The 135,261-nt window shown below is 50.1% G+C and overlaps 2 protein-coding genes and 1 non-coding gene across 4 annotated transcripts; 1 reads left to right on the forward strand and 2 right to left on the reverse strand.

Moving 5' to 3' along the window:
- Window positions 1-12,616: 12,616 nt before the first annotated feature.
- Window positions 12,617-32,480, reverse strand: iqcc (IQ motif containing C). The gene is made up of 5 exons (XM_072500416.1): window positions 32,422-32,480; window positions 18,998-19,141; window positions 14,996-15,386; window positions 14,351-14,472; window positions 12,617-13,888 (listed from the first exon to the last, which is right to left on the reverse strand). Exons 1-5 carry the CDS (start codon window positions 32,461-32,463, stop codon window positions 13,850-13,852), a joined length of 738 nt encoding a protein of 245 aa, XP_072356517.1. The 5' UTR covers window positions 32,464-32,480; the 3' UTR covers window positions 12,617-13,849.
- A 109-nt stretch (window positions 32,481-32,589) lies between these two features.
- zbtb8os (zinc finger and BTB domain containing 8 opposite strand) lies at window positions 32,590-79,949 on the forward strand. Of its 2 annotated transcripts, none has more exons than XM_072500426.1 (7): window positions 32,590-32,716; window positions 68,343-68,367; window positions 70,134-70,255; window positions 73,567-73,649; window positions 77,175-77,227; window positions 78,576-78,612; window positions 78,696-79,949. In XM_072500426.1, the coding sequence occupies exons 1-7, from the start codon at window positions 32,635-32,637 to the stop codon at window positions 78,786-78,788; spliced, it is 495 nt and encodes a 164-aa protein (XP_072356527.1). In that variant the 5' UTR covers window positions 32,590-32,634; the 3' UTR covers window positions 78,789-79,949. The 2 variants fall into 2 exon arrangements, with proteins under 2 accessions (XP_072356527.1, XP_072356532.1); XM_072500431.1 differs by having other exon boundaries at window positions 78,713-79,949.
- Window positions 79,950-91,258: 11,309 nt separating this feature from the next.
- trnaq-cug (transfer RNA glutamine (anticodon CUG)) lies at window positions 91,259-91,330 on the reverse strand. Its single transcript has one exon. It is a non-coding gene; the product is annotated as a tRNA-Gln (tRNA).
- Between the last annotated feature and the right edge of the window lie 43,931 nt (window positions 91,331-135,261).

Consider the following 135,261-nt stretch of genomic DNA (forward strand, 5'->3'; position numbering starts at 1 on the left):
GAGGCCATTTGAAATGAAATGAAATGAAAATCGCTTATTGTCACAAGTAGGCTTTAAATGAAGTTACAGTGAAAAGCCCCTAGTCGCCACATTCCGGCGCCTGTTCGGGGAGGTTGGTGACCGGCCCTTGAAAAGAGCACACTACCCAAGCCCACACCTCCACCCTATCCCCGTAACCCCTCCCAACCTTTTGGGATACGAAGAGCAATTTAGCGTGGCCAATCCACCTAGCCTGCACATCTTTGGGCTGTGGGAGGAAACCGGAGCACCCGGAGGAAACCCACGCAGACACTGGGAGAAAGTGCAAACTCCGCACAGTGACTCAAGCTGGGAATCGAACCAGGGACCCTGGAGCTGTGAAGCAACTGTACTAACCACTGTACTACCGTGCCCCCCCTTGCTATATGCATATACGCATGTTCTAAAGAGGGTTAATTGTCTTTCCATTACAGTAAAGGCGTGACCTTTGGAGCAGAATAAGTCAGTCTTTCCGGTAAAGGAAGTTAGTGCAATAAATGAAAAGGGTTAAGAAACATCAAAACAGAGTGTGTTCAGGGTGTGGACCTGAGGTTTGCTATGCTTAACCAGGTAAAGACCATTTAACTAGCTCAGCTGCTCACCTGGCCCTATCACACCAGAGCACATGGAAAGTCCACCACTGCTGAAAGCCTAAGGCAATCATTATAACTGTTGGGGTCTTCTGGTTTCTGTCCAAAAATAAAAGCCATAGGTTCTCTGATACACATCCCTGAACTATGTATTTTTTCCTTTGGATTCTATTTGCTTGCAATCAGAGAAGAAGCAGTACAGACCATAAAGCCCATTCAGATTATCAAAATGGGTGGTACACAAATAAATTAATACAAAATTGAGGCGTGCATGCGTACTGGAAACATCCCACTTGTTTAATTGACTGTAGTCAGCCTACATAGGTGCAGTCAAAAGATTGCCTTAGGAAGCCTCATCAATAAAGCAGTAGAAAACTCGCACTCTATTTTTCCCGTGCTTTGAACCTGGGCAATACGCATTTCCCAAATGAAGCATTTAAGGAAAACAGCCCCATATCTCTGGAACACTGCAAGTCTCCTGCAATACACACATTTCCCGCATCATCTATGCCAGTAAACAGAATCAAAGCTCAATCGTGAAAAAGCTGCTAATTGTTTGCACTTTAAAGTTTACATAGACCAATATAAGCAAAAGATTCAATATGGACTTCTGTTAGTGTTGCATACTTAATGAGTTCCTTTAATGTTAGGGGAGAAAGACATTTTGTGAATACTTTGTGGAGGAACCTTCGAGCTTCAAAGGGAAGGGGTTTGTTGGGATTGTGTGTTTAAAATTAACCATATGAAGTTTGTTTGGCTCGTGCCGTAGGATTTTGAAATGACAGGGTTTACTAGCATGGAAGATGGACCTTTGTCTTTGCTGTTCACTTGTGCATTTAAGCAGCAAAAAAAAGATTAACAGTCTGATTAACAGGCTGTTGAGAAATAATCTGGTGATCCTTTTAAGACACCTGCCTCCACTTCAAAGGCCGGAAGCCTGCTGTTCACACTCCATCTATCTGAATGGCAGCATTGATTATTGCACGCCTGCTGGGAAGGAACTACTTTGATCTGGCATGCTGAACCCGACATTTGGAATGGCAAATGTGCTTCTGGTTTCCCCTGTATCTTCAGTTCCTTGTTTTCCTGTTTGTACCTGGCAGCAGGGGTGGCAGCACCACCAGTTAAACTACCCATATTCTATCCATCAAAGACTCCCTTAAAAGATTCACAAATTAAACATATTTCCAGGACAATTTTAAATACTACAAGTTGAGCATTGCCTTGCTGATTGTTGCTGCAAGCTTTCTATTTTTTAGCAATTATAATTCTTGGGGAAAACATTGATTACCATTTTGAGCATGAATATGGTCTGACAAGGTTGTAATCTTTCCATTTCAGGATGATGTGGAATTAATGGGCAGTTTTGGTAGAGCGGAGAGCAATGTCCATAAAGCACTCGATGTGGGCCATTCAGATCAACTGACTGATGAAATTAGTTGTGCTCCAGCTAGGCTCCTCTGTCCTCCGTGAACTTGAAGAAAATATAGGGGCCGTAGTAGAGGGACAAAATGTGAGTTGGTAAACGTTTTGCTTGGGGACAGGGGCTGAAGAAATAATGACTGGGGTAGCATCATGGTAAACAGAAGGCTAAAGCCAATGGATGAAGTCAACACCTTCACAACCCCTCCCTCTCTATAATTCCATATAATGACTAGGATGCCAGTGGAAGTCATCTTCACCATGGTTAAGACTGGATGCAGAGGACTTTTGGTGACGGTGATGTGCTGAGCAGACGCACATCAGGTAGCTCTCCTCCCAACCAGAATCAAAAAAGGCATATTTTGGCGAATTTTTCCCAAAAGATCAATAACAAAGTAATCCCAACAGAAGAAAGAGAACAACTGCAAAAAATGCCAGCGAACAGGAGCTCAAGGAGCCGAAGGGATAACAGAAGTGGCGGAAGGGGCCACAAATAGCGAGCGGCCGAACCGGCGGACCCATGAGGCGAGGGGGTTCCGAGGGGTTCCGGCTGCCCAAGACAGGGGGAGACCATCGACCTGAGCATCAGCCTCCCCCTCACCACCTGAGACGGATGGAAGACCTTCCTCAAGAAGGAGCTGACCGCCATGAAAGAGGCGATCAGAATCGAGATCCAGGTGGCGGTTAAGGTGATGGTGACGGAGGCGATGGTCACCCTTCAAAAGTCGATCGACGGACTGGGGAAAAAAGTGGAAGCGCAGGAGGGGACGAACCACAACCTCGAGACAGCCTCGATGGATCAGAGCAACAGGATTGTTGCTCTGGAAGCAGAGGTGAAAAGGTTGGTGGCGGCCCAAGGGAAGGGGAAGGTCGAGGACCAGGAAAATAGGTGCCGAGGACAGAATGTGAGGATTGTAGGCCTGTCAGAAGGCATCGAGGGTAGAGTCCGGACAGGCTACATCATCCAAATGCTGGGCAATCTTCCCCAACACCCCGAACACAAAAGGGCACACAGGTCGCTCAGACTGAAGCCCAAGGCAGGGGAGCAGCCGAGAGCGATTATCGCGAAGCTGCACCAATACCAGGACTGTAAGAGGATGCTGCGGTGGGAAAGACAGACTAAAACGAGCGCATGGGAAGGACACCGAATCCGTATTTATCAAGACATTGGGGCAGACCTGGCAAAAAGAAGGGCTGAATTTAATCAGGCAAAGTTGGCGCATATAAAAATGGGATGCGATTTGGCATGTTATTCCCAGCCAAACTCTGGGTCACACAGCAGAGCAAAGAGCACTACTTCAATACCCCGGCAGAGGCAAACGACTTTGTATGGGCCAACGGCCAGGACAAAGGACAGGCAAGGCAGCAATGAAGGCGGGTCAGAAGAAGATCGCTGGAAGAAGCAGAGACTTATAGAACAATTTAACATATTTGCGTGGTTCTGTACTGCCTCGTCTGATCAGAAAGACCGGGTCACAGGAGAGAGGACAGGGAAAAGCAGGTGAGTGGGCAGGCAGAGAAAGCGGACAGTTGATGGGCATAGGAAGGGGCTAGACCAGCCTTGGGAGGGGAGCCACCATACTAGCAGGGAGGGCTAGCACAGGAAGGCAAACAGTCAGTGGGGCCGCGGTGCACCTCTTGGTAGGGAGGGAGCACCTGGCCAGGGGGGGATGGGGTCACAGGGACAGGGAGGGGGAAAACAAGGGGAGATGCAGGGAAGGGAGGGGGGCAGGGGGGTAAAGAAACAAGGAATATGTAGGAAACTCAACGGGAAAAAAAAAAAGAGTTGATTTTCGGATTGGCTTCGGCAGGTAGGGAACAGGCCGAGGAAACAAAATGGTGTTGCAAGCAGCCACTTTGGAAGGTCCCTAAACAAAGGGAGACCCCGGAATGCAGGGGTGCACCCATGTGATGTACACACAGTTGGCGGTCGTGTTGGGTGTCCCCTGCACAAAGTGAAACCCCGGAGCGCAGGGGGTGGCCTCAAGGCGAGAACGGCGACCGCAGCCATTTTGGACGGCCCCCTAACAAAGGGCTGGGACCCCTGGAGGGCAGGGGCGCATCCACCAGGTAAGTATGGTTGATCCTGCAGGAACAGGGGACAGAAACCCCCCACCAGGACTATCACCTGGAATGTCAGGGGACTCAACGGCCCAGTGAAAAGGTCCAGAGTCTTCACCCACTTAAGAAGCCTGAAAGCCGACATAATGTCCCTGCATGAGATACACCGGAGGGAGAAGGACCGACTGCAGGTAAGAAAGGGCTGGGTGGGACAGACGTACCATTCACGTTATGGGACGAGGGCTAGGGGAGTAGCCATACTGATTAGCAAGACAACAAAGTTCACTGAGACAAGGACAGTTACGGATCAAGGGGCTGGTACGTCATGGTCAGTGGTGTCCTAGAAGGGGCACCGGTAGTACTGGTAAATGTGTACGTGCCCAACTGGGACAACACAGACTTTATAAAGAAGACCATGGCGGAAATCCCTGACATTAACACGCACCAACTGATCATGGGGGGGGCAACAAAAGATGTGTCCAAAGATGTTCAACAAAAACTGCAGGATAAAAAATGAACAGGAGCTCAGCAACAGAACACCCAGGTTGGAAGAGGGGGGTACCAAAGAGGGGGAGGGGGTGGGGGGGGGGGAAGGAGGAGAAGATACACCAAGATGGATGTAAATAAGAAACTATACAAAATGTAAATATCTGACACAAAAGTTTCACTCTAAAACTGAAAAACACCGATAAAAACATTTTTTTTAAAAACTGGATGCAGAAATAGCCACTCATCAACATGTCCTTGTTGTTCCAATAAAACCTCTTGACCAGCATGGACTAGTGGGATCAAAGGCTAGGAAGCACAATGCAGGTATTGTAAATCTTAGCTTTAACATCCATCAGGAATTTCTTCAGGGTTCTGTTTGCTTTAACTTTGTCAGAAACCCAGAAAACACAACTGAATTTTTCCCAAAATTTCAGAAGGCAAACCAGAAAATGCCCATGAAAACTTCCAGCAATAGACACTGGACCTTAATGAATTCCCTTTTCCACCTGCATATTTTAGTTTAATTGTTGAGTTGAATTTTCACAAATACTCAAAAATATTGACCTTGTTAGCGAACTGGTATTTATATTACATTAAGCTCACATGCCTGAACAAGGTAGTTTTACTACCCTCTGGTGGTCAACTCCTTCCTTATCGCTCAGACACCAAGGATTTCTCCAAGAGCAAGTGGTAATAGGAGGAACTGCAGAACATTGACTAGTTATGCTATAACTGATTTGGGCACATTCAACTGAACAGGGAGACAAGCGGACAGAGTATTCCAATCTCAGAACAGACATCTTGCAGCTTTTCAAAACTGAAATTTATCCAAAACTTTGCAAATTCTCATGGATAACAAGTGTCACCATCCTCATCCAGTGTTCACTGGGCAGTGATCAGAAATGTCATCCCCTGCTGCCGTTACCCCAAATCTAATTGCCTTAAAAAAACATCCACCACAGACCAAATCACAATGTAGGGGGATGTTGAATCAATGGATTTCCTCCTAGCTTGGATATGTTAGTGAACAGGGACTGAAGCTGGGCCTTTCCCATCTGTACGGCACAGGATTCCATCACACATTTAGCCACTAAATCAGGAGGTTGGCTTGCCACACCTAACTGCAATCAATTTTAAACAATAAAAGGAATTGTTGATCTTGACCTTGAAAAAAAAGTTGCAGCCATTTCATCAGTCTCAAACAAAATAAAGGTGAATTCAAAATTCAGTATTTTGATTGTAAAGATGAGGTACAACCCCATTGAAGATATAAAAGCGTCACAAGACATGCTTAAAGTTGTTCTGAGTTCCTAATTACTACTGTATTTGATAAACTAATTTCATCTTCTCCTGTGCTATTTGCCAAATCTAAAAAGATCAGAGATGATCAATAATAAATTACAGGGAAATAAAGGTTGACAGGACATTGTCCTGTGTGGTCATATCCAGAGGTTCTCATGTTGGGCTGGGTCAATTAACTGGTTGTACAATTGAAATGTAAGTGCATCCTGCAACCAACCGCAGTGGTTTTTAAAATATATTTATTCAAGTTTTTCAACAAATTTTCAACAAACCCCCCCCCCCAACAAAAAGCAACAAGAACAAAAGTAGAAATTATACATTGGAATTCCCCCATATACAGTAACCCCCCCATATAACAGTAAAAAGCACAAAGAGGGATAAAAACCCACCTTAACCCAAACGCCACCCCAAGAGAACCCCCCCCTCCCTGCCGCCCCCGCCCCTGGGCTGCTGCTGCTGACCTCCTCCTAATGCTCCGTGAGATCATCTAGGAACGGTTGCCACCGCCTGAGGAACCCCTGCACAGACCCTCGCAAGGCAAACTTTATCCTCTCCAGCTTGATGAACCCTGCCATGTCATTGATCCAAGCTTCCACACTAGGGGGCTTCGCATCCTTCCATAGTAGCAAAATCCTCCGCCGGGCTACCAGGGACTAAAAGGCCAGAATACCGGCCTCTTTCGCCTCCTGCACTCCCGGCTCATCCGATATCCCAAATAATGCTAATCCCCAGCTCGGCTTGACCCGGGCATTCACCACCTTGGACATAGTCCTCGCAAAACCCCGCCAAAACCCATCCAGTGCCGGGCACGACCAGAACATATGGACATGATTTGCCGGGCTCCCCGAGCACCTCCCACATCTGTCCTCCACTCCAAAGAACCTACTCAACCTCGCCCCTGTCATATGCGCTCTGTGAGTAACCTTGAACTGTATTAGGCTGAACCTGGTGCAAGAGGAGGAAAAATTAACCCTACTCAGGGCACCAGCCCACAGACCCTCAGCTATCTCCTCCCCAAGCTCCTCCTCCCACTTGCCCTTTAACTCCTCCACCGAGGCCTCCTCCTCTTCCTGCAGCTCCCGATAAATCGCCGAAACCTTGCCTTCTCCAACCCATACACCTGAAATTACCCTGTCCTGAATCCCACGTGCCGGAAGCAGCGGGAATTCCCTCACCTGCCGCCTCACAAATGCCCTCAATTGCATGTACCTGAAAGCGTTTCCCGGGGGTAGCCCAAACTTCTCCTCCAGCGCCCCTAGGCTCGCAAACGTCCCATCGATGAACTGGTCCCCCATTCTTCTAAACCCTGCCCGATGTCAGCTCCGAAACCCCCCATCCATCCTTCCCGGGACGAACCGATGGTTCTCCCGAATCGGGGACCAATCCGAGGCCCCCACCTCACCACTTTGTCGCCTCCACTGCCCCCAGATCTTCAGCGTCGCTGCCACCACCGGACTCGTGGCGTACCTTGTCGGCCAGAGCGGCAGCGGTGCCGTCACCAGCGCCCTCAGGCTCGTGCCCGCACAGGACGCCATCTCTAACCTCTTCCACGCCGCCCCCTCTCCCTCCATTACCCACTTACGGATCATCGCCACATTGGCTGCCCAATAATAGCCACACAGATTCGGCAGCGCCAGCCCTCCCCCTGTCCCTGCTACGCTCCAGAAACACCCTCTTCACCCTCGGGGTCTTATTCGCCCACATAAATCCCATGATGCTCCTGCTTACCCGTTTGAAAAAGGCCTTGGGAATCAAAATGGGAAGGCACTGGAACACAAAGATAAACCTCGGAAGGACCGTCATTTTTACCGACTGCACTCTACCCGCCAGTGAGAGTGGCAGCATATCCCATCTTTTAAAATCCTCCTCCATCTGCTCCACCAACCGTGTCAAATTAAGCTTGTGCAGGGCCCCCCCAACTCCTAGCTACTTGGATCCCCAGGTACCGAAAGCTCCTTTCCGCCCTCTTCAGTGGTAACTCGTCTATCCCCCTTCCCTGGTCCCCTGACTGCACCACAAAGAGTTCACTCTTCCCTACTGATGTGTTGGGTACTCTGCTACACAGACGAACCAACACGGTTGCGAATGGTACAACTCGGTTTTATTGCTAACATTTATATACAGTGGTAAACTGGTTACTGAGGTTCGATCATAACTCTAGAATCTGTGGACCTATTCCTAATTCTATCTTATAGTCGCACTCAGCACATGGTGGACGTCTGAGTGGCTTGCTATGAGCTATGTGCCCTGAGCCGTCTCCTGCTGGAATGCTCAGGAAATGTTGTGTTCCCTGTTTTGTACTGTGTATGCTCTTGCCTGTGATTGGCTGTGGTGTTGGGTGTGTTGATTGGTCCGTTGATCTGTCCATCAGTATGTATGTGCTATGATGTTTACCTGAATATCATGACACCTACATTGAGTTTATACCCCGAAAAGTCCCCAAACTCCCGAAGGATCCGCATGACCTCCGCCATCCCCTCCACTGGATCCGCAACATACAACAAGTCATCGGCATACAACGACACCTGGTGTTCCTCTCCCCCCAAACCAATCCCCTCCATTTCCTGGACTCCCTCAGTGCCATGGCCAGCGGCACAATTGCCAGTGCAAACAAAAAGGGGGATAAGGTCCTCCCCGGTACAGCCGAAAGTACTCCGACCTCCGCCGGTTCGTAGCCACACTCGCCACCGGGGCTCTATCTCGCAGTCTGACCCAACTGATGAACCCCTCCCCGAACTCCGCAACACTTCCCAAAGATACACTTAGGGCAGCACGGTAGCATTGTGGATAGCACAATTGCTTCACAGCTCCAGGGTCCCAGGTTCGATTCCGGCTTGGGTCACTGTCTGTGCGGAGTCTGCACATCCTCCCCGTGTGTGCGTGGGTTTCCTCCGGGTGCTCCGGTTTCCTCCCACAGTCCAAAGATGGGCAGGTTAGGTGGATTGGTCATGATAAATTGCCCTTAGTGTCCAAAATTGCCCTTAGTGTTGGGTTGGGTTATGGGGACAGGATGGAGGTGTGGGCTTGGGTAGGGTGCTCTTACCAAGAGCTGGTGCAGACTCGATGGGCCGAATGGCCTCCTTCTGCACTGTAAATTCTATGATAATCTATGATACTCCCACTCCACCCGATCAAAGGCCTTCTCCGCGTCCATAGCTGCCACTACCTCCGCTTCCCCCTCCACCGAGGGCATCATAATCACATTGAGGAGCCTCCGCACATTTGTATTTAGCTGCCTACAATTCACAAATCCCGTCTGGTCCTCATGAATCACCCCCGGGACACAGTCCTCAATTCTCGTAGCCAGCACCTTCGCCAGCAACTTAGCGTCAACATTGAGGAGCGAGATCGGTCTATATGACCCACATTGCAATGGATCCTTGTCCCGCTTCAAGATGAAAGAAATCAACGTCCTGGACATTGTCGGGGGCAAGGTCCCCTTCTCCCTCGCCTTATTAAAAGTCCTCACTAGCAACGGGTCCAGCAGGTCCACGTATTTCCTATAAAATTCAACAGGAACGCATCCGGCCCCGGGGCCTTCCCCGCCTGCATGTTCCCCAATTCTTTAACCAGCTCCTCCAGCCCAATCGGCACCCCCAAACCAGTCACCTGCTCCTCCTCCACCCTCGGGAACCTCAGCTGATCGAGGAATCGTCGCATCGCCTCCTCCCCCGCTGGGGGCTCAGACCTGTACAGGTCCCCATAGAAATCCCTAAATGCCTCGTTTATTCTCACCGCACTCCGCACCGTATTCCCCCCTCTATCCCTAACTCCACCAATCTCCCTCACTGCCTCCCTCTTACGAAGCTGATGTGCCAGCATCCGACTCGCTTTCTCCCCATACTCATAAGCCACCCCTTGCGCTTTCCTCCACTGTGCCTCTGCTTTCCCCGTGGTCATCAGGTCGAATTCCGTCTGGAGGTACCGTCGCTCCCTAAGTAGCCCCTCCTCAGGGGCCTCTGCATAACTCCTGTCCACCCTTAAAATCTCCCCTACCAACCTCTCCCTCTTCTCCCTGTGGGCCCTAATGGAGATTAGCTCTCCCCTGACCACCGCCTTCAATGCCTCCCAGACTACCCCCACCTGCACCTCCCCATTGTTATTGGCCTCCAAGTATCTTTCAATACACCCCTCACCCGCCCGCACACCCCCTCATCCGCCAACAGTCCCACATCAAGGCGCCACAGCGGGCGTTGGTCCCTCTCCTCCCCCAACTCCAGCTCCACCCAATGCGGGGCGTGGTCCGAGATGGCTATGGCCGAATATTCCGTTCCCTCCACTTTCGGGATTAGCGCCCTACTCAAAATGAAAAAATCTATCCGGGAGTAGGCTCTATGGACATGGGAAAATATGGAAAATTCCCTGGCCTGCGGCCTGGCAAACCTCCATGGATCCACTCCCCCAATCTGGTCCATAAACCCCCTGAGCACCTTGGCCGCAGCCGGCCTCTTACCCGTCCTGGACGTAGAACGATCCAGTGCTGGATCCAGCACCGTGTTAAAGACCCCCGCCATTATCAAGCTTCCTACCTCCAGATCCGACCCAGCATGCGTTTCATAAATCCGGCATCATCCCAATTCGGGGCATATACGTTCACCAGTACCACCCGCACCTCCTGCAACCTACTATTCACCATCACATATCGACCTCCATTATCCGCTACAATATTCAGTTGCCTCGAACGACACCCGCTTCCCCAGCAGTATTGCAACCACTCTGTTCTTCGAATCCAGCCCTGAATGAAAGACCTGCCCTACCCATCCCTTTCTCAGCCTAACCTGATCTGCCACCTTCAGATGTGTCTCCTGGAGCATAACCACGTCTGCCTTCAGGACCTTTAAGTGCGCGACACCCGGGCCCTCTTGACTGGCCCGTTCAGGCCCCTCACATTCCAAGTTATCAGCCGGATCAGGGGGCTACTCGCCCCCCCCCGCCGACTAGCCATCTCCGTTTCTAGGTCAGCCACGTGCCCGCGCCTCCCGCACCCTCCAGTCCCCCAGGCGGCGGACCCCCGCCCCCTATTTCCAGCTCCCCTTTGGCCAATGCAGCAGCAACCCAATCCCCCCCTCCCCCCCGCTAGATCCTCATCTAGCCATTTTTCTCCCCCCCATGACACTCCCGTAAGTCAGCTGACTCCTGCTGACCCCGGCCTCTCCCGCCATTCCATCGACCCCCCAGTGTGAGAATCCCCCTACCCCTTGGCAGTCAGTGTGCGCTCCTCTCCAGCACTACCCTTCCGCCCCCCCCCGGCCACGCCCCCATCCTTCCCTAGCGCGGGAAAAAACTCGCGCTTTCCATCTGAGCCGGCCCCGCCCCCTCTGGCGCAGCTCCTTTTTGCGGTCTTACCCCAACTCCCCATCCCCGGGCCTCCACCCACCCCTCTTCCTCTGCGGGGCCCTGCCCCTCCAACACCGACGCCCACACTCTCCCACAGCCCCCACATCAAATCCATTCACCCATCCCCAAAACAAAAAGAACATTCCCCAAACGCAGTAAACACAGTAAACATCCCCCCACGACAAACCCTCAGTTTGAGTCCAAATTTTCAGACTGGATAAAGTTCCATGCCTCATCAGGCGTTTCAAAATAGTGGTGCCGATCTTGGAACGTGACCCACAATCGCGCTGGCTGCAGCATCCCAAACTTCACCCCCTTCCGACGGAGAACCGCCTTAGCCCGGTTAAAACCAGCTCTCTTCTTAGCCACCTCCGCACTCCAGTCCTGGTAAATACGGATCTCCGTGTTCTCCCACCTGCTGCTGCGTTCTTTCCTGGACCATCTCAGGACACACTCTCTGTCCATAAAGCGGTGGAATCTCACCACTACAGCCCTTGGCGGCTCGTTGGCTTTGGGTCTCCTTGCCAGGATCCGATGAGCCCCATCCAGCTCCAGGGGCCTCGGGAAAGCTCCCGCGCCCATCAGCGAATTGAGCATCGTGCTCATATATGCCCCGGCATTGGGCCGCTCCACACGTTCAGGGAGACCCAGAATCCGAAGATTCTTCCTCAACGACCTATTCTCCAGGTCCTCACATTTTTCTTGCCACCTCTTGTGCAGCGCCTCGTGCGCCTCCACCTTCACCGCCAGGCCCAAGATCTCGTCCTCGTTCTCCGAGGCTTTTTGCCGCACCTCCTGGATCGCCGCCCCTTGGGCCTTCCACAAGCTTCTCAATCGCCGCCTTCATTGGCGCCAGCATTTCTGTCTTCAGCTCCGCAAAGCAACGTTTAAGGAATTCCTGTTGCTCCTGCGACCACTGCGCCCATGCTGCTTGGTCTCCACCCGCCGCAATCTTGCTTTTCCTCCCTCGCACTTTCCGCTGCACCAGGATCACTTTTTTAGCCGCTCCACTCTTGGTCCAATTCATATAATGTGGGGGAACCTTGCTGTCACATTCCCACACTGGGAGCCGTCGAACAATTGCCGTTGGGGCCCCTCTGAAGAGCCTAAAAGTGCGTTCCCGGCGGGAGCTGCTGAACGTGCGACCTACCTAGGCATAGCCGCAACCGGAAGTCCCGACCACAGTGTTTATGTAATATTTTTGTGCAAATAAGTTCAATAAGAAAACTGGCACAGATGTGATGGCAGGAGGCTAAATATTCTGATAGAGCTGCAGGAATTGCATATAACATTCTAATTGAACATGATTGCGCAACTGGATTACTAACAGCAACCAAAGTTTGCAGACTGAGACATAGATTCCATTTCTAAAATCTAACAAAATGCTGTGAACCAGGTTTAGATTTCATTTTTATTTTGTTTTTAAAAATGAGCTGCTCTTGAGGTCTGACGAGATACATTTTTGGTATATTTTAAAAATAACCAGGGTGAGCAGTCCGAAGAGAAAAAAACCTTAAAATTTAGTCCAAATATATGCTTACTGAATGTTTCTAATGCATAGTCAGTGCACAATTCAGAAATATTTCTCAATATCTCAATAGCAACAATAGAAACCATTAGATATTATTTTAAAGTGAATACATTACATCACAAAGTGCATATTTTAATTCATGGCCATTGTTTAAAGAATCAGGCTATGTTCACTCTTCTTCTTTACAATGCAGAGCTTTACACACAAATAAATGTTTCATTTAGCTATCACCTTAGGGAAGTGCCCGGCTTCTGTTCCACGCTCTGAAGAGTCAAACTGGCTCGAAAAATTAACTCGTTTCTTTCTCCACAAATGCTGACAGACCTGCTGAGTTTTTCCAGCCTTTTCTTTTTGCTTTCAGATTTCTAGCATCCACAATATTTCACTTTCATTCTGTTCCATGTACCACTTCATTATCAGAGGGCAATCAGGAACTTGCAAAATAAATTGTGGGCACTGATTGTCTTGTCTTCTATAACACATTCACCATTAAATTTGTCCCCATACCCACCCACATCAGTTTATTTTATAACATTAATCCTAAAGCACCACATCCTGTTTGGGCAAAATAAAGCTCTTGGGATAACAGAAGAAAACTCAAGCGAGCAGCAGGTATTTCCTTTCTACAGCAGGCCAGAGTAGCTAAAACACATCCAGACAAATTGATGAGTGATGGAACTGGTTAGCAGCATCATGGCTGGACGCCAAGATCAGTGAAAGTTGCTCCAGACCACTGGCCAGGAAACAAGCCACAAGTAAATAACGTGCCACACTAAATTTGAAAGGATTATTATTTTCTGCAGTAAACAAAACAGGGCTAAATGTTTAACAGAACCATTAGAGAGCCATACCCTGGAACATAAAAACTGAAGTATTGCTTCAAGGAATGCACTAAGTTAATGTTATTAATATTCTTTTCAGCTAATGCTTTCTAGAAGCGGTTTCCAGCAGGTTAAACTTCATTGCATTCACCACACACAAAATTGATCTGTAATATCATTCCTTCATTGACAACTAACATCCTGAAGAATTGTTCCATGGCTTGTTCAGATCTGCTTCTTATTGTTTGTGTCATGCTGGCAATGCAGAAGTCACACCATCATTCTGGAGTTCCCAATCGTTGCTTCAGTATCAAATACTGTTAAAATAAAATAAGACCACCACTATGAGCGAGTAAAATCACACACGTGCACACAATCAATGTTTTAGACGATTGTAGCACGAGAACTGGCTATAGAGCATAGAATTTACAGTGCAGGAGGCCATTTGGCCCATCGAGTCTGCACCGACCCTTGGAAAGACCACTTCCACCCTATCCCCATAACCCCTCTTAACCTTTTTGGACATTAAGGGCAATTTAGCATGGCCAATCCACCTAACCTGCACATTTTTGGACTATGGGAGGAAACCTGAGCACCCGGAGGAAACCCGCGCAGACACGGGGAGAACGTGCAGACTCCGCATAGACAGTTACCCAAGCCGGGAATCGAACCTGGGACCCTAGAGCTGTGAAGCCACAGTGCTAACCACTGTGCTACCATGCACCCATTGATTATTGATTAGATGCACTCCCTCAGTCACACAGCAACGTATTACTTACATTTTTACGACTGGCAATGGCCTGTTGCAGCCACAAGAGTTCCATTGCGACGCTACTTCTGTACTTCTGTAGCCCTTCAAGTGTTGCTGGCATCTCTTTCTTCTGTAACTTACACAAAGACTCTGGAAAATTGAAATATCAACATTCTTTCACGGGCTAATTCTTATGTTCAATTCACAAACCAATAATTTATAATGGGGTTAAAGAAAGAAAGTGGGTTAGAGGAGAAGTTTTATAAGTTTACCCCCATTTTAAGAAAATATAACTATCAATTTCTAAAACTTTTGTAAGCCATGTCAAGTGCAGCTGAATCTGTGATAGGCACATGGGTCAAAACGATTTTCTTCTTTTAAAAATAAATAAATTGTAGAGTACCCAATTCTTTATTTTTCCAATTAAGGGACAATTTAGTGTGACCAATCCACCCAACCTGCACATCTTTGGGTTGTGGGGGTGAAACCCACGCAGACACGGGGAGAATGTGCAAACTCCACACGGATAGTGACCCCAGGCCAGGATTCGATCCCGGGTCCTCAGCGCCGCAGTCCCAGTGCTAACCACTGCGCCACATGCTGCCCCTGTGCACTATAGGAATTCAATTTTGTCCCATAGTGTGCATGCCACGCAATGGATCTAGCACTTTACCTGTAATGATGACATTGGGTGAAATCTCCAGTACGGTACTATTCCACACTGATGTCACATCAGTAAAGTTCAATGTGGTATCAGAATCTTTCCTCTCATCACCACTTGCAGAGGTTATTTTGTCCATTTCTAAAAGTTGAATAACATTTCCGATCTTTTCTGGTGCGTGCTCAGATGAAGCATGAATTACAATTGGAGTGTCAGGAACTTCCGACTGCTCAGACAATGTAGGAATATTTCCTGTGGTGGAGAATGTCTGGCTTTCACAATAGTCTTTTTCTGGTTCATCATCCTCAAATAATGGACAAATTCCATTGTTTTCACCTTCATGACAAAGTGTTTCAGATGTTTTCCTTTTAGTTACACCATTCACGCCTTTTACTTTTGCATTCTGTCAAATAAGAAAACGAATCCTGTCAAAGCAATTTATAGATTGAAACCTTGTAGAAAACAAACCTTGGTTGTTGCTAATTCTTAAAGTAACCTTCGTACCACATCAGCACAGGCTTGAATACTGTCCAGGCCTTGCTGCATGTGGGCACATTCTGCTTCATTATCCAAGGAGGTACGAATGCGACTGAACACAGTGTAATCATCAGCGGTCCTGCCCAGAGAAAGTAATGCAAATGTTTTTGAAAAATTGTTTAGTTTTGACTTTGAACATACCACATCTCCAAAAATTAGGAATAGGCCAGCTCTGAGTAAAGCAAGAAATACTACAATAATCCTTCTCGATTTACCTTACTAATCAGGCTGCTAAGGAAACAAAAAAAGTTTCATGATTAGTCAATTCATGTGACAGGAAAATTTACCCCATAAAACTGCCCTAACATTCATGCTCTAGCTGATTTTGAAGCAATTTGGAAAAACAAACTCAATTACTGATATAGTTGGACAAACCAAGTAGTTGAACTGAAAATCTACTGATGCACAATGAGGCAGTCTTGACACTGTACACACACTGCAGCATCCTGTGAATTGTGTGCTGTCAGTAAAAGCTTTGGGAAGGATGTCAAGTCTACCCTTGGTCTTGAGTTCCAAGAATGTTCAAATGATACTCAAACACACAGGATCATTCTTTCAGTGCTTCTAAAAAAAACATCCACAACCATGGTTGAAAACTATTAAGTTACAAAACTTATTTTGGCACTAAAGAGGATAAATAGAGCAATGGGAGATTTAAAGTGATCAAGGTTGGAGAACAGTAAATTAAATTCTTAAAAACAATGTTAACATTTTGAGTTGTTTGGCTCTTCATCAGAGCTAAAGAGAGGGAGAATGTATTGGATATTAAACTGTAGCTGGGAGAGGTTGCAACAAGATGTAGCAAACATAAGGACAAAAGACAGATGCCCCAGTGTGGGTGGAAGGGTTTTTGGATTGAGACAAAATGTAATGGTATTAAAATAAGGGGGTTTAAGTTGGAAGAGAAAGGACACAGTCGAAAGCTGTTGAACTCAACGCTGAATCCGGAGGGCTGTAACGTGCCCAACCGAAGAGATGCCTCTCCTCCAACTTGTGTTGGGCTTCACTGGAGAACTGCAGCAGGTCAGGGACAGACATGTGGGCATGACAGCAAGGTGCTGGCACACACAGGAAGGCTGGGGTCATGCTTGCAGACTGAGTGAAGATATTCTGCAAAGTGGTCACACAGTCTGTTTTAGTCTCCCCAAAGTAGTGTTTAAACCCCATTCCCAGTTGGCAACAATCCCTGATCTTTCCCTTCTGGTCCAAGACGTGCGAGAGTTGGGTTATTGGAGAAGCTACTATGCTTTAAGCTGGCATATTTTCTGCAAGTTTTATAGCAAATCATAACTCTGTTCTGCTTGGAAAATAAGTCAAACTAATCAAGAGATGCGACACAATATTTAACATGGCAGGTAAGAAATAGCACTATTAATAGGATCTTCAAGACACTGCTTACAGATGTCAGAGTTGTGATGTTTTAAAGCAGGGATGTTAATCCATGTAACACATAGAAAAACATAGAAAAAATAGGAGCAGGAGGAGGCCATTTGGCCCTTCAAGCCCACTCCCCCATTCATTATGATCATGGCTGATCATCCAACTCATCCATGTAACACATAGAAAAACATTTTAAAAATAGGAGCAGGAGGAGGCCATTTGGCCCTTCAAGCCCACTCCCCCATTCATTATGATCATGGCTAATCATCCAATTCAATAGCCTAATCCTGCTTTCCCCATATGCTTTGATCCCCTTCGCTCTAAGTGCTATATCTAACTGCTTCTTGAAACCATACAATGCTTTGGACTCAAATACTTCCTGTGGTAACGAATTCCAGACTCACCACTCTCTGGGTGAAGAAATTTCTCCTCATCTCTGTCCTAAATGGTCTACCTCATATACTTAGACTATGACCCCTTGTTCTGGACACACCCTCCATCGGGAACAGCCTTCTTGCATCTACCCTGTCCAGTCCTGCTAGAATCTTATAGGTTTCTAGGAGATCCCCCTATTCTTCTGAAGTCACGTGAATACAATCCTAATGGTTCGATCTCTCCTCGTACATCAGTTCTGCCATCCCAGGAATCAGTCTGGTAAACCTTCGCTGTACCCTCTATAGCTACAACATCCTTCCTCAGATAAGGAAACCAAAACTGCATACAATATTCCAGGTGTGGCCTCACCAAGGCCTTGTATAATTGCAGCAAGACACCCCTGCTCCTGTACTCAAATCTTCTTGCACTGAAGGCCAGCATACCATTTGCCTTCTTTATCGCTGCTGCACCTGCATGCTTACCTTCAGTGACTGGTGTACAAGGACACCCAGGTCTCGTTGCACATTCCCCTCTCCTAATTTCTGGCCATTCAGTTAATAGTCTGCCTTCAATGCATTAACAGCACTGATTTATATTACTGATTAAGTCAAACTGTGTATTTCAAATGGTATTCTAGGTTTTTGAAGGATGTTTGGGTGGTATTGGGGGGGGGAGAATGTGGTGGAAGGTAAAACAAATTCCTTAATGTGTAAATCAATGTCATTATTAAATAAATAACAGCAAAACACTGCGGATATGGGAAATCTAAAATAAAAACAGGAAATGCAGCAGCATCTTTGGAGAGAGAAACAGAGTTAACGTTTCAAGTCCGTATGACTCTTCTTCAAAGCATTATTACATGTTCCTTTATTTAAGTACTTAATCTTTGAATTTGATTTATTGTCACGTGAACCGAGGTACAGTGAAGAGTACTGTTCTGCATACTTTATCTTTTTAAAAGAGCAGTACAGTGCAGTAACATAAACTAACTACTTCCATGGGCAGCACGGTGGTTAGCACTGCTGCCTCACGGCGTCGAGGTCCCAGGTTTGATCCCGGCCCTGGGTCACTGTCCGTATGGAGTTTGCACATTCTCCCCGTGTTTGCGTGGGTTTCGCCCCCAAAACCCGAAGATGTGCAGGGTAGGTGAATTTGTCACGCTAAATTGACCCTTAATTGGAAAAAATTAATTGGGTACTCTAAATTTATTTTTAAAATACTAACTACTTCCTGATATTTCACAGGTATTGGATAAGGGAACATCATGAGGTTTAGCAATACTGGGAGGGTGGTACTACTGTATTGTGCAGGGGAGGAATGGCAAAATAGAATTTCGAAACACAGGTGCTTATACCTTTATGTTGCAGATTATTTCTATGTAGGTGCTGGGATACAAATATCTGATGAGTTCAAACTCTGCGTTATTTTGCTGTTAAACTGTAGGCCCTGTACCCAAGTAATATCACAAAGACTATTTGATATTAAGTACACACTCAATAAATTCAAAGGTTAATTGCAATTCAGAGCAAGGATCAGAATCCTGAGATGGTCTTCAGAAAGGCTCTTGCTCCAACATTTATATTTCTAGAGAGGCTTTTACTGGACAATGCAAAAGATTGGTTTTGTTTCTTAAAATTTGCATTAGACAGTGTGATGGACAAGTTTCTCCAAAAGGTAGACATATATACAGAAATAAACACACTGTTCTCCAGTGAAACATACCTGGTTCTTAAATTTGGGCCTCAGTAGCACCTTGCCATCCCATTCCAACAAGTCCAAGCCTTCTTCGATTTCTTTTACAATACCTTCATATTCTTGACGCAAACGTTGGAACTTTTTTCTCACCAAAAAACCTCGAACATAAGCCTAGAAAAAGAGAGGGTGTAAAAAGGTTTTTTAAAAATGAAGCAGAGGGGCTCATATGTCAAGGAATATTGCAAAAATAAACAAAATGCCCAGTCACTGCAAGGTAAAAGGTGAAGTCATCATAGTCCCAGATCCATAGGCTGTTTTCCCCTTTGAGGGGAAACCCTCTGAGGATAACCACACCTCAAGCGAGGGGCAAGCTTCAGATGCCGGGCCTTCATGAATAACCTCAGCAGGTGCAGGAGTTGAACCCGTGTTACTGGCCTCGCTCTGCATCACAAACCAGCTGTCTAGCCAACTGAGCTAAACTGGCCCCAGTCACTATATCATTGAGTATCTACAAAACGTTAAGCGTATACTGGGCATTGGAACTGTAAGATCAAAATAAAAGCAAAATAATGTGGATGCTATATAAAAGCACAAAGTGCTGGACAAACACAGCAGGTCTGGCAGCATCTGTGGAGAGAGAATATAGGAATAGGAGTAGTTCATTCAGCCCCTCGAGTCTATCATAAGAACACAAGAACTAGGAGGAGTAGGCCATCTGGACCTTTAAGCCTGCTCCGCCATTCAATCAGATCATGGCTGATCTTTTGTGGACTCAACTCCACATTCCCACCTGAACACCATAACCCTTTATTCCTTTATTCTTCAAAACATTATCTATTTTTATCTTGAAAACATTTAATGAAGGAGCCTCAACTGCTTCACTGGGCAGGGAATTCCATAGATTCACAACCCTTTGGGTGAAGAGGTTCCTCCTAAACTCAGTCCTAAATCTACTTCCCCTTATTTTGAGGCTATGCACCCTATTTCTGCTTTCACCCGCCAGTGGAAACAACCTCCCCGCATCTATCCTATCTATTCCCTTCACAATTTTATATGTTTCTATAAGATCCCTCCGCATGCTTCTAAACTCAAACGAGTACAGTCCCAGTCTACTGAACCTCTCCTCTTAATCCAACCCCCTCAACTCTGGGATTAACCTAGTGAATCTCCTCTGCACACCCTTCAGCATCAGTACCATAAGACCATAAGACATCGGAGCAGAATTAGGCCACTTGGCCCATCAAGTCTGCTCCGCCATCCAATCATGGCTGATATTTTCTCATCCCCATTCTCCTGCCTTCTTCCCATAATCCCTGATCCCCTTATTGGCCTTCACAGCCTTCTGCGGCAAAGAGTTCCACAGTTTCACCACCCTCTGGCTGAAGAAATTCCTCCTCATCTCTGTTTTAAAGGATCATCCTTTTAGTCTGAGATGGTGTCCTCTGCTTCTAGTTTTTCCTACAAATGGAAACATCCTCTCCACGTCCACTCTATCCAGGCCTCGCAGTATCTTGTAAGTTTCAATAAGATCCCCTCTCATCTTTCTAAACTCCAACGAGTACAGACCCAGAGTCCTCAAACGTTCCTCATACGAAAAGTCCTTCATTCCAGGGATCATTCTTGTGAACCGCCTCTGGACCCTTTCCAAGGCCAGCACATCCTTTCTTAGACACGGGGCCCAAAACTGCTCACAATACTCCAAATAGGGTCTGACCAGAGCCTGAGACAGCCTCAGAAGTACATCCCTGGTCTTGTATTCTAGCCCTCTTGACATGAATGCAAACATTGAATTTGCCTTCTTAACTGTCGACTGAACCTGCACATTAACCTTAAGAGAATCGTGAACAAGGACTCCCAAGTCCCTTTGTGCTTCTGCTTTCCGAAGCATTTCCCCATTTAGAAAATAGTCTATGCCTAAATTCCTCCTTCCAAAGTGCATAACCTCACACTTTTCCACATTGTATTTCATTTGCCACTTCATTGCCCACTCTCCTAGCTGGTCCAAGTCCTCCTGTAGCCCCCTTGCTTCCTCAATACTACTTGCCCCTCTTCAGATCTTTGTATCATCTGCAAACTTCGCAACAGTGCCTTTAGTACCTTCTTCCAGATCATTAACGTATATTGTAAAAAGTTGTGGTCCCAGCACAGACCCCTGAGGCACACCACTAGTCACTGGCTGCCATCCTGAAAAAGACCCCTTTATCCCCACTCTCTGCCTTCTGCCAGTCAGCCAATCCTCTATCCATGCCAGGATCTTACCCTGAACACCATAAGCTCTTAACTTATTTAACAGTCTCCTATGCGGCACCTTGTCAAAGGCCTTCTGGAAATCTAAATAAATCACGTCCACTGGTTCTCCTTTGTCTAACGTCCTTGTTACCTCCTCAAAGAACACTAACAGATTTGTCAGACTCTTTAACAAAGCCATGCTGACTCAGTCCTATTTTACCATGCACTTCCAAGTACTTCACGTCTCATCTTTAATAACAGACTCTAAAATCTTACCAATGACCGAAGTATGTCCTTTCTCAGGTAAGGAGACCAAAACTGAACACAATACTTCAGGTGTGGTCTCACTAACACCTTGTACAGTTGCAGTATAACCTCCCTAGTCTTAAACTCCATCCCTCTAGCAATGAAGGACAAAACTTCATTCGCCTTCTTAATCACCTGTTGCACCTATAAACCAACTTTTTGCGACTCATGCACCGGGACACCCAGGTCCCTCTGCACAGCAGCATGTTTTAATATTTTAGCATTTAAATAATAATCCCTTTTGCTGTTATTCCTACCAAACTGGATCACCTCACATTTGTCAACATTGTATTCCACTTGCCAGACCCTAGCCCATTCACTTAAACTATCCAAATCCCTCTGCAGACATCCAGTATCCTCTGCACTTTTTGCTTTACCGCTCATCTTGGTTTCGTCTGTAAACTTGGGACACATTGCACTTGGTCCCCAACTCCAAATCATCTATGTAAATTGTGAACAGTTGTGGGCCCAACACTGATCCCCAAGGGACACCACTAATTACTGATTGCCAACCAGAGAAACACCCATTAATCCCCACTCTTTGCTTTCTATTAATTAACCAATCCTCTATCCATGCTACTACTTTACCCTTAACGCCATGCATCTTTATCTTTTGCAGTAACCTTTTGTGTGGCACCTTGTCAAAAGCTTTCTGGAAATCCAGATATACCACATCCATTGGCTCCCCGTTGTCTACCGCACTGGTAATGTCCTCAAAATATTCCACTAAATTAGTTAGGCACGACCTGCCCTTTATGAACCCATGCTGCATCTGCCCAATGGGACAATTTCCAACCAGATGCCTCACTATTTCTTCCTTGAAATAGCATCCCGCCATTTAATGAGATTATGGCAGACCTGTGGTCTCACTCCATATACCTGACTTTGACCCATATCCCTTAATATATCTCTTAATATCTTCGCTTCACAGAGATCCATCCATCTCAGATTTAAAATTAACTGTTCTAGCTTCAACTGCTATTTGTGAGAAAAAGTTCCAAACCTCTACCACCCTTTGAGTGAAGAAGTGCTGAACATCTTTCCCGAATGGTCTGGCTCTAATTTGTAGACTACTAATCTCTCCTCATATTTAACCCCTGTAGTCCAGGTATCATTTTTGGAAACCTAGGTTACACCCCCTCCAAGGCCAAAATATCCTTCCTAAGGTGTGGTGCCAAGAACTGTCCACAATACTCCAACACAGAATCACCGAGCAGAAGCTGATAGCCAAGTTCCGCACGCATGAGCACGGCGTCAACCGGGACCTTGGATTCATGTTGCATTACATTCACCCCCCACCATCTGGCCTTGGCTTGCAAAATCCTATCAACTGTCCTGGCTTGAGACAATTCACACCTCTTTAACCTGTGATTATCCCTCTCTCCAGTCGCACCATCTGGACCTGTAAAGACTAAATTACCTGCAAAGACCCATATTCAAAGTATTGTCTTGCATCATTGACTTTGTCTATATATGTGCTTCTGGAACCCGCCTCTTCATTCACCGAAGGAAGGAGCTGCGGTCCAAAAGCTAGTGATTCGAAACAAACCTGTTGGACTTTAACCTGGTGTTGTAAGCCTTCTTACTGTGCCCACCCCAGTCCAACGCCAGCATCTCCACATCATAGCTACATATAAAGGCTAGCATTCCAATCGCCTTTTTGGTTATTTTCTGCAATTGTTCCTGGCATTTTAAGGATCAATACACCTGAATCCCCAAGTCTCTTTGGACATCCACTGTATCTAACCTCTTTCCATTTAGAAAGGATACTCTGCTCTATCCTTTTTCGGTCCAAAATGGTTAACTGTACATTTGCTTACACTGAATTTCATCTGCCACAATTTCACCCATTCACCTAGTCTGTCAATATTGCCTTTCAGTGTTATGCTATCTTCTAGGCTGTCTAAAATGCCACCTAGCTCTGTATCATCAGAAAATTTGGAAATATGACTTTCTGTGCCATTGTCCAAGTTGTTAATGAATAACATGAATAATTGAGCCCCCAAATCAGATCCCTGTGGTACACCACTAGTCATTTCCTGCCAATTAGAGTAAGTACCATTGTCCCCTCTCTCTGCTCTCTGCTGCCTGCCACTCAACAAGTTCCTAACCATGTCAATAAATTGCACTCAATTCCTTGGGCTTCCATCTTAGTTAACAGTCTCTTATGTGGGACTTTATTAAATGTCTTCTGGAAGTCCATATAAATAACATCCATAGACATTCCCCTGTCCACTACCTTAGTCACCTCTTCAAAAAAATCAGTAAGACTGGTCAGACATGACCTTCCCTTCATGAATCCATGCTAGCTCTCCCTGATCGACCAAAAGTTTTTGGGTTGTCCAGTTACCCCATCCCTGATTATAGACGCCAACAATTTCCCCATCACAGGCTTTAGGCTAACTGGTCTATAATTCATTAGTTTCCCCCTTTCACCCTTCTTAAAAAGTGGAGTGACATGTGCAACTTTCCAATCCAGAGGGACTACACCTGAATCCAGGGAACTCTAAAAGATTGTTAAGGCATCTACCATGAGCTCCCCTACTTCCTTTAACACCCTCAGATGGAAACTGCCAGGTCCTGGGGTTGTGTCACTCTTAAGTTCCATTAATTTCCTAGTTACTGATACTGTACTTCCATTAATTGTATTAAGTCCCTGTCCTCTATCGCCTCAACTTTTTCAGGACTTCTGACAAGTTATCCTTCTTTTCAACTGTTGATACTGAGGCAGAGTAATTGTTCAACACGTCTGCCATTTCCCCATTATCACTGACAATATCTCCATTGTCAGTTTTTATTGGGCCTACATTGCTCTTGACCACCTGTTTTCCCGTTAGATGTCCCTTGCAAGTTGCATTTTTGTAAGCCCTTTCTTTTTGTTTTATGCTGTCCCCAAGCTCTTTAGTTGTCCATAGCTTTTTTTTCTGTGAAGTGAAGCCTTTTCAGTCTCTGTCTCATTCCGTTTAAGTCAGCCATATCCAAGTCTAAAATTCTTTTATCTGAAACATGCTTTTCACTTTCAAATGCTACACTGAATTCAATCATGGTGTGATCACTATTTGACAAATGTTCGCACACAGTTAAGCTACTAATTAAATTTGAGAAACAGAGTTAATGTTTTGAGTCTGATATGACTCTTCCTAGGCACCCAGTTTCTCCAACACAAAATTAGTGTTGGTACCATTTGGCCTTGTACAACTGTAATGGTTACTGTTTTAATAAAATATTTATGACTCTTCCTCAGAATTTAAGACTGCCATTATTCAATAGTTTTAAAATTACTCAGCAACATGTTCACTTTTTAAGCAGTATCCTGAGTTATTATCCAAATGGCAAAAAGAAAATAGTTCACGGTCAGGGCCCTAATTAAATTATTTTTGTTTCCATTTCAGTGCTGGAAACAATCTTTGAAGGACTTGTGCAGAAAATCTAAAACAAATAAATAAATATATGTGCAATGGAATTCAGTTGCAATGATAGATTAATGTATTCTTCTTCTTTTCGATGGTGGCACAGTTTCTGTGCACCATGGTGTTTTTTATTAGCAGTGAAACAATATTAAACACAGCACTGAGCATAAATATGCAAATGTCAGCTATGCTAAAGGTTAGCACTCAGTCAGAAGTTTGCGGATTGTACGTTCCAGCTATACTCCTGGGCTAAAGTCTTGGCTTACCACTTCAGTGCAGTGCTGCTACCTTTCAATTGAGACATAATGCGGACCTAGTAATCCAGAGACCCAGAGTACTGCACTGGGGACCCGGGTTCAAATCACACCTTGGCAGATGACAAAATTAGAATTCAATATAAATCTGGAATTAAAAGCCTAATGATGCCCATGAAACCAGTGTCGATTGTTGTAAAAACCCATCATGTTCCAGACTCGAAACGTAAGTTCCCCTTTCTCTCCACAGGTGCTGTCAAACCTGCTGAGATAGTCCAGTATTTTCTGTTTTTGTTTCAAATTCCAGCATCCGCAGAAATTTGCTTTTATAATCTGTTATCCTTACCTGGTCTGGCCTATATGTGACTCCAGGCCCATAGCAATGTGGTTGACTCTGAACTGCCACTCAGTTCAAGGGAAATTAGGGATGGGCAATTAGAAATGCTAGCAATTCCTACATCCCATGAAAGAATAAAAATAATGCCAAGGTCTCATCGGCCATTCTGCAATGGACATGAAAAATACCACTGAGCATGGAATTCAGTTTTTTTTTTAATTCATTTACGGGATGTGGGCGTCGCTGGTTAGGCCAGTATTTATTGCCCATTCCTAGTTGCCCTTCACAAGGTGGTGGTGAGTTGCCTTCTTGAACCGCTGCAGTCCTTCAGGTGTAGGTACACCCACTGTGCTGTGAGGGAGGGAGTTCCAGAATTTTGTCCCAGCGGAGGAATGTTGATATATTTCCAAGTCAGGGTGGTGAGTGACTTGGAGGGGATCCTCCAGGTGGTGAGGTTCCTAGGTATGTGCTGCTCTTGTCCTTCTAGATGGTAGTAGTCGTGTGTTTGAAAGGTGCTGTCAAAGGAACTTTGGTGAGTTACTGCAGTGCATCTTGTAGATGATACACACGGCTGCGACTGTTCGGCGGCGGTGGAGGGTTTGTGGAAGGAGGAGCAATCAAGCGGGCTGCTTTTTCTGGATGGTATCGAACTTCGAGTATTGTTGGGGCTGCATTCATCCAGCCAAGTGGAAAGTAATCCATTACACTCCTGACTTGTGCCTTGTAGATGGTTGACAGGCTTTGGGGGGTCAGGAGGTGAGTTACTCGCCGTAGGATTCCTAGCCTTTGACCTGCCCTGGTAGCCAGAGTATTAATGTGGCGAGTCCAGTTCAGTTTCTGATCAATGATGACCTCTAGGATGTTGATTGCAGTTCTCAATGATGTTCATTCTTCAACCAGTACCAACAAAACAGCTTAATGTATCATTCCAAACACTATTTGTGACCTTGCTGTATCTGAATTTGGGACGGCAAGGTAGCGCACTGTGGGTTCACAGCGCCAGGGACCTGGGTTCGATTCCTGGCTTGTGTCACTGTCTGTGTGGAGTCTGCTTTTTCCCCCAGTATCTGCGTGGATTTCCTCCAGGTGCTCTGGTTTCCTCGCACAAGTCCCAAAAGACATGCTTGTTAGGTGAATTGGACATTCTGAATTGTCCCTCAGTGTACCTGAACAGGCGCCAGAGTGTGGCGACTCAGGGATTTTCACAGTAACCTCATTGCAGTGTAACTACCTGTGACACTAATAAAGATTATTATTATTTTCCAGCAAAATGATCACAGCTTGCAAAGCACAATGGAACATCCCGATGATCTGAAAGGTGTTACATCAATTCAGGTTATGAGGGGGATAAATGTACTTAGAGTGAATACAGAATCTCATTTCATTGTTAAACATTTTTAAAATATTTTCCAATTAAGGGGCAATTTAGCCGTGGCCAATCCACCTATCCTGCACATCTTTGGGTTATGGGGATGAGACCCACGCAGACACGGGGAAAATGTGCAAACACCACATGGACAATGACCCGGGGTCAAACCTGGGTTCCTGGTGCCGTGAGGCAGCAGTGCTAACCACTGTGCTGCCCCCTCATTGTTAAACTTATCAACAAGATTATTAAGGCCATAAATGAAAGCAAGCAAGGCACTGGGGTTTGTTTCTAGTGGGATAGAATTGAAAATCAGAGAAGTTATATTAAACTTCTATAGTCTTAGTTAGACAGACTACACCCGAATAGCTCGAATACTATAAAAAGGACATTGAGGCAAAACAAAATTACTAGAATGACTCAAGAACTTAGAGACTATACTTATCAGGAAAAATTGAACATACTGGGACTCTTTTAAAAAGGCCGCTTCACTTTCCATTCAGGGATTGCATTACTTAATCTGGGAAAACAGTGTTTCAGTTACAAATAGCAGCAGAAAGCAGTGTTCAGAAAGTGCATGCTGCAGGTTAGTCGCCCTCAACAGCTTTCTGGTGTTTTTAGTGTGTAGTTAGAAATAGATAGCTAGAAAGAGATAAAGACAGGTTAAGTGAATGGGCAAGAACCCTGAAGATCAAATAGAATGTGGCTATCCAATTTTGTAGAAAAAATAGAAACGTAGCATATTTTTTGAGTGGAGAGAGAATGGGAAATTTTGGTATTTAGAGCAACCTCAAATGTCCTTGTAATCAAATCACAAAAGTTTGTATGCAGATAAAGCAAGCATTTGGGAAAGCTATTACAGTCTTTATTAGAAACAGATTAGTGTACAAGAGTACACTACACAAAGCATAATTCTCCACCATTTTCACCAACTCCAGCCTGATGCCACCACCAAACACATCCTCCCTTCACTCCCTCTGTCGGCATTCCACAGAGACCGTTCCCTCCGAGATAATCTAGTCCACTCCTCCACCATACCCAGTACCTCTCCCATCACCCATGGCACCTTCCCATGCAATCGCAGAAGGTGTAACATCTGCCCCTTTACCTCTTCCATGCTTAACATCACAGGCCCAAAACACTCATTACAGGTTAAGCAGTGTTTCACTTGCACCTCTTCCAATTTGGTCTACTGCATCCGCTGCTCCCAATGTGGTCTCCTCTATATCGGAGAGACCAAACGTACACTGGGTGGTCGCTTTGCTGAGCTTCTTCGGTCTGTGCACATTCAGGACCCTGACCTTCCCATTGCTTGCCATTTTAACAAAAGACCCTGCTCCCCTGTCCACATGTCTGTCCTTGGCCTGCTGCAATGTTTCAGTGAAGCTCAACGCAAACTGGAGGAACAACATCTCATCTTCCGGTTAGGCACGCTACAGCCTTCCGGTCTCAACATCGAATTCAACAATTTCAGATGATTAGCTCTACCCCACCTCGACCCATTTGTTTTCATCCCATTTAATTTTAACTGTCTTTTACCATTTCTTTCTTTCTTGTCTTTCTTAATATATATTAACCCCCCCTCCCTCCCGCCCATCTTATCCACCTTTCCTTACCCTTTCTCCTCTTTGCTTCCCCCTTCCCCACCCCCACATCTACAGTTCACCCTCTGATGTTAGTTTCTCTGCTGTTTGGCCTTTCACATCTTTTGTTCTCTCTGGGGACTGCAGTCAGCACTCTTTCCCCTTGGTTTCTGTGGCCATTAGCACCTGGTTTCTCTGGATTTCTGTGGCTCTGACTCATCTTTCATTCTCACTCCACAACATAAATATTTCCCACTTTCTCTGTCTGTTAACTTTGACAAAGAGTCATCGGACTCGAAACGTTAGCTCTTTTCTCTCCCTACAGATGCTGCCAGACCTGCTGAGATTTTCCAGCATTTTTTCTTTCATTTCAGATTCCAGCATCCGCCGCAATTTGTTTTTATCCAGTGTACAAGAGTAAGTAGATTTCACTGCAATTATATAGGGCATTGGTGCGACCATACGTGGAATACTGTATAGTTTTAATCTGCATACAGCAACTTGCATTTACACAGCATCTTTAATGGAAGAAAACATCCCAAGGTACGCCCAAGAAAGGAAATACTTATTTAGAGAGGGTGCATTGAAAAGTTAATTCGATTGATTCTTGGGGAGGGGGAATTATCCAATGAGGAGACATTGAGTAAACTAGGCCTATATTACCTAGAGTGTAAAGAATGAAATGTTTTTTTTTATTCATTCATTCATGGGAGGTGGGTGTCACAGGCTATACCAGCATTTATTGCCCATCCCTAATTACCCTTGAAGGAGCAGTTAAGAATCAACCACATTGCTGTGGGTCTGGTGTCACATGTAGGCCAGACCAGGTAAGGAGGGCAGTCCAAAGATGTGCAGGTTAGGTGAATTGGCCTGGCTAAATTGCCCTTAGTGACCAAAATTGCCCTTAGTGTTGGGTGGGGTTATTGGGTTATGGGGATAGGGTGGAGGTGTGGGCTTGGGTAGGGTGCTCTTTCCAAGAGCCAGTGCAGACTCAATGGGCCGAATGGCCTCCTTCTGCAATGTAATTTCTATGATTCTATGACTTCCTTCCCTAAAGGACATTAGTGAACCAGATGGGTTTTTACGACAATCGACAATGGTTTCATGGTCATCATTATACTTTTCATTCCAGATTTTTAATGAATGCAAATGATCGCATTGAAAGATATTGAAATGCTTGACAGGGTAGATGCTGGAAGGATGGTGTAGAACTGGAGATTATAGTCTGAGTATAAGAATTTCAAAACAAAAAGGGGGAGATCACATTGCTGGGAGAGCACTATAAGCCCCAAACAGCCAGGGACAGATAGGAGATCAGATATATCTCATAAATGTAGAAACAATAGCGTAATAATAGTATATCATTTCAACTGCCCTAATATTAATTGGGATAGTCAGGGTGTGAAAGGCTTAGAGCAGGAATTCTTAAAGTGCATCCAGGACAGCTTTTTGAGTCAGCACGTAGAAAGTCCTACATGAGAGGAGCCGGTACTTTACCTAGTTTTAGAAAATAACATCGAGCAGGTAGTATAAGTGTCAGTGGGGGAGCATTTGGGTGATAATGACCATAACTCAGTAAGTTATGGACAAGGACAAAGATGGACCAGAAATAAAGGGGTTCTAAATGGGGGAAGGCCGATTTTAATAAGATATGACAGGCCTTTATTAGTTGTAGTATAGAATTCAAGAGCAGGGATGTTATGATGGAACTGTGTAAAACGCTCATTGGACCACAGCTAGAGTACTGTGAGTAGTTCTGGTCACCAAACTACAGGTAGGATGTGATTGCACGGGAAAGAGCGTAGAGGAGATTCACCAGGATGTTGACTGGGCTGGAGCAATTTAGTTATGATGAGAGGTTGGTTAGACAAGGGTTGCTCTCCTTAAGAGCAGAGAAGGCAGAAGGGAGACCGGATTGAAGTGTACAGAATTATGCAGCCTTCGACACATCATCGATGAAGATGAACATCTTGCCAAGGTCATCCCCATCCCCCCACTACTTGCCTTCAAACAACCGCGCAACCTCAAAACAAACCATTATTTGCAGCAAACTACCCAGCCTTCAGAGCAGCAACCACGACACCACCCAACCCTGCCATGGCAATCTCTGCAAGACGTGCCAGATCATCGACATGGATACCACCATTACACGTGAGAACACCACCCACCAGGTACGCGGTACATACTCGTGCGACTCGGCCAACGTTGTCTACCTCATACGCTGCAGGAAAGGATGTCCCGAAGCGTGGTACATTGGCGAGACCATGCAGACGCTGCGACAACGAATGAACGGATATCACGCAACAATCACCAGGCAGGAATGTTCCCTTCCAATCGGGGAACACTTCAGCAGTCAAAGGCATTCAGCCTCTGAACTCCAAGTAAGCGTTTTCCAAGGCGGCCTTCAGGACGCGCGACAACGCAGAATCGCCAAGCAGAAACCTATAGCCAAGTTCCGCACACATGAGTGCGGTCTCTACCGGGACCTGAGATTCATGTTGCATTACTTCATCCCCCACCATCTGGCCTGGGCTTGCGAATTCCTACCAACTGTCCTGGTTTGAGACAATTCACACCTCTTTAACCTGGGGTTACCCCCATCTCTGGATCTGTAAAGACTTAATTACCTGCAAATGCTTGCATTCTAAGCTTTGTCTGGCATCTTTGAATTTGTCTCTATATATATTTCTGGAACATACCTCTTCATTCACCTGAGGAAGGAGCAGTGCTCCGAAAGCTAGTGTTTGAAACAAACCTGTTGGACTTTAACCTGGTGTTGTAAGACTTCTTACTGTGCTCACCCCAGTCCAACGCCGGCATTTCCACATCAGAATTATGAAAGACATAGATAGGGTAGAAAGGAAGAAACTATTCCCCTTAGCAGAGTAGTAAATAACCAGGAGGCAGAGATTCAAGGTAACCAGGCAAGAGATTTGAGGAAAAACCTTTTCACCTGGAAAGTGATATGAATCTGGAACTCATAGCCTGAGAAGGTGTTAGAGGCATTTAACATTTAAGCAGCATTTAGATGGGCACTCGAAATACCATAGGATGGAAGGCTACAGACCAAGTGCTGGAAAATGGGTTCAGAAGAGATAGGTGCTTGATGAGCGACACCTTTCTATGCTGTGAAACTTTGTTCCTTGGTGATCATTTTAGACAGAGAACAAAAAATGTCTTTATTCACAGAGCTACTTGGGAAATGTTACCACGGAGTTGTTGGTTTTAAAAAACAATCAATAGATTTTTTAGATTCAAGAGATATTTCTGTACATAGAGTGGAGGCAGATGATCGATCAACCAGATCTTTTCAAATGACAGAGCAGGTTTGAAGGGTAAACGCCTGAATCTATTTCTTGTGATCATTAACACAAATGCCACTGTGGAAAGTTATTTTACCCAGCACATTCCAAATACTACAGAAGCTACTTCAGTTCCACCTGTGCTCATATAGTATCAACGCAAAATGTGTGCATGAGCGAGCTTGTGACTAACTAAGAGCAGGAAAGGGCCATTCAACCCCTCAAATCTGTTCTATCTTTCAATAAGACCATAGCTGATCTGTATGTAGCCTCAACTCCAATTTCCTTCCTGAGCCCAACGTCCTTAGACTCCCTTGTCAATCTATGTAATCAGCTTTAAAAATATGCATTGACCCTGCCTCCACCTGGGGAGAATTCCAGACTCACGATCCTCAAAGTGAGAAAAAAGTTATCTTCCACTTCAATTATTCAGCTGCAAATAGCTATAACTGGAAAAAAACTCAAAAACGCACAATTTTTATTTTCAACCACTGAAGATTGTTGGATAATTGCCATGGTAACCACCTTACAACTTCACCAACTGTTAGAAAATATATTCCAAACGTTTAACAGTCGATTTCAGACAGTGTCAGCTGGTAAAGTTATAATTTCCAGTGTGAATGGAGAAACTCTACACAACCAGCAGCAAGTTACTGAGACAAACCTGCAGGATACACACTCCCTCAGGGAACTCGTCCGCCGCCATCTTAGACCGACACTGGGGACATGACGCAATTCCATGACAGGGAGCAACTACTCGATCCTTGTGACCAATCACCACCGGCCGCCCGATAATTGACAGTCCGATTAACCAATCAGAGGTATGAAGGAAAGCAACGGGGTCTGGTGCTGCGCATGTGCGGACAGACATTGAGTGATGGACGACAGGGAATATTACCTGAGCGCGGCTCAGAAAGCGGTTAAAGCCAAATATCCCCCCGTCAGTAAGAAATACCAATGTAGGTGAACCTCCGTCAACTATTGTCCATTCAGAACCTGGTTAATGTCGGAGCTGAGGGGGTGGCAAGGCTTGTGCCTGCTTCCCACTGAAGACGTTTACATTCAGCCAGTCAGGGTGGCTTGACATGGGGAAGAAGATATTGCAGGGGTGTGGGGAGGAGGAAGAGAGTGTTGGGGGTTATGGGGGGGAGGCAGAGAGTGTTGGGGGTTATGGGGGGGGAGGAAGAGAGTGTTGGGGATATGGGGGGAGGAAGAGAGTGTTGGGGGATATGGGGGGGGAGAAAGAGAGTGTTGGGGGATATGGGGGGAGAAAGAGTGTGTTGGGGGATATGGGGGGAGAGAGTGTTGGGGTTATGGGGGGAGGAAGAGTGTTGGGGGTTATGGGGGGAGGAAGAGTGTTGGGGGTTATGGGGGGAGGAAGAGAGTGTTGGGGGTTATGGGGGGAGGAAGAGTGTTGGGGGTTATGGGGGGGAGGAAGAGAGTGTTGGGGGTTATGGGGGGAGGAAGAGAGTGTTGGGGGTTATGGGGGGAGGAAGAGAGTGTTGGGGGATATGGGGGGAGGAAGAGAGTGTTGGGGGATATGGGGGGGAGAAATAGTGTGTTGGGGATATGGGGGGGGAGAAAGAGAGTGTTGGGGTTATGGGGGAAGGAAGAGAGTGTTGGGGGTTATGGGGGAGGAAGAGAGTGTTGGGGGTTATGGGGGAGGAAGAGTGTTGGCGGTTATGGGGGGAGGAAGAGTGTTGGGGGTTATGGGGGAGGAAGAGTGTTGGGGGTTATGGGGGAGGAAGAGTGTTGGCAGTTATGGGGGGAGGAAGAGTGTTGGGGGTTATGGGGGGAGGAAGAGAGTGTTGGGGGCTATGGGGGGAGGAAGAGAGTATGGGGGGGAGGAAGAGAGTGTTGGGGGATATGGGGGAGGAAGGGAGTGTTGGGGGATATGGGGGGGGAGAAAGAGTCTTGGGGATATGGGGGGGGAGAAAGAGAGTGTTGGGGGTTATGGGGGGAGGAAGAGAGTGTTGGGGGTTGTGGGGAGGAAGAGTGTTGGCGGTTATGGGGGGAGGAAGAGTGTTGGGGGTTATGGGGGGAGGAAGAGAGTGTTGGGGGTTATGGGGGAGGAAGAGTGTTGGCGGTTATGGGGGGAGGAAGAGTGTTGGGGGTTATGGGGGGAGGAAGAGAGTGTTGGGGGTTATGGGGGAGGAAGAGCGTGTTGGGGGTTATGGGGGGGAGGAAGAGAGTGGTGGGGGTTATGGGGGGGAGGAAGAGAGTGGTGGGGGTTATGGGGGGAGGAAGAGAGTGTTGGGGGTTATGGGGGGGGGAGGAAGAGAGTGTTGGGGGTTATGGGGGGGAGGAAGAGAGTGTTGGGGGTTATGGGGGGGGAGGAAGAGAGTGTTGGGGGTTATGGGGGGGAGGAAGAGAGTGTTGGGGGTTATGGGGGGAGGAAGGGAGTGCTGGGGGTTATGGGGGAGGAAGAGAGTGTTGGGGGTTATGGGGGGAGGAAGAGAGTGTTGGGGGATATGGGGGGAGGAAGAGAGTGTTGGGGAATATGGGGGGGAGAAATAGTGTGTTGGGGATATGGGGGGGAGAAAGAGAGTGTTGGGGTTATGGGGGAAGGAAGAGAGTGTTGGGGGTTATGGGGGAGGAAGAGAGTGTTGGGGGTTATGGGGGAGGAAGAGTGTTGGCGGTTATGGGGGGAGGAAGAGTGTTGGGGGTTATGGGGGAGGAAGAGTGTTGGGGGTTATGGGGGAGGAAGAGTGTTGGGGGTTATCGGGGGAGGAAGAGTGTTGGCGGTTATGGGGGGAGGAAGAGTGTTGGGGGTTATGGGGGGAGGAAGAGAGTGTTGGGGGCTATGGGGGAGGAAGAGAGTATGGGGGGGAGGAAGAGAGTGTTGGGGGATATGGGGGAGGAAGGGAGTGTTGGGGGATATGGGGGGGAGAAAGAGTCTGTTGGGGATATGGGGGGGGAGAAAGAGAGTGTTGGGGGTTATGGGGGGAGGAAGAGAGTGTTGGGGGTTATGGGGAGGAAGAGTGTTGGCGGTTATGGGGGGAGGAAGAGTGTTGGGGGTTATGGGGGGAGGAAGAGAGTGTTGGGGGTTATGGGGGAGGAAGAGTGTTGGCGGTTATGGGGGGAGGAAGAGTGTTGGGGGTTATGGGGGGAGGAAGAGAGTGTTGGGGGTTATGGGGGGAGGAAGAGAGTGTTGGGGGTTATGGGGGGAGGAAGAGAGTGTTGGGGGTTATGGGGGGGAGGAAGAGAGTGGTGGGGGTTATGGGGGGAGGAAGAGAGGGTTGGGGGTTATGGGGGGGGAGGAAGAGAGTGTTGGGGGTTATGGGGGGGAGGAAGAGAGTGTTGGGGGTTATGGGGGGGAGGAAGAGAGTGTTGGGGGTTATGGGGGGGAGGAAGAGAGTGTTGGGGGTTATGGGGGAGGAAGGGAGTGCTGGGGGTTATGGGGGAGGAAGAGAGTGTTGGGGGTTATGGGGGGGGAGGAAGAGAGTGTTGGGGGATAGGGGGGAGGAAGAGAGTTGGGGGTTATGGGGGAGGAAGAGTGTTGGGGTATATGGGGGAGGAAGAGAGTGTTGGGGGTTATGGGGGGAGGAAGAGTGTTGGGGGTTATGGGGGAGGAAGAGTGTTGGGGGTTATGGGGGAGGAAGAGTGTTGGCGGTTATGGGGGGAGGAAGAGTGTTGGGGGTTATGGGGGGAGGAAGAGAGTGTTGGGGGTTATGGGGGGAGGAAGAGAGTGTTGGGGGTTATGGGGGGAGGAAGAGAGTGTTGGGGGTTATGGGGGGAGGAAGAGAGTGTTGGGGGTTATGGGGGGGGAGGAAGAGAGTCTTGGGGGTTATGGGGGGGAGGAAGAGAGTGTTGGGGGTTATGGGGGGAGGAAGGGAGTGCTGGGGGTTATGGGGGGAGGAAGAGTGTTGGGGGTTATGGGGGGAGGAAGAGAGTGTTGGGGGTTATGGGGGGAGGAAGAGAGTGTTGGGGGTTATGGGGGGAGGAAGAGAGTGTTGGGGGTTATGGGGGGAGGAAGAGAGTGTTGGGGGTTATGGGGGGAGGAAGAGAGTGTTGGGGGTTATGGGGGGAGGAAGAGAGTGTTGGGGGTTATGGGGGGAGGAAGAGAGTGTTGGGGTTATGGGGGGAGGAAGAGAGTGTTGGGGGTTATGGGGGAGGAAGAGAGTGTTGGGGGTTATGGGGAGGAAGAGTGTTGGCGGTTATGGGGGAGGAAGAGTGTTGGGGGTTATGGGGGAGGAAGAGTGTTGGCGGTTATGGGGGGAGGAAGAGAGTGTTGGGGGTTATGGGGGGAGGAAGAGAGTATGGGGGGAGGAAGAGAGTGTTGGGGGATATGGGGGAGGAAGGGAGTGTTGGGGGATATGGGGGGGGAGAAAGAGTGTTGGGGATATGGGGGGGGGAGAAAGAGAGTGTTGGGGGTTATGGGGGGAGGAAGAGAGTGTTGGGGGTTATGGGGGAGGAAGAGTGTTGGCGGTTATGGGGGGGAAGAAGAGTGTTGGGGGTTATGGGGGGAGGAAGAGAGTGTTGGGGGTTATGGGGGAGGAAGAGTGTTGGCGGTTATGGGGGAGGAAGAGTGTTGGGGGTTATGGGGGAGGAAGAGAGTGTTGGGGGTTATGGGGGGAGGAAGAGAGTGTTGGGGGTTATGGGGGGGAGGAAGAGAGTGGTGGGGGTTATGGGGGAGGAAGAGAGTGTTGGGGGTTATGGGGGGGGAGGAAGAGAGTGTTGGGGGTTATGGGGGGAGGAAGAGAGTGTTGGGGGTTATGGGGGGGAGGAAGAGAGTGTTGGGGGTTATGGGGGGAGGAAGGGAGTGCTGGGGGTTATGGGGGAGGAAGAGAGTGTTGGGGGTTATGGGGGGGGAGGAAGAGAGTGTTGGGGGATAGGGGGGAGGAAGAGAGTTGGGGGTTATGGGGGAGGAAGAGTGTTGGGGTATATGGGGGAGGAAGAGAGTGTTGGGGGTTATGGGGGGAGGAAGAGTGTTGGGGGTTATGGGGGGAGGAAGAGAGTGTTGGGGGTTATGGGGGAGGAAGAGTGTTGGCGGTTATGGGGGGAGGAAGAGTGTTGGGGGTTATGGGGGGAGGAAGAGAGTGTTGGGGGTTATGGGAGGAGGAGAGTGTTGGGGGACATATGGGGGAGGAGGAGAGTGTTGGGGGACATATGGGGGAAGAGGAGAGTGTTGGGGGACTAATGGGGGGAGGAGAGTGTTGGGGGACATATGGGGGAGGGGGGGGAAGAATAAGCGAGTGTTGGGGGACATATGGGGGAGGAGGAGAGTGTTGGGGGACATATGGGGGAAGAGGAGAGTGTTGGGGGACTAATGGGGGGAGGAGAGTGTTGGGGGACATATGGGGGAGGAGGAGGAGAATGTTGGGGGACATTTGGGGGAGGAAGAGAAGTAGAGTGTTGGGGGACATATGGGGGAGGAGAAGAGCGTTGGGGGACATGTGGGAGGAGGAGAGTTGGGGGACATATGGGGGGGGAGGAGCAGAGTGTTGGGGGACATTTGGTGGGGAAGAGGAGAGTGTTGGGGGACATATGGGGAGGAGGAGAGTGTTGGAGAACATATGGGGGAGGAGGAGAGTGTTGGGGGACATATGGGGAGGAGGAGAGTGTTGGGGGACATATGGGGAGGAGGAGAGTGTTGGGGACATATGGGGGAGGAGGAGAGTGTTGGGGGACATTTGGGGAGAGGAGAGTGTTGGGGACATATGGGGGGAGAGGAGAGTGTTGGGCATATGGAGAGGAGGAGAGTGTTGGGGGACATGGGGAGGAGGAGAGTATTGGGGGACATTTGGGGGAGGAGAAGAGTGTTGGGGGACATTTGGGGGGGAGGATGAGGAGAGTGTTGGACATTTTGGGGAGGAGAAGGAGAGTGTTGGGGGACATTTGGGGGAGGAGGACGGTGTAGGGGGACATATGGGGAGGAGGAGGAGCGTGTTGGGGGACATATGGGGAGGAGGAGGAGAGTGTTGGGGGACATATGGGGGAGGAGGAGGAGGAGAGTGTTGGACATTTGGGGGAGGAGGAGGAGAGTGTTGGGGGACAATTGAGGGAGGAGGACGACGAGAGTGTTGGGGGACATTTGGGGGAGGGACACATGGGGAAGTGGAGAGTGTTGGACGACATGTGGGGGGGGAGGAGGAGGAGAGTGTTAGGGAACATATGGGGGGGGAGGAGAGTGGGGATATATGGGGGAGGTGAGTGTTGGGGATATATGGGGGGGGGGAGGAGAGTGTTGGGGGACATATGGGGGAGGAGGAGAGTGTTGGGGGACATATGGGGGAGGAGAAGGAGAGTGTTGGGGGACATATGGGGAGGAAAGTGTTGGGGACATGGGGGGGAGGAGAGTGTTGGGGGACATAGGGGGAGGGGGACAGTGTTGGGGGACATTTGGGGGGGAGGAGAGTGTTGGGGGACATATGGGGAGGAGGAGAGTGTTCGGGGACATGGGGGAGGAGAAGAGTGTTGGGGGACATATGGGGGGAATAGAGTGTTGGGGGACATTTGGGGGAGGAGGAGAGTGTTGGGGGACATTTGGGGGAGGAGGAGAGTGTTGGGGGACATATGGGGTAGGAGGAGAGTGTTGGGGACATATGGGGGAGGAGTGTGTTGGGGACATATGGGGGAGGTGGAGAGTGTTGGGGGACATATGGGGGAGGAGGGGAGTGTTGGGGGACATATGGGGAGGAGGAGAGAGTTGGGGACATATAGGGGGAGGAGAGTGTTGGGGACATATGGGGAGGAGGAGAGTGTTGGGGGACATATGGGGGAGGAGGAGAGTGTTGGGGGACATATGGGGGAGGAGGAGAGTGTTGGACATATGGGGAGGAGGAGAGTGTTGGGGGACATATGGGGAGGAGGAGAGTTGGGGGACATGGGGGAGGAGGAGGAGGAGAGTGTTGGGGGTCATTTGGGGGAGGAGGAGGAGATTGTTGGGGGACATTTGGGGGAGGAGGAGAGTGTTGGGGGACATTTGGGGGAGGAGGAGAGTGTTGGGGGACATATGGGGTAGGAGGAGAGTGTTGGGGACATATGGGGGAGGAGTGTGTTGGGGACATATGGGGGAGGTGGAGAGTGTTGGGGGACATATGGGGGAGGAGGAGATTGTTGGGGGACATTTTGGGGAGGGGGAGAGTGTTGGACATATGGGGAGGAGGAGAGTGTTGGGGGACATATGGGGGAGGAGGAGAGTGTTGGGGGACATATGAGGGAGGAGGAGAGTGTTGGGGGACATATGGGGAGGAGGAGAGTTGGGGGACATGAGGGAGGAGGAGGAGTGTTGGGGGTCATTTGGGGGAGGAGGAGGAGTTTGTTGGGGGACATTTTGGGGGAGGGGAGAGTATTGGACATATGGGGAGGAGGAGAGTGTTGGGGGACATATGGGGGAGGAGGAGAGTGTTGGGGGACATATGGGGGAGGAGGAGAGTGTTGGGGGACATATGGGGGAGGAGGAGAGTGTTGGGGGACATATGGGGGAGGAGGAGAGTGTTGGGGGACATATGGGGAGGAGGAGAGTTGGGGGACATGAGGGAGGAGGAGGAGTGTTGGGGGACATATGGGGGAGGAGGAGATTGTTGGGGGACATGGAGGAGAAGAGTGTTGGGGGACATTTAAGGAAGAAGGAGTGTTGGGGGACATATGGGGGGATGAGAGTGTTGGGACACATATGGCGAGGAGGAGAGTGTTGGGGACATATGGGGGAGGAGGAGAGTGTTGGGGGACATATGGGGGAGGAGGTGGAGAGTGATGGACATTTGGGGGGAGGAGGAGAGTGTTGGGGGACATTTGGGGGAGGGGAAGAGTTGGGGGACATTTGGGGGGAGGTGTGTGTTGGGAGACATTTGGGGGGGAGGATGAGGAGAGTGTTGGACATTTGGGGGGGAGGAGGAGAGTGTTGGGGACATTTGTGGGAGGAGGAAAGTGTTGGACATAAGGGGGAGGAGGAAGAGGAAACTGTTGGGGGACATTTGGGGGAGGAGGAGAGTGTTGGGGGATATACGGGGGAGGAGAGGGTTGGGGATATATGAGGGGAGGAGAGTGGTGGGGGACATATGGGGAGAGGAGAGGGTTGGGGATATATGAGGGGGAGGAGAGGGTTGGGGGATATATGGGGTGGAGGAGAGGGTTGGAGATATGTGGGGGAGGAGAGGGTTGGGAGATAAATGGGGTGGAGGAGAGGGTTGGAGATATGTGGGGGGAGGAGAGTGTTGGGAGATATATGGGGTGGAGGAGAGGGTTGGGGATAGATGGGGAGGAGAGGGTTGGGGGATATATGGGTCGAGCAGAGGGTTGGGGATATATGAGGGGGAGGAGAGGGTTGCAGATATGTGGGGGGAGGAGAGTGTTGGGAGATATATGGGGTGGTGGAGAGGGTTGGGGATATATGGGGGAGGAGAGGGTTGGGGGATATATGGGGGAGGAGAGGATTGGGGGATATATGGGTCGAGGAGAGGGTTGGGGATATATGGGGTGGAGGAGTGGGTTGGAGATATGTGGGGGGAGGAGAGTGTTGGGAGATATATGGGGCGGAGGAGAGGGTTGGGGATATATGGGGGAGGAGAGGGTTGGGGGATATATGGGTCGAGGAGAGGGTTGGGGATATATGAGGGGGAGGAGAGGATTGGAGGATATATGGGGTGGAGGCGAGGGTTGGGGATATATGGGGGGTGGAGAGGGTTGGAGGATATATGGGGGGAGGAGAGGGTTGGGGATATATGGGTGGAGGCGAGGGTTGGGGATATCTGGGGGAGGAGGAGCGTGTTGGGGGACATATGGGAGGAGAAGGAGAGTGTTGGGGGACATATGGGGAGGAAAGTGTTGGGGACATGGGGGGGGAGGAGAGTGTTGGGGGACATATGAGGGAGGAGGAGAGTGTTCGGGGACATGGGGGAGGAGGAGAGTGTTGGGGGACATATGGGGGGAAGAGAGTGTGGGGGACATTTGTGGGAGGAGGAGAGTGTTGGGGGACATTTGTGGGAGGAGGAGAGTGTTGGGGACATTTGTGGGAGGAGGAGAGTGTTGGGGGACATATGGGGTAGGAGGAAGAGGAGAATGTTGGGGGAGGAGGAGGAGAGTGTTGGGGGATATACGGGGGAGGAGAGTGTTGGGGATATATGGGGGGAGGAGAGGGTTGGGGGATATATGGGGTGGAGGAGAGGGTTGGAGATATGTGGGGGGAGGAGAGGGTTGGGAGATAAATGGGGTGGAGGAGAGGGTTGGAGATATGTGGGGGGAGGAGAGTGTTGGGAGATATATGGGGTGGAGGAGAGGGTTGGGGATATATGGGGAGGAGAGGGTTGGGGGATATATGGGTCGAGGAGAGGGTTGGGGATATATGAGGGGGAGGAGATTGTTGCAGATATGTGGGGGGAGGAGAGTGTTGGGAGATATATGGGGTGGTGGAGAGGGTTGGGGATATATGGGGGAGGAGAAGGTTGGGGGATATATGGGTCGAGGAGAGGGTTGGGGATATATGGGGTGGAGGAGTGGGTTGGAGATATGTGGGGGAGGAGAGTGTTGGGAGATATATGGGGCGGAGGAGAGGGTTGGGGATATATGGGGGAGGAGAGGGTTGGGGGATATATGGGTCGAGGAGAGGGTTGGGGATATGAGAGGATTGGAGGATATATGGGGTGGAGGCGAGGGTTGGGGATATATGGGGGGGTGGAGAGGGTTGGAGGATATATGGGGGGAGGAGAGGGTTGGGGATATATGGGTGGAGGCGAGGGTTGGGGATATCTGGGGGAGGAGGAGCGTGTTGGGGGACATATGGGGAGGAGAAGGAGAGTGTTGGGGGACATATGGGGAGGAAAGTGTTGGGGACATGGGGGGGAGGAGAGTGTTGGGGGACATATGGGGAGGAGGAGAGTGTTCGGGGACATGGAGGAGGAGGAGAGTGTTGGGGGACATATGGGGGGAAGAGAGTGTGGGGGACATTTGGGGGAGGAGGAGAGTGTTGGGGGACATATGGGGTAGGAGGAGAGTGTTGGGGGACATATGGGGGGAGGAGTGTGTTGGGGACATATGGGGAAGGTGGAGTGTGTTGGGGACATATGGGGGAGGTGGAGAGTGTTGGGGGACATATGGGGATGGAGGAGAGTGTTGGGGGGACATATGGGGAGGAGGAGAGTGTTGGGGACATATAGGGGGAGGAGAGTGTTGGGGACATATGGGGGAGGAGGAGAGTGTTGGGGGACATATGGGGAGGAGGAGAGTGTTGGGGGTCATTTGGGGGAGGAGGAGGAGAGTGTTGGGGGACATATGGGGGAGGAGGAGGAGAGTGTTGGACATTTGGGGGAGGAGGAGGAGAGTGTTGGGGGACATATGAGGGAGGAGGACGACGAGAGTGTTGGGGGACATTTGGGGGAGGGACACATGGGGAAGTGGAGAGTGTTGGACGACATGTGGGGGAGGAGGAGGAGAGTGTTAGGGAACATATGGGGGGGAGGAGAGTGGGGATATATGGGGGAGGTGAGTGTTGGGGATATATGGGGGGGGAGGAGAGTGATGGGGGACATTTGGGTGAGGAGGAGAGTGTTGGGGGACATATGGGGAGGAAAGTGTTGGGGACATGGGGGGGAGGAGAGTGTTGGGGGACATATGGGGAGGGGGACAGTGTTGGGGGACATATGGGGGAGGAGGAGAATGTTGGACATTTGGGGGGGAGGAGAGTGTTGGGGGACATATGGGGAGGAGGAGAGTGTTCGGGGACATGGGGGAGGAGAAGAGTGTTGGGGGACATATGGGGTAGGAGGAGAGTGTTGGGGGACATTTGGGGGAGGAGGAGAGTGGTGGGGGACATATGGGGTAGGAGGAGAGAGTTGGGGACATATGGTGGAGGAGTGTGTTGGGGACATATGGGGGAGGTGGAGAGTGTTGGGGGACATATGGGGGAGGAGGAGAGTGTTGGGGGACATATGGGGAGGAGGAGAGTGTTGGGGACATACAGGGGGAGGAGAGTGTTGGGGACATATGGGGAGGAGGAGAGTGTTGGGGGACATATGGGGGAGGAGGAGAGTGTTGGGGGACATATGGGGGAGGAGGAGAGTGTTGGGGGACATATGGGGAGGAGGAGAGTTGGGGGACATGGGGGAGGAGGAGGAGAGTGTTGGGGGACATTTGGGGGAGGAGGAGAGTGTTGGGGGACATTTGGGGGAGGAGGTGAGTGGTGGGGGACATGGGGTAGGAGGAGAGAGTTGGGGACATATGGTGGAGGAGTGTGTTGGGGACATATGGGGGAGGTGGAGAGTGTTGGGGGACATATGGGGGAGGAGGAGAGTGTTGGGGGACATATGGGGAGGAGGAGAGTGTTGGGGACATACAGGGGGAGGAGAGTGTTGGGGACATATGGGGAGGAGGAGAGTGTTGGGGGACATATGGGGGAGGAGGAGAGTGTTGGGGGACATATGGGGGAGGAGGAGAGTGTTGGGGGACATATGGGGAGGAGGAGAGTTGGGGGACATGGGGGAGGAGGAGGAGAGTGTTGGGGGACATATGGGGAGGAGGAGAGTGTTGGGGACATACAGGGGGAGGAGAGTGTTGGGGACATATGGGGAGGAGGAGAGTGTTGGGGGACATATGGGGGAGGAGGAGAGTGTTGGGGGACATATGGGGGAGGAGGAGAGTGTTGGGGGACATATGGGGAGGAGGAGAGTTGGGGGACATGGGGGAGGAGGAGGAGAGTGTTGGGGGTCATTTGGGGGAGGAGGAGGAGATTGTTGGGGGACATTTTGGGGAGGGGGAGAGTGTTGGACATATGGGGAGGAGGAGAGTGTTGGGGGACATATGGGGGAGGAGGAGAGTGTTGGGGGACATATGGGGGAGGAGGAGAGTGTTGGGGGACATATGGGGAGGAGGAGAGTTGGGGGACATGAGGGAGGAGGAGGAGTGTTGGGGGTCATTTGGGGGAGGAGGAGGAGTTTGTTGGGGGACATTTTGGGGGAGGGGAGAGTATTGGACATATGGGGAGGAGGAGAGTGTTGGGGGACATATGGGGGAGGAGGAGATTGTTGGGGGACATGGAGGAGAAGAGTTGGGGGACATTTAAGGAAGAAGGAGTGTTGGGGGACATATGGGGGGATGAGAGTGTTGGGACACATATGGCGAGGAGGAGAGTGTTGGGGACATATGGGGGAGGAGGAGAGTGTTGGGGGACATATGGGGGAGGAGGAGGAGAGTGATGGACATTTGGGGGGAGGAGGAGAGTGTTGGGGGACATTTGGGGAGGGGAAGAGTTGGGGGACATTTGGGGGGGAGGTGTGTGTTGGGAGACATTTGGGGGGAGGATGAGGAGAGTGTTGGACATTTGGGGGAGGAGGAGGAGAGTGTTGGGGGACATTTGTGGGAGGAGGAGAGTGTTGGACATAAGGGGGAGGAGGAGGAGAGTGTTGGGGGACATTTGTGGGAAGAGGAAAGTGTTGGACATTTGGGGAAGGAGGAAGAGGAAACTGTTGGGGGACATTTGGGGAAGGAGGAGGAGGAGAGTGTTGGGGGATATACGGGGGAGGAGAGTGTTGGGGATATATGGGGGGAGGAGAGTGTTGGGGATATATCGGGTGGAGGAGAGGGTTGGGGATATATGAGGGGAGGAGAGTGGTGGGGGACATATGGGGAGAGGAGAGGGTTGGGGATATATGAGGGGGAGGAGAGGGTTGGGGGATATATGGGGTGGAGGAGAGGGTTGGAGATATGTGGGGGGAGGAGAGGGTTGGGAGATAAATGGGGTGGAGGAGAGGGTTCGAGATATGTGGGGGGAGGATAGTGTTGGGAGATATATGGGGTGGAGGAGAGGGTTGGGGATATATGGGGAGGAGAGGGTTGGGGGATATATGGGTCGAGGAGAGGGTTGGGGATATATGGGGTGGAGGAGTGGGTTGGAGATATGTGGGGGAGGAGAGTGTTGGGAGATATATGGGGCGGAGGAGAGGGTTGGGGATATATGGGGGAGGAGAGGGTTGGGGATATGAGAGGATTGGAGGATATATGGGGTGGAGGCGAGGGTTGGGGATATATGGGGGGGTGGAGAGGGTTGGAGGATATATGGGGGGAGGAGAGGGTTGGGGATATATGGGTGGAGGCGAGGGTTGGGGATATCTGGGGGAGGAGGAGCGTGTTGGGGGACATATGGGGAGGAGAAGGAGAGTGTTGGGGGACATATGGGGAGGAAAGTGTTGGGGACATGGGGGGGAGGAGAGTGTTGGGGGACATATGGGGGAGGAGGAGAGTGTTCGGGGACATGGGGGAGGAGGAGAGTGTTGGGGGACATATGGGGGGAAGAGAGTGTGGGGGACATTTGGGGGAGGAGGAGAGTGTTGGGGGACATTTGTGGGAGGAGGAGAGTGTTGGGGGACATTTGTGGGAGGAGGAGAGTGTTGGGGGACATATGGGGTAGGAGGAGAGTGTTGGGGGACATATGGGGGGAGGAGTGTGTTGGGGACATATGGGGAAGGTGGAGTGTGTTGGGGACATATGGGCGAGGTGGAGAGTGTTGGGGGACATATGGGGGAGGAGGAGAGTGTTGGGGGGACATATGGGGAGGAGGAGAGTGTTGGGGACATATAGGGGGAGGAGAGTGTTGGGGACATATGGGGGAGGAGGAGAGTGTTGGGGGACATATGGGGAGGAGGAGAGTGTTGGGGGTCATTTGGGGGAGGAGGAGGAGATTGTTGGGGGACATTTTGGGGGAGGGGGAGAGTGTTGGACATATGGGTAGGAGGAGAGTGTTGGGGGACATTTGTGGGAGGAGGAGAGTGTTGGGGGACATATCGGGTAGGAGGAGAGTGTTGGGGGACATATGGGGGAGGAGGAGAGTGTTGGGGGACATATGGGGAGGAGGAGAGTGTTGGGGACATATGGGGGAGGAGGAGAGTGTTGGGGACGTATGGGGGAGGAGGAGAGTGTTGGGGACATATGGGGGAGGAGGAGAGTGTTGGGGGACATATGGGGGGAGGAGAGTGTTGGGGGACATATGGGGGGAGGAGAGTGTTGGGGGACATATGGGGAGGAGGAGAGTTGGGGACATGGGGGAGGAGGAGGAGAGTGTTGGGTGTCATTTGGGGGAGGAGGAGGAGATTGTTGGGGGACATTTTGGGGGAGGGGAAAGTGTTGGACATATGGGGAGGAGGAGAGTGTTGGGGGACATATGGGGGAGGAGGAGAGTGTTGGGGGACATGGAGGAGGAGAGTGTTGGGGGACATTTAAGAAAGAAGGAGAGTGTTGGGGGACATATGGGGGGATGAGAGTGTTGGGACACATATGGAGAGGAGGAGAGTGTTGGGGACATATGGGGGAGGAGGAGAGTGTTGGGGGACATTTGGGGGAGGGGAAGAGTTGGGGGACATTTGGGGGGAGGTGTGTGTTGGGAGACATTTGTGGGGGAGGATGAGGAGAGTGTTGGACATTTGGGGGGGAGGAGGAGAGTGTTGGGGACATTTGTGGGAGGAGGAAAGTGTTGGACATAAGGGGGAGGAGGAAGAGGAAACTGTTGGGGGACATTTGGGGGAGGAGGAGAGTGTTGGGGGATATACGGGGGAGGAGAGTGTTGGGGATATATGGGGGGAGGAGAGTGTTGGGGATATATCGGGTGGAGGAGAGGGTTGGGGATATATGAGGGGAGGAGAGTGGTGGGGGACATATGGGGAGAGGAGAGGGTTGGGGATATATGAGGGGGAGGAGAGGGTTGGGGGATATATGGGGTGGAGGAGAGGGTTGGAGATATGTGGGGGAGGAGAGGGTTGGGAGATAAATGGGGTGGAGGAGAGGGTTGGAGATATGTGGGGGGAGGAGAGTGTTGGGAGATATATGGGGTGGAGGAGAGGGTTGGGGATAGATGGGGAGTAGAGGGTTGGGGGATATATGGGTCGAGCAGAGGGTTGGGGATATATGAGGGGGAGGAGAGGGTTGCAGATATGTGGGGGGAGGAGAGTGTTGGGAGATATATGGGGTGGTGGAGAGGGTTGGGGATATATGGGGGAGGAGAGGGTTGGGGGATATATGGGGGAGGAGAGGGTTGGGGGATATATGGGTCGAGGAGAGGGTTGGGGATATATGGGGTGGAGGAGTGGGTTGGAGATATGTGGGGGGAGGAGAGTGTTGGGAGATATATGGGGCGGAGGAGAGGGTTGGGGATATATGGGGGAGGAGAGGGTTGGGGGATATATGGGTCGAGGAGAGGGTTGGGGATATATGAGGGGGAGGAGAGGATTGGAGGATATATGGGGTGGAGGCGAGGGTTGGGGATATATGGGGGGTGGAGAGGGTTGGAGGATATATGGGGGGAGGAGAGGGTTGGGGATATATGGGTGGAGGCGAGGGTTGGGGATATCTGGGGGAGGAGGAGCGTGTTGGGGGACATATGGGAGGAGAAGGAGAGTGTTGGGGGACATATGGGGAGGAAAGTGTTGGGGACATGGGGGGGGAGGAGAGTGTTGGGGGACATATGAGGGAGGAGGAGAGTGTTCGGGGACATGGGGGAGGAGGAGAGTGTTGGGGGACATATGGGGGGAAGAGAGTGTGGGGGACATTTGTGGGAGGAGGAGAGTGTTGGGGGACATTTGTGGGAGGAGGAGAGTGTTGGGGGACATTTGTGGGAGGAGGAGAGTGTTGGGGGACATATGGGGTAGGAGGAAGAGGAGAATGTTGGGGGAGGAGGAGGAGAGTGTTGGGGGATATACGGGGGAGGAGAGTGTTGGGGATATATGGGGGGAGGAGAGTGTTGGGGATATATCGGGTGGAGGAGAGGGTTGGGGATATATGGGGAGGAGAGGGTTGGGGATATATGAGGGGGAGGAGAGGGTTGGGGGATATATGGGGTGGAGGAAAGGGTTGGAGATATGTGGGGGGAGGAGAGGGTTGGGAGATAAATGGGGTGGAGGAGAGGGTTGGAGATATGTGGGGGGAGGAGAGTGTTGGGAGATATATGGGGTGGAGGAGAGGGTTGGGGATATATGGGGAGGAGAGGGTTGGGGGATATATGGGTCGAGGAGAGGGTTGGGGATATATGAGGGGGAGGAGATTGTTGCAGATATGTGGGGGGAGGAGAGTGTTGGGGGATATATGGGGTGGTGGAGAGGGTTGGGGATATATGGGGGAGGAGAGGGTTGGGGGATATATGGGTCGAGGAGAGGGTTGGGGATATATGGGGTGGAGGAGTGGGTTGGAGATATGTGGGGGAGGAGAGTGTTGGGAGATATATGGGGCGGAGGAGAGGGTTGCGGATATATGGGGGAGGAGAGGGTTGGGGGATATATGGGTCGAGGAGAGGGTTGGGGATATGAGAGGATTGGAGGATATATGGGGTGGAGGCGAGGGTTGGGGATATATGGGGGGGTGGAGAGGGTTGGAGGATATATGGGGGGAGGAGAGGGTTGGGGATATATGGGTGGAGGCGAGGGTTGGGGATATCTGGGGGAGGAGGAGCGTGTTGGGGGACATATGGGGAGGAGAAGGAGAGTGTTGGGGGACATATGGGGAGGAAAGTGTTGGGGACATGGGGGGGAGGAGAGTGTTGGGGGACATATGGGGGAGGAGGAGTGTTGGGGGACATTTGGGGGGAAGAGAGTGTGGGGGACATTTGGGGGAGGAGGAGAGTGTTGGGGGACATTTGTGGGAGGAGGAGAGTGTTGGGGGACATTTGTGGGAGGAGGAGAGTGTTGGGGGACATATGGGGTAGGAGGAGAGTGTTGGGGGACATATGGGGGGAGGAGTGTGTTGGGGACATATGGGGAAGGTGGAGTGTGTTGGGGACATATGGGGGAGGTGGAGAGTGTTGGGGGACATATGGGGGAGGAGGAGAGTGTTGGGGGGACATATGGGGAGGAGGAGAGTGTTGGGGACATATAGGGGGAGGAGAGTGTTGGGGACATATGGGGGAGGAGGAGAGTGTTGGGGGACATATGGGGAGGAGGAGAGTGTTGGGGGTCATTTGGGGGAGGAGGACGGTGTTGGGGGACATATGGGGAGGAGGAGGAGCGTGTTGGGGGACATATGGGGGAGGAGGAGGAGAGTGTTGGGGGACATATGGGGGAGGAGGAGGAGAGTGTTGGACATTTGGGGGAGGAGGAGGAGAGTGTTGGGGGACATATGAGGGAGGAGGACGACGAGAGTGTTGGGGGACATTTGGGGGAGGGACACATGGGGAAGTGGAGAGTGTTGGACGACATGTGGGGGAGGAGGAGGAGAGTGTTAGGGAACATATGGGGGGGAGGAGAGTGGGGATATATGGGGGAGGTGAGTGTTGGGGATATATGGGGGGGGAGGAGAGTGTTGGGGGACATATGGGTGAGGAGGAGAGTGTTGGGGGACATATGGGGAGGAAAGTGTTGGGGACATGGGGGGGAGGAGAGTGTTGGGGGACATATGGGGAGGGGGACAGTGTTGGGGGACATATGGGGGAGGAGGAGAATGTTGGACATTTGGGGGGGAGGAGAGTGTTGGGGGACATATGGGGGGAACAGAGTGTTGGGGGACATTTGGGGGAGGAGGAGAGTGTTGGGGGACATTTGGGGGAGGAGGTGAGTGGTGGGGGACATGGGGTAGGAGGAGAGAGTTGGGGACATATGGTGGAGGAGTGTGTTGGGGACATATGGGGGAGGTGGAGAGTGTTGGGGGACATATGGGGGAGGAGGAGAGTGTTGGGGGACATATGGGGAGGAGGAGAGTGTTGGGGACATACAGGGGGAGGAGAGTGTTGGGGACATACAGGGGGAGGAGAGTGTTGGGGACATATGGGGAGGAGGAGAGTGTTGGGGGACATATGGGGGAGGAGGAGAGTGTTGGGGGACATATGGGGGAGGAGGAGAGTGTTGGGGGACATATGGGGGAGGAGGAGAGTGTTGGGGGACATATGGGGAGGAGGAGAGTTGGGGGACATGGGGGAGGAGGAGGAGAGTGTTGGGGGACATATGGGGAGGAGGAGAGTGTTGGGGACATATGGGGAGGAGGAGAGTGTTGGGGGACATATGGGGGAGGAGGAGAGTGTTGGGGGACATATGGGGGAGGAGGAGAGTGTTGGGGGACATATGGGGAGGAGGAGAGTTGGGGGACATGGGGGAGGAGGAGGAGAGTGTTGGGGGTCATTTGGGGGAGGAGGAGGAGATTGTTGGGGGACATTTTGGGGAGGGGGAGAGTGTTGGACATATGGGGAGGAGGAGAGTGTTGGGGGACATATGGGGGAGGAGGAGAGTGTTGGGGGACATATGGGGGAGGAGGAGAGTGTTGGGGGACATATGGGGAGGAGGAGAGTTGGGGGACATGAGGGAGGAGGAGGAGTGTTGGGGGTCATTTGGGGAGGAGGAGGAGTTTGTTGGGGGACATTTTGGGGGAGGGGAGAGTATTGGACATATGGGGAGGAGGAGAGTGTTGGGGGACATATGGGGGAGGAGGAGATTGTTGGGGGACATGGAGGAGAAGAGTTGGGGGACATTTAAGGAAGAAGGAGTGTTGGGGGACATATGGGGGGATGAGAGTGTTGGGACACATATGGCGAGGAGGAGAGTGTTGGGGACATATGGGGGAGGAGGAGAGTGTTGGGGGACATATGGGGGAGGAGGAGGAGAGTGATGGACATTTGGGGGGAGGAGGAGAGTGTTGGGGGACATTTGGGGGAGGGGAAGAGTTGGGGGACATTTGGGGGGAGGTGTGTGTTGGGAGACATTTGGGGGGAGGATGAGGAGAGTGTTGGACATTTGGGGGAGGAGGAGGAGAGTGTTGGGGGACATTTGTGGGAGGAGGAGAGTGTTGGACATAAGGGGGAGGAGGAGGAGAGTGTTGGGGGACATTTGTGGGAAGAGGAAAGTGTTGGACATTTGGGGAAGGAGGAAGAGGAAACTGTTGGGGGACATTTGGGGAAGGAGGAGGAGGAGAGTGTTGGGGGATATACGGGGGAGGAGAGTGTTGGGGATATATCGGGTGGAGGAGAGGGTTGGGGACATATGGGGAGAGGAGAGGGTTGGGGATATATGAGGGGGAGGAGAGGGTTGGGGGATATATGGGGTGGAGGAGAGGGTTGGAGATATGTGGGGGGAGGAGAGGGTTGGGAGATAAATGGGGTGGAGGAGAGGGTTGGAGATATGTGGGGGGAGGAGAGTGTTGGGAGATATATGGGGTGGAGGAGAGGGTTGGGGATATATGGGGAGGAGAGGGTTGGGGGATATATGGGTCGAGGAGAGGGTTGGGGATATATGGGGTGGAGGAGTGGGTTGGAGATATGTGGGGGGAGGAGAGGGTTGGGGATATATGGGTGGAGGCGAGGGTTGGGGATATCTGGGGGAGGAGGAGCGTGTTGGGGGACATATGGGGAGGAGAAGGAGAGTGTTGGGGGACATATGGGGAGGAAAGTGTTGGGGACATGGGGGGGAGGAGAGTGTTGGGGGACATATGGGGGAGGAGGAGAGTGTTCGGGGACATGGGGGAGGAGGAGAGTGTTGGGGGACATATGGGGGGAAGAGAGTGTGGGGGACATTTGGGGGAGGAGGAGAGTGTTGGGGGACATTTGTGGGAGGAGGAGAGTGTTGGGGGACATTTGTGGGAGGAGGAGAGTGTTGGGGGACATATGGGGTAGGAGGAGAGTGTTGGGGGACATATGGGGGGAGGAGTGTGTTGGGGACATATGGGGAAGGTGGAGTGTGTTGGGGACATATGGGCGAGGTGGAGAGTGTTGGGGGACATATGGGGGAGGAGGAGAGTGTTGGGGGGACATATGGGGAGGAGGAGAGTGTTGGGGACATATAGGGGGAGGAGAGTGTTGGGGACATATGGGGGAGGAGGAGAGTGTTGGGGGACATATGGGGAGGAGGAGAGTGTTGGGGGTCATTTGGGGGAGGAGGAGGAGATTGTTGGGGGACATTTTGGGGGAGGGGGAGAGTGTTGGACATATGGGTAGGAGGAGAGTGTTGGGGGACATTTGTGGGAGGAGGAGAGTGTTGGGGGACATATCGGGTAGGAGGAGAGTGTTGGGGGACATATGGGGGAGGAGGAGAGTGTTGGGGGACATATGGGGAGGAGGAGAGTGTTGGGGACATATGGGGGAGGAGGAGAGTGTTGGGGACGTATGGGGGAGGAGGAGAGTGTTGGGGACATATGGGGGAGGAGGAGAGTGTTGGGGGACATATGGGGGGAGGAGAGTGTTGGGGGACATATGGGGGGAGGAGAGTGTTGGGGGACATATGGGGAGGAGGAGAGTTGGGGACATGGGGGAGGAGGAGGAGAGTGTTGGGTGTCATTTGGGGGAGGAGGAGGAGATTGTTGGGGGACATTTTGGGGGAGGGGAAAGTGTTGGACATATGGGGAGGAGGAGAGTGTTGGGGGACATATGGGGGAGGAGGAGAGTGTTGGGGGACATGGAGGAGGAGAGTGTTGGGGGACATTTAAGAAAGAAGGAGAGTGTTGGGGGACATATGGGGGGATGAGAGTGTTGGGACACATATGGAGAGGAGGAGAGTGTTGGGGACATATGGGGGAGGAGGAGAGTGTTGGGGGACATTTGGGGGAGGGGAAGAGTTGGGGGACATTTGGGGGGAGGTGTGTGTTGGGAGACATTTGTGGGGGAGGATGAGGAGAGTGTTGGACATTTGGGGGGGAGGAGGAGAGTGTTGGGGACATTTGTGGGAGGAGGAAAGTGTTGGACATAAGGGGGAGGAGGAAGAGGAAACTGTTGGGGGACATTTGGGGGAGGAGGAGAGTGTTGGGGGATATACGGGGGAGGAGAGTGTTGGGGATATATGGGGGGAGGAGAGTGTTGGGGATATATCGGGTGGAGGAGAGGGTTGGGGATATATGAGGGGAGGAGAGTGGTGGGGGACATATGGGGAGAGGAGAGGGTTGGGGATATATGAGGGGGAGGAGAGGGTTGGGGGATATATGGGGTGGAGGAGAGGGTTGGAGATATGTGGGGGAGGAGAGGGTTGGGAGATAAATGGGGTGGAGGAGAGGGTTGGAGATATGTGGGGGGAGGAGAGTGTTGGGAGATATATGGGGTGGAGGAGAGGGTTGGGGATAGATGGGGAGTAGAGGGTTGGGGGATATATGGGTCGAGCAGAGGGTTGGGGATATATGAGGGGGAGGAGAGGGTTGCAGATATGTGGGGGGAGGAGAGTGTTGGGAGATATATGGGGTGGTGGAGAGGGTTGGGGATATATGGGGGAGGAGAGGGTTGGGGGATATATGGGGGAGGAGAGGGTTGGGGGATATATGGGTCGAGGAGAGGGTTGGGGATATATGGGGTGGAGGAGTGGGTTGGAGATATGTGGGGGGAGGAGAGTGTTGGGAGATATATGGGGCGGAGGAGAGGGTTGGGGATATATGGGGGAGGAGAGGGTTGGGGGATATATGGGTCGAGGAGAGGGTTGGGGATATATGAGGGGGAGGAGAGGATTGGAGGATATATGGGGTGGAGGCGAGGGTTGGGGATATATGGGGGGTGGAGAGGGTTGGAGGATATATGGGGGGAGGAGAGGGTTGGGGATATATGGGTGGAGGCGAGGGTTGGGGATATCTGGGGGAGGAGGAGCGTGTTGGGGGACATATGGGAGGAGAAGGAGAGTGTTGGGGGACATATGGGGAGGAAAGTGTTGGGGACATGGGGGGGGAGGAGAGTGTTGGGGGACATATGAGGGAGGAGGAGAGTGTTCGGGGACATGGGGGAGGAGGAGAGTGTTGGGGGACATATGGGGGGAAGAGAGTGTGGGGGACATTTGTGGGAGGAGGAGAGTGTTGGGGGACATTTGTGGGAGGAGGAGAGTGTTGGGGGACATTTGTGGGAGGAGGAGAGTGTTGGGGGACATATGGGGTAGGAGGAAGAGGAGAATGTTGGGGGAGGAGGAGGAGAGTGTTGGGGGATATACGGGGGAGGAGAGTGTTGGGGATATATGGGGGGAGGAGAGTGTTGGGGATATATCGGGTGGAGGAGAGGGTTGGGGATATATGGGGAGGAGAGGGTTGGGGATATATGAGGGGGAGGAGAGGGTTGGGGGATATATGGGGTGGAGGAAAGGGTTGGAGATATGTGGGGGGAGGAGAGGGTTGGGAGATAAATGGGGTGGAGGAGAGGGTTGGAGATATGTGGGGGGAGGAGAGTGTTGGGAGATATATGGGGTGGAGGAGAGGGTTGGGGATATATGGGGAGGAGAGGGTTGGGGGATATATGGGTCGAGGAGAGGGTTGGGGATATATGAGGGGGAGGAGATTGTTGCAGATATGTGGGGGGAGGAGAGTGTTGGGGGATATATGGGGTGGTGGAGAGGGTTGGGGATATATGGGGGAGGAGAGGGTTGGGGGATATATGGGTCGAGGAGAGGGTTGGGGATATATGGGGTGGAGGAGTGGGTTGGAGATATGTGGGGGAGGAGAGTGTTGGGAGATATATGGGGCGGAGGAGAGGGTTGCGGATATATGGGGGAGGAGAGGGTTGGGGGATATATGGGTCGAGGAGAGGGTTGGGGATATGAGAGGATTGGAGGATATATGGGGTGGAGGCGAGGGTTGGGGATATATGGGGGGGTGGAGAGGGTTGGAGGATATATGGGGGGAGGAGAGGGTTGGGGATATATGGGTGGAGGCGAGGGTTGGGGATATCTGGGGGAGGAGGAGCGTGTTGGGGGACATATGGGGAGGAGAAGGAGAGTGTTGGGGGACATATGGGGAGGAAAGTGTTGGGGACATGGGGGGGAGGAGAGTGTTGGGGGACATATGGGGGAGGAGGAGTGTTGGGGGACATTTGGGGGGAAGAGAGTGTGGGGGACATTTGGGGGAGGAGGAGAGTGTTGGGGGACATTTGTGGGAGGAGGAGAGTGTTGGGGGACATTTGTGGGAGGAGGAGAGTGTTGGGGGACATATGGGGTAGGAGGAGAGTGTTGGGGGACATATGGGGGGAGGAGTGTGTTGGGGACATATGGGGAAGGTGGAGTGTGTTGGGGACATATGGGGGAGGTGGAGAGTGTTGGGGGACATATGGGGGAGGAGGAGAGTGTTGGGGGGACATATGGGGAGGAGGAGAGTGTTGGGGACATATAGGGGGAGGAGAGTGTTGGGGACATATGGGGGAGGAGGAGAGTGTTGGGGGACATATGGGGAGGAGGAGAGTGTTGGGGGTCATTTGGGGGAGGAGGACGGTGTTGGGGGACATATGGGGAGGAGGAGGAGCGTGTTGGGGGACATATGGGGGAGGAGGAGGAGAGTGTTGGGGGACATATGGGGGAGGAGGAGGAGAGTGTTGGACATTTGGGGGAGGAGGAGGAGAGTGTTGGGGGACATATGAGGGAGGAGGACGACGAGAGTGTTGGGGGACATTTGGGGGAGGGACACATGGGGAAGTGGAGAGTGTTGGACGACATGTGGGGGAGGAGGAGGAGAGTGTTAGGGAACATATGGGGGGGAGGAGAGTGGGGATATATGGGGGAGGTGAGTGTTGGGGATATATGGGGGGGGAGGAGAGTGTTGGGGGACATATGGGTGAGGAGGAGAGTGTTGGGGGACATATGGGGAGGAAAGTGTTGGGGACATGGGGGGGAGGAGAGTGTTGGGGGACATATGGGGAGGGGGACAGTGTTGGGGGACATATGGGGGAGGAGGAGAATGTTGGACATTTGGGGGGGAGGAGAGTGTTGGGGGACATATGGGGGGAACAGAGTGTTGGGGGACATTTGGGGGAGGAGGAGAGTGTTGGGGGACATTTGGGGGAGGAGGTGAGTGGTGGGGGACATGGGGTAGGAGGAGAGAGTTGGGGACATATGGTGGAGGAGTGTGTTGGGGACATATGGGGGAGGTGGAGAGTGTTGGGGGACATATGGGGGAGGAGGAGAGTGTTGGGGGACATATGGGGAGGAGGAGAGTGTTGGGGACATACAGGGGGAGGAGAGTGTTGGGGACATACAGGGGGAGGAGAGTGTTGGGGACATATGGGGAGGAGGAGAGTGTTGGGGGACATATGGGGGAGGAGGAGAGTGTTGGGGGACATATGGGGGAGGAGGAGAGTGTTGGGGGACATATGGGGGAGGAGGAGAGTGTTGGGGGACATATGGGGAGGAGGAGAGTTGGGGGACATGGGGGAGGAGGAGGAGAGTGTTGGGGGACATATGGGGAGGAGGAGAGTGTTGGGGACATATGGGGAGGAGGAGAGTGTTGGGGGACATATGGGGGAGGAGGAGAGTGTTGGGGGACATATGGGGGAGGAGGAGAGTGTTGGGGGACATATGGGGAGGAGGAGAGTTGGGGGACATGGGGGAGGAGGAGGAGAGTGTTGGGGGTCATTTGGGGGAGGAGGAGGAGATTGTTGGGGGACATTTTGGGGAGGGGGAGAGTGTTGGACATATGGGGAGGAGGAGAGTGTTGGGGGACATATGGGGGAGGAGGAGAGTGTTGGGGGACATATGGGGGAGGAGGAGAGTGTTGGGGGACATATGGGGAGGAGGAGAGTTGGGGGACATGAGGGAGGAGGAGGAGTGTTGGGGGTCATTTGGGGAGGAGGAGGAGTTTGTTGGGGGACATTTTGGGGGAGGGGAGAGTATTGGACATATGGGGAGGAGGAGAGTGTTGGGGGACATATGGGGGAGGAGGAGATTGTTGGGGGACATGGAGGAGAAGAGTTGGGGGACATTTAAGGAAGAAGGAGTGTTGGGGGACATATGGGGGGATGAGAGTGTTGGGACACATATGGCGAGGAGGAGAGTGTTGGGGACATATGGGGGAGGAGGAGAGTGTTGGGGGACATATGGGGGAGGAGGAGGAGAGTGATGGACATTTGGGGGGAGGAGGAGAGTGTTGGGGGACATTTGGGGGAGGGGAAGAGTTGGGGGACATTTGGGGGGAGGTGTGTGTTGGGAGACATTTGGGGGGAGGATGAGGAGAGTGTTGGACATTTGGGGGAGGAGGAGGAGAGTGTTGGGGGACATTTGTGGGAGGAGGAGAGTGTTGGACATAAGGGGGAGGAGGAGGAGAGTGTTGGGGGACATTTGTGGGAAGAGGAAAGTGTTGGACATTTGGGGAAGGAGGAAGAGGAAACTGTTGGGGGACATTTGGGGAAGGAGGAGGAGGAGAGTGTTGGGGGATATACGGGGGAGGAGAGTGTTGGGGATATATCGGGTGGAGGAGAGGGTTGGGGACATATGGGGAGAGGAGAGGGTTGGGGATATATGAGGGGGAGGAGAGGGTTGGGGGATATATGGGGTGGAGGAGAGGGTTGGAGATATGTGGGGGGAGGAGAGGGTTGGGAGATAAATGGGGTGGAGGAGAGGGTTGGAGATATGTGGGGGGAGGAGAGTGTTGGGAGATATATGGGGTGGAGGAGAGGGTTGGGGATATATGGGGAGGAGAGGGTTGGGGGATATATGGGTCGAGGAGAGGGTTGGGGATATATGGGGTGGAGGAGTGGGTTGGAGATATGTGGGGGAGGAGAGTGTTGGGAGATATATGGGGCGGAGGAGAGGGTTGGGGATATATGGGGGAGGAGAGGGTTGGGGGATATATGGGTCGAGGAGAGGGTTGGGGATATGAGAGGATTGGAGGATATATGGGGTGGAGGCGAGGGTTGGGGATATATGGGGGGGTGGAGAGGGTTGGAGGATATATGGGGGGAGGAGAGGGTTGGGGATATATGGGTGGAGGCGAGGGTTGGGGATATCTGGGGGAGGGGGAGCGTGTTGGGGGACATATGGGGAGGAGAAGGAGAGTGTTGGGGGACATATGGGGAGGAAAGTGTTGGGGACATGGGGGGGAGGAGAGTGTTGGGGGACATATGGGGGAGGAGGAGAGTGTTCGGGGACATGGGGGAGGAGGAGAGTGTTGGGGGACATATGGGGGGAAGAGAGTGTGGGGGACATTTGGGGGAGGAGGAGAGTGTTGGGGGACATTTGTGGGAGGAGGAGAGTGTTGGGGGACATTTGTGGGAGGAGGAGAGTGTTGGGGGACATATGGGGTAGGAGGAGAGTGTTGGGGGACATATGGGGGAGGAGTGTGTTGGGGACATATGGGGAAGGTGGAGTGTGTTGGGGACATATGGGCGAGGTGGAGAGTGTTGGGGGACATATGGGGGAGGAGGAGAGTGTTGGGGGGACATATGGGGAGGAGGAGAGTGTTGGGGACATATAGGGGAGGAGAGTGTTGGGGACATATGGGGGAGGAGGAGAGTGTTGGGGGACATATGGGGAGGAGGAGAGTGTTGGGGGTCATTTGGGGGAGGAGGAGGAGATTGTTGGGGGACATTTTGGGGGAGGGGGAGAGTGTTGGACATATGGGTAGGAGGAGAGTGTTGGGGGACATTTGTGGGAGGAGGAGAGTGTTGGGGGACATATCGGGTAGGAGGAGAGTGTTGGGGGACATATGGGGGAGGAGGAGAGTGTTGGGGGACATATGGGGAGGAGGAGAGTGTTGGGGACATATGGGGGAGGAGGAGAGTGTTGGGGACGTATGGGGGAGGAGGAGAGTGTTGGGGACATATGGGGGAGGAGGAGAGTGTTGGGGGACATATGGGGGGAGGAGAGTGTTGGGGGACATATGGGGGGAGGAGAGTGTTGGGGGACATATGGGGAGGAGGAGAGTTGGGGGACATGGGGGAGGAGGAGGAGAGTGTTGGGTGTCATTTGGGGGAGGAGGAGGAGATTGTTGGGGGACATTTTGGGGAGGGGAAAGTGTTGGACATATGGGGAGGAGGAGAGTGTTGGGGGACATATGGGGGAGGAGGAGAGTGTTGGGGGACATGGAGGAGGAGAGTGTTGGGGGACATTTAAGAAAGAAGGAGAGTGTTGGGGGACATATGGGGGGATGAGAGTGTTGGGACACATATGGAGAGGAGGAGAGTGTTGGGGACATATGGGGGAGGAGGCGAGTGTTGGGGGACATATGGGGGAGGAGGAGGAGAGTGATGGACATTTGGGGGGAGGAGAGTGTTGGGGGACATTTGGGGGATGAGAAGAGTTGGGGGACATTTGGGGGGAGGTGTGTGTTGGGAGACATTTGGGGGGGAAGATGAGGAGAGTGTTGGACATTTGGGGGGGGGAGGAGGAGAGTGTTGGGGGACATTTGGGTAGAGGAGGAGAGTGTTGGACATATGGGGGAGGAGGAGGAGAGTGTTGGGGGACATTTGCGGGAGGAGGAAGGTGTTGGGAGACATTTGGGGAAGGGGGAAGAGGAAAGTGTTGGGGGACATTTGGGGAAGGAGGAAGAGGAGAATGTTGGGGGAGGAGAGTGTTGGGGGATATATGGGGGAGGAGAGTGTTGGGGATATATGGGGAGGGAGACAGTGTTGGGGGACATATGGGGAAGGAGGAGAATGTTGGACATTTGGTGGGGGGGAGGAGAGTGTTTGGGGACATATGGGGGAGGAGAGTGTTTGGGGACATATGGGGGAGGAGGAGAGTGTTCGGGGACATGGGGGAGGAGGAGAGTGTTGGGGGACATATGGGGGGAAGAGGAGAGTGTTGGGGGACATATGGGGGGAAGAGAGTGTTGTGGACATTTGGGGGAGGAGGAGAGTGTTGGGGGACATATGGGGTAGGAGGAGAGTGTTGGGGGACATATGGGGGAGGAGTGTGTTGGGGACATATGGGGGAGGTGGAGTGTGTTGGGGACATATGGGGGAGGTGGAGAGTGTTGGGGGACATATGGGGGAGGAGGAGAGTGTTGGGGGACATATGGGGAGGAGGAGAGCGTTGGGGACATATAGGGGGAGGAGAGTGTTGGGGACATATGGGGGAGGAGGAGAGTGTTGGGGGACATATGGGGGAGGAGGAGAGTGTTGGGGGACATGGGGGAGGAGGAGGAGAGTGTTCGGGGTCATTTGGGGGAGGAGGAGAGTGTTGGGGGACATATAGGGAGGAGGAGAGTTGGGGGACATGGGGGAGGAGGAGGAGAGTGTTCGGGGTCATTTGGGGGAGGAGGAGGAGATTGTTGGGGGACATTTTGGGGGAGGGGGAAAGAGTGTTGGACATATGGGGAGGAGGAGAGTGTTGGGGGACATTTGTGGGAGGAGGAGAGTGTTGGGGGACATATGGGGTAGGAGGAGAGTGTTGGGGGACATATGGGGGAGGAGAGTGTTGGGGGACATATGGGGGAGGAGGAGAGTGTTGGGGGACATATGGGGAGGAGGAGAGTGTTGGGGACATATAGGGGGAGGAGAGTGTTGGGGACATATGGGGGAGGAGGAGAGTGTTGGGGGACATATGGGGAGGAGGAGAGTTGGGGGACATGGGGGAGGAGGAGGAGAGTGTTGGGGGTCATTTGGGGGAGGAGGAGGAGATTGTTGGGGGACATTTTGGGGGAGGGGGAAAGTGTTGGACATATGGGGAGGAGGAGAGTGTTGGGGGACATATGGGGGAGGAGGAGAGTGTTGGGGGACATGGAGGAGGAGAGTGTTGGGGGACATTTAAGAAAGAAGGAGAGTGTTGGGGGACATATGGGGGGATGAGAGTGTTGGGACACATATGGAGAGGAGGAGAGTGTTGGGGACATTTGGGGGGGAGGAGAGTGTTGGGGGACATGGGGGAGGAAAAGAGTTGGGGGACATTTGGGGGGAGGTGAAGAGTTGGGGGACATTTGGGGGGAGGTGTGTGTTGGGGGACATTTGGGGGAGGAGGAGAGTGTTGGACATATGGGGGAGGAGGAGGAGAGTGTTGGGGGACATTTGCGGGAGGAGGAAAGTGTTGGGGGACATTTGGGGAAGGAGGAAGAGGAGAATGTTGGGGGAGGAGGAGGAGAGTGTTGGGGGATATATGGGGGAGGAGAGTGTTGGGGATATATGGGGGGAGGAGAGTGTTGGGGATATATCGGGTGGAGGAGAGGGTTGGGGATATATGAGGGGAGGAGAGTGGTGGGGGACATATGGGGAGAGGAGAAGGTTGGGCATATATGAGGGGGAGGAGAGGGCTGGGGGATATATGGGATGGAGGAGAGGGTTGGAGATATGTCGGTGGAGGAGAGGGTTGGAGATATGTCGGTGGAGGAGAGTGTTGGGAGATATATGGGGTGGAGGAGAGGTTTGGGGATATATGGGTCGAGGAGAGGGTTGGGGATATATGAGGGGGAGGAGAGGGTTGCAGATATGTGGGGGGAGGAGAGTGTTGGGCGATATATGGGGTGGTGGAGAGGGTTGGGGATATATGGGGGAGGAGAGGGTTGGGGGATATATGGGGCGGAGGAGAGGGTTGGGGATATATGGGGGAGGAGAGGGTTGGGGGATATATGGGTCGAGGAGAGGGTTGGGGATATGAGAGGATTGGAGGATATATGGGGTGGAGGCGAGGGTTGGGGATATATGGGGGGGTGGAGAGGGTTGGAGGATATATGGGGGAGGAGAGGGTTGGGGATATATGGGTGGAGGCGAGGGTTGGGGATATCTGGGGGAGGGGGAGCGTGTTGGGGGACATATGGGGAGGAGAAGGAGAGTGTTGGGGGACATATGGGGAGGAAAGTGTTGGGGACATGGGGGGGAGGAGAGTGTTGGGGGACATATGGGGGAGGAGGAGAGTGTTCGGGGACATGGGGGAGGAGGAGAGTGTTGGGAGACATATGGGGGGAAGAGAGTGTGGGGGACATTTGGGGGAGGAGGAGAGTGTTGGGGGACATTTGTGGGAGGAGGAGAGTGTTGGGGGACATTTGTGGGAGGAGGAGAGTGTTGGGGGACATATGGGGTAGGAGGAGAGTGTTGGGGGACATATGGGGGGAGGAGTGTGTTGGGGACATATGGGGAAGGTGGAGTGTGTTGGGGACATATGGGCGAGGTGGAGAGTGTTGGGGGACATATGGGGGAGGAGGAGAGTGTTGGGGGGACATATGGGGAGGAGGAGAGTGTTGGGGACATATAGGGGAGGAGAGTGTTGGGGACATATGGGGGAGGAGGAGAGTGTTGGGGGACATATGGGGAGGAGGAGAGTGTTGGGGGTCATTTGGGGGAGGAGGAGGAGATTGTTGGGGGACATTTTGGGGGAGGGGGAGAGTGTTGGACATATGGGTAGGAGGAGAGTGTTGGGGGACATTTGTGGGAGGAGGAGAGTGTTGGGGGACATATCGGGTAGGAGGAGAGTGTTGGGGGACATATGGGGGAGGAGGAGAGTGTTGGGGGACATATGGGGAGGAGGAGAGTGTTGGGGACATATGGGGGAGGAGGAGAGTGTTGGGGACGTATGGGGGAGGAGGAGAGTGTTGGGGACATATGGGGGAGGAGGAGAGTGTTGGGGGACATATGGGGGGAGGAGAGTGTTGGGGGACATATGGGGGGAGGAGAGTGTTGGGGGACATATGGGGAGGAGGAGAGTTGGGGGACATGGGGGAGGAGGAGGAGAGTGTTGGGTGTCATTTGGGGGAGGAGGAGGAGATTGTTGGGGGACATTTTGGGGGAGGGGAAAGTGTTGGACATATGGGGAGGAGGAGAGTGTTGGGGGACATATGGGGGAGGAGGAGAGTGTTGGGGGACATGGAGGAGGAGAGTGTTGGGGGACATTTAAGAAAGAAGGAGAGTGTTGGGGGACATATGGGGGGATGAGAGTGTTGGGACACATATGGAGAGGAGGAGAGTGTTGGGGACATATGGGGGAGGAGGAGAGTGTTGGGGGACATATGGGGGAGGAGGAGGAGAGTGATGGACATTTGGGGGGAGGAGAGTGTTGGGGGACATTTGGGGGATGAGAAGAGTTGGGGGACATTTGGGGGGAGGTGTGTGTTGGGAGACATTTGGGGGGGAAGATGAGGAGAGTGTTGGACATTTGGGGGGGGGGAGGAGGAGAGTGTTGGGGGACATTTGGGTAGAGGAGGAGAGTGTTGGACATATGGGGGAGGAGGAGGAGAGTGTTGGGGGACATTTGCGGGAGGAGGAAGGTGTTGGGAGACATTTGGGGAAGGGGGAAGAGGAAAGTGTTGGGGGACATTTGGGGAAGGAGGAAGAGGAGAATGTTGGGGGAGGAGAGTGTTGGGGGATATATGGGGGAGGAGAGTGTTGGGGATATATGGGGAGGGAGACAGTGTTGGGGGACATATGGGGAAGGAGGAGAATGTTGGACATTTGGTGGGGGGGAGGAGAGTGTTTGGGGACATATGGGGGAGGAGAGTGTTTGGGGACATATGGGGGAGGAGGAGAGTGTTCGGGGACATGGGGGAGGAGGAGAGTGTTGGGGGACATATGGGGGGAAGAGGAGAGTGTTGGGGGACATATGGGGGGAAGCGAGTGTTGTGGACATTTGGGGGAGGAGGAGAGTGTTGGGGGACATTTGTGGGAGGAGGAGAGTGTTGGGGGACATATGGGGTAGGAGGAGAGTGTTGGGGGACATATGGGGGGAGGAGTGTGTTGGGGACATATGGGGGAGGTGGAGTGTGTTGGGGACATATGGGGGAGGTGGAGAGTGTTGGGGGACATATGGGGGAGGAGGAGAGTGTTGGGGGACATATGGGGAGGAGGAGAGCGTTGGGGACATATAGGGGGAGGAGAGTGTTGGGGACATATGGGGGAGGAGGAGAGTGTTGGGGGACATATGGGGGAGGAGGAGAGTGTTGGGGGACATGGGGGAGGAGGAGGAGAGTGTTCGGGGTCATTTGGGGGAGGAGGAGAGTGTTGGGGGACATATGGGGAGGAGGAGAGTTGGGGGACATGGGGGAGGAGGAGGAGAGTGTTCGGGGTCATTTGGGGGAGGAGGAGGAGATTGTTGGGGGACATTTTGGGGGAGGGGGAAAGAGTGTTGGACATATGGGGAGGAGGAGAGTGTTGGGGGACATTTGTGGGAGGAGGAGAGTGTTGGGGGACATATGGGGTAGGAGGAGAGTGTTGGGGGACATATGGGGGAGGAGAGTGTTGGGGGACATATGGGGGAGGAGGAGAGTGTTGGGGGACATATGGGGAGGAGGAGAGTGTTGGGGACATATAGGGGGAGGAGAGTGTTGGGGACATATGGGGGAGGAGGAGAGTGTTGGGGGACATATGGGGAGGAGGAGAGTTGGGGGACATGGGGGAGGAGGAGGAGAGTGTTGGGGGTCATTTGGGGGAGGAGGAGGAGATTGTTGGGGGACATTTTGGGGGAGGGGGAAAGTGTTGGACATATGGGGAGGAGGAGAGTGTTGGGGGACATATGGGGGAGGAGGAGAGTGTTGGGGGACATGGAGGAGGAGAGTGTTGGGGGACATTTAAGAAAGAAGGAGAGTGTTGGGGGACATATGGGGGGATGAGAGTGTTGGGACACATATGGAGAGGAGGAGAGTGTTGGGGACATTTGGGGGGGAGGAGAGTGTTGGGGGACATGGGGGAGGAAAAGAGTTGGGGGACATTTGGGGGGAGGTGAAGAGTTGGGGGACATTTGGGGGGAGGTGTGTGTTGGGGGACATTTGGGGGAGGAGGAGAGTGTTGGACATATGGGGGAGGAGGAGGAGAGTGTTGGGGGACATTTGCGGGAGGAGGAAAGTGTTGGGGGACATTTGGGGAAGGAGGAAGAGGAGAATGTTGGGGGAGGAGGAGGAGAGTGTTGGGGGATATATGGGGGAGGAGAGTGTTGGGGATATATGGGGGGAGGAGAGTGTTGGGGATATATCGGGTGGAGGAGAGGGTTGGGGATATATGAGGGGAGGAGAGTGGTGGGGGACATATGGGGAGAGGAGAAGGTTGGGCATATATGAGGGGGAGGAGAGGGCTGGGGGATATATGGGATGGAGGAGAGGGTTGGAGATATGTCGGTGGAGGAGAGGGTTGGAGATATGTCGGTGGAGGAGAGTGTTGGGAGATATATGGGGTGGAGGAGAGGTTTGGGGATATATGGGTCGAGGAGAGGGTTGGGGATATATGAGGGGGAGGAGAGGGTTGCAGATATGTGGGGGGAGGAGAGTGTTGGGCGATATATGGGGTGGTGGAGAGGGTTGGGGATATATGGGGGAGGAGAGGGTTGGGGGATATATGGGTCGAGGAGAGGGTTGGGGATATATGGGGTGGAGGAGAGGGTTGGGGATATATGGGGGAGGAGAGGGTTGGGGGATATATGGGTCGAGGAGAGGGTTGGAGGATATATGGGGTAGAGGCGAGGGTTGGGGATATATGGTGGGGTGGAGAGGGTTGGAGGATATATGGGGGGAGGAGAGGGTTGGGGATATATGGGTGGAGGCGAGGGTTGGGGATATATGGGGGAGTGGAGAGGGTTGGAGGATATATGGGGTGGAGGCGAGGGTTGGAGGATATATGGGAGGGAGGAGGAGGAGTGTACTGGGACATGGGGGAGGAGGAGAGTGTTGTGGATAGTGAGATTGGGATGTGATACTTCACAATTCTGATGTTTTAAAACCAATCAAGCTCCTCGAATCTTCAATCTCTGAATTTTTATGGCACAGGAGGAGGCCATTCGGACCCATCTTGTCTGCACTGGCTCTCCAAAGAGCATTGAGTGCCATTCCCCTGCACATTGTTTCAATTCTTCAATTTGTTTCTCATAGTCTCATTCCCTCTTGCATGACTCGGTTGAAACTTCCTCCACCACATTTTCTCTATTGATTGTCTGTGTGCGTGTTGTTTCCTGGATACACTAACACACAGAATTTGTAACTAAGGAAGGAATTTGCATGTCTTGACTCCATGATTGGAATCTCCTGGTTTTAGACTCTTGACAACAAATATTTTTTATTAAAGCTGTTGAATGCCACAGTCTGGAGGACAGTGTGCTATCTTCTAAAATCTCATTTGAAAGACACTTTTAAAAAGTTATGATTCAAGAAATGGAACTCATGACCTGTCTATAGATTCTCTCTCTTACCCCTGCCTTCCATCAATTTGTATTTGTTTTTCTTTTCATTTTCCGGGATGTGGGCATCGTTAGCATCCTCAGCATTTATTGTGCATCCTTAATTGCCCTTGACAATGAGAATGTGGTGGTGAGCTGCCGCCTTGAACTGTTGCAGATGTGGTGTAAGTACACCCACAGCACTGTTAGGGAGGAAGTTCGAAGATCTTGACCCAGCGACAGTGACGGAATGGAAATTTAGTTCCAAGTCAGGATGGTGAATGACTTGGAGGGGTACCTCCAGGTGGTGGGGTTCCCAGGCACCTGCTGCTCTTGTCCTTCTCGGTGGTAGTTGTCGGGGGTTTGGAAGGTGCTGTCTGCAACCTGAGAGTTCCTGCTGTGCATCTTGTAGGTTGTACACACAGCTGCACTATTCGTCGGTGGTGGAAGGAGTGAATGTTTGTGGATGGGGTGCCAATCAAGCGGGCTGCTTTATCATGGATAGTGTTGAGCTTCTTGAGTGTTGTTGGAGCTGCCCTCATCCAGGCAAGTGGAGAGTATTCCATCACTCTACCGATTTGTAGATGGTGAATAGGCTTTGCAGTGTCAGGATGTAAGTTACTTGCCGCAGGATCTCTAGCCTCTGACCTGCTTTTGTAGCCACAGTATTTATATGGCTCGTCCAGTTCAGTTTCTGGTCAATGGTAACCCCAGCATATTTGTAGGGGACTAGCTTAACTACTTTAGAATATATTGAATTGCCTATTACAGAACACAATAAATTGTGTTTAATAATTTTGTTTCAATTTTGTTTGAATTAGTTTCAAGTTTATGACAAAATATTACCCTATGACTTGCTGGCTAAATGGATTACTCAGTGGAATACTATGCAGGCAGGGAAAATGCTTTCATTTTGGAGTTTTATATCATTATCCTCTCTCCTTTATCTCTTCCTAATCAAAATTTCTCATCTTTATCTACCCATTAACTTTGAGAACATGAAAATGGTTCTCAAACTCTGCTGTAGCACAGGACACAGAGTAAAATCTATTTCATATCAACAACCAACAAGAATTGCCCTCAATATAAACAACACCTTCCAATAATTTTAGACATAGAAAAGTCTCAAACAGAAAATGCATCTTTTTTTTTTAACATATTTTCTGGCATTTGCATCACTGCATCAAACTTTATTTAAATGATTTGTTATTATAGTCCCTCAATTGAGGCCCTTAAGTAGTCAATTAATGACCACTTTATGGCACATCCAGTGAAAATGACCGCCTCATTTGAATTGCAGCTCTTGGTCTCTCAGTCGCCATCCAACCTGCCCACAACTAATCCACTGAGCTCACCCAACTCTGGGTCTCCAACAATACTCAATGGTGCACAAGATCGACCAACTGGCAATGCTCTGTGGCGAGAGAAAGAATTAATGTTTCAGTTTGATGACTTTTCATCAGGATACAGATTTGATTCTTAATCAGTGTTGAGTTAGCAGTTCTTAGCCAGGTTAAGAATAGGAAGGCTGCTATTTGGTCTGGACACTGGAAAATTCAAGGAAATCTCAATTTATTCCGGCTCTAGTTGCAGTCCAGCCTGAGCTGGATAGTATGCATGTAAATGTCGAGTGGGGAAAAGCAGAATGAGTTCATCTCCACCCTGGACATTCAACCCCTCTAATATCATCAGACAGTTAGGCACAACACCTTGGGTAACCGTACCCAAATTTAGATTTATTGTCACATGTATCAAGGTACAGTGAAAAGTATTGTCTGCGTACAGTCCAGGCAGATCGTTCCATACATTAAAAGCATAGGGCATACAATAAATACACAATGTAAATACCTACTCCTATCTTCTATGTATCTATTTCATTACCACACGAGGTAGTTGATGCTAAAACATTGAATATATTCAAGAGGCGGCTAGACATAGCACTTGGGGCGAATGGGATCAAAGGTTATGGGGAGAAAGCAGGATTAGGCTATTGAGTTGGATGATCAGCCATGATTGTGATAAATGGCAGGCCAAAAGGCCTCCTCCTGCTCCTATCTTCCATGTATCTATGTACAGACATTGGGTGAAGCATACGGAATGTAGTGCTACACAGTAGAGAAGGTGCGTGGGGAGATCAGTTCAGTCCATAAGAGGGTCATTCAGGAGTCTGGTAACAGCAGGGAAGAAGTTGTTTTTGAATCTGTTAGTGCGTGTTCTCAGACTTTTGTATCTTCTGCCCGATGGGAGAGGTTGGAAGAGACCTGGATGGGAGGGGTCTTTGATTATGCTGCCCACTTTCCCAAAGCAGCGACAGTTGTAGGCAGAGTCAATGAATGGGAGGCAGGTTTGCATGTTGGGCTGGGCTGTGTTAGAACATACAGTGCAGAAGGAGGCCATTTGGCCCATCGGATCTGCACCGACCCATCAATTCCACCATATTCCTGTAACCCAATAACCCCTACTAACCTTATTGGACACTTAAGGGCAATTTAGCATGGCCAATCCACCTAACCTGCACATCTTTGGACTGTGGGAGGAAACTGGAGCACCCGGAGGAAACCCACGCAAACACAGGGAGAACATGCAGTCTCTGCACAGACGGTGTCCCAGCGGGGAATCGAACCTGGGACCCTGGCGCTGTGAAGCCACAGTGCTAGCCACTTGTGCTGCCCGACTCTCTGTAGTTTCTTACGGTCTTGGGCTGAGCAGTTGCCATACCAGGCTGTGATGGAGCCAGATAGGATGCTTTCTATGGTATGAATGAACATAATTCATGGTAATGAAGAGCAATTAAGACACCAGTAAGTGAGCAAGAATTGTAGTATTGCTTCTGGTATTGTGGATGACTTAGATGACTATAAACCACAATACAACTTTAGGGAATCAGCTGAGCTTCTGTACATTGTATTCAGTTGTATTATAAGTGCTTGAAAGTGCATTAATCTAGTGCATTTCCTCTCCTTAGACTTGGACCACACTGCAGATGTACAGTAAGTTCTTTAAAAAATTACTTTTAAACAAATTGTTTATAATTAAATGATTGCAGATTTGGGATATAATTTCTGATATTCAAGAAGTAACCTGTAATACCTGAATTGTGTGATTCATAAAATGAAATGAAAATCGCTTATTGTCACAAGTAGGCTTCAATGAAGTTACTGTGAAAAGCCCCTAGTCGCCACATTCCGGCGCCTGTTCGGGGAGGCTGTTACGGGAATTGAACCGTGCTGCTGGCCTGCCTTGGTCTGCTTTCAAAGCCAGCGATTTAGCCCTGTGCTGGCATTCATTGTAACTCTGGATTCCACAGTGATTACCATACAATGTTTCAGTGATGATGCATCATCTTTTTGACAAAGAATCTCTTCAGACCTTGTATTGCAGATAAATCATCAATTGGCTTTGATTCAGCCATATTTTCTAAGTTGTATTATTTCACAAACATGACTGTCTTGTTAAATTACTATTTAATCACCACATCAACTTCAATTAAATAATGTTTCATTCTGTCAATTCTAATGATCCTATTATGGAGCGAGGAATTCCAAAAGTTACTGCATGTTTAAATAAAATATACAATCCATATTCTCTTCCCTAGAAAAATAATCATTTCTCTGTAATCACTGCAATGGGTCCCTGAAATTTTGTCACTTTACTGGACCATGTAAACCTGCAGGGGGATTATCGTAGTGGAGGGACAAAGTTGATCCAGTATTGTCAATGAGATTTTCATTTAAAATTAGACATGTAAAATGTTAATAATAATCTTTATTAGTGTCGCAAGTAGGCTTACATTAACACTGCAATGAAGTTATGTGAAAACCCCCCAGTCACCACACTACCACACCTGCTCGGGTACACCGAGGGAGAATTCAGAATGTTCAATTCACCTGACGAGCACATCTTCTGGGACTTGTGGGAGGAAACCAGAGCACCCAGAGGAAACCCACACAGACACGGAGAAAAAGTGCAGACTTCGCACAGACAGTGACCAAACTGGAAATCGAACCCCGGTCCCTGGCGCTGTGATGCAACTGTGCTAACCACTGTGCTATCGTGCTGTGCTTTTCCACTTGAATTATGAAAAATATGCAGCATCATAACTAGATTCTGACATCACAAACCTGAACTGTGTCTGCAGAAAGTGTTTTGAACAAAATCGACACAAGTGCTTTCAGAGCCCACAGGTGTTGGTACTGGTGGGAGTAATTTTAAGTCAATTTGAATGCATCACATTAGCAGAATGGACAATATTAGTGTGGATTGCATGTTAATCATACTCGTACATAGCTTGATATCTGTTACAACACCATAACACATAACCCTGGGCAGTGTGGTTTTTTTTTTTTAATTGTATCTTGTGTCCAAGTAAAGGTGATGATGGGAAATCTGCAGATGTAGATTAAATCTGAGTTCTACTTCTGTGATAAAACAGCTGATATAAAAACAGTAAATGTTAGAAATACACCACAGCTTCAGCAGCTCTTAAAAGATCAACCAGCATTTTGAGTGGAGGCCACAATTCAAAACTAACAGGTGTACTGAAAAGTGGCTTTTGTTATTTATTCTGCAGTACATTGTCATACCAGTCAATGACATGGAATTTTCATCGAAATGCTTTTTGGCTGATCATTTTTGATTTGTAGCTGAAATAAATTGACAGTTACTAGCTGGTGGGTGCATAACAGAATTGGTGATCTGTATGGCTTTTATGAAGCAATTTTCAGTTCCGGGGCCCTGAAATTTCTCCCTTTTACAGGTTACATTCATGGGGTGATACATTAGAAGAGGCATTCGAACAGGTTGTTATGGCCATGTTCGGTTATATGACTGACATTGAAACTGTACAACCCACAACAACAATTGAAGTAGAGGCTGAAGGTAACCATGGTGATATGGCTTGTATTGTTATGACCAATTAAATGTATAGATTTATTGTCAGTGAATAAAATTTGTCGATAATGTAGGCAAGCACACTCGAGTGTCAGGGCAGTGTGTTCAGCCGCTTTGGTTTCATGATATACTAATTTGCACGTATAAATTCCTGGAGATGGGAGGTTGCAGGGCTTCAATTGTCTCGCAGCTACAAGCCATAGCCCTGCAGTTCCCAGCGTTGAGTGTAGTCCTTGAGAAAAGTTTCCTTGTTCAGTTGTCTGCCAATGAAGTTTGGGAGAAGGGAGAAAATGTGGAAGGTTATACACATTGATGCATTTTCTGATTAGTAAAGAATTTGCAAGATCATTAATTTGGGCTAAAAACAAAATCTTATTTTAATATTGATGAAAAAAGAATGAACTTAATAGGCACAATTCAGTTAAGAGGCCATGTAGACTGATCTGATAGTCACATATTTCTTATCAAACCAAAATACTGGGGACAGATTCACACTTGTATGCTGAGTCCCTAATCTCTGCTCAACTGTTAAAGCATACAACAAGCAACAGATACATTCAGTAGGGAGGTGGGAATTGGAGAACCTGGTTTGGTCTCAAGCACCCTTGATGGATACCCATTTTGCTATCCAAAATGGTTCTGTCTATTATCGTTTCAACATCATTAATGGCTAGCCACTAGTTATTTATTTCAACTGAAAGCAAGTGATTATAAAGTATGTTTGAAAACTGATAATGCTAGCATAGATAACAATGTTCTAGTGCTCAGAAAAGTGATGGGGCGAAACCGATGAATAACGTCATGCCATTGAGTCACACCAAGCTTTCCCATTGAAATGGTTGGCACAAACTCATATGATTTTATTTTCGCCGAGACCAACAATATTTTAATTTCCACAGTTCCATGGTGTATCCCCACTCACTTAGAATGATGCAATCAGTTTGACATTTACTCAGATTGTGATCAGATTTCTGGGGGGGGGGGGGGGCAAACAATGGTGTGGCTGCATATTATCCATTGGCTTTTCATAAGTTTTAAAGTTCATTGAGGCACTCCCTGCAAATATTCGGGCCCAGTCCTAACAGACATAACAATTGCATGGACAGCTTGTGGAGACTAATGTTTGGTAGGATGGTTTTCCACCAGTGTGCGTAGTTCCTAATATAGAGTTATTTGGAATATGCTGGGTGAATACTTGCATCTATAGTGGCACAACAGAGTCTTTCCTCTCATTTGAAGGTGCAGAAGTTGAAATGCGACTCTATCCCTCTGATGGGGGGGGGATTCAAATTAAAACTTATTCTCAGAATTGCGGGTTATTTGGTGTGGTATTCAGGTGCAATCAGAAGAGCCTTTCTAATTCCTGGAACAGAATCTGGGCCTATTTTCATCAGGTGTAAGTTTAGTTGTACCCACTGGAGATTAATTCCTGAATCCACTTGGAACGACTGCCCCCCCCTTCCTTAGAGTTTCACTGATAATTCCACCCATGTTTGAGTCGTCCCTCACTGGAATAATGTCAATGCTCCAGATTAGCAACTGGCATTTCACACCACCCACAGACTGGAATTCCCAATCTAGTGTCAACTACCCAAAGAAAATTGCTACAGCTGCAGCAGATGTATCTGGTGGCAGAAATTCTAGTCTAATATGTCAACAAATGCTGTAAAATACAACATTGGTGGCAAATGAACAGGAGTCGAATGGCCTTGCAGACCTCTTAAACTTCCTCTCTCAGATACCCCAGAGACTTGAATATAAAAAGCTGTTCAGTGTGTTACATAACTCGAGCATTGTGAGGATCTTGATTTGCGTTGCAATGCCTTCAAAGCCCTGACACGATAACCTTTGAGATTTTATTGCCAGAGGTATCTGGTGTGTAAAGATCCAGCAATAGTGAACAAGAAAGGACATAGGAACATAGGAATTAGGAGCAGAAGTAGGCAATTCAGCCTTTCGAGCTTGTTTGCTATTCAGTCAGATCATGCCTGATCGCTTCTTGGTCTCAAATCCAAGTCCTACCTGTTCCCCATATCCCTTTAACCTGTTTTTTAAAATCATAAATATATCTATCTCCTTCTTGAAACCATTTTTAATGATTCAGTCTCCACCGCACGATGGGGCAGCGAGTTCCACAAATTCACCACCCTCTGCCAGAAGTAGATTCTCCTCATCTCAGTTCTAAATCTACCACCTTTCAACCTATATCTGTGACCTTTCGTTCTATATTGTCCCACAAGGGGGAACATTTGGCCTATGTTTATTTTTATCAATTTCTTTTAGTATTTTAAATACCTCAATCAGATCCCCTCTCATTCTTCTAAACTCCAGCGAGTACAAGCCCAAACTGGTAATCTCTTCTCCTGTCAACCCTTTCATCCCGGAATCAATCTGGTGAATCTCCTCTGACTGCTTCCAATGCCACCACATCCTTCCTCAAAGAAGGAGACCAAAACTGGACACACTACTGCAGATGTGGTCTCACCAACACCCTACACAATTGCAACAACACTTCTTTTATACTCGAGTCCTTTTTGCGATAAACGCTAAAATTCCATTTGCCTTGTTTATTACATCCTGTGCCTGCATGCTGATTTTCTACGATTCATGAACAAAAACACCCAGATCTCTCTGCCCAGACGCATTTTGAATCTGCTTTCCATGTAGATAATCAGAACTATACTATTTTTTCGACCAAAATGGACAACCAAAATGGGTGACCTCACAAAGAACTTGATTAAATAGATAAAAGCAATTACTGCGGATGCTGGAATCTGAAACAAGAACAGAAAATGCTGGACAATCTCAGCAGATCTGACAGCATCTGTGGAGAGAGAACAGAGCTAACTTAACTAACGTAATTAAATAGTCCCAAATCAACTTCTATAACCATGAGTAATAATGTTACTCAGAACACAATTTGAATGAATAGGCATGATTTCTCTTTCTGACAGATATCCACTGTGAACTGACAGCTGAATCTCAGTCTTTGAATAAGTTTATACTTGCAACAAAATTGAGAAATACTGGAAGCACAGAACAGGTCAAACCAGTATCTGTGGCAGACAAGTTAATGTTTCAGGTGTAAGCTCTATGCTAGAACTTTGAGTTCCATAATCTACATGTTGTTTTGCCTGCCTTGAGGGAGAGCATCATTTGACCTTGCCAAGTGACCAGAATTCAGTTTTTTATCTAGTTCTTTGTCCATGGTTCTGGACATACTTGTATGATATAAAATGTAATACCAAACATAATTCTAACCCAAGTTTCATATTTTTGTTTTGTCTATTTTCTTCTAGGGCATGACATGTTGTCTCTGCTCTATAATTTCATGAACGAATGGCTCTATCAATTCAGCGCAGAAATGTTTTTCATTCCAAGGGTCAGTGAATTGTTTTAAGATGGAAATAAGAAAGATGTGAATTGACATTAGAATTGAACAAATTAAGCGCTGTTTATACAGCGGGAAGGAATTATTTGGAAAATTTGGAAGGTACCTGTGATGGGTGCTGGGAAAGAAATGCATTTCTGCAAATTTGTATCTCCTGCTTGTTTTAAACATGCTGATGAAATTATATTATCTCAAGTCGCGCTTAGGTTTTACATGTGATGGTGACAGCAGGCTTGACCGCTATGTTACATGCTGCTGATAACATGTTTACAATAGCTAGAGATTGTGTTCCAGAGGGCGTGATGATAATCTCGCTCTCGCCTCTCCACGAAGATTACCAATATAATAACATGCTTTCCAAGGAAACTGGTCTTGCTCATCCAATAGTTCAGCTGTTGAAGAGGATGCTTAAATAAATTAAAAGTACACATATGGATGTTAAGGGAGGATGAGAATAGGCTCAGGGAGACGCCCTGCTGTTAATGATTAAGGCTAACTTTAAATATCCGCCCCCCCCCCCCCCCCCCCCCCCCCCCCACACACACACACACACACACACACACACACACCTAGATTGGATTCTTCATTCAGTTTTACATCAGTTCAGTTTTGATTTTGATGGAGAGTAAAATCAGACAGGGTCTAAAATGGGTGTCCGTTCATCATCCCATCATGTGGGTTAGGTTGTAACTACCCCTTAACTTCCTGCATTCACATAAGAAATAGATACTTGGTACTGCAAGATTCCTTAGCAAAGAGAGTGTGTTCTTGATTGCCCTTGAGAAGATGGTAGTGAGCTGCCTTCTTGAACTGCTGAGGTCCATGTGGTGTAAATACACCCACTGTGCAGTGAGGGAAGGAATTCCAGGATTTTGACCCAGCGACAGTGGGGATATATTTCCAAGTCACGATGGTGAGTGACATGTAGGGCAACTTCCAGGTGATGTTCCCAAGTGTCTGCTGCCCTTATCCTTCTCGATGGTAGCAGTCATGGGTTTGGAAGGTGCTGCCTAAGGATGCTCAGTGAGTTCATGCAGTGCATCTTGTAGGTGGTGTACACAGGCTTTGCGGAGTCAGGAGGTGAGTTACTCGCCACAGGATTTCTAACCTTTGATCTTTTTTTGTAGCCACAGTATTTATATGGCTAGTCCAGTTCAGTTTCTGGTCAATGATAACCCCCAGGATGTTGAGAGTGGGCGATTCAGTGATGATAATGTCAAGGGTCTGTGGTTAGATGCTCTCTTGGTGAAGGTGGTAATTTCCTGGTATATTTGTGGTGCCAATGTTATTTGCGACATCAGCCCAAGTCTAGATATTATCCAAATCTTGCTGCATTGGACTGGGACTGCTTCAGTATCTGAGGCGTTGCAAATGTTGCTGAACATTGTGTAATCATCAGCGAACATCCCCAGTTCTGACCTTATGATGGATGGAAGGTGATTGATGAACAGCTGAAGAAGTGTGGGCCTAGGGTGCTAACCTTTCTAAAAATAAATTTAGAGTGCCCAATTCATTGTTTCCAATTAAGGGGCAATTTAGCATGGCCAATCCACATTCCTTGCACATCTTTGGGTTGTGGGGGCAAAACCCACGCAAACACTGGGAGAATGCAAACTCCACACGGACAGTGACCCAGAGCCGGGATGGAACCTGGGACCTCGGCGCCATGAGGCAGCAGTGCTAATCATTACTCCACCGTGCTGCCCTGCCTAGGACGCTAACCTGAGGAACTCCTGTTGTGACATCCTGGAATTGAGATGTTTGACCTCAAACCACAATCATCCTTTGTGCCAGGTATGACTCCAACCAGCAGTATTTTCCCATTGATTCCAGTTTTGCTAGGGCTCCTTGATGCCACACTTGGTCAAATGCGGTCTTGATATTAAGGGCAGTCACTTTCACCTTGCCTCTGGAGTTTAGCTCTTTTGTCCATGTTTGAATCAAAGCTGTGAGGTCAGGAGCTGAGGGACATTGATGTAACCCAAACTGAGCGTCTGAGCAGATTATTGCTGAAGAAGTGCTGCTTGATGGCACTGTTGATGATACCATCAATCACCTTTCTGATGCTAAAGAGTGGACTGATATGGCAGTAATTGGCCGGGTTGGATTTGTCCTGCTTTTTGTGTACAGGGCAATTTTCCACATTGCCGGGTAGATGCCAGTGTTGTAGATGTACTGGAATAGCTTGGTTGGAGAACGGCAAATTCTGGAGCAAGTCTACAGTACTATTGCCAGAATATTGTCTGGGCCCATTACCTTTGCAGTATCCAGTGCCATCAGAGCTGTTTCTAGATACCATGGGGACTGAATCAAAGTGGCTGAAGACTGGCATCTGTGATGCTGGGGACCCGAGATGGATCATCCACTTATTGCAAATGCACCAGCCTTGACTTTTGCACTGATGTGCTGGGCTCCTCCATCATTGAGGATGGGGATATTTGTGGAGTTGCCTCCTCCAGTGAGCTGTTTAATTCTCCACCACCATTCACGACTGGACATGACAGGGCTGCAGAATTAAGAACTGGTCCTTTGCTTGTGGAATTGCTTAGCTCTCTCACTTTCTGCTTATTTAGTTGGGTACACAAGTAGCTTCACCAGGTTGACTTTTTAGGTATGCCTAGTGTTGCTCCAGGCATGGCCTCCTGCAGTCTTCCAACCAGGTTGATCCCCTGGTTTGGTGACTGTTGTAGAGAGGGGGATATGCCAGGCCATTAGGTTACAGATTGTGGCTGAGTGCAATTCTGCTGCAGTTGAAGGCCTACAGTGCCTCATGGATGCCCAGTTTTGAGTTGCTAGATCTGTTCTGAATCTATCCCAGTTAGCAAGGTGGTTGTGCCACCCAACATGATGGAGGATATCCTCAATGCAAAAATGGGATTTTGTCTCCACAAGGACTGTGCATTGGTCACTTATACCGATAATGTCATGGATGGGTGCATCTGCAGCAGGCAGGTTGGTGAGGATGAAATATAAGAAATGGAGGGAGGAGCCCATTTGGCCCTTCGAGCCTGCTCCACCATTCATTGGCTGATCATCCAACTCAGTAGCGTAATCCCACTTTCCCCCCCTTAGACTTTGATCCCCTTAGTGCTATACCTAACTGAAGTCAAGTATATTTTTCCTTCATGTTTCCCTCACCAACCGCCGCAGACCAAGTCTTCCAGCTACATCCTTTAGGACTTGAACAACTCTGTGGTGCCTTTGCGATTAGGGAATTCAATATCGGCTGCAGCTGTGATTTGAAATCTTCTTGACCTAGCTGCTGCTTTGATCAACTTAACCATCAAAGGAGTTACCGGAATTCTAAATTTATTTTTTTAAATTCTGTTTTCAGTTTGGAGCATTTTGGCTGACCAAACAATTCAACCAGCCACAAAATCACTGTGGTGCTACTATTTGGTCCAAACTAGTATCAAATTTCAACAACAAGCTTACAACAGCTCATCAGGAATTTTTTATTTCTAATGCCTGTTAATATTTTTAAAGTTGCTATTCTAACTTGGTTTTCTTTTTTAGGAGATGAAAGTGATTTATTTGGATAGAGTTAATTATAAAATTCGATCAATCGGGTACGTATGGTAATTAACTTGAACAATTTGGTATATTAACCCATATACTTAACTGCTGGCAGGTTTAGAGAATTGGCCATCTCTGAGCCCAACTACTTACTCAGACCTTGTACACCTTCACTGAAATACCCATTTCCATTCCTCAGCCCCCAGCTTTAAATTGTATATTATAAGTTTTTACTGACTGGCAGAAAGCATTAATAAACCTGAGATTTATTCAAGTGATAAGTTCCTGTTGCAGTTCCATTATTAGTGAGAGAAGTGGGTTACGGTGGGGGGTTAGGTGGAGTTATGGACCTGTCTATAACAGCTTTGTGACCAGCTTGTGCAACAGAATTCTGAGACTAGGCTATCTTGCTCCTCAGCAAGAGAATGCAGGAGCAAACATACACAGTGGAAAATACCAAGAAGTTGAGATAGCATTTTGAGGTTCAGTTGGTTATTCATACTTTTGTATTCCAAGTTGCGATATTTTCAACAATAAGAAATTATCTTAATTGGTACAGCCATGAGAGCAGTTTTATTATTTTGAGCATAGCTTCAGTCTAAATCACTGCTGGAAAATTTTGATTGGACGAGAACCATTTAAAAAAATAATGTATCTGTTTAATTCAGGTACTTCAACCAGCTCTTTCATTAACGTTTACCCAGGTGTCTTTATTTATGAGGAGAACAAAGTAGGACACAGATCTAATGCAACACACTTTATTAAATATAGTTAACCCATAAATTACCCACTATACATACAAGAAACACTCCGGATTCAACTATACTACCCGTAAAGGTGGTTTGGTAAGCTGCAGATCCGATCCCTGAGTCCCTCTGGTTCCTCTTTGTAAAGGTGATTCTCGCTAGCTGTTCCTTGCTTGCTTCCTTCTGGTCTGATCAAGGTCACCTCACACCATGCTTCGAGTCTTTTGCTCCCAGTCTTTGCCCCTAGATGTCTGGAATACCTATTCGGTCCATCATGTCTGCACCAACCCTCTGCAAGAGCACCGCACCTAGACACAATTCCCCACCCTATCCCCAAATCCACACCTAGGGACAATTTAGCATAGCCAATTCACCTAACCTGCACATCTTTGGACTGTGGGAGGAAACCGGAGAACCTGGTGGAAACCCACACAGACACAGGAAGAGTGTGCAAATGTCACGCAGACAGTCGCCCAAGGTTGGAATCGAACCCGGGTCTCTGGCACTGTGAGGCAGCAGGGCTAACCACTGTGCCACCGTGCTGCCCCCGTATGCTCCCTAATGGGAGGTTTGGAATAAGAAAATTGTTTCTAAGTATGTTAATGCCCTGTAGCTCACCTAAAATCTGACCAACGGTGTTTTTTTTCTCTAAAAGGTGGGGAGAAGCGTTTGATATTGCCAAACATCCACAGGTAAGATTAGAACATTTCAGTTTTAACCACACATTTCCTCTTACTATTTCTAAGTTGAGGAATTACAAGCAAAATTGATCCAGCTATTTCTCTTTTACAGGGCACTGAAGTCAAAGCTATCACATACTCTGCAATGCAAATTCATGAGGACGAAAAACCTCAAATTTTTGTCATAATTGATATTTGATTTTTATTTAAATGTTTTGCAGGTTTTCTTGTGTATTTCAAAATATGTACAGTACAGAGTGTACCTTTATCTTTTTTATTGAAATGACACGTCACAGAATGTGTAAATAAGATGTGTCATTATCTGGAGGCTGTCTATTCTATTTATGTGTAATATGAATTCCTTTTGATATATTGAAAGAACTTGCAATGCCAGGAGGGAGTAGAAAATCTGGATTTTCTGTTGTTTTCTTCCTTTTTTGGTGAAATGTAATCAGAATGGGTGATTTTAGCAAATTGTACATGGGTATACTGTAATGAAGTGCCATATCCCATCCACTGAAAATGCTTCGCTGCAACAAATCAATCAACAGCAAATATGGTGGGGCATCTGGTTTTAAATTATCATAATTTTCACCTTTTCGAAATGGGTGAGAAAGTTTAATTTCCTTTGGCTGACAGGACTGGCATCGTCGATTGCGTGTTTGACAGACATGCTTGAAGATTGACTAAGCTGCAATTATTGTTGGTGAAGATGCACATTGAAGATGCGCATAGTGTGTTTTTATTAGATGTGAAACCTTTATGAAATGAAATACACCTGACAGTGAAGATGCACATAGTGTGTTTTTATTAGATGTGAAACCCTTATGAAATGAAATACACCTGACAGAGCGATCTCAATGTCACTCTCCAGTGAATCCTAAATTATTCCATTGGCGGTGCAAACTAACAGCAATGTGGTGCCCCAATGAAATGTATATTTCATGCTAATGGCAATGATTTGTGATTTTAATGATCACTATCAAAATTTATGTGCATTTAATATTAAATATAGGTTGAAACTTTAAAACCTTCTTCGTACAATGCACAAGGATTGATTTATCAATAAAGAAACCATTGGGGATGAAGGGGCAGTGTCATTAATTCTTTTATTCATCCAAAATTAAAATTGAGTTTTTTTCTTTAGAACACAGTTGCCAAAATTAACAACAAAAGCTCTTTGACACCAGCGGTTTACAATATAACTCTAATTTGAATTACTTCATACAACCTGCAAAGATTTGGCCTCTGCAATTGTGCTGACTAATCATTCGAGGCTTTAGAAATGTTTTTAAAGTTTTGATTTCAAATGTAAATAGAGTTATTAAAATATGTATGTAATGTAAAAATGATCTTGTTCGTTCATCTTTCTTCCTGCAAATTGTTTGTCATGTTTACTGACATGAATTAGTCCATTTCAAAGGTAGTCCATTATCCATCAGCGCTCTTGATATCCTAAGGCACTTTCTATTTTCTTTTAAGTGTATTTTATTACAAACATGCATCATAACAGGTTACAGCAAATAACTATCGCGGGAAACATACTTCCCAACAATCAACTATACAGTCTGACAGATTTTCCCCCTTTTTCGCCCTCTCCCTCCCCTCCCCCCACCCCCCTGCTACGAACAGCTCCTCAAACATGGTCACAAACATCGCCCACCTTTTCTCAAACCCCCTTGTTGAGCCCCTTAAATCATACTTTATCTTCTCCAACCGCAGGAAGTCGTACAGGTCACCCAACCAAGTCGCTACCCCAGGTGGCGATGCCGACCGCCACTCCAGCAACATTCGTCGCCGTGCAATCAGAGAGGCGAAGGCCACGACATTGGCCTTCCTCCTCTCCATGAGCTCCGGCTTCTCTGAAACTCCAAATATCGCCTCGTCCTCCACTACCCTGGCTAAGACCGTGAACGCTCCCGCCCATAATCTTCCCAATTTTTCACAACCCCAAAACATGTGCGTGTGATTCGCTGGCCCCCTATCCTGAGGCACAATGTAAAGGCACAATGTAAATACAAGCGTTTAATACTATCACCGATAGCACGTGACCACCTCTCGATATGTGAGTCCACAGGCAGGAAGGGAATGGATGACCACCAGGCAAAGCAAGAGGATTAGGCAGGCGTGGACTGCAATAGTTATAGGGAATTCAGTTGTAAGGGGAGCAAATAGGCGTTTCTGTGGCCACAAATGAGACTTCAGAGTAGTATATTGCCTCCCTGGTGCTCGGGTCAAAGATGTCTCCAAGTGGGGCTTAGCATGGTGGCGTAGTGTTTAGCACTGGGACTGCGGCGCTGAGGACCCGAGTTCAAACCCCAGCCCTGGGTCACTGTCCGTGTGGAGTTTGCACATTCTCCCTGTGTCTGTGTGGGTTTCGCCCCCGCAACCCAAAGATGTGCAGGGTAGGTGGATTGGCCACGCTAAATTGCCCCTTAATTGGAAAAAATGAATTGGGTATTCTAAATGTTTTTTTAAAAAGATGTCTCCAAGTGGCTGCAGGATGTTCTGGAGGGGGAGGGTAAACAGCCAGTGACCGTGGTGCAAACTATAGGTTTTAAAAAAGGGATGAAGTCCTAAATGCAGAACATAGTAAGTAAGTTGAAAGGTAGGACCTCAAAGGTAATGATGTCAGGATTAATACAAGTGCTAGTCAGAGTAGAAATAGCAGGATATATCAGATGAAGACGTGGCTGAAGAGATGGTGTGAGGGTTTCAGATTCCTGGGGCATTGAGACCAGTTCTGAGGGAGGTGGAACCAAAACAAGCAGGACAGGTTACACCAGGGCAGGACCGGGGCTAACCGAGGCAGTGTTTGCTAAAATGGGGAAGGTGTAAACTAAAATAAAAGGATGAAAACCAAAATGGTAGGGGGATGGGAACCTATGCAAGTAGAAGAGGAGAAATCAAGGATAAGAACAAAAGACGGGTATAAGAAAAGTGATGGGCAGAGATGAAACAGGGCCGCAGTGAAAAATAGCAGGAACGGGACAAGACAAGCCTTAAGGTACGAAGATGTTATTGAGTTGGATGATCAGAATGAATGGTGGGAGCAGGCTTGAAAGGCCAAATGGCTGCCTCCTCTTATTTTCAATTGATTTTTAGTTGAAAGAAAATATTGTTCTGCATCAGTCAGTTACAAGGAAGTGAGATGGATTTGGAACTGGGGCATGGAGCTTGCAGGAGTGGCTGAAGATTATAAGGATTTTCCTGCAGGCTTCAGATCACTGTTGTCAGGTTGAAATAGGAGGTCAGATGCCCGCACTGTGAAGGGAACAGGCACTCACTGGTGATTTGTCCCGGATTAATTTAATAATGGCCAGAGGGGAGGCTCATCTTTCAATAAGGTAAGTCAAGTGGGCTCTATATTGGAGGCCAATCTTTTTTATTCATTTACGGGATGTGAGCGTCGTGGTTAGCCCAGCATTTATTGCCCAGCCCTAACTGCTCTTCAGAAGGTGGTGGTGAGTTACCTTCTTGAACCAATGCAGTCCTTCAGGTGTAGGTACACCCACTGTGCTGTTAGGGAGGGAGTTCCAGATGTTGCCCGAGCGTCAGCGAAGGAATGGCGATATATTTCCAAGTCAGGGTGGTGAGTGACTTGGGGGGATCCTCTAGTTAGTGGGGTTCCCAGATATCTGCTGCCCTTGTTCTTCTGGATGGTAGTGGTCGTGGGTTTGGAAGGTGCTGTTTGAGGAACCTTGGTGAGTGACTGCGGTACATCTTGTAATTGCTGCATGGTTCACCTGTGGTGGAGGGTTTTAATGTCTGTAGAAGGGGAAGCAACCAAGCCGGCTGCTTTGTCCTGGATGGTGTCGAGCTTCTTGTGTGTTGTTGGAGCTGCACTCATCCAGGCAAGTGGTGAGCATTCCATTACACCCCTGACTTGTGCCTTGTAGATTGTGGACAGGCTTTGGCGGGCCAGGAGGTGAGTTACTCACCATTGGATTCCACCCTTTAACCTGCCCTAGTAGCCACAGTATTAATGTGGCTAGTCCAATTCAGTTTCTGATCAATGGTTAGCCCCTGGGTGTTGATTGTGGGAGATTCAGCGATGGTAATGTCATTAAATGTCATGGGGTGGTGGTTAGATCCTGTCTCTGTAGATACTGTCATTGCCTGGCATTTGTGTGCTGCGAATGTAACTTGCCATTTGTCAGCCCAAGGCTGGATATTGTCCGGATCTTGCTGCATTGGGACATGGGCCGCATCATTATCTGAGAAGTCTCGAATGGTGCTGAACATTGTGCAGTCATCCGCAAACATCCCCACTTCTGACCTTATGATAGAAGGGAGGTCATTGATGAAGCAGCTGAAGATGGTTGGGCCTAGGATGCTACCCTGAGGAACTAATTGTACAAGCATCTGAAAGAAAGATGGCGCCGGAACGAGGCGACTTCTTGCAAGCTGTGCCCAGCATACCCTCTAATTCTATCTTTTACTCTCATTCTATGCTTCTAAAACTTCATTCTAACTCTTTTAAACTCTCTAACAGTGTTCTTATTCAATTACTTACAGATTTAGACATTATATTCTGCAGTCCCTCCTTCCTTCCCTATGTACGGTATGCATTGTTTGTACAGCATGCAAGAAACAATACTTTTCACTGTATACTAATACATGTGACAGTAATAAATCAAATCACATCAAATCCTGCAGTAATGTCCTGGAGCTGAGATGATTAACCTCCAACTACCACAACCATCTTTCCTTGTGCCAGGTATGACTCCAACCAACAGTTTTCCCCCTGATTCCCATTGATGCCATACTCTGTCAAATGCTGCCTTGGTGTCAAAGGCAGTCACTCTCCCCTCACCTCTGGCATTCAGCTCTTTTGTCCAGGTTTGAACAAAGGCTGTAATGAGGTCAGGAGCTGAGTGACCCTAGCGGAACCCAAACTGAGTGTCCACGAGCAGGATATTGCTGCTTAAGTGCCGCTTGATAGCACTGTCGATGACTCCTTCCATCACCTTGATGGACAGTAGACTGATAGGGTGGTAATTGGCTGGGTTGGATTTGTCCTGTTTCTTGTGTAGAGGACACAGCTAGGCAATTTTCCACATGGGCGGGTAGATGCCAGTGTTGTCGCTGTACTGGAATAACTTGGCTAGGGGTGCGGCAAGTTCTGGAGCACAAGTCTTCAGTACTATTGCCGTGATATTGTCAGAGCCCATAGCCTTTGCAGTATCCAGGGCCTTCAGCTGTTTCTTGATGTCACGTGGAGTGAATCGTATCGGCTGAAGACTGACATCTGTGGTGTTGGGGACCTCCGGAGGAGACAGAGATAGATCATCCACTCGGCACTTCTGGCTGAAGATTGTTGCAATTGCCTCCGCATTGTCTTTTGCACATAAGTGCTGGGCTCCTCCATCATTGAGGATGGAGATATTTGTGGAGCCTCCAGTGAGTTGTTTAATTGTCTACCACCATTCATGGCTGGATGTGGCAGGACTACAGAGCTTCGATCTGATGCGTTTGTTGTGGAATCGCTTAGCTCTGTCTATTACTTGCTGCTTATGCTGTTTGACACACAAGTAGTCCTGGGTTGTATCTTCACCAGGTTGACACCTCATTTTCCGGTATGCCTAATGTTGCTCCTGGCGTGATCTCCACGCTTCATTGAACCAGGGTTGATCCCCTGGCTTAGCGGTAATGGTAGAATGGGGAATATGCCTGGCCATGAGGTTGCAGATTGTGGTTGAGTCCAATTCTGCTGCTACTGATAGTCCACAGTGCCTCACGGATGCCCAGTCTTGAGTTGCTAGATCTGTTCGAAGTCGGTGGAAATGCCACACAACACGATGGAAGGAATCTTCAATCTGAAGATGGGACTTTGTCTCCACAAGGACTGTGCGGTGGTCACTTATCTAGCAGGCAGATTGGTGAGGATGAGGTCAAGTATATTTTTCCCTCTTGTTGGTTCCCTCACCACCTGCTGCAGTCCCAGTCTAGCAGCTACGTCCTTTACAACCCGGCAATCTCGGTCTGTGGTGGTACTACTGAGCCACTCTTGGTGATGGACATTGAAATCCCCACCCAGACCATATTCTGCACCCTTGCCTCCCTCAGTGCTTCCTCCAAGTGGTGTTCAACATGGAGGAGTACTGATTCATCAGCTGATGGTGGTTGGTACATGGTAATCAGCAGGAGGTTTCCTTGCCCATGTTTAACCTGAAGCCTTGAGACTTCATGGGGTCCAGAGTCGATGTTGACGACTCCCAGGGCAACTCCCCCCTGACTGTATACAACTGTGCTGCCACCTCTGCTGGATCTGTCCTGCCAGTGAGACAGGACATACCCAGGAATGGTGATGGTGGTGTCTGGGACATTGTCTGTAAGGTATGATTCTGTGAGTATGACGATGGGCTGTTAACTAGTCTGTGAGACAGCTCTCCCAACTTTGGTAGACGGGGCTGGGTTTCCGTTGTTGTTTCCGGTGCCTGGTCTGATGCCGGGTGGTCCGTCCGGTTTTGTTCCTTTTTTTGTGTTTTCATAGCGATTGAATACAACTGGGTGGATTGCGAGGCAATTTCAGAGGGCATTTAAGAGTCAACCACACTGCTGTTTTTATCATAGAATTTACAGTGCAGAAGGAGTCCGCACCAGCCCCCTGAAAGAGCACCCTACCCAACCGCACACCTCCACCCTATCCCCATAACCCAACCCAACACTAAGTGCAATTTTGAAATGAAATGAAAATTGCTTATTGTCACAAGTAGGCTTCAAATGAAGTTACTGTGAAAAGTCCCTAGTTCGCCACATTCCGGCGCCTGTTCGGGAAGGCTGGTGCGGGAATTGAACCGTGCTGCTGGCTGCCTTCGTCTACTATCAAAGCCAGCGATTTAGCCCTGTGCTAAACAGCCCCTAATTTTGGACACGAGGGGCAATTTAGCATAGCCAATCCACCTAAGCCGCACATCTTTGGACAATGGGAGGAAACCGGAGCACCCGGCGGAAACCCACGCACACACGGGGAGAATGTGCAGACTCCGCACAGACAGTGACCCAAGCCGGAATCGAACCTGGGACCCTGGAGCTGTGAAGCAATTGTGCTATCCACAATGCTACCGTGCTGCCCTATGAACCAGACAATTAGTGAACCAGATGGGTTTTTATGACAATCAACATTGGTTTTATGGTCATCATTAGACTTTTAATTCTAGATATTTTATTGAGTTTAAATTCCATCACCTACCGTTATGGGATTCGAACCCGGGTCCCCAGATCATTATCCTGGGACTCTGGTTTACTAGTCCAGCGACAAAACCACTATGCCACTGTTTGATTGAAAGCAGCAATGGAATGCCAAGTGAGGGAGAAGGCACCCCAAAATGGAGGTGCCTCTAACATTTTCCCATTAAAAATAAAAGGCCACTGCAGTTAGCCCACAGCAGGGGGGCGGGATTGAGAAACCACTCCATAAGGCAGCCTGCAGCTGCTGCTGGCCCAGGCAGGCAGAAACTCTAATCCTGCAGTGGCCCATGGTCTGCTGTTAGAAAGTCACATCCAGGCAACCAACATATCCCCACCGCCCCCGCAGACCTGGAGGACAAGTGGAAAATCCCAATCAGCATATAACAACCCAACCCTAATTCGTATGTATGTATGTAATAGGCTTTAATCATAGAATTTACAGTGCAGAAGGAGGCCATTCGGCCCATCGAGTCTGCACCGGCTCTTGGAAAGAGCACCCTACCCAAGGTCAACACTTCCACCCTATCCCCATAACCCAGTAACCCCACCCAACACTAAGGGCAATTTATCACGGCCAATCCACCTAACCTGCAAGTCTTTGGACTATGGGAGGAAACCCACGCACACACGGGGAGGACGTGCAGACTCCGCACAGACAGTGACCCAAGCCGGGAATCGAACCTGGGACCCTGGAGCTGTGAAGCAATTGTGCTATCCACAATGCTACCGTGTTGCGTGATGTAATAGGTCTTAATGGGTTTTGAAACTGTTCAATTGGCTACCCACCACTTGTGGGCAGGTAGCACTGCTAGCTTCCCCCACAATCCCATATCTGGGAGAATGGTTCAGGAATGGCATGGATTTGGGGAACCGACATGCTGTCTGCGGCACAAAGTTCTCACCTGCTCATTTGTTCCCACTCCCATGAGGGAATAAAAATCCAGCCCAATGTCTTTGGTCTTTGCAGTACTTAATTATTCAGCGATAGCATATTTTCTTCAGTATAGAGATAAGCTTCAGAGTTTATGACACCAGTAAATGGGAGAAATGTGTATGTAAATATAAAGCAATTCCTTTAACAGCCTAGAGATGGCAGTAGTATTCCAGGAATATGTGCCTGATTCGTCAGCAAGATGATTGCAGAAATCGGCTTATTATAAAATGGTTACAGCACAGAAGGAGGCCATTCAGCCCATTGTGTCTGTGATGGATTTCTGCAGAACAACTCTGCTCTCCCACTTTTCCTATAATGCTGCAAGATTATTTCCCCCTTGGGTGCTGAATCTGCATCAGGCTTTGCATTCCAGATTAGGACATTAAGCTTTTCCTCCTATTGGCAAAATAATCAATCACCTTAAATCAGTATCCTCTGATTCTCAACCTTACTTCAAATGGGAACAGCATCTCTAAATATGGACTCTGTCCAAACCCCTCCTGGGATGACACACCCAGATTTCCCAGTCTATCAAGATAACTGAAGTTCCATCAGCATTTATGATTTTATTAGCTTTTCTTAAATGAAATATGTTAAATATACTGCAGAAACATTTAAATTTATAACAGCTATATTTTGTATTTTTACAAACTGGTTTGCAATTTTTGACTACATCAGCACCTATGGAATTTGAACACAGTCTGTAACATAGGAAATTATTCCAAGGTGCTTGTCAAGAACATAATGAGATCAAGGTTGACACCAAGTCAAAGATGTTGGGACAAATTACCCTAAATGTGGTAAATGACATGAGTTTTAAGATAGATTGTATAGTTGTATAGGAGGGGATAGAGATGGAGAGGTTTGGGATTGGAATCCCAGAGCTGGGGCCTGTCTAGATGGCCGAAGACAAGACTACCAATCATGGGTGTGCTCAAGACAGTAGTAGGTGGGAGGAAGAGTTCTTGGAGGTTTGTCAGGCTTGAGGAGGCTGAAACATTTGAGGTGCAAACCAATGCAGGGTTTGAGTGCTAGAATGAGAATTTTAAAATTGGGAGGAACCCAGTAAAAGTTGGGATGACGTCATATGGGATCAAAATTGGAATGAAGGAAGGATATTGAGACCAAGTCAAAGATGTTGGGATAAATTATCCTAAATAGGGTGAAAGACATAAGTTTTAAGATAGATTGTAAAGGAGGAGATAGGGAGATGATATCATTCTTAGAAACTAAACTACTGGTAGTAATGATAGAGAGGGGCTTTTTGTTGAGAGGTGGAGTCTGAGTCTACCTTCAAATATAATCTGAAGTAGAATTAAGTATTGGATTTAATGTAGTATGTGGTATATTTGAGTTGGTCAAGCCAGATCAGAGAGAATATAGCAAAACCAGTCATGTGGGGCATGTGTCCTGTACACAAGAAACGGCAAGTCCAACCCAGCCAATTACTGCCCTATCAGTCTACTCTCCATCATCAGCAAAGTGATGAAAGGAGCTATCAACAGTACTATCAAGCGGCACTTACTCAGCAATAACCTGCTCATGGATGCTCAGTTTGGGTTTTGCCAAGGTCACTCAGCTCCTGAATTCATTACAGCCTTGGTTCAAACATGGACAAAAGAGCTGAATGCCAGAGGTGAGGTGAGAGTGACTGTCCTCGACATCAAGGCAGCATTTGACCGAGTATGGCATCAAGGAGCCCTAGCTAAACTGGAGTCAATGGAAATCAAGGTGGAAACTCTGTGCTGGTTGGAATCATACCAGGCACAAGGGAAAGTGGTTGTGGTGGTTGGAGGTCAATCATCTCAGCTCAGGGACATCACTGCAGGAGTTTCTCAGGGTACTGTCCTAGGCCAAACCATCTTCAGTTGCTTCATCAATGACTTCCCTTCCATTATAAGGTCAAAAGTGGGAATCTTTGCAGGTGATTGCACAATGTTCAGCACCATTCGCGTCCCCTCAGATAATGAAGCAGTCCATGTACAAATGCAGTAAGGCCTACACAATATCCAGTCTTGGGCTGACAAGTGGTAAGTTACATTTGTGCCACACAAATGCCAGGCAATGACCATCTCTACAAGAGACGATTTAACTACCGCCCATTGGCATTCAATGGCATTACCATCGCTGAATTCCCCACAATCAACATCCTGGGGGTTACCATTGATCAGAAACTGAACTAGACTAGCCACATTAATACTGTGGCTACCAGGGTAGGTTAAAGGTTAGGGATCCTATGGCGAGAAACTCACCTCCTGACCCCCCAAAGCCTGTCCATCATCTACAAGGCGGTCAGGAGTATAATTGAATACTCTCTGCTTGCCTGGATGAGTGCAGCTCCAACAACACTCAAGAATCTCGACACCATCCAGGACAATGCAGCCTGCTTGATTGCTCCCCTTCCACAAACATTCAAACCGTCCACCACTGATGAACAGTGGCAGCCGTGTGTACCATCTACAAGATGCACTGCCGTAACTCACCAAGGTTCCTGAGACAGCACCTTCCAAACCCACGACCGCTATCATCTAGAAAGACAAAAATAGCAGATACCTGGGAACCCCACCAACTAGAGGTTCCCCTCCAAGTCACTCACCACCCTGACTTGGAAACATATCACGATTCCTTCAAAGTCACTGGGGCAACATCCTGAAACTTTCTCCCTAACAATACAGTGGGTGTACCCACACCTGAAGGACTGCAGTGGAACAAGAAGGCAATTCACCACGACTTTCTGAAGGGCAACTCGGGATGGGCAATAAATGTTGGCCTAACCAGCGATGCCCATATCCTATAAATGAATTGTAAAAAAATACATGCCAGTCTTTTGAACCATGAGGGTATGGAGTTTGCAATTGTACTAAGGAAACAGGCTGATGGACTTGGTGTACCAGTGAGTCCGAGATATCTACGCTCCTCTAATTCTCTCAAGAGGCCCTGATTTTAATTGCTCCACCATTGGTGACTGTACTTTCAGCTTCTGAAGCCCTAAACTCTGGAATTCCTTCCTTAAACCCCTCTGTTTTTCCTCCTAAAACCTGCCTCTTTGACCAAGCTTTTGGCCATCTGCCTTCATATCTCCTCACAAGGCTCAGTGTCATATTTTATTAACTTTCACGTGAAGTGTGTTTCATTATGTTGAAGACACTAAGTTGTTGTCAAGGGCTTGAAGGATTAAACCAAAGGAGTTATTAGCAAGATGGAATGAGTCAGTGAAATATCCTATGCAACCATAGAATCCCTACAGTGCAGAAGAAGGCCCATCAAGTCTGAACCGATCCTCCAAAAGTGCACCCTTGCTAGACCCATTCCTCTGCCGTATTCCTGCAGCCCTGCGGATTGATCATGGCCAATCCACCTAACCTGCACATTTTAGGACACTAAAGGGCAATTTATTATGGTCTTTTATGCAAAACTTAATTCACATTCTGATCACTTTCACTCCCCCACCCTTTCCCAGCACCCTGCAAATTTCACTAATTCAGGTGCATTTCAATTCTCTTTCGAAAGCCGCAATCTGAACCTGCCTTCAGCACCATTCCAGGCCGTATGTTCTAGATTAGTATTTTTCAAACTTTTTTTCCGGGTATCCATTTTTACCAACCGGCCAACCTTCGGGACCCACGCCGGCCGACTGTCGCAACCCATGCTGGCTGACCAACCATTCGCAACCCACCATTTTCGCTTACCTTCTCACTTGTTTTGTCATTCAACGTTACATTTCTGTATAGGTTGTTTATCAGAGGCCCTGGAGCTCACACCACCACTGCTTTGTCCTGCTGTGGATTCTCCTGAGCCACTCTCTCCAGCAGGTTTAGTTGTGAGATCCTGGCCTGTTTGTGTCTCTGGAGCTCTCTTCCTTATTACAATACGATCCGTTTTACATTTTACTGTCCTGTTGCTTGTTTGCTGCTGACAAAATGGTGGAATCGCGCTCAGAGCATTTGACGTCAGTGTTTGGGGCTCGTGACTTGTTCTCTGCCATCGCTTCAGGTGAGAAGTCTGCATTGAATTTTTTTAAAATCTTCTGCTGGGTCAGTGTGCTGAAGTCAGGAGGAGGCGGTGTTTCTCGCTGGGCTCCCGGCATGCGCACTGATGAGCGGGCACGTATGCGCACATTTTGAAAGCCCGCCGCAGCCGTCATTTTTAAAGCCGGTCACAGCCGTCATTTTTAAAAGCCGCGATGGATGGCTCCGCAACCCTCCCCACACCCGCCCACGGCCCACCTGCATCGCGACCCTGACTTTGAAAATGATTGTTCTAGATCATATCCACGGACTACATCAGAAAGATTTTCCTCGTGTTACTTTTGATTCTTTTACCAATCACTTTAAATCTGTGCACTCTGGTTGTTACCCTTCTGGCACTGGGGTCAATTTGTCTATTTTCTCTGTGAAGACTCTTAATGACCTTTCCCAAAAACCTCTTACTTATACCTAATGCCGTGTTGAATTACATTAAACCTAGTTTGTAGGGTTTTTTCAAGACTTATTGCACTAACATGCTGGGAATGACATTTTTAAAAAACTAAGGTTCCACCGAGATTTGAACTCGGATCGCTGGATTCAGAGTCCAGAGTGCTAACCATTACACCATGGAACCGTACAGAAAATGGCAGCTTTCCACTATAACAGGGACCAACATTGCAGCGGATGTGTCATGGATCTGTTTTCAATGGTCGAAATGCAGCAAAATCGTAGGGTATGGAGGGCAAGGAGTTGCACCCACGGCCGGCTAACCCCCCCCCCCCCCCCCCGATCCTAGCCCGGGACCGGGGTCCGGAGCGCCCGAGGCCGCGGTACCTTCACCGGACACCGGCAGAACCACTGCCCCCTAGAGTTGGTGAGCCGAACTGAAGTTCAATGAGACCACAAGTGAGGGAGCGCTGGGAATAATTATAATACTCTGGGAGCGCAGGTATCGATAGTTTGGAAGTAGATCGATCAATTCTAATGCTCTGAGAACACAGGTATAAATGTTCTGGGAGCACAACTATTAATAAGGTCATTGAGCCCAGGAAGTGAACAATCGCAACCACAATCAATAATGCTGGAAAACCTGGGCATTTTTAATAAGACTGAAACGTTATTATTCCATCATCTCATCTGCCCTCTACCCTATCCCAGACCGACCCTTTTGTTCTTCCCACTTTTGTCAGCATAAAACCCATAACACTTCTACCTCCCTTCAGTTCCGAAGAAGTCATTTTCAACTCAAAGCACTAACTCTGAAACTATTTCCACTGGTTGGTGAGGCTAGAACCAGGTTGCACAATCTAAAATTTAGGTTGAAAGACTTTTGTTAGCCAGGTCTGTCAGGGTACATGGAGCAAAAGAGAGAGAGGGAGTTATGTTTCAGATCTCAATTAATGGCAGAACTAGCTTGAACGGCAAAAAGACTAAATAAATGCAATATTTTCTTGAACTGTTACCTAAAGTTGGATCTCATGTCATGAAGTTGAATTGTTGATGTGGCTGGAAGTTTGACTGAACTTGAGACAAAGTTGAGGCAGGATTAGGGAAAATTCTAATTGGCAGTGATGTCCCACTGAACTCTGTGTAGTGCTCCCAAATACTCAATTACTGACCTAGCTGGTGGGATAGAAAGCCACATATCCAAATTTGCCATTAAAGAATTTTTAAAAAATCTTTTGTGGAATGTGTGTGTCACTGGCAAGGACAGAATTTGTTGCTAATCTCTTAGTGTCCTTGAGAAGGTGGTGGTGAGGCACCTTCTTGAACCTCTGCAGTCCACGTGGTGTAGGTACATCCACAGTGTTGTTACGAAGGGATTTTGACCCAGCGACAATGAAGGAACGAGGATGTAGTTCAATGAAGGAACGGTGATGTAGTTCCAAGTCAGAATGGTGTGTGACATGGGGGGGAAGTTGCGGTGGGGGTGTTTCCATGCATCTGCTGATCTTCTTCTAAGTATTAGAGGTCGTATGTTGAGAAGGAGCCTTGGTAAGTTCCTCGGTGAATGCATATTGTAGATTGTATATACTGCTGCTACTGTGCATCACGGGTGAATGTTGAAGGTGGTGGATGGGGTGCTAATTGAATGGGCTGCTTTGGCCTGGATGGAGTTGAGATTCTAGAGTGTTGTTGGAGCTGCACTCATCCAGGCAGGCGGAGACTATTACAATGCACTCCTGACCTGTGCCTTGAAGATAGTGGACAGGCTTCAAGAAGTCAAGAGCTGAGTTACCTGCTGCAAAATTCCTAGCCTCTGACATGTTCTTGTAGCCACAGTATATATAGAGTCCAATTCAGTTTCTGGTCAGTGTTAACCCCAAAGATATTGATCGTAGGGATTTCAGCGATGGTAATGCCATTGAATGTCAAGAGGAGATGGTTCTATTCTCTTTTGGTCATTGCCTGGCACTCGTGTTACATTAATGTTATTTAGCACTTTACCCAATGTTGTCCAGGTCTTGTTATGAATTTGCAGGCACTGCTTCAGTACCTGAGGAGTAACAAATGGTACTGAATATTATGTAATCATCATCAAACATCCACACTTCTTATACTATGATGGAGGGAAGGTAATTGATGAAGGTGGTTGGGCCTAGGACACTCCCCTGAGGAATTCCTGGCATTCAGATGATTGACTTCCAACAACCACAACCATCTTCCTTTCTGTTTGGTATGACTCCGGATAATTTAACAGTCCATGTCCATATGCAATAATAACCTGGACAATATTGACACTTCAGCTGATAAGTGGCAAATAACATTTGCACCACACAAGTGCCAGGCAATGACCATATCCCCTTGATATTCAATGGCACTTGATATTCAATTCACCATCACTGAATCCCCCACAATCAACATCCTGAGGGGTTACCTTTGACCATAAACTGAACTGGTTCAGCCATATAAACACTGTTGTTACAAGGGTAGGTCTGAGCCTGGAATTCTGCAGTAAGTAACTCACCTCCTGACACCCAAAAGCCTGTTTATCATCTACAAGGCACAAATCAGGCGTGTGATGGAATACTCTCCACTTGCTCGGATGAGTGCAGCTCCAACAGCACTCAAGAAGCTCAACACCTTCCAGCTCAAATCAGCCTGCTGGTTGGTGATGTGGGGAGAATAAATGGTTAATGTGAGATATAAAGTGAGTTATATTCATGAAACTCCCTCTCTATATATATTTTTTTCCACTACAACCCTTGGACAATACATCTGCCATTGTATAGAGATGTGTACAGAGAGAAAGTTATTGTAGATAATAAGCCTGAGCTGTTTTGTACTTTCCTTACATCTTATACTTTGCTATCAGCCTCTTGTCTGCAACAATATGATAGCATGTGTTTATGAGGGGCATCTGAAGGCCATGAACAGACAAAACACACTCGAACATGTAGCCAGCTAAAGTAAATAAATGTATATCACAATAGCTGCTTTTGAAATAAAAACAGAAAATGCTGGAAAAACTGGCACCATCTGTGGAGAGAGAAACAGATAATATTTTGAGTCCATATGACTCTTGTTCAGAGCTAAAAAGGGGAGAAATGGGATGGATGAAATACTGTATAAGAGGAGGTAGTGCAGCTGGAGAAGATGGATAGCCAGTGATAAGTGGGAAATTGCAACAAAGATGTAAAGGGTACGAGCAGAGGAAACGTTAATGGCAGTGTGAAGTGCTAAAGAAGGTGGAGTTAGTGGCACAAAGGTAAGATAGCAGAATGTGTTAATGGAAGAACAAAGGTCAGTGTTCAGTGAAAGGACAACTAAAGAACAAGTGACAGGTGGCCCAGTGGGGAAGGGGGAGAGGAGGGTTTTGCTTTGGGACAAAAAATGTTTTGGATTAAGAAAAAGAGGCTTAAGATAGAGAAGAAAGGTCACGGTCTAAAGTTGTTGAACTCAGTGTTGAGTCCTGAGGGCTGTAATTTGTCTAATCGGAAGATGAGATGCAGCAGGCCAAGGACAGATATGTGGGCATGAGAGCAAGGTGCTAAGTTGAAATGACATGCAACAGCAAGATTGTGGTCATGCTTGCGGACTGAGAGAGGGTATTCTGCAAAGTAATTTTAGCAACTGTTTGGTACCATTTGTTTTCTTTTGAGACAAAGTGCTTGCGAATGGGAGATCTGATGCAAACGCACTGACCAATGAGTGTCAGACTTCAAAATTACAATTAAAGACAAAAAGCCTGGGCCTAATTGTTTCTGAAATTGGAATTAATAAAATAACTTAATAAGAATTTCTATTTTAAGCATTCAAATTGATGTTTACCTGACATTGAAAGGGATAAACAAAATTCTAACTTTCAAAAGAAAAGCTAATGGTTAAACAGTCTTTCTTGATTTCAAAAACGCATCAGGTTTGTTTTTGGAAGAAAGAAACTGAAAGAAGGTTACCGGGTGAAAGGAAACTTGAGGGAACAATCCAACAGATATGGAAATGTGTGAAGTAACTAACATGCATGGAGTGTATGGTGAGGATGTAATAAAGAAGGAACCCCAGGTTTGCTCAGCTACTTGACAAACAGTGTAACATGAAATGATTAACATGACCTGAATTGTAAGAAAACATTAGTAAATGACCAAGGCACGAATACATACACCATGAAGAAACTGACTTCAAGACAATTAAGATGATTATGGTCAGAGAGAGTAAAATTAAAGTTAAAAGTACTAAGAATTTTGTGTTGGGACAATTGAAGGCGAAGAAAAAAATCACCCTTACGAACATATGAACATATGAAATAGGAACAGAAGTAAGCCATTCAGCCCCTCAAGCCTGCTCTGCCGTTTGATGAGATCATGGCTGATCTGCTTATACGACCATAAGACATAGGAGCGGAAGTAAGGCCATTCGGCCCATCAAGTCCACTCCACCATTCAATCATGGCTGATTTCAACTCCATTTACCCACTCTCTCTCCATAGCCCTTAATTCCTCGAGAAATCAAGAATTTATCAACTTCTGTCTTAAAGACACTCAAAGTCCCGGCCTCCACCGCCCTCTGTGGCAATGAATTCCACAGACCCACCACTCTCTGGCTGAAGAAATTTCTCCTCATCTCTGTTCGAAAGTGACTCCCTTTTATTCTAAGGCTGTGCCCCGGGGTCCTAGTCTCCCCTGCTAATGGAAACAACTTTCCTACATCCACCCTATCTAAGCCATTCATTATCTTGTAAGTTTCTATTAGATCTCCCCTCAACCTCCTAAACTCTAATGAATATAATCCCAGGATCCTCAGACGTTCGTCGTATGTTAGGCCGACCATTCCTGGGATCATCCGTGTGAATCTCCGCTGGACCCGCTCCAGTGCCAGTATGTCCTTCCTGAGGTGGGGCCCAAAATTGCTCACAGTATTCTAAATGGGGCCTAACTAAGGCTTTATAAAACTTCAGAAGTACATCCCTGCTTTTATATTCCAAGCCTCTTGAGATAAATGACAACATTGCATTTGCTTTCTTAATTACGGACTCAACCTGCAAGTTTACCTTTAGAGAATCCTGGACTAGGACTCCCAAGTCCCTTTGCACTTCAGCATTATGAATTTTGTCACCGTTTAGAAAATAGTCCATGCCTCTATTCTTTTTTCCAAAGTGCAAGACCTCGCACTTGCCCACGTTGAATTTCATCAGCCATTTCTTGGACCACTCTCCTAAACTGTCTAAATCTTTCTGCAGCCTCCCCACCTCCTCCATACTACCTGCCCCTCCACCTATCTTTGTATCATCGGCAAACTTAGCCAGAATGCCCCCAGTCCCGTCATCTAGATCGTTAATATATAAAGAGAACAGCTGTGGCCCCAACACTGAACCCTGCGGGACACCACTCGTCACCGGTTGCCATTCCAAAAAATAACCTTTTATCCCAACTCTCTGCCTTCTGCCTGACAGCCAATCGTCAATCCATGTTAGTACCTTGCCTCGAATACCATGGGCCCTTATTTTACTCAGCAGTCTCCCGTGAGGCACCTTATCAAAGGTCTTTTGGAAGTCAAGATAGATAACATCCATTGGCTCTCCTTGGTCTAACCTATTTGTTATCCCTTCAAAGAACTCTAACAGGTTTGTCAGGCACGACCTCCCCTTACTAAATCCATGCTGACTTGTCCTAATCCGACCCTGCACTTCCAAAAATTTAGAAATCTCATCCTTAACAATGGATTCTAGAATCTTGCCAACAACCGAGGGTAGGCTAATTGGCCTATAATTGTCCATATTTTTCCTTGTTCCCTTCGTGAACAGGGGGGTTACAACAGCGATTTTCCAATCCTCTGGGACGTTCCCTGACTCCAGTGACTTTTGAAAGATCATAGCTAACGCCTCCACTATTTCTTCAGCTATCTCCTTTAGAACTCTAGCATGTAGCCCATCTGGGCCTGGAGCTTTATCAATTTTTAGACCTCTTAGTTTCTCTAGCACTTTCTCCTTTGTGATGGCTACCATAAATTGTTGGTATATTACTCATGTCTTCTACTGTGAAGACTGACGCAAAGTACTTATTTAGTTCCTCAGCTATTTCCTTGTCTCCCATCACTAGATTACCAGCGTCATTTTAGAGCGGCCCAATGTCTACTTTTGCCTCCCGTATGTTTTTAATGTATTTAAAGAAACTTTTACTATCATTCCTAATGTTACTGGCTAGCCTACCTTCATATTTGATCCTCTCTTTCCTTATTTCTCTCTTTGTTATCCTCTGTTTGTTTTTGTAGCCTTCCCAATCTTCTGACTTCCCACTACTCTTTGCCACATTATAGGCTTTCTCTTTTGCTTTGATGCATTCCCTAACTTCCTTTGTCAGCCATGGCTGCCTAATCCCCCCTCTGATAACCTTTCTTTTCTTTGGGATGAACCTCTGTACTGTGTCCTCAATTACTCCCAGAAACTCCTGCCATTGCTGTTCTACTGTCTTTCCCACTAGGCTCTGCTCCCAGTCGATTTTCATCAGTTCCTCCCTCATGCCCCTGTAGTTACCTTTATTTAACTGTAACACCTTTACATCTGATTCTACCTTCTTTCTTTCAAATTGGAGATTGAATTCTACCATATTATGATCACTGCCTCCTAAGTGTTCCCTTACTTTAAGATCTTTAATCAAGTCTGGCTCATTACATAACACTAAGTCCAGAATGGCCTGTTCCCTCGTGGGCTCCATCACAAGCTGTTCCAAAAAGCCCTCCTGTAAACATTCAATGAATTCCCTTTCCTTGGGTCCACTGGCAGCATTATTTACCCAGTCCACCTGCATATTGAAGTCCCCCATGATCACTGTGACCTTGCCTTTCTGACATGCACTTTCTATTTCGTGGTGCATTTTGTGCCCCCGGTCCTGACCATTGTTAGGAGGCCTGTACATAACTCCCATTATGGTTTTTTTGCCTTTGTGGTTCCTCAACTCTACCCACACAGACTCCACATCATCTGACCCTATGTCATTTAGTGCTATTGATTTAATTTCATTCCTAATTAACAAGGCAACCCCGCCCCCTCTGCCCACCTCCCTGTCTTTTCGATAGGTTGTGAATCCCTGGATGTTTAAATGCCAGTCCTGAACCCCCTGCAACCATGTCTCTGTGATGCCTACCACATCATACTTGCCAGTCACAATCTGGGCCACAAGCTCATTTACCTTGTTCCGTACACTGCGCGCATTTAAATATAGCACCTTTAATTCACTATTGACCGTCCCTTTTTGTTTTCTTAGTGTGGTGGACCTTGGTTTACTGAGCCTTTCCATACACTGTGTCATATTTTGTGGGATGGGGACTATCACAACCTTTCCTGAGTTCTGTCTTTTCGTGCTTATTTGTATTTCTAAGCACCTACACTTCCCCTCTTACTTCACCTCTTGGTTCCCTGACTTTCCCTTCCCACCCAATCTCTAGTTTAACGTCCTATTGACCATCCTATTTACTCTTTTCGGCAGAACACTGGTCCCAGCTCGGTTCAGGTGGAGACCATCCCAATGGTATAGGTCCCCCCTGTCCCAAAACTGATGCCAGTGTCCCATGAAAAGAAACCACTCTTTCCCACACCACTCTTTCAGCCACGTGTTAACGTCCCTTATTCTTGCCTCCCTATGCCAATTTGCACGTGGCTCGGGCAGTAATCCGGAGATTATGACCCTTGAGGACCTGTTTTTTAATTTGAATCCTAGCTCTTTATAATCTCTAAACAGGTCCTCTTTCCTAGACTTGCCTATGTTGTTGGTACCGACATGGACCACAACAACTGGATCCTCCCCCTCCCTCTCCAGTATCCTTTCAAGCCGGTCAGAGATGTCCCGCACCCTAGCACCGGGCAGGCAACATACCATGCGGGACACTTTATCCTGCTCACAAAGGATACTATCTATCCCCCTGATAATAGAATCCCCTACAACTACAACCTGCCTATTTACTCCCTCCCCTTGAATGTCCGTGCCGGGGAGGAGGTTGGGGTCCGTGCCGGGGAGGAGGTTGGGGTCCGTGCCGGGGAGGAGGATGGGGGGGGTCCGTGCCGGGGAGGAGGTTGGGGTCCGTGCCGGGGAGGGGGATGGGGGGTCCGTGCCGGGGAGGAGGTTGGGGTCCGTGCCGGGGAGGGGAATGGGGGGTCCGTGCCGGGGAGGGGGATGGGGGGGTCCGTGCCGGGGAGGGGGATGGGGGGCGTCCGTGCCGGGGAGGGGGATGGGGGGGGTCCGTGCCGGGGAGGGGGATGGCGGTTCCGTGCCGGGGAGGGGGATGGGGGCGGGTCCGTGCCGGGGAGGGGGGGTGCGAGGGCAAGTGAGTTGGTCCACCTGGCCAGGTGCCAGCCTCCAACAGTTGGACCCATGCGGTCCATGCCACCTGGCTGGGGGGAGGAGGGGATATGGGCAATGATGACATGTCGTCGTTCCCCTCCCCCCCACCAGGCCGTCATGTTTTCAGATCATCCAGCGATGTTGGCCGCCGTGGTGGCAGCCGCTCATGTCTATGTTGCCCTGGATGAGGAGGAGGAGCGTGCCAGAGAGGCGGCGCAGGCTGCTGCAGAGGGGCAGGCGGCAGCCGCCCAGGCTGGAGGGACACCTGACCGACAGGACGAGGAGGGGGAGGAGGATGTCGCGGCCCCACGGCAACGGAGGCACCCGAGGGCGCCCCGTGTGTACCGGCCCCGGCAGTCATACCAGGACCTCACGGACCGGGAATGCAGGAAGAGACTCCGGATGAGGTGGGAAACCGTGGCACACATCTGCCACCTGCTGGCACACCTGTCACCGCGTGGCACTGGCGGGGGACACCCTCTCCCCGTGTCCGTCAAGGTTACGGTGGCCCTGAACTTTTATGCAACGGGGTCATTCCAGGCACCGAGTGGGGACCTGTCCGGCATATCGCAGACATCGGTGCATCCGGGCAGTGACAGATGCCCTATATGCCATGGCGCACCGCTACATCCGCTTTCCTGTGGACCGGGCCAGCCAAGATGCCCGGGCCGTGGGCTTCTCTGCCATGGCCGGGTTCCCCATGGTCCAGGGCGCGATCGATGGGATGCACGTCGCCGTGCGGCCACCTGCAGATAACAGGGCCGTGTTCACCAATAGGAAGGGGACCTATTCGATGAACATACAGGTGGTCTGCGACCACCGCATGATGATCCTGCAAGTCTGCGCCCGTTACCCAGACAGTGTACACGACTCATACGTGTTGTCGCGGTCATCCATCCCCAGCATTTACGAGGGACGCCATCCCTGGCTGAGGGGCTGGTTGCTGGGCGACAGGGGCTACCCATTGCGATCGTGGCTGATGACGCCTATACGGAGGCCACGCAATGAGGCGGAGAACCGCTACAATGATGCCCATGTAGCGACAAGGGGAGTGATAGAGAGGTGCATTGGCGTGCTGAAGATGCGTTTCAGGTGCCTGGACCTCTCTGGGGGCGCCCTCCAGTATCGGTCAGATAGGGTCGGCCGCATCATTGTGGTGTGCTGCGTCCTGCACAACATAGCCCAGCAGAGGGGCGATGTGCCGCAGGCAGAGGAGGGCGGAGTGGAGGAGCAGCAGGAAGAGGCGCAGTCCTCCCCAGATGAGGGGGATGGGGGTAATGGTCAGGACAGACGGGGTAGACACAGGCGGGTGGCTATCCACCGTTACCGGCTGGCCCAGCGGGCACGGGACAGACTGATAGCCGCCCGCTTCACTGACTAGATGGGCGTGGGAATCGGGTAGTATGGCCACAGACCGCACACCATGGCAACAGCCGACCACCCACACCCCCCACCCATCCACCCACCCAACACCCTCACCCCCCTCCCCAACCCCACCCACCCCACCCGCATGCACACCACCGCCCCCCATTGCCGATCCACCTGCGGCACAACGGGCCGAGCTCACACAGTTGCGGGTGGACGCGTGTCTATTGCAGGCCATGGAGGAAGATGACAACCCGCCCTGCGGTGAGCTCCTGGCTCCAAATCATTGGACTATTTCTGACCCATGGCCACAGTACCACCATCCACCCGGACCATCCCTGCATGCGGCTGTGACACTGCAGCGCACGGTCCCGTCCTCTGCCCGGGGGGATGTTGATGGCGGCCCAGGGGGAACGGGGCAGACTCACCTGGGGCTGAGGTAAGACCACCCCTCACACACACACTTGCGCTCAACGTACATGACACCCCCGCACGCTTTGGACAGAGCACAAAGGCAGCTTCTGTAGGTGTAACATTGACTTTAATAACCAAACGAGTTCATGCACGTGCCCTAGCCCCTTAAACTCATCTGTGCCCTGCACCCATGCCAACTTACTCAGTGTCTAATTGTTTGGCCTTACGGGCCCTTTGACTACGTCTACGTGGTTCCCCAGACGGTACAGCAGAACTGGAGGTGGACTCCTGTGATTCCTGCCCTCTGACACTGGATCCCTTTGGCGGCTGTTTCCTGGGGCGTCCTGGCCTAGATGGGCCAGGCTGCGGCCCGGGAGACTGGATGGCGAGCTGCCAGCCTGTCCTGCCCGTTGCCCACCCGATGCACCTGGGACGGAAGCGGGGGAGTCCGAGGTGTCGCGGTGTTCCGGGACCTCTCCTACAGGGGGAGCCGGGACGGACCACACCACCTCCTCCTCCCTCGGGGTGCCCGATGGCCCCCAGGCCTCTACATGGGTGGGGGATGCGAACGGACTGGCCATCCGACGCCCCCCCGACATATGGCGCTGCCAGTCCTGGAGGCCCGTGCTGGTATCGACAGGGGTCTGCAGGTTTGCAGCCATGGAGCCCAGGGGGTTGGCAAACCCTGTCTGTGACAGTGCGACGCCGGCTCGCACATGGCCACTGGCGCCGATGCCCTCAGCGATGGCCTGCAGAGACTGGGCCATGGCCTGCAGAGACTGGGCCATGGCCTGCTGAGACTGGGCTATGGTGTTGGGCGCCTCTGCCATCTGGCGCTGGCACTGGCTCATGGCCTCCTGTGAGAGGGCAGCCATGTCCTGGGCCACAGACGCCTCCTGAACAGAAAGCCCCAGGCCTCGCAAACCGTTCCCCATGTCTGACACCGTCGCACCCATTGCCTCCACCGCGGACGCCACCCGTGCAGTGTCGGCCTGGGTGGCACGCATGACCGGCACCATTTCCAGCTCTTGGACGCGGGTGAACTCCTCCACCTGCGACTGCAGCCGCCGCAAGCCGGCCGTCACCCTCTTCGCTCGTCTCCGGGTCGGTGGTTGCATCGGATCTATGTGTGGGTGTGGAAACTCCAGGAACCCGGGATCCATCTGGGCGGCAGATGTTCGCTTGGGCTGGGCTGCCCTCCGACCGCCCGGCTCCTCTGCTGCTCCTGCCTCCACCTGCTGTACCGGGACGGCTGTGTTGTGCGCACCAGTGAGTGTACCAGATGCCTCATCACTAAAGTGCCCAACCGAGGTGAGTGTTTCTGCGATGGTGGAGGGTGTTGGTGACAGCAGTGGCATTGTGTCGTGCTCTTCGTCCCACTCTGAGTCCATGGCACTTTGGGGTGGGGGTTCGTCTCCACCCATCCACTCTGAGTCACTGTCCGGTATTTCGTCTTCCTGGGTAGTGGTGTCCTGGGTAGTGGTGTCCTGGGTAGTGGTGTCCTGGCTCGGATGTGACGGGGGCCTGTGGCTGCCCCCCTCGTCGCTGGGTGGTCGCTCCCGCAGGTGACGGGGGTGTCGTCACCCTGTTGCTCCAGGTCTCTCCGTCTCCCGTGGTGTGCGAGGGGCATGCTGCGGGCGTCGCATGCTGGAGGGTCCGGGTCTCTCTGTCTCCCGTGGCCTCCGAGGGGCATCCTGCGGGCGTCGCATGCTGGAGGGTCCGGGTCTCTCTGCCTCCCGTGGCCTCCGAGGGGCATCCTGCGGGCGGTCTGCATCTGCGGGGATGGGTGCCTGGACGTTTGGTCCTGCGATACACAATGAAGCATGCATGGTTAGACACGCAGGCAGTGATCAGGTGATATGGGGGAGGGGGATATAGGGGAGGGGGGATATGGGGACGGGCTGTCGGTGACTCACTTGCTAGTACGCCCCCGACCTCTGCATCAGCAACCTCCCGGTCCTCAGGTCCACCAGCCAGTTCCAGGGCCCTTTCCTCGTGTTCGGTCAGTGGCCACTCATCAGCGGGGCCTCCTCCAGTCCTCACATGCTCCCTATTGTTGTGTGCGCGCTTCTCCTGTGGGGGGGGGGGGGGTGGGGGTGGTGGCAGGGGTAAAAGGCAACACTGTTAGGCAGGTATATGAATGCATGCCATCGGTTGCGCGTGCATTGCAGAGGTTAAGGTTAGGGCTGGATTCACTTGGGGATATGGGGGAGGGGGGATATGGGGGAGGGGGGATATGGGGAGGGGGATATGGGGGAGGGGGGATATGGGGGAGGGGGGATATGGGGGAGGGGGTATATGGGAGAGGGGGGATATGGGGGAGGGGGGATATGGGGGATATGGGGGAGGGGGAATATGGGGGGGGGGATATGGGGGAGGGGGGATATGGGGGAGGCTCACCCTGCCTGCTCTGACGAGGTTGTTCACCTTCTTGTGGCACTGGGTGCCTGTCCGTGGTGTCAGGGCCACAGCGGTGACGGCCTCTGCCACTTCCCTCTACAGACGCCGGCTGTGGCGTGGGGCAACTCTGCAGCCGTGCCCGGGATACAGGGCGTCCCTCCTCTGCTCCACTGCGTCCAGGAGCGCCTCCACATCCCGTGACTCGAACCTCGGGGCTGAGCGGCGGCCAGCCATCCAGTCGGGTGCTCCGGTCGGGTGTTCCGGTCGGGTGGGGGGGAGCAGCGCGGCCTTATGAGCCGTCACGCCGTGCGGCACGTATGACGCTGCACGGCGTCAACCACGTGCGCAAGCGCGGATCCCGTTACGTCGCTGCTAGCCCATTTCGGGCCGGAGACTTTCGCCCCATTTTTCCGACGTGACGCAAGTCGGATTTGCGCCATTTTTTGCGCCGATCGGCGGACTTTGCGCCGATCGGCGGACTTTGCGCCGATAACGGAGAATTTCGCCCAAGGTTTGGGTAGGGCCTCATGCAGTGCGGCTGGGAAGTGACACTTTTTATTCATTTATGGGATGTGAGCTTCGCTGACTAGGCCAGCATTTATTGCCCACCCTTGGGAAGGTGGTGATGAGCCGAACTGCTGCAGTCCCTGAGCTGTTAGGGAGGGAGTTCCAGAATTTTGACCCGGCAACATATTTCCAAGTCAGGATGGCGAGTGACTTGGAGAAGAACTTCCAGATGGTGGTGTTCCCATGTGTCTGCACCCTTGTCCTTCTGGATGGTAGTGGTCGAGGGTTCGGAAGGTGCTGCCAAAGGATGTATATCCTAAATGTATACCACAACAACTGCTTTTCAAGATGCTTCAGTTTGCTCAAGCATTCCAACTCACAGCTTATTCTGAGTGTTTTCTTGTCCCAAAACATTAGTATTCCATCCACCATTGATGCACAGTGTGACCCATGACTTCCTTTACTGTGTTTTCACGTGCAAGAGATCTATTTTTTAAATTTAGAATACCCAATTCATTTTTTTGCCAATTGAGCAGCAATTTAGCGTGGCCAATCCACCTACCCTGCAACACGGGGGCAATGTGCAAAGTGACCCAGGGCCGGGATCGAACCTGGGACCTCAGCGCTGTGAGACAGCAGTGCTAACCACTGCGCCACCATGCTGCTCTGAGAGAGAGAGATCTCTGAGGCCCTTTTCAGATCCAAAGTTGGTTCAGCTAGCAATTTCCGCAGGATCGCCACATTGTTGACTCTACGCACAAGGTGGGCCCTCAGCATCTCTAGTAGGGATGGTCCGTAATCGCAGTGCTCAGCCAGCTTGCATAGGCAGTGGAATTGATGATGCCGCCAAACATGTAGTAAATCTATGATCACGAACTTTCTGAAAGCGAGGAGTTGTTCTAGCACATTGCTTCAATCCTGATATGCCATCGTCCCACATCAAATGGAAAGAGGAATTTCATAGGATTTTTTCTCAAGGCTCACCATTGAGTCTACACTTGAAAACTCTGCAACTGACAGCCCCGGGGTTCTCTCCGCATATTGAACCTTTGGACAATAACCAACAGTTTGGGGTCATAGTGGTCCACCACGAACACCATCAGTTCGTCAAAGGTTTTGGAGTCTGGAGCCGCAGTGTAGGTCAGGCTTTTGATGATGCTAAAAGTAGGGACCCCACCATCGCTCAGGAGTTTCACTTTCTGGCGGTGATTCCCTATAACGATGTTGGCCCTGTATTCGGCCCACAGTTGAAAGATGTGCAGGTTAAGTGGATTGGCCAAGCTAAAATTGACCCTTAGTGTCCAAGGATGTGCAGGTTAGATTTGGGGAATAGGGCGGGGTGGGTGGGGGAGTGGACCTAGGTAGAGTGCTCTTTCGGAGCGCTGTTGAAGACTCGATGGGGCGAATGGCCTCCTTCTGCACTGTAGGCATTCTATATGCACACACAGTGAGCCATGAGAAAACATCCTATGAAATGGCTCTTTCCATTTGATGTGGGACGAAGGCATATCAAATTTGAAGCAATGTGCTGGAACAAATCCTCGCATCAGAGAGTTCATGATCAGAGATTTACTACATGTTTGGCGGTGTCATTAATTGGACTACCAAATCGCTTCCATTTCAGAACGTTCTCCCTGTGGGCATGTTCCAAGCTGGTTTTGTTTATGGTGCAGTTATCTATTGTGGAAATAAAGCAGCACAAATGGATCAAATCAAAAAAGGCATTAAATTTGCACACCTCAGATAAAGTGTATCGTAGGGCACAGAGTAAATTAGTAACCCGATTACTTATCTGTTCAATCTTATCTTGCAAAATCACTCCCTCACTCGTGTGACTGTCTCACTTGAGCATTATCAATGTGCTTAGAAATGAACATCGGCTCAGCCTATCAAAGACATTTTTTTTAAAAAAATATGTTTATTCAAGATTTTCAATAAATCTTTACAAAACACTCCAAAAAGGAAAGAAAATATACATAAGAAAAATAAAAAGGGGGGCCTTACGCCATCCCCCTCCAACAACTTAAACCACTAAACATTAAACTATCTAACAAACTAAGAACAAAAATGGGGCAAACGCCCCTTACAATAATAAAAACAAGCCAAAAAGCCCTCCCCTCCTTCTCCCACCTGGGTTGCTGCTGCTCTTGACCTCCACCTAACGTTCCGCGAGAAAGTCTAGCAACGGTTGCCATCGCCTGGAAAACCCCTGCACAGACCCTCTCAAGGCAAACTTTACCCTCTCCAACTTGATGAACCCTGCCATGTCATTAATCCAAGCCTCCACGCTTGGGGGTTTCGCATCCTTCCACATTAGTAGGATCCTCCTCCGGGCTACCAAGGACGCAAAGGCCAGAACTCCGGCCTCTTTCGGCTCCTGTACTCCCGGCTCAGCTGATACCCCGAATATTGCTATCCCCCAGCTCGGTTTTACCCGAGTGTCCAAGACTTTGGACATAGCCTTTGCGAAGCCCATCCAGAACCCCTCTAGCGCTGGGCACGCCCAGAACATATGGGCATGATTTGCTGGCCTCCCCAAGCACCTCACGCATCTGTCATCCACCCCAAAAAACTTGCACATCCTCGCCCCTGTCATATGTGCCCTGTGAACCACTTTGAACTGGATCAGGCTAAGTCTGGCGCAAGACTAGGAGGAGTTAACCTTGCCCAGGGCCTCCGCCCACAAGCCCTCATCGAGTTCCTCGCCCAGCTCCTCCTCCCACTTGCCCTTCAGCTCCTCCACCGAGGCTTCCTCCGCCTCCTGCAACTCCTGATAGATCGCCAAGACCTTGCCCTCTCCCACCCATACACCCGAGGTCACCCTGTCCTGAATCCTCCGTGCGGGAAGCAGCGGAAATTCCCTTACCTGCCTTCTCACAAACACCCTCACCTGCATGTACCTAAAAGCATTTCTGGGGGGGTAACCCAAATTTCTCCTCCAGCGCCCCCAGACTAGCAAAAGCCCTGTCGATAAATAGGTCCCCCATCCTTTTAATCCCGGCCCGATGCCAGCTTAGGAATCCACCATCTATCCTGCCCGGTGCAAACCTATGATTATTCCGTATTGGGGACCAAATTGAGGCCCCCAACTCACCCCTGCGCCGTCTCCACTGCCCCCAGATCCTCAGTGTCGCCGCCACCACTGGGCTCGTGGTGTACCACGTCGGCGGTAGCAGCAAAGGTGCTGTCACCAGCGCTCCCAAGCTAGTGCCCACGCATGACGCCGCCTCTAATCTTTTCCACGCCACCCCCTCTGGGTTTTTTTAATCATCTCATAATCATTCAGGAACCTCCGCACGTTTGCATTTAACTGCCTGCCCTTCACGAACCCCGTCTGGTCCTCGTGTATCACTCCCGGGACACAATTCTCAATCCTTCTGGCTAGGACCTTTGTCAGACCCCCCCTGGAGGGGCTGGTTTAGCACACTGGGCTAAATCGCTGGCTTTTAAAGCAGACCAAGGCAGGCCAGCAGCACGGTTCAATTCCCGTACCAGCCTCCCCGAACAGGCGCAGGAATGTGGCAACTAGGGGCTTTTCACAGTAACTTAATTGAAGCCTACTTGTGACAATAAACGATTTTCATTTCATTTCATTTCTCCCTCCATTACCCATTTCCGAATCATTGCCACATTGGCTGCCCAGTAATAACTACAGAGGTTCGGTAGCGCCAGCCCACCCCTGTCCCGACTACGTTCCAGAAACAGCCTCTTGACCCTCGGGATCTTACTTGCCCAGACAAACCCCATAATGCTCCTGCTTACTCGCTTAAAAAAGGCCTTGGGGATGAGGATGGGCAGGCACTGGAACACAAACAGGAACCTAGGGAGGACTGTCATCTTAACGGACTGCACCATGCCCGCCAGGGAGAGTGGCAACACGTCCCATCTCCTAAAGTCTTCCTCCATCTGGTCTACCAACCGCACCAAATTAAGCTTATGCAGGGCCCCCCAACTCCTGGCCACCTGAATACCCAAATATCAGAAACTCCTCTTCGCCCTCTTAAGCGGCAGCTCCTCCAGCCCCCTTTCCTGGCCCCTCGCATGCACCACAAAGAGCTCACTCTTCCCCACGTTAAGCTTGTAGCCTGAGAAGTCCCCGTTCTCCCTAAGGATCCGCATGACCGCCACCATCCCCTCCACTGGATCTGCGATGTACAAAAGCAGGTCATCAGCAGACAACGAGACCCGATGTTCCTCCCCTCCCCGGACCAAGCCCCTCCAGTTTCTAGATTCCCTCAACGCCATGGCCAGCGGTTTAATTGCCAAAGCAAACAACAGAGGGGACGGGGGCACCCCTGTCTCGTCCCACGGTACAACCTAAAATATTCTGATCTCCGCCGGTTCGTAGATACGCTCGCCACCGGGGCCTGGTATAACAATTTGACCCACCCTATGAACCCCTCCCCGAACCCAAACCTGCCAAGCACTTCCCATAGGTACTCCCACTCCACCCGATCAAAGGCCTTCTCCGCATCTATTGCCACCACCACTTCTGCCTCCCCACCCTCCGAGGGCATCATAATCACATTCAGGAACCTCCGCACGTTTGCATTTAACTGCCTGCCCTTCACGAACCCCGTCTGGTCCTCGTGTTTCACTCCCGGGACACAATTCTCAATACTTCTGGCTAGGACCTTTGTCAGCAACTTGCATTAAGGAGCGAGATCGGCCTATACGAGCCACACTGCAGCAGGTCCTTGTCCCGCTTAAGGATCAGCGCGATCAGCGCCTGAGACATTGTCGGGGGGAGAATCCCTTCCTCCCTCGCCTCGTTGAATGTTCTCACCAGCAGCGGACCCAGCAGATCCACAAACTTCCTGCAAAATTCAACTGGGAACCCATCAGGCCCCGGGGCCTTGCCCACCTGCATGCTCCCCATCCTGTAACCAGCTCCTCTATCCCAATCGGGGCCCTCAGGCCTTCCACTTGCCCCTCCTCCACTCTCGGGAACCTCAATTCGTTCAGGAACCGCCGCATCCCCTCCCCCCCTCCGGGGGCTCTGACTTATACAGGTTCCCATAGAAATCCCTGAATACCTCATTTATTTTAGCCGAACTCCGCACTGTGTTCCCCCCTCTGTCCCTGATTCCTCCAATTTCCCTCGCCGCCTCCCTCTGGCGTAGCTGATGCACCAGCATCCGGCTCGCCTTCTCCCCATATTCGTATACTGCCCCCTGCACCTTCCTCCACTGGGTCTCAGCTTTCCCCGTTTGGAGGCCCCGACGCTCCTTCGGCAGTCTTCTTCAGGGGAATCCGCATACCTCCTATCCACCCGTAATATCTCCCCCACCAACATCTCCCTCTCCGTCCTCTCTCTCTTCTCCCTGTGAGCCCTAATTGAGATGAACTCTCCCTAACCACCGCTTTAAGAGCCTCCCAAACCACACCAACCGGTACTTCCCCATTATCATTGGCCTCTATGTATCTCTGAATGCACCCCTGGACCCGCCCACAATCCTCCACATCTGCCAACAGTCCCACGTCCAAGCGCCATAACGGCCACTGGTGCCTTTCCTCCCCCAACTCCAACTCCACCCAGTGCGGGGCGTGGTCCGAAATCGCTATGGCCAAATATTCTGTTCCCTCCACTCTTGGAATCAGTGCCCTGCTCACCACAAAGAAGTCTATCCGTGAATAGGCCTTATGCACGTGGGAGAAAAAAAGAGGACTCTCTGACCGCCGGACTAGCAAACCTCCACGGATCCACTCCCCCCATCTGATCCATAAACCCCCTGAGAACCTTGGCCGCAGCTGGCCTCTTGCCCAACTCGACCTGGATCGGTCCAGTGCCGGGTCCAGTACCGTATTAAAGTCGTCCCCCCATTATCAGGCTCCCCGCTTCCAGATCCGGGATCCAACTCAGTATGCGCTTCATGAACCCTGCATCGTCCCAATTTGGGGCATACACATTCACCAGCACCACCCAGGTCCCCTGCAGCCTACCACTCACCATCACATATCGACCCCCATTATCAGCCACAATGTTCAGCGCCTCGAACGACACCCACTTACTCACCAGGATTGCAACCCCTCTATTCTTCGCATCCAGCCCCGAATGAAAGACCTGCCCCACCCACCCCTTTCTCAGCCTGATCTGATCCACCACTTTCAAGTGCGTCTCCTGCAACATAGCAACGTTTGCCTTCAGTCCCTTTAAGTGCGTGAACACCCGGGCCCTCTTGACCGGCCCATTCAGGCCTCTCACGTTCCATGTGATCAGCCGGATCGGGGGACCGCCCGCCGCCCCCCCCCCCTGCCGACTAGCCATCTCCTTTCTTAGGCCAGCCACGTGCCCACGCCTCTCGCACTCTCCAGCCCCCCAGGCGGAGGTCCCCCGCCCCGACTCTCCCTCTTACCTCCAGCTCCCCTTCGGTCAATGCAGCAGCAACCCAGTCCCCCCCACCCTCCGGCTAGAAAACTGTCTAGCCCCCTTGCTCCCCCCATTGCACTCCCGTAAGTCAACTGACTCCTGCTGACCCCAGCCGCTCCCACCTCTGCCAACGATCCCCCGTTTAGATTCCCCGTCAAAGTCCCCCCCTACCCCTTCAAGTCGATACAGACACCCCTCTGGCTCCGCCCCTCCCGACGGGCCACGCCCCCCCTTCTTTAGCGCGGGAAAAAAGCCCGCGATTTTCTACCTGGGCTGGCCCCGCCCCCTGTGGCGCAGCTCCTTTCTCCTGCAGCCTCTCCCCAATTCCCAACGACCCAGGGCCTCCTGCCCCCCCTCCCCCCTTCGAACACGAGGAGCGGCCCCTCCAAAACAATACCCATGCCCATTAAAACACACATATCACATCCAATCCCCCCTTCCCACTCCACAGCTTTCCAAAAACCCACAGCAAACCATTAGTTCGAGTCCAATTTTTCGTTCTGAATAAAGGTCCACGCCTCCTCCGGCGTATCGAAATAATGGTGGCAGTCCTGAAAAGTGACCCACAATCGCGCTGGCTGCAACAGCCCGAACCTCACCCCCTTTCGGTGGAGAACCGTCTTGGCCCGGTTGAATCCTTCCCTCTTCTTGGCCAGCTCTGCACGCCAGTCTTGGTAGATGCGGATCTCCGTATTCTCCCACCTGCTGCTCCGTTCTTTCTTCGCCCATCTCAGGACGCACTCTCTGTCCATAAAGCGGTGAAACCTCACCACTACAGCACTTGGTGGCTCATTTGCCTTAGGCCTCCTTGTCAGGACTCTGTGAGCCCAATCAGCTCCAGGGGCCTCGGGAAGGCTCCCGCGCCCATTAGCGTATTCAGCATCGTGGCTACATATGCCCCAATGTCGGACCCCTCCACACCTTCAGGGAAACCCAGAATCTGGAGATTCTTCCTCCTCGACCTGTTCTCCAGGTCCTCAAACTTTTCCTGCCACTTTTTATGCAACGCCTCGTGCGTTGCATAAAAAGTGCACTTTCACCGCACTTTCACCGCCAGGCCCAGGATCCCGTCCGCGTTTTCAGAGGCTTTCTGCTGCACCTCTCTAATCGCCGTCCCTTGAGCCTTCTGGGTCTCCACCAGCCTCTCAATCAACGCTTTCATTGGGGCCAGCATCTCTGCTTTCAGCTCCGCAAAGCAGCTTTTCAGGAACTCCTGCTGCTCCCGCGACCATTGCGCCCATGCTGCCTGGCCTCCGCCCGCCGCCATCTTATTTTTTCGCGCCCGTTCTCCCCTCTTCTCCAAGATCACATTTTTGACCGCTCCACTCCTGGTCCACTCCATGCAATGCTGGGGGAACCTTACTGCTGCCTTCCCACACCGGGAATCGTCGTCCAAGTGCCGCTGGGGCTCCTCAAGAGGGCCCAAAAGTCCGTTCACGGGGGGAGCTGCCGAACGTGCGACCTACCCAGGCATAGCCGGAAGTTATCAAAGAAATATTTACACAGTAGTTTGTAACTTATCAGGGAATCAAACTATTTTGTTGATATCCCAGATTTGGTCTTACTCAGCTACACAAACAGTTGCCTGGTAGTACAATATTTATGTATTGTTGAAAAAAGAAGCATGCTGTTGAAGTTTTTCATCTTGTACTCATCAGGCCATTCGCAAGAATACCAATTGTTAAGGTAACAACAATTTATATTGCATGAGGAGAGCTGATTGGTGGATAACTGACTCTGATTGTTGGAGACATTGACATGGCGAATGCACCAGAGGGCAGTTAACTGTTGAGCTTTGGTTAAATTCAAACCAGGCAGCTTGGCCTTGATTGGTCAAGGCAAAATTAACCAGGGGATGATTGTCCCCTCAGCTTTTGTTTAGTTTAGACTTTCTATGACAGTGTAGTAGACCCAAGGTTGTGTCAGTGATCATCTCTTGAATCTGATTTAACCTCATCCAGAGTACAAAGGTCTCTGGCTCTTTCAATTTGCTGTCCATGACCGTTTGCCTTTTCTTGCCGTTGCCACGTCAAGGCAGCAACTTATTTTCACTCAGGCTGTCTCTGCAGCTTGTCGGTTCTGTTCGATTTTCCTGGGCTCTTCTAATGTAGAAGGGTTTCCCGGTGATCATGGGTCTTCTTTTCCAAATTTTTAATGTAAGAGCATTTTTTTTTTTCTCTCTGCAGGACCCGTTTATTTTGAATTCTATTGGCTATCTCAATTTTTGATCTTCCCACACTTTTGGAGTTTTGGCAGAGGCACTTCTTAAAATAGGTTGCAAGCTGTCAAATCTGCAGCAATGTGTTTTTAAATATTTGAACTGCAGCAATTTGTTTCTGGGCGATTGATTCCATTTTCGTTAACTTCTGCAGGTCTCTTGGACTTTGTGTTCTGCATGTCCGGCACTCCAGGAGTCCTGGGGCTGGTTATTATTTTTTTTAGCTTAAAACAATACCTTTGTCCTCTGTTCTGTTCTTTTTCAGGCAACTTTCTTTTTTTTCGGCAGCTTTTCCTTTACTTTGCAATTTGTTTTTTTACAGTTTTTTATAAATTTGCAATTGTGTTCCAGCTTCTCTATTCAACTGCTGGACTAGTCAACAATGCCCAGATCCCAAGAATGAATGAAAAAAATGTAGCACTCCCGTGCAGGTTTTTTTTTAACAGTCAGGCGAAGTTTACAAGTTTGTAGATTATCCAGGAATGAGAACATTCAGTTATGGAGTTAGATTGGAGAATTTGGGACTGCTCTCCATGGACATAAAAGCCAAGAGGAGATTTGATTGAGCTGCCCAAATCATGAGGAGGCTAGAACAAGTCGATTGGGGAAACCTGTTCCTGCTCGTAACAGGATCAAGATTTACAGGGCACAGACTGAAAATGATTTGCAACAGAAGCAAATGTGATGTAAGAAAATACTTTTCCATACAAGTGGTTCAGATCTGGAATGCACTGCCTGGAAGTGTAGTTAGAGTCTGCTTCAATTGAGGCATTCAGGAGGGTATTGGATGATTATTTGAATAGAAACAATGTGAAGAGTTACAGGAAAAATGCAGAAAAATGGCACGATGTCATAATGCTCATTTGTTGGCAGCACGGTGGCGCAGTGGTTAGCATTGATGCCTCACGACACAGAGGTCCCAAGTTCGATCCCAGCTCTGGGTCACTGTCCGTGTGGAGTTGGCATATTCTTCCCGTGTTTGCATGGGTTTCACTCCACAACCTAAAGATGTGCAGGGGCAGCATGGTAGCACAGAAGTTAGCACTGTGGCTTCACAGCACCAGGGTCCCAGGTTTGATTCCCCGCTGGGTCACTGTTTGTGCGGAGTCTGCACGTTCTCCCCGTGTCTGGATGAGTTTCCTCCGGGTGCTCCCACAGTCCAAAGACGTGCAGGTTAGGTGGATTGGCCATGCTAAATTGCCCTTAGTGTCCAAAAAACATTAGGAGGGGTTATTGGGTTACGGGGATAAGGTGGAAGTGAGGGCATAAGTGGGTCGGTCCAGACTCGATGGGCCGAATGGCCGCCTTCTGCACTGTATATTCTATGATTGGCCATTCCAAATTTCCCCTTAATTGGAGAAAATTAATTGGGCATTCTAAATATTTTTTAAAAATAATGCTCATTTGGAGTCGGTACAGATACAATAGGCCGCATGGCCTCTTTCTGCACCATAACAATTCTGTGATTATACTGAGCCTGTGAGTACAGCTTCTTTTGTATTTTTGTGTACCATCAGGTTCTTTCAAATTTTTGTAGTGAACATCTACTCACTCTGGTGAATTCCTCACTTCCAAGTCTGTAGTGAAGCTTCTTCAAATTTTTTTTCTTATGTGTATGTCTTTCTGGTTAGGCTTCAGTTTCCATTCCTTGGGATACTGTTCTGGGTTCCTACATTTAGCTGTCATCAATCATAACACTGCTGATCACCACCACTGAACTCCATGGTATTATCTCCATTGGTCATCACGAACAATTTGATATCTTTCAGAAGATGCCACCATTGCCAACTGTGTTGTGTTATAGTGCACAGTGATGTCTCATTAAGATCCAGAAGAGTTATATGTTTTAACATGAACTCTTTATTGGCAATCTTTAGCTATTTACAACTTGCAGGTTGCTGACATGCATGCAGTTATTACTGTGATACAGGTAGGCTGCTTACTTATGGTGTTGTTTCCAGTTTCTCAGCGTCTATTACCATGTGACTCTATGCATTATACGGTGGGTGGTGCTACTCTCCAGTCCCACATTAACCCTTGCCCTGCTGAGAACCGTTACATTACAATACATGCAGGCATATACAACAGGTAGTTAGATTGTCTAATGTTGGTTGTGGTAGTGTAGCAGCACGCACGGAGTGGTGGTTGAACATAGGTCCAAGCTCGCAGAGTAGTAGTTGAGCACGAGTCCAAGTTCACGGAGCGGCAGTTGAGCGCTGGTCAGTCGACGCCCGGGAAGTCAAGTAGTAAGATGGCATTCGCCGTCCTACCTTGTACACAGTTTAATTCAAATAAATTATTTTATTAACTTTCACCTGCCGAATAGTTGTTGAGCCTCGCAGCTATTACATTGGCAACAAGGTAAATGGAGACTGCAGTCGCCAGATCCTGGAATTGGGTGGGAAAGGTGTGCCTTCAAAGTTTGTTTTAAAATCTCTGCAGCAACTCCATTGTGTTATATTGTATTAACATTTATAATATAAATGCCTCAATAAAATATTCCTCCCCCCCAAAGAAAATCTCTGGAGCAACATTAAATAAAAAGAAAAAATGTCCCTTTTTCAGAAAATTGATTCTTTTGACCCAGAGGCTGAACACTGAGTTCAATATTGTGGTATTAGAGGTATTACGGTACCTGATAGGCTGGAGCACCATTGGTGGAAACTGTATGCTTTCTATTGGTTAGGATGTTTGGTAGCTCCGCCCTGCTAGGTGGGGTATAAGAGCCCGTGCTGCCCCAGCAGCCTTCATTCTGTACCTGAGCTGCTGGGGGAAACATCTAGCTTATTAAAGTCTTCAGTTGGTCTACAACCTCACTTTAGTGGTCATTGATCGTGCATCAATTTAATAAGCTAGTTTCTTTTAAAAAGAAAGGATGGAGCTCCGAATCAAGCCGGAGTGTCTGCAACTCAGCCCCCACGTGGCACACTCAGCGGCAATCTTCAAGCACTGGCTGGCGTGCTTTAAAGGGTATCTCGGGACGGCCGAAAACACACCCACGGGAGAGCAGAAAATACAACGACCGTATTCATCAACGGACACGAGACATCCTGCCTAATCGACTCTGGGAGCACGAAAAGCTTCATACACCCCGACACGGTAAGGTGCTGTTCTCTCCTCATCCACCCTGTTAATCAAAAAATCTCCCTGGTCTCCGGTTCACACTCAATGGAGATAAAGGGGTTTTGTGTAGCAAACCTCACAGTCCAGGGAAGGGAGTTCAAAAATTTCCGTCTCTACGTCCTTCCCCACCTCTGCGCGGCTACACTCCTGGGTTTAGACTTCCAGCGTAACCTCCAAAGTCTAGCCTTCAAATTCGGCGGCCCTATACCCCCCCCCCCTTACTGTCTGCGGCCTCGCGACCCTTAAGGTCGACCCGCCTTCCCTGTTTGCGAACCTCACCTGGATTGCAAACCCGTCGCCACCAGGAGCAGACGGTACAGTGCCCAGGACCGGATCTTCATTAGGTCAGAGGTCTAAAGGCTACTGAGGGAATGGGTCATTGAAGCCAGTAACAGCCCCTGGAGAGCTCTAGTGGTGGTAAAGACCGGGGAGAAGCATAGGATGGTCATCGACTACAGTCAGACCATCAACAGGTTTACGCAGCTGGACGCGTACCCTCTCCCCCGCATATCCGACCTGGTAAACAGGATCGCGCATTATAAGGTCTTCTCCACGGTGGATCTCAAGTCCACCTACCAGCAGCTCCCCATCCGCACTAGTGACCGCAAATACACTGCCTTCGAGGCAGATGGGCGGCTCTATCACTTCTTAAGGGTTCCCTTCGGTGTCACCAACGGGGTCTCGGTCTTCCAGCACGAGATGGACCGAATGGTTGACCGGTACGGTTTACAGGCAACATTCCCGTAACTCGATAATGTCACCATCTGCGGCCACGACCAGCAGGACCACGACACCAACCTCCGAAAAATCCTCCAGACCGCAAAAATTCTTAACCTTACATACAACAAGGGTAAATGCGTGTTTAGCACCGACCGCCTAGCCATCCTCGGCTACGTAGTCTGAAATGGAGTTATAGGCCCCGACCCTGAACGCATGCGCCCCCTTATGGAGTTCCCCATCCCTCACTGCTCCAAGGCCCTGAAGCGCTGCCTGGTGTTTTTCAGTTACTACGCCCAGTGGGTCCCCAACTATGCGGACAAGGCACATCCCCTGATCCAATTTACAGCTTTTCCCCTGTCGATAGAGGCCCGCCAGGCCTTCAGCCGCATCAAAGCAGACATTGCAAAGGCTACAATGCACGCCATCGACGAGTCCCTCCCCTTCCAGGTCGAGAGCGATGCATCTGACGTAGCTCTGGCGGCCACCCTCAACCAAGCGGGCAGACCAGTGGCCTTCTTCTCACGTACCCTCCATGCTTCCGAAATCCACCACTCCTCAGTCGAAAAGGAGGCCCAGGCCATAGTAGAAGCTGTGCAACATTGGAGTCATTACCTGGCCGGCAGGAGATTCACTCTCCTCACTGACCAACGGTCGGTTGCCTTCATGTTCGATAATGCACAGTGGGGCAAGGTAAAAAACGATAAGATAAAAAACGATAAGATCTTACGGTGGAGGATCGAACTCTCCACCTATAACTACGAGATCTTGTACCGTCGAAATGAGCCTCCTGACGCCCTATCCCGCGGCACATGTGCCACCGCACAAGTGGACCGCCTCCGATCCCTCCACGAGGACCTCTGCCACCAGGGGGTCACTCGCTTTTACCATTTTGTCAAGACCCGCAACCTGCCCTACTCCATCGAGGAGGTCAGGACAGCCACCAGGGACTGCCAAATCTGCGCGGAGTGCAAACCGCACTTCTACCGGCCAGAGAAAGCGCACCTGATAAAGGCTTCCCGTCCCTTTGACCGCCTCAGCATGGATTTCAAAGGCCCCCTCCCCTCCACCGACCGCAACACGTACTTCCTGAACATGATTGATGAGTACTCCCAATTCCCATTCGCCATCCCCTGCCCCGACATGACCGCAACCACTGTCATCAAGGCCCTCCATAGCATCTTTGCATTGTTCGGGTTCCCCGCTTATACATAGTGATAGGGGGTCCTCCTTTATGAGCGATGAACTGCGTCAATTCCTGCTCAGCAAGGGCATCGCCTCGAGCAGGACGACCAGTTACAATCCCCGGGGTAATGGACAGGTAGAGACGGAGAACGGAACGGTCTGGAAGACCGTCCTACTGGCCCTACGGTCCAGGAACCTCCCAATCTCCCGCTGGCAGGAAGTCCTCCCGGATGCCCTCCACTCCATCCGGTCACTACTTTGAACCACCACCAACCAGACACCTCACGAACGTCTCCTTGTCTTCCCCAGGAAGTCCTCCTCTGGGACCTCGCTCCTGACCTGGCTGGCAGCACCCGGACCCATCCTGCTCCGAAAACACGTACAGGCGCACTAGTCGGACCCGTTGGTCGAGAGGGTCCATCTGCTCCATGCTAACCCCCAGTACGCCTACGTGGCATACCCCGATGGCCGACAAGATACCTGGTGCCCGCCAGAGCCCCACGCACACCCCAGCCACCAGTCCCACCCTGCCCTCCACCGGGGCACCTTACAGGAGGATCGGTCCTTCCGCTGGCCCCGTCTAGGCCCCCCCACCCACCGACACACCCTGCAGGAGCTCCCTTCCCAGGCCAATCGTGTTCCCCACCAGCGCCGTCTCGGGGTGCCGAAGCTGCATGGAGATCGAAGCCACTCTCCCGGAGTCACAGATGCCCGAGCCTCCACCGGAGTCACCACCGAAGCTTCGACGATCACAGAGGACGACCAGGGCCCCCAATCGACTGATTGCTTCATTTTAAATTGTAAACTGTAAATTTAAATCATCAATTGTAAATAGCTATCAGAATTGTAAATAGTTACAAAATGGTGTACGGAGATATTACGGTACATCCATAACTAATTCTACCACGTTGCCATGTTTGTAGTATCAGGCCACCACCCCCACCGGACTCTTTTTTAACAGGGGGTGAATGTGGTATTAGAGGTATTACGGTACCTGATAGGCTGGAGCACCATTGGTGGAAACTGTATGCTTTCTATTGGTTAGGATGTATGGTAGCTCCGCCCTGCTAGGCAGAGTATAACAGCCCGTGCCGCCCCAGCAGCCTTAATTCTGTACCTGAGCTGCTGGGGGAAACATCTAGCTTATTAAAGCCTTCAGTTGGACTACAACCTCGCTTTAGTGGTCACTGATCGTGCATCAAGTATATTGAAAGACTTTGCTATTTCTTTGCCACTAAGGAACTTACAGAAGAGGATAAGCAAAAAATAATAATTCTGCTTACATTATGTGGACCCAGACTTATAATCTCATTAGAAATTAAGCATTCCCAGAAATCCTGGATCCTAAGTCTTTTGACCACCTTTTAACATTGGTAAAGGATCATTATACCCCAGACCATTTATCGTCATGAACACTTTAAGTTCATCTCTGTTGTAAGGGACCCAGGGGAGATGATTGAACATAAGAACATAAGAAATAGGAGCAGGAGTAGGCCATCTGGCCCCTCGAGCCTGCTCCACCATTCAATGAGATCATGGCTGATCTTTTGTGGACTCAGCTCCACACTCCGGCCCGAACACCATAACCCTTAATCCCTTTATTCTTCAAAAAACTATCTATCTTTATCTTAAAAACATTTAATGAAGGAGCCTCTACTGCTTCACTGGGCAAGGAATTCCATAGCTTCACAACCCTTTGGGTGAAGAAGTTCCTCCTAAACTCAGTCCTAAATCTACTTCCCCTTATTTTGAGGCTATGCCCCCTAGTTCTGCTTTCACCCGCCAGTGGAAACAACCTGCCCGCATCTATCCTATCTATTCCCTTCATAATCTTATATGTTTCTATAGGATCCCCCCTCATCCTTCTAAATTCCAACGAGTACAGTCCCAGTCTACTCAACCTCTCCTCGTAATCCAACCCCTTCAGCTCTGGGATTAACCTAGTGAATCTCCTCTGCACACCCTCCAGTGCCAGTACGTCCTTTCTCAAGTAAGGAGACCAAAACTGAACACAATACTCCAGGTGTGGCCTCACTAACACCTTATACAATTGCAGCATAACCTCCCTAGTCTTAAACACCATCCCTCTAGCAATGAAGGACAAAATTCCATTTGCCTTCTTAATCGCCTGTTGCACCTGAAAACCAACTTTTTGCGACTCATGCACTAGCACACCCAGGTCCCTCTGCACATTTTATCATTTAAATAATAATCCCTTTTGCTGTTATTCCTACCAAAATGGATAACCTCACATTTGTCAACATTGTATTCCATCTGCCAGACCCTAGCCCATTCACTTAGCCTATCCAAATCCCTCTGCAGACTTCCAGTATCCTCTGCACTTTTTGCTTTACCACTTATCTTAGTGTCGTCTGCAAACTTGGACACATTGCCCTTGGTCCCCAACTCCAAATCATCTATGTAAATTGTGAACAGTTGTGGGCCCAACACTGATCCCTGAGGGACACCACTAGCTACTGATTGCCAACCAGAGAAACACCCATTAATCCCCACTCTTTGCCTTCTATCAATTAACCAATCCTCTATCCATGCTACTAATTTCCCCTTAATGCCATGCATCTTTATCTTATGCAACAACCTTTTGTGTGGCATCTTGTCAAGGCTTTCTGGAAATCCAGATATACCACATCCATTGGCTCCCCGTTATCTACCGCACTGTTAATGTCCTCAAAAAATTCCACTAAATTAGTTAGGCACGACCTGCCGTTTATGAACCCATGCTGCGTCTGCCCAATGGGACAATTTCCATCCAGATGCCTCGCTATTTCTTCCTTGATGATAGATTCCAGCATCTTCCCTGCTACCGAAGTTAAGCTCACTGGCCTATAATTACCCGCTTTCTGCCTACCTCCTTTTTTAAACAGTGGTGTCTAATTTCCAATCCACCGGGACCACCCCAGAGTCTAGTGAATTTTGGTAAATTATCACTAGTGCATTTGCAATTTCCCTAGCCATCTCTTTTAGCACTCTGGGATGCATTCCATCAGGTCCAGGAGACTTGTCTACCTTTAGCCCCATTAGCTTGCCCATCACTACCTCCTTGGTGATAACAATCCTCTCAAGGTCCTCACCTGTCATAGCCTCATTTCCATCAGTCACTGGCATGTTATTTGTGTCTTCCACTGTGAAGACCGACCCAAAAAACCTGTTCAGTTCCTCAGCCATTTCCTCATCTCCCATTATTAAATCTCCCTTCTCATCCTCTAAAGGACCAATATTTACCTTAGCCACTCTTTTTTGTTATATGTATTTGTAGAAACTTTTACTATCTTTTTATATTCTGAGCAAGTTTACTCTCATAATCTATCTTACTCTTCTTTATAGCTTTTTTAGTAGCTTTCTGTTGCCCCCTAAAGATTTCCCCGTCTTCTAGTATCCCACTGATCTTTGCTACGTTGTATGTTTTTTCCTTCAATTTGATACTCTCCCTTATTTCCTTAGATATCCACGGTCGATTTTCCCTCTTTTTACCGTCCTTCCTTTTTGTTGGTATAAACCTTTGCTGAGCACTGTGAAAAATCTGTGACATACAATGCAAGTCTAAGGAAATTGGCAGAGCCATTCTAATTTGGATCATCGCTTAATGACATGCTGCAAGACAGATTAGTTTGCGCCGTGAATAAAATAAACATACAGAAAAAGGTGCTCGCAGGGATAAGATTGCCGTAGAAAAAGCCAAGAAATCGCTCAAGCCATTGAGAGTGCAGAAAGAGGCGCTCTTAGAGTAAGTGCAGAAAGGCGAGGTGAATCAGCTATGGCGCAAAATATCTGCAAGTCAGGAGGGTACAGTTGATTGCGCAGAAGAGACCGAGCAGAAACTCACTGAGCAAGATAGAGGACAGAAGGGAAAAAAAACGGGTCAACAATCTAGAAATTCTGATGAATGCTATAGGTGCGGGGGAGATCACCCCTTGGAAAAATGTAAATTCTGGGATTCTGTTTGGCTGCAATCGGAGAGACCACATCCAAATTAAGTATCAAGCCAAACAGAAAGCACCTGGCTTAAACAAAAATAAAACCTGGACTGTTGCCGCTGTTGTTTGCATTGGCTATAGAACGTCTGGCCCTTCGAGGGTTGGCAGAGTGGCAGGGGATTATGGGAGGACGGAGGGAGCATCGGGTACCGCTTTATGCTGACAACGTGTAAGTTTTGGATCCGCTGGAGAGCATGGGGAGGATCATGGGCCTGCTGGGGAGGTTTGGGTCATTATCAACGTATAAGTTTAATGTATGGAAAAGCGAAGTGTTCCCGGTGAATGAGTTGGGATGCAAGCCAATTTAGGGAGAATGCCATTTACGGTAGTGATGGATAGGTTTAGATATTTGAGGATTCAGGTAGCGAGGGAATGGACAGGACTCCATAAGTGGAACTTAAGTGGGGCAGCACGGTAGCATTGTGGCTAGCACAATTGCTTCACAGCTCCAGGGTCCCAAGTTCGATTCCGGCTTGGGTCACTGTCTGTGCGGAGTCTGCACATCCTCCCCGTGTCTGCGTGGGTTTCCTCCGGGAGCTCCGGTTTCCTCCCACAGTCCAAAGATGTGCAGGTTAGGTGGATTGGCCATGATAAATTGCCCTTAGTGTCCAAAATTGCCCTTAGTGTTGGGGTTACTGGGTTATGGGGATCGGGTGGAGGTGTTGACCTTGGGAAGGGTGCGCTTTCTAAGAGCTGGTGCAGTCTCGATAGGCCGAATGGCCTCCTTCTGCACTGTAAATTCTATGTTAACGAAGCTGGTGTAGGAGGCCGGGGGATCTCAGGAGATGGGATACACTGCAGTTGACGTTGGCGGGGAGGGCCCAAATGGTAAAAATGAATATAAAAATTGTTTATTTTTCAGCCTCTCCTGATCTTTATACCAAAGGCCTTTTTTCGTAAATTAGACACGATCATTTTGGGCTTTGTATGGACAGGGAAGGTACCGAGGGTGGGGAGGAACCTGCTATAGAGGCAGAGGAGGCCGGTGGGGTTGGCATTGTCAAATCTGCTTCATTATTATTGGGTGGCGAATGTGGATAAGGTGCGGCGATGGTGGGAAGAAGGGGTAGAATAGGTTAAGATGGAGGAGGAATCTTGTAAGGGGTCCAGTTTGAGGGCTAATGTGATGGCAGCATTGCCAATAGCTGAGTAGGTATTTAGGGAGCCTGGTGGTGCAATCCATGGTGAAGCTATGGAATCAGTTGAGGAGGCACAGAAGGGATGTCGGTGTTAATGCCGCTGTGTGAGAATCATGGCTTTGAGCCGGGGGGAATGGATAGTGTACACCCTGCTGATGCGACTGTTGCTTCCGGACGTGGAAGGGAAGAAAAGAATTGGGGATACATTCAAGTGGCTGGGGGAGCAGGGAGGCAAACGGGTGGTGAAGATCAAGGAGAAATGGGAAGGGGAGTTGGGAGGGGAGATCAATTGGGGAGTATGGAGTGAGGCACTGCGTGGGTAAATGTGACCTTCTCTTGTGCAAGCATGAGCCTGATACAGTTTAAGGTGGTGCACAGGGTGTATATGACTCGGGCGAGAGTGAGTGGGTTCTTCCAGTGGGTAGCAGATGAGTGTGAGAGGTGTGGGCGGGGGCCAGTGAATAATGCGGACATGTTTTGGGGTTGTGAAAAACTGGGAAGATTCTGGGCCGGAATGTTCGTGGTCCTAGCCAGGATAGTGGGGGAGAAGGTGGACCGGAACTCTTTGGTGGCAATATGTGGGGTTTCAGAGAAGCCGGAGCTCATGGAGAGGAGGAAGGCCGATGTCGATGTCGTGGCCTTTGCCTCTCTGATTGCACAGCAGTGAATTGTACTGGAGTGCGGTCGGCATCGCCACCGGGGGTAGCGATTTGGTTGGGTGACCAGTACGACTTCCTACGGTTGGAGAAGATAAAATATGAGTTAAGGGGCTTTGCAGAGGCGTTTGAGAAAAGGTGGGGGATGTTTATGACCGTGCTGTTTGTCACAGAGGAGAAGGGAGGGGGGGGGTTGGGGGTGGAGCAGGGTGAAAATATTTGTCCAGACTCTATAGTTGATTACTGGGAAGTATGTTTGTCAGAGTGTTTATTTGATGTAACCTGTTTTTATATATGTTTGTAATACAATACATTTTTAAAAAAAGAAAATATGGCTGATTATCAGTGTTGGGGGGGTGCCTCCTCACTCGATTGGTAACTTGGAATGCCCAGGGTCTAAATGGTCGCTCATGTTTGCTCATCTGAAGTACCCAAGGGCAGACTTGATGTTTCTCCAGGAGACTCATTTGAAGGTTGCGGACCAGATAAGACTGAGAAGGGTTGGGTTGATCAGGTTCCACTCAGGACTTGAAATGAAAAGGAGAGGGGTGGTTGTGTTACTAAGTAAGAGGGTGTCTTTCTCAATGAAGAGGTTCATTGCTGATCCGAGTGGTAGATTTGTTTTGGTGTTTGCTGACATATACAGGTGCCTGCTAGATAGAGGAAGTAAGGGTCCCACTGGAGGAAACAAGGGCGAGGGAAGAGGAACTAGGCCTTGAGTTTGGGGGAGGTCTCTGTAAAAGGATCTTGTCCAGAGTAAACTCCTCCTCCTCGTGCGTGAGGCTGGATCTGCCACAACTGAAAGTGGTGTACACGGCACCCTGACCAGGCACACATGAGTGGGTTCTTCCCAGGGGTGGATGACAGCTCTCAGTGATGCCAGATGGTTCCGGCTAACCACGCCCACATGTTCTGGTCATGCCCAAAACTGATCAGATTCTGGAATACGTTCTTTGAAGCCATGTCCGCGGTCATGGGGTCAAGGTGGAGCCATGCACATTAATGGCAAACTTCGGGGTGTCAGAAAACGGACCGAACTCTTCGAGGGGAAGGGGCCGACGTCTTGGCCTTTTCCTCCCTGTCGGCCCAGCGACATCTCCTACTTGGGTGGATATCGGCGGTGCAGCCTAGGGCCTCGGACTGGCTGACAGACTTGGTGGAATTCCTGATTGGAAAAAAATCAAATCTGCCATCAGGGGGTCAGAAGGCTTCCACTCCAGGTGGTGGCAGTTCACAACCATCTTCAAGGACCTGCCCGTGACCAGCAGCTTGGGGGAGCAGGGGGGAGAGCACAGCGATAACGCTTCTAAAATAAAAGTACAACAAACTGTTTGCACTATATCCATTGGACTGATCCCACGAGCTGTGTTCTGTAACTTTTAGAATATCAAATAAATACAGCAGAAAGGGCCATTCAGCCCATCTAGTCTACACCACCGCAGGAAAGGCACCTGATCTGCCAATCCAAATCCCAAATGCCAGCATTTGGCCCATAGCCTCAAATGTTCAGACCTGCCAAGTGCTCATCCAGGTGCTTTTTAAAATATATATATATTTATTCAAATTTGTCAACAAATTTTCAACAAACCCCCCCCCCCCAACAAAAAGAAAGAAACAAGAACACAACAATCAGAAATAATACATTGGATTTCCCCCATATACAATAACCCCCCAAATAACATTTAAAAGCCCAAATAGGGAAAAAACCCCACCTTCACTCAAACACCACCCCAAAAGAACCCCTCCCCTCCCTGTCCCGTCCCCCCGTCCCCCCCCCCCCCCCCGCCCCCGGGCTGCTGCTGCTGCTGACCTCCTCCTAATGCTCCGCGAGATAGCCTAGGAACGGTTGCCATCGATTGGAGAACCCTTGCACAGACCCTCGCAAGGCAAACTTTATCCTCTCCAGCTTGATGAACCCTGCCATGTTATTGATCCAAGCTTCCACACTAGGGGGCTTCGCATCTTTCCATAGCAGCAAAATCCTCCGCCGGGCTACCAGGGACGCAAAGGCCAGAATACCGGCCTCTTTCACCTCCTGCACTCCCGGCTCGTCCGATACCCCAAATAATGCTAATCCCCAGCTCGGCTTGACCCGGGCGTGCACCACCTTGGACATAGTCCTCGCAAAACCCCTCCAGAACCCATCCAGCGCCGGGCACGGCCAGAACATATGGACGTGGTTGCCGGGCTCCCCGAGCACCTCCCACATCTGTCCTCCACCCCAAAGAACCTACTCAACCTCGCCCCTGTCATATGCGCTCTGTGAGTAACTTTGAACTGTATTAGGCTGAGCCTGGCGCAAGAGGAGGAAGAATTAACCCTACTCAGGGCATCAGCCCACAGACCCTCATCTATCTCCTCCCCACGCTCTTCCTCCCACTTGCCCTTTAACTCCTCCACCGAGGCCTCCGCCTCTTCCTTCAGCTCCTGGTAAATCGCCAAAACCTTGCCTTCTCCAACCCATACACCCGAAATCACCCTGTCCTGAATCCCACGTGCCGAAAGCAGCGGGAATTCCCTCACCTGCCGCCTCACAAACGCCCTCACTTGCATGTACCTGAAAGCGTTTCCCGGGGGTAGCCCAAACTTCTCCTCCAGCGCCCCTAGGCTCGCAAACGTCCCATCGATGAACAGGTCCCCCATTCTTCTAATCCCTGCCCGATGCCAGCTCCGAAACCCCCCATCCATCCTTCCTGGGACGAACCGATGATTCTCCTGAATCGGGGACCAAACCGAGGCTCCCACCTCGCCCCTGTGTCGCCTCCACTGCCCCCAGATCTTCAGCGTCGCCGCCACCACCGGACCCGTGGTGTACCTTGTCGGCGAGAGCGGCAGCGGTGCCGTCACCAGCGCCCTCAGGCTCGTGCCCACAGACGACGCCATCTCTAGCCTCTTCCACACTGCCCCCTCTCCCTCCATTACCCACTTACGGATCATCGCCACATTGGCTGCCCAATAATAGCCACACAAATCCGGCAGCGCCAGCGCCCCGCTGTCCCTGCTACACTCCAGAAACACCCTCTTCACCCTCGGGGTCTTATTCGCCCACACAAACCCCATGATGCTCCTGCTTACCCGTTTGAAAAAGGCCTTGGAGATCATAATGGGAAGGCACTGGAACACAAAGAGAAACCTCGGGAGGACCGTCATTTTGACCAACTGCACCCTACCCGCTAGTGAGAGTGGCAGCATATCTCAGCTTTTAAAATCCTCCTCCATCTGTTCCACCAACCGCGTCAAATTGAGCTTGTGCAGGGCCCCCCAACTCCTAGCTACTTGGATCCCTAGGTACCGAAAGCTCCTTTCCGCCCTCTTCAACAGTAGCTCATCTATCCCCCTTCCCTGGTCCCCTGAATGCACCACAAAGAGCTCACTCTTCCCTACGTTGAGTTTATACCCCGAAAAGTCCCCATACTCCCTAAGAATCCGCATGACCGCCGCCATCCCCTCCACTGGATCTGCCACATACAACAACAGGTCGTCGGCATACAACGATAACCCGGTGTTCCTCTCCCACCCCCCCCCCCCCCCCCGGACCAGTCCCCTCCATTTCCTGGACTCCCTCAGTGCCATGGCCAGCGGCTCAATTGCCAGTGCAAACAACAAGGGGGATAAGGGGCACCCCTGCCTCGTCCCCCGGTACAGCCAAAAGTACTCCGACCTCCGCCGGTTCGTAGCCACACACGCCACTGGGGCTCTATATAGCAGCCTGACCCAACTGATGAACCCCTCCCCGAACCCAAACCTCAAAGTCCCCCCCTCCCTCGCCTTATTTAAAGTCCTCACTAGCAACGAGCCCAGCAGGTCCACGTATTTCCTGTAGAATTCAACCGAGAACCCATCTGGCCCCGGGGCCTTCCCCGCCTGCATGCTCCCCAATCCTTTAACCAGCTCCTCCAGCCCAATCGGCGCCCCCAAACCAGCCACCTGCTCCTCCACCCTCAGGAACCTCAGCTGATCGAGGAATCGTCGCATCCCCTCCTTCTCTGCTGGGGGCTCAGACCTGTATAGATCCCCATAGAAGTCCCGAAATACCTCGTTTATTCTCACCGCATTCCGCACCGTATTCCCCCCTCTATCCTTAACTCCACCAATCTCCCTCACTGCCTCCCTCTTACGAAGCTGATGTGCCAGCATCCGCCTCGCCTTCTCCCCGTACTCATACGTCGCCCCCTGCGCTTTCCTCCACTGTGCCTCTGCTTTCCCCGTGGTCAACAGGTCGAACTCCGTCTCGTGGTTCCGTCGCTCCCTAAGTAGCCCCTCCTCGGGGGCCTCTGCATACCTCCTATCCACCCTTAAAATCTCCCCCACCAACCTCTCCCTCCCCTCTCTTTTCTCCCTGTGGGCCCTAATGGAGATTAGCTCTCACCTGACCACCGCCTTCAACGCCTCCCAGACTACCCCCACCTGCACCTCCCCGTTGTCATTGGCCTCCAAATATCTTTCCATACACCCCCGCACCCGCCCCCACACCCCCTCATCCGCCAACAGTCCCACATCAAGGCGCCACAGCGGGCGCTGGTCCCCCTCCTCCCCCAACTCCAGCTCCACTCAATGCGGGGCGTGGTCCGAGATGGCTATGGCCGAATATTCCATTCCCTCCACTTTCGGGATTAGCGCCCTACTCAAAATGAAAAAAATCTATCCGGGAGTAGGCTCTATGGACGTTGGAAAAGAAGGAAAATTCCCTGGCCAGCGGCCTGGCAAACCTCCATTGATCCACTCCCCCCATCTGGTCCATAAACCCCCTGAGCACCTTGGCCGCAACCGGCCTCTTACCCGTCCTGGACCTAGAACGGTCCAGTGCTGGGTCCAGCACCGTGTTGAAGTCCCTCCCCATTATCAAGCTTCCTACCTCCAGATTCGGAATCCGACCCAGCATGCGTTTCATAAATCCGGCATCATCCCAATTCGGGGCATATACGTTCACCAGTACCATCCGCACCCCCTGCAACCTACTATTCACCATCACATATCGACCTCCATTATCCACTGCAATATTCTGTGCCTCGAACGACACCCGCTTCCCCACCAGTATTGCAACCCCTCTGTTCTTCGCATCCAGCCCTGAATGAACGACCTGCCCTACCCATCCGTTTCTCAGCCTAACCTGATCTGCCACCTTCAGGTGTGTCTCCTGGAGCATAACCACGTCTGCCTTCAGTCCCTTTAAGTGCACGGACACCCGGGCCCTCTTGACCGGCCCGTTCAGGCCCCTCACATTCCAAGTTATCAGCAGGATCAGGGGGATACCCCCCCCCCCAGCTGACTAGCCATCTCCTTTTCTAGGCCAGCCACGTGCCCACGCCTCCCGCACCCTCCAGTCCCGCAGGCGGCGGACCCCCGCCCCGACTACCTCTCCTACCTCCAGCTCCCCTTTGGCCAATGCAGCAGCAACCCAGTTCCCCCCCTCCCCCAGATCCTCATCTAGCCATTTGCTCCCCCCATGACACTCCCGTAAGTCAGCTGACTCCTGCTGACCCCGGCCTCTCCCGCCATTCCATCGACCCCCCAGTGTGAGAATCCCCCCACCCCTTGGCCCCACCCCCATCCTTCCTTAACGCAGGAAAAAGCCCGCGCTTTCCTGAGCCGGCCCCGCCCCCTCTGGCACAGCTTCCCTCTGCGGCCCCACCCCAACTCCCCATCCCCGGGCTTCCAACCCCCTCTTCCTCTGCGGGGCCCTGCCCCTCCAACACTGACGCCCACACTCTCCCACAGCCCCCACATCAAATCCATTCACCCATCCCCACCCAGCACTCAAACAAAAAGAACATTCCCCAAACGCAGTAAACACAGTAAACATCCCCCCACGACAAACCCTCAATTTGAGTCCAATTTTTCAGACTGGATAAAGTTCCATGCCTCATCAGGCGTTTCAAAATAGTGGTGCCGATCTTGGAACGTGACCCACAATCGCGCTGGCTGCAGCATCCCGAGCTTCACCCCCTTCCGATGGAGAACCGCCTTAGCCAGGTTAAAACCAGCCCTCTTCTTAGCCACCTCTGCACTCCAGTCCTGGTAGATTTGGATCTCCGTGTTCTCCACCTGCTGCTCCGTTCTTTTTTGGCCCATCTCAGGACACACTCTTTGTCCATAAAGCGATGGAACCTCACCACTACAGCCCTCGGCGGCTCGTTGGCTTTGGGTCTCCTTGCTAGGACCTGAGGAGCCCCATCCAGTTCCAGGGGCCTCGGGAAAGCTCCAACGCCCATCAGCGAATTGAGCATCGTGCTCATATATGCCCCGGCATCGGGCCCCTCCACTCCTTTAGGGAGACCCAGAATCCGAAGATTCTTCCTCCTCGACCTATTCTCCAGGTCCTCGAATTTTTCCGCCCATCTCTTGTGCAGCGCCTCGTGAGCCTCCACCTTCACCGCCAGGCCCAAGATCTCGTCCTTGTTCTCCGAGGCTTTTTGCCGCACCTCCTGGATCGCCGCCCCTTGGGCCTTCTGGGTCTCCACAAGCTTCACAATCGGCGCCTTCATTGGCGCCAGCATTTCTGTCCTCAGCTCCTCAAAGCAGCGTTTAAGAAACGCCCACTGCGCCCACACTGCTTGGTCTCCACCTGCCACCATCTTGCTTTTCCTCCCTCCCACTTTTCGCTGTACCAGGATCACTTTTTTAACCGCTCCACTCCTGGTCCAATCCATATAATGTCGGGGGGACCTTGCTGTCACCTTCCCATGTTGGAAGCCGTTGAATAATTGCCGTTGGAGCCTCTCTGAAGAGCCCAAAAGTGCATTCCCGGCGGGAGCTGCCGAACATGCGACCTCCCTAGGCATAGCCGCAACCGGAAGTCATCCAGGTACTTTTTAAAAGACGTAAGGCAACCTTCCCAGGCAGTGCGTTCCAGACCGTCACCACCCTCTGGGTAAAAGTGGTTTCCGTCAAATTCCCCCCTGAATCTCCCGTCTCTCATCTTGAACTTGTGTCCTCCTCATAACCAACCCATCAACTAAGGGGAACAGCTGTTCCCTATCCATCCTGTCCATGCCCCTCATAATCTTGTACACCTCGATCAGATCGCCCTTCAGTCTTCTCTGCTCCAGTGAAAACAACCCAAGCCTATCCAACCTCTCTTCATAACTAAAATTTTTCCAAACCAGGCAACATCCTGGTGAAACGCCTCTGCACCCTCTCCAGTACAATCACATCCTTCCTATAATGTGGCGACCAGAACTGCACACAGTACTCCAGCTGTGGCCTCACCAATGTGCCTTTTTCATCACCCTATTAACCTACCCTTCTACTTTCAGAGATCTATTTACAAACACACCACAGTCTCCTCGTTCCTCAAGACTTCCCAGTGTGGTGCCATTCATTAAATATTTCCTTGTCAAATTGCTCCTTCCAAAGTGTAACATCTCACACTTTTCAGGATTAAATTCCATCTGCCATTTTTCTGCCCATTTGACCATCGCATCTATATCCTCCTGTAACCCAAGAATCACAGCCTCACTGTTAACCACCTATCTATGTGTCATTCGCAAACATACTGATCCTACCCCCACACAGTCATCTGTCATTTATATAAATTACGAATAATAGGGGACCCAGCACAGATCCCTGTGGTACTCCATTGGACACTGGCTGCCAGTCTGTCATCACCCTCTGTTTCCTACAGCTCAATCAGCTTTGAATCCACCATATCAAGTTCCCCTGTATCCCACGTGCATTTGCCTTCTTTATAAGTTTCCCATGTGGGACCTTGTCAAATGCTTTGCTGAAATCCATGTAAACTACATCAACTTCACTACCCTCATCTACACACTTAGTCACATGCTCAAAAAATTCAATCAAATTTGTTAAGCATGACCTCCCTCTGACAAAGCAATGCTGAATATTCCTGATCAAACCTTGCCTCCCCAATTGGAGTTAGATTCTCTCCTTCAGAATTTTCTCCATTAGTTTCCCCACCACTGACGTGAGACACACTGGCCTGTAGTTCCCTGGCATATCCCTACAACCTTTCTTAAATAGTGTGACCACATTCTCAATTCTCCAGTCCTCTGGCACCTCTCCCGTGGCCAAAGAAGAATTAAACATTTGAATCAGGGCCCTTGCAATCACCTCCCCCACTTCCCACAGCAACCTGAGACACAATTCATCCGGACTTTTAAGCCCACCAACACCTCCAATACCTTGTTCTTCTCTATGACAACTTGCTCAATAACCTCACAGTCTCTCTTCCCGAGTTCCATAACTGCCTCCTCATTCTCTTGAGTGAAGACAAATGTGAAATATTAATTTAACACCCTACCAATATCCTCTGGCTTCACCCACAGATTTCCGCTTTGGTCCCTTATGAGCCCTACTTTTTCCCTCGTTATCCTCTTCCCATTGACATACTTTTGGAATCTCTTGGGATTTCCCTACTTTTACCAGCTAGAGATTTCTCATATCCCATCATTTCTCTCCTAATTGCTTTCTTAAGCTCCATCCTGCACTTCTGTACTCCGCTAATGCCTCTGTTGATTTGCTCCTCTTGTACTTATTAAAAGCCTCTTTCTTCCTTCTCATTGATCCTGAATATTTCTGGTCATCCATGGTTCTCTGGGCTTGTTACTCCTTCCTATTACCCTAGAGGGAAGATGTTGGGCCTGTACCCACCCCATTTCCTCTTTGAACACCCCCCCCCCCCCCCCCCACTGCTTTTCTGTAGATCTCCCCACCAGTAACTTGTTCCAATCCTACTTCGCCAGATTCTGCCTTATTTTACGAAAGTCTGCTCTCCCCCAATCCAAGACCTGGTTCTGCAATTTGTCGATTTCCTTGTCCATAACAAACTTAAATTGCATCATGTTGTGGTCGCTATCACAAAAATGCACCCCCACCATCACATCAACCACTTTTCCAGCTTCATTCCCCAGAATTAGATCCAGCACTGCACCATCCCTTGTTGGACCTTCCACATGTTGAGCTAAAAAGTTCTCTTGTATACATTTTATAAACTCTGCTCCATCTAAGGCCTTAACATAATGACTATCCCAGTCAATGCTGGGAAAGTTGAAATCACCCACTATAATTAATAATCTTTATTTTTGTCATACGTAGGCTTACATTAACACTGCGATGAAGTTATTATGAAAATCCCCTAGTCGCCACACTCCGGCACCTGTTCGGGTACAGAGGGAGAATTCAGAATGTCCAATTCACCTAACAAGCACTTCTATCAGGACTTTTGGAAGGAAACCGGAGCACCCGGAGGAAACTCACACAGACACAGGGAGAATGTGAAGACTCTGCACAGACAGGGACCCAAGCGGGAATCGAACCTGGGACCCTGGAGCTGTGAAGCAACAGTGCTAACCACTGTGCTAATATTTTACACACTCCTGTGTGGTAAACCACTGTTGCACCTCTATTAGGTGATGGATGGTAGGACCTGTACTACAGGTACGTTGGTAGTCCCTGCCGGAGTATAAATATGTGTGTCCTCCACGCTGCAGCTATTTCGCCAGCTGCTGTGAGAGGCCACACATCTTAGAGCAATAAAGTCTCAGTTGTACCCAACCCAAGTCTTTGTGCAATTGATCGTGCATCAATCTATTGCTCTAAGATTTACAAAAGATGGACCTCCGTATCAAACCGGATCGCCTGCAGCTGGATCTGCATTCAAGCGACGCCAAAAAGGACTTTCAACACTGGCTAGCTTGCTTCGAGGCGCACATCAACTCAGCGACCACCCCTGTCTCAAAGGCTCAGAAGATACAGATCCTGTACTCAAGGTTGAGCTCCAGCGTCTTTCCGCTAATCCAGGACGCGCCGAACTACGCAGAAGCCATGACGCTTCTCAAAGAGAAATAAGCTCAGAAGACGAACACGCTCTTCGTCAGGCACGTACTCGCCACTCGCTCTCAACTCCCTGGTGAGTCCATAGAAGACTTCTGGCGGGCCCTAATCCCACTCGTCCGGGACTGTGGCTGTCAGGCCGTTACGGCCACTGAACATTCAAACCTCCTCATGCGGGACGCGTTTGTTACGGGGATTGGGTCGGACCTCATACGCCAGCGACTGTTAGAAGGGGCCACGCTCGACCTAGCAGAGATAAAGACACCCGCGCTCTCTATGACGGTTGCCTTGCGCAACGTTCAGGCCTACACCCCCAGCCGCGCGGCCCATCCCTCCTACGCATCATGGACCCCACAGAGAGCCGCCCCAGCGGGGACCTTACCCAGCCAATACGCCTGTGCCATGCGCCAGCCAGCGAACCCTGGGAGACCCCGATGTTACTTTTGCGGCCAGCAGAATCACCCCCGCCAATGCTGCCTGGCCCGCGCTGCCCTTTGTAAGGTTTGCGGCAAGAAGGGGCACTTCGCCACAGTGTGCCAGGCCTGCGCAGTCACCACGATCGCCCCCACCCCCCTAGTTTACGGACGAGCACCGCCATCTTCACCTCCCCGGACCACGCGCGGCCAGTGGACCCCACCATCTTCGCCCCCTCAGACCAAGCGCGGCCAGTGGGCACCGCCATCTTCCCCTCCGAGCAACACGTGCGGCCCATGGGCGCCGCCATCTTGTTCAACCCCCGCCACGTGCGGCTCAAGATCTTCAGGCGCCGCCATCTTGTCTCCCCCACGGCGCATGGGCACCACCAGCGTTCCAGGACCTGTGTCCCCCAGGCTCTCCATCATCCAACACCAGTGATGACCGACCATTACTCGCCTCAGTGACCATCGACCAGTCTCGTCCGCACAACCTGGCCACCACATCGACCAGCGTTAAAATCGATGGACATGTGACCTCTTGCCTGCTGGAATCCGGGAGCACCGAAAGCTTCATCCACCCGGATACGGTAAGGCGCTGCTCCCTCGCGGTACATCCCACCAACCAAAAAATCTCCCTGGCCTCCGGATTCCATTCTGTGGCGATCCGGGGGTATTGTACAGTCACACTCACGGTCCAGGACGTAGAATTCAGCGGCTTCCGCCTCTACATCCTCCCTAACCTCTGCATTGCCCTACTACTCGGCCTAGACTTCCAGTGCAACCTCCAGAGCCTAACCCTGAAATTCGGCGGGCCCCTACCACCCCTCACTGTGTGCGGCCTTGCGACCCTAAAGGTCGATCCGCCTTCCCTCTTCGAAAATCTAACCTCAGATTGCAAACCCGTCGCCACCAGCAGACGGTACAGCACCCAGGACAGGACCTTCATCAGGTCCGAGGTTCAGCGGTTGCTTCGGGAAGGCATCATCAAGGCCAGGAACAGCCCCTGGAGAGCACAAGAGGTAGTAGTTAAAACTGGGGAGAAACACAGAATGGTCGTGGACTACAGCCAGACCATCAATCGGTACACGCAGCTCAACGCGTACCCCCTCCCACGCATATCTGATATGGTCAATCAGATTGCACAGTACTGGGTCTTCTCAACGGTAGACCTCAAATCGGCCTACCACCAGCTCCCCATTCGTAAATTGGACCGTCCATACACTGCCTTCGAGGCAGACGGCCGCCTCTATCACTTCCTCAGGGTTCCCTTCGGCGTCACCAACGGGGTCTCGGTCTTCTAAAGGGAGATGGACCGAATGGTCGACCGGTACGGTTTGCGAGCCACCTTTCCGTATCTAGACAACGTCACCATCTGCGGCCATGATCAGCAGGACCACGACCAGGACCACGACGCCAACCTTGCCAAATTTCTCCACACCGCCACTCTCCTAAACCTCATCTACAACAAGGAGAAGTGCGTGTTTAGCACAACCC

This window comes from Scyliorhinus torazame, chromosome 1, assembly GCF_047496885.1.
Source record: "Scyliorhinus torazame isolate Kashiwa2021f chromosome 1, sScyTor2.1, whole genome shotgun sequence".
Classification (NCBI taxonomy): Eukaryota; Metazoa; Chordata; class Chondrichthyes; order Carcharhiniformes; family Scyliorhinidae; genus Scyliorhinus; species Scyliorhinus torazame.

Excerpts from the sequence above, each read along its gene's own strand:
- iqcc (XM_072500416.1), bottom strand. The coding sequence starts at position 32,463 with ATGGCGGCGGACGAGTTCCCTGAGGGAGTGTGTATCCTGCAG. Across the intron at positions 15,387-18,997 it reads GGCCCAAATTTAAGAACCAG|AATGCAAAAGTAAAAGGCGT; the intron begins GTATGTTTCACT and ends CTTATTTGACAG. Across the intron at positions 13,889-14,350 it reads CCATTGCCAGTCGTAAAAAT|TATTTGATACTGAAGCAACG; the intron begins GTAAGTAATACG and ends TTATTTTAACAG.
- zbtb8os (XM_072500426.1), top strand. The coding sequence starts at position 32,635 with ATGGACGACAGGGAATATTACCTGAGCGCGGCTCAGAAAGCGGTTAAA. Across the intron at positions 73,650-77,174 it reads AAATGTTTTTCATTCCAAGG|GAGATGAAAGTGATTTATTT; the intron begins GTCAGTGAATTG and ends TTTCTTTTTTAG. Across the intron at positions 77,228-78,575 it reads TATAAAATTCGATCAATCGG|GTGGGGAGAAGCGTTTGATA; the intron begins GTACGTATGGTA and ends TTTCTCTAAAAG.